Source organism: Grampus griseus (assembly GCF_964374135.1).
Source record: "Grampus griseus genome assembly, chromosome: 8".
NCBI lineage: Eukaryota > Metazoa > Chordata > Mammalia > Artiodactyla > Delphinidae > Grampus > Grampus griseus.
Genome location: NC_139002.1, coordinates 72,992,611 through 73,114,506, shown reverse-complemented (window position 1 = coordinate 73,114,506; position 121,896 = coordinate 72,992,611). Strand labels below are relative to the sequence as shown.

General features: G+C 41.1%; 5 protein-coding genes across 7 annotated transcripts; 3 read left to right on the top strand and 2 right to left on the bottom strand.

Moving 5' to 3' along the window:
* Positions 1-339: 339 nt before the first annotated feature.
* GTF2H1 (general transcription factor IIH subunit 1) lies at positions 340-31,899 on the bottom strand. The gene is made up of 15 exons (XM_082659439.1): positions 31,733-31,899; positions 23,814-23,982; positions 19,829-20,021; positions 18,870-19,035; positions 17,847-17,940; positions 15,810-15,959; positions 14,381-14,460; positions 11,057-11,184; positions 10,856-10,943; positions 8,076-8,164; positions 7,579-7,696; positions 5,472-5,562; positions 4,877-4,992; positions 3,697-3,789; positions 340-1,341 (listed from the first exon to the last, which is right to left on the bottom strand). Exons 2-15 carry the CDS (start codon positions 23,965-23,967, stop codon positions 1,255-1,257), a joined length of 1,647 nt encoding a protein of 548 aa, XP_082515565.1. The 5' UTR covers positions 23,968-23,982; positions 31,733-31,899; the 3' UTR covers positions 340-1,254.
* LOC309826491 (heterogeneous nuclear ribonucleoprotein A1-like) lies at positions 14,632-15,429 on the top strand (the record flags this gene model as incomplete). The annotated part of the gene is made up of 1 exon (XM_082660685.1): positions 14,632-15,429. The coding sequence occupies one exon, from the start codon at positions 14,632-14,634 to the stop codon at positions 15,427-15,429; it is 798 nt and encodes a 265-aa protein (XP_082516811.1).
* A 299-nt stretch (positions 31,900-32,198) lies between the features above and the next one.
* Positions 32,199-76,904, top strand: HPS5 (HPS5 biogenesis of lysosomal organelles complex 2 subunit 2). The gene is made up of 23 exons (XM_082659438.1): positions 32,199-32,343; positions 37,513-37,676; positions 39,393-39,503; positions 39,677-39,741; positions 40,202-40,394; positions 41,737-41,870; positions 45,396-45,608; positions 45,917-45,988; positions 49,865-49,953; positions 50,981-51,159; positions 51,929-52,087; positions 52,682-52,868; positions 53,545-53,668; positions 54,703-54,852; positions 56,065-56,142; positions 56,449-57,029; positions 61,335-61,455; positions 61,658-61,813; positions 62,587-62,706; positions 63,910-64,023; positions 65,432-65,538; positions 74,568-74,838; positions 76,104-76,904. Exons 2-23 carry the CDS (start codon positions 37,569-37,571, stop codon positions 76,162-76,164), a joined length of 3,393 nt encoding a protein of 1,130 aa, XP_082515564.1. The 5' UTR covers positions 32,199-32,343; positions 37,513-37,568; the 3' UTR covers positions 76,165-76,904.
* A 20,054-nt stretch (positions 76,905-96,958) lies between these two features.
* LOC309826821 (serum amyloid A-2 protein-like) lies at positions 96,959-100,196 on the bottom strand. Of its 2 annotated transcripts, none has more exons than XM_082661202.1 (4): positions 100,155-100,196; positions 99,658-99,749; positions 97,616-97,754; positions 96,959-97,225 (listed from the first exon to the last, which is right to left on the bottom strand). In XM_082661202.1, exons 2-4 carry the CDS (start codon positions 99,743-99,745, stop codon positions 97,063-97,065), a joined length of 390 nt encoding a protein of 129 aa, XP_082517328.1. In that variant the 5' UTR covers positions 99,746-99,749; positions 100,155-100,196; the 3' UTR covers positions 96,959-97,062. The 2 variants fall into 2 exon arrangements, with proteins under 2 accessions (XP_082517328.1, XP_082517327.1); XM_082661201.1 differs by having other exon boundaries at positions 96,961-97,225; positions 100,077-100,188.
* An 11,055-nt stretch (positions 100,197-111,251) lies between these two features.
* Positions 111,252-114,508, top strand: LOC309826661 (serum amyloid A-2 protein-like). 2 transcript variants are annotated; one of them, XM_082660950.1, is made up of 4 exons: positions 111,252-111,294; positions 111,700-111,791; positions 113,696-113,834; positions 114,225-114,508. In XM_082660950.1, the coding sequence occupies exons 2-4, from the start codon at positions 111,704-111,706 to the stop codon at positions 114,385-114,387; spliced, it is 390 nt and encodes a 129-aa protein (XP_082517076.1). In that variant the 5' UTR covers positions 111,252-111,294; positions 111,700-111,703; the 3' UTR covers positions 114,388-114,508. The 2 variants fall into 2 exon arrangements, with proteins under 2 accessions (XP_082517076.1, XP_082517075.1); XM_082660949.1 differs by having other exon boundaries at positions 111,261-111,372.
* Positions 114,509-121,896: the final 7,388 nt, after the last annotated feature.

The following is a 121,896-nucleotide window of genomic DNA, read 5'->3' as shown; positions in this document are numbered from 1 at the left end:
TTATGAGAGATAACAAGCTTGTATAATGGCTTAAAAAAACGAGTAGCCCTCGAGCAGCCCACCCAAGTAAGTACCACACATAAGGAGAATCCACAAGATGTGTTACAGTTAAAAGAGTATCTATAAAAAGTTTTACTTTTTTCTGTAATTTTTAATATAAGACATCTAATGTCTTAGATAAACGGTGAGTTGATACTATCAGGAACAAGATATGGCACAGATTCCAAAAACAAATTTTTTTTTTTTTTTTTTTTTTTTTGCATTTAGGCTTTGCAGTCACTATGCAATGATTATCAATTCGCCAAGGACCGTAACAGTCAGATACTGGAGAAAAAGAGATATGAGAAACATCTTTTATTTTTTCTAAAGAGGTGAAAATAAGTAAGATTTCTTATATCTCTCACTCATAAGATTTTTAAACTCTTAAAAATGCAATTTCTTTTCAAAGCACATGCCATCTTAAAAAAAATCTTAGCAATGTACATTTGCACTCAAAGAAAAACATGCAGCGCATTGTCCTCTGACAAAATTCTGCATAAAAACCCCACACGACTTTCTGCAAATATGTCCCCTCTTTATCTTTTAGGGACTCCAAACCACAAACATTCAGTGCAATATTTATTGTTTCTTATTTCCGTAGGAAACACAGGACCAATGATGTCTTCTGACTACAACTGTTTCTGGATGGCTGAGCAACAGTCTCCCTCTGCTTTATTTTAAAGTACTCTCTTTAGCTTGCTGATGTAAGGTACAACTAGAATTCAGCAAAACTTGAGGATCCAAGTGGAAGATGGAGGAGAAATACTTAAGGTGTACCCTGTGCCATAAACTTAGGAAAAAAAATTTACACAATAACAAAACAAAACCAAAAATCCTCAGATTTTATCAATGCACCCTTTTAAAAAGTTTTTTTTTTTTTAGATTCCTGAAAGCAGCTTAATGTGAATCAAAAGCAGTTCCTGAGTAACTGCTGTAAACAGTGTCTTTTTAAAATATATATATATATATATATTTGCAACTTAGCTCATTTTGGTTCTGCCTTAATTTACCTCCCTAGCTTTTAGTTTAATCCTAGTTCCCTTCTTTTCAGTTCTCAATGTGCAAGTACAATAGCATCAGCTCCGAGTCGGCATGGTACAGATGTTTCTTGTCACTTCTGTGTGATCACCTGCATGTCTGACAGGCCAGGTTTCCAGAGTCACTGCAGGTCACAGTTCTCTCAGTCTCACAGAACCTGTGAGAGCCACGGACACTTCACGTTTTCTTCATCAGACGCCGTGACTGCCACGTGTGGAGCTTGTTGTAAGCTGTCTGGAGCATCTCCTCTATGTGACTTACCAACTGAAAAACATAGCAAGACACTTAGGCAACAATGGTAAAGGCTGGGGAAGTTACTGCTTCTGATCCAGATCTGGCACATACTTCAGTGCTGTTCCCAAGCTCTTTTCTGTTTCTCCAATGAGGTAACATGCAAGCCCTCTGTGAAGGTGTTATCAGACACATTTTGTATAGAAAGGTAAGAGGGAAGGTGGGGTATAGTAGAGGCTGGAAATTCACCTGCTTTGCCTGCACTGTATGTCTGCCCTGTCATTAATCAGCCATAGGACAACATGAAATCCTGGGTTCTAGGCTTTAGTTTCTTTTGTCAAATGAGAAAGGTGAACTAAACTGGTGATTTCTAGATATAAACATAAGCCTCTTGACTAAGATCAAGAGGGTAGCATCAACACTAACTTAGAGAAAATTTGAAAAATGCCCCACTCCCCTGAAGATTCTGAGGCAACAGGTCTGGGATGAGACCCAGGAATCTTTTGATTTTCAAAAGCTCCTCCACTTAATTCTGCTGCACAGGCAACCTTGTGAAGCACTTTTCTATGTTCTCTAGGGTCTTTTCCAGGTCTAACACTTCAGGATTTCAATGTAACTCAGCAGATTACAGAAAAATCTAAATGGTCTCAAAGCTTCACACAAGTATTATGTCATGCCTTAGGTCAGGACTACGTATCTTGAGCAGAAAACAATTTTACCCTCGTCACAGACATAACTAGAAGTCAACAGGACCACACTGATCTAAGCTGATAAAGACTCCTAAGGCAGAGTGTCTTTGGATTATCTGTTTCCTCGGAAGTGGAGAGTGTAATTTACATGGTTGGAAGTAAAAGTCTTATGAAAAGTCTGCAAGTCAATTTTGGCAGTATGGGGACAGAGACCAGGAAGTTCTAAATCCTTGTAGCATGCCAATAACTTAGATTCAATCTGAGATAGTTAAAAACAAAATAAACTCTTATTTACCACACCTGTTATCACTGTGTGTGTGTGTGTGTGTGTGTGTGTGTGTGCGCGCGCGCGCACAAGGGGGAGTGTTATGTTATTTACTTCTGTCCGGGAACTACACTGCTCCATAGGCTGCAGTGGCTCCACAGAACCAGTTAGAAGAGATGAACGCCACAGCCTCCTGTAAGGCCGCACATGGCCTCAGAATCCTGTTGACTACAGTGCTCCAGGTAGTGACAGTCAATTGAGAAGGCACATAAACTGAAATCTACTTGTCACCCTTGCTCTGCTGTGGGAAGACACTTCGAGCTTCTTTTCTGATTATAAATAACGTTGTTATATTTTAAGAAAAACCACTTAGAATGTTTAGGGAATAAAAATTTACTAAAAATATTACTGATGAAGATTTTTCAACTTTCAACTGTAAAACTTGTTTTGATTATCCTACTCACTGAAACACTGAACTCTAAGTTTGTACATACTACTTTTTTCCCTGTCACCTCTGCGAAGACCTGCATTAACACATAGAGAAACAATCTTGTGTGGTTGTTCTAGCCTTCCATTAAAAACAACGCTAAAAATCCTGGGCATAAGGTGACACTTCTTACCCACTTGCCATGCCCTGCTGTCAACCAGGGAAGCTGAAGGCAGACCATAATCCAGGAACTGTTCAGCTTACTTTCATAGAATGGCAATTCTACCTTTCTCTGCATTGCTACATTTGTACTTGCTACTCAGGTTTTCAAAATAAATACCCTTAGGAACATACATATAGGTTGTAAATCTATAAAGAAAGGCATGTAGGTGATTATTACAAATCCTGGTTAGTCATGGCCTTGAGAGAGTGGGACAGGGACACTCAGGGTACTGGTTCTATTTTTACCATGATTGGTGGGTACACAGATACTTGTTTTACTATTTAAAAGAGCAAATGTATTTTATACACTTCTGAATGTATGATACATTTTACAATTAAAAAACTATTCCTGGGACTTCCCTCGTGGTCCAGTGGTAAAGAATCCGCCTTACAATGCAGGGGACACAGGTTTGATCCATGGTCAGGGAACTAAGATCCCACATGCCACCGGGGAACTAAGCCCGTGTGCCACAACTACAGAGCCCACGCACCACAACTAGAGAGAATCCCGCGCACCGCAAGGAAGAGCCCGCGGCGCCGCAACGAAAGATCCCGCATGCCTCAACGAAGATCCCACGTGCTGCAACTAAGACCTGATGCTGCCAAAAATAAAATAAATAAATGCTCTTAAAAAAAAAAAAAAAAAGCAGCCTTAAAAAAACCCCCAGTATTCCCAGCAACAGAAAAAAAACAACATATATACTCATTTACAGGAAAACAAAGTAAATTTCATCATTTTACTACACAGAGAAAAATATTAGGCCAAAATTAAATTGTTGCCTTACATTTGTGCTTAAATACTGTCTCCGAATTTTTTCTTGGAATGGGCAGAGTTTTGTAACTTGGAATCGTTCCAAATTACTTTTCATTTTCACTACCTAAAAAAAGATGAGAGAAATAATGAATTACAGACTCTCAAAGAACCTACAGGGATCAAGAGAAAAACACACATAAGGTTTCTTTTTCTTTCTTCTTCTTTTTTTTTTTTTAAGATTAACTGGCTCCACCAGGCAGAGAAGCAATATTGAATATATTCAGATTCTTTTGGTTTATAATTCATATCCTTCCTGATGTTTTTTGTGCATGCGTATAAATGCATATGTAGAAAATATACAGTATACACTGTTTTAAAATTCCACTTGGTTTAACCGGAACATCTTTAAGTCATTAAATACTAAGTCGTCATTTAAAATGGATGTATCTTTAACCAATCCCTTTCTGGTAGATATTTAGACCATTTCTACACAGACAGTGGTAGAGAAACATCTCTATGGCTCAATATTTGCATACATTCATTCTTAATTATTTCCTTAGGTTAAGTTTCTAAATGTTGAATTTCTGGGTCAAAGCGTGTTTTAAAAAGGTAGTACTTGTAGTGGAGGAAAGGACTCTCTTCTTAGCAACTTGGCCATCACTGATCATTCTAAGTTTTTTATCCTTTTACAAATTATAGATGAAAAATGCGCTTTTTATGTAGCTTTAAAGATAATTTATTTGAATACTGAGTATGAAAATTTCCTAGGTTTATTGGGTCACTTGCATTCTTTAGTGAATCGCCTGTTAAAAATGTTTTGCCTATTATTTTAAATGGGGTATTTATCTTTCTCTTAAAGATTGTTTGTAAGAGCAATCTATATAGTAAAGCTATTACTACCTTTTTTTTAAATTGAATTATAGTTGATTTACAATGTTGTGTTAGTTTCTGGTGCATAGCAAAGTGATTCAGTTAACTTTTAAGATGCACGATTATAAGTTATGGAACTGGTCTGGATCTCAAGTTTCTTTGCATACAAAATGGGTGTCAATACCTACTCCATCAGGATGCTGTGAGGCTTAAATGAAACAATATATGCAAAGTAGTGTTTGGCACATAGTAAACATCCAATACGATTTTCCAACTTCAAGATAACACTTCACTAAGTTACACTACTACAACAGCTGGCTGTGTTTGGAATCGGTTCTGACCTTTTCTTCTAGGAATGGCGTATTAACGGGAAAGCAGGACCAGAAGTGCCGTAGAAGTTCCCCAACAGCCACATACAGGTGTTTCAATTCAGACTGAATATCATTTGGCACCATCTCTGCAAAAGAAAAAGTGGTCCATAGGATAAAAGCTATTTTCCCCTGTGTGTGGTCTCTGAAAGAATGACAACTCAGAGAATAAATCTGAATGCGCACTCTACCAATACTAAACCAGGATGTGCTATTCTGAGACAAGTTACTGATTTTGTGGCTGAAAGACCACAGAATTTAAATTTCCTTGGGGTTTTGGAGGAATTTTCAGGTTTTGCTTTAAGAGGTAGGAGAGGAAAAAAAATGTGTGACGAGCAATATCACACATTACTAGTGTGACACAGCAACGTGCCACTGTTTGTAATATTAAAACAATACTGAAACATCAACTCTTGTCTAAATATGCTTTAGGATCTGGATGCATAAAAACAAAACAAAAATTCCAGAAATGTCCCAAAGAGAAACCAATAAAACTTAGCACTCTTCTCAAATTGCTCTTCTGAGGTTATTTAGGTAAAGGGACAGCAACATGAGGTCCAGCACATACGGTTTATGGCTTGCTGTGTCCCTCCCTGCATCAGTGCTCCTCCAGGTGACAGTGCTGTGATGGTACTACTGGCAGCACTGCTTGAGAGAACCTGAAAGAAATTAAGACAAAAAAGTGGTTTCTCTCTTTTCTGGCCATCTTTTTTACTTAACATTTCAGTTCTATAGCAAAATGTCCATTAAGTCTTCATTCCTGTATAAATACATAAGTTATAGCAACCAGAATGAACCACTTTCCATGAGGCTAGAAACACAATATGTGTAGAAACAGAATACCTACCAATCTTCCAGGAATACCAGGCAAGTCCACAGGTACTTCAAAATACACAACTTTTGTCTAGTCAAGCCCCCCTGCCTTTTTTAAAGTATAGTTGATTTACAATATTGTGCTAGTTTCAGGTGTACAGCAGTGATTCAGTTACACATGTACATGTATATATCTATATTCTTTTTTTCATTCTTTTCCATTATAGTTTATCACAAGATACTGAATATAGCTCCCTGTGCAGTAAACTCTTATTGTTTATCTATTTTCTATATGGTAGTGTGCATCTGTTAATCCCATACTCCCAATTTATCCCTGCCCACCACCCCTCCTTCTCCTTTGGTAACCATAAGTTTGTTTTCTATGTCTGTGAGTCTGTTTCTGTTTTGTAAATAAGTTCACTAGTACTATTTTTTTTTTTTTAAAGATTGGGAGTGAGTTATTTATCTATCTATCTATTTATTTATTTATGGCTGTGTTGGGTCTTCGTTGCTGCATGTGGGCTTTCTCTAGTTGCCGTGAGTGGGGGCTACTCTTCATTGCTGTGCATGTGCTTCCCATTGCAGTGGTTTCTCTTGTTGTGGAGCATGGGCTCTAGGTGCATGGGCTTTAGTAGTTGTGGCACGCAGGCTTATGAGTTGTGGTGCATGGGCTTAGTTGCTCCACGGCATGTGGGATCTTCCTGGACCAGGGCTCGAACACGTGTCCCCTGCACTGGCAGGTGGATTCTTAACCACTATGCCACCAGGGAAGTCCCTGTACTATTTTTTAGATTCTACATAGAAGTGATATCATGTAATATTTGTCTTTCTCTGTCTTAGCCAAGCCCTTACTTAAGTACCAACTTAACTTATGAACTCTTAGCACTGAAGGTTAAGAGTGCTAAGGTAAAACTGAGTTTAAGGAAAGAAAAAAATGACAATAAAACAAATGTTAAATCCTTAATGGCAGCTGACATAAGAAAATCCAGCAAAGCAGAAATATACCATTTGTCACTTTTCAAGAAGTGAATACACCTAGCCAAAAGGGGAAAAAACCCCACATTCCCCACTGTATCCATATCAACATTTAGGGACATAACTGATCTATCTCTTCATTGAGTGCCTAACAAGTACCAAGGGCTAGCCATGGAGAGGAACAAATCATTTGCTGAATAGCTCAAGCGCAGGTTTAGTGTGTCTCAGTGGAGTTTTTACAAGTAGAAACTTATGTGTGTATGAAAAAAATATTTAACTTGGTGTAAAGAGCACATTATAGGACAACTATGAGTCAAGGGGACATGAATGTTCACTTCATTCCTATTTCCTTTTGTTAGAAATGTTATAATGCATTGTAACCAGAAGTTTCAGTGACTGCTGAGCTTGCCGACTAGTCACTGGTTACACTCAGGTATACACATCCGAGGGCAGATGACCTCTTCATGTGTCTCAGATGATGAAATCACTTTTTTAGGGCTGTGCGGAAGAATCTAAATATTGAAGACTGACCACAGCTTAAAAAAGTTAGGTGGACCTACTTTGGCCCAAGGGCCAGATCTTGCACAAGTATAGTATCTAGAGAGTGATGTCCAGAAATTTGGGGAAATCTGGGAGATTTTTCCAATAAAACTGTGTATATGGAAGAAAAAATCAGCAATCACAAAACTCATTATCTTACTTTTCATCATCATCTTACCTTCAGGTATGCCAAATACCTCTTTTCTCTACCTCTTTTTCAATTTATTAAGCAGAAATATGTCTTTAAACCCCATTAAAGTATTAGTTTTACAGTTCAATGTGAATGTGCTCATAAACTCAGAAAACAGAATGGGAATTCTGTTTTTCAAACAGTACAAGTCACCTACCTGAGTTAATTTGGGTGTATAAGCTTCCATTTCTTGTCTAATACTTTGAAAAGAATTAATAATGTCCTGACTTGTTGCATACTGTAGTGACTGGATTGGAGTTGGACCATGATAGTACCTGAAGATTAGCAAAGAAGAAATTACTAATCACACAGAATAAAGGTGCTCAACATTTGCTTTCAAATATTTTAGCAGTCTCAAGACAACATTCTCCCCAAAGTAAAGAGTTAAAGATATTTCAATAATACAATTGAATTCCTGTAAGGGCAATAGGAAGAAAACAGCACAGATTGCCAAAATTTATTTTCTTGGCTTCCATCATTTAGGATCCTTTCCTGAGATGCAAAAAGTAAATTTTTAAGGAAATAAGATACTGTATTTTATGGTAACAAACTAATTAAAACTTGAGTTCTATACTTGCAGAATATATTCTGTAATGACTTGTAATATAAAACTATTCTGTCTCAAGTTAATTTAATATTAGTCACCAAACTTACCTATCTGACTTCTTGAGGTTTAGTGCAATTGTTTTTATGGAATTATTTTTTCCCAAGTCTTCATATTCAATGGACTCTTGTAACTTCGCCTATAATTATCAACACAACATTTTTTATTGTAAAGTTCTCTTACAAAAGTAATGAACATGACTGAAAAAGCAAAACTGTACAGAGGATAAAATATGAAGTCTTCCCAAAATGAGTCTCACTTCCTAGACATGACTGCTCTACAAATGGCTGAACCCATTTTTTTTCACCATCCACTTACACAGAGTACCTGTTTTCCTACACTCTGACCAAACTAAGCATTACTGAACCTTTAGTATTTGAAAATTTGGTAGATGAAAATGTGTATTTTACTATTTTTCTCCCCAAATAAATATAAAAAAATAATTTTTTTACATGTGTTGCAAATACTTCTCTTCCAATTTGGTGTTTTTCAATTTTAATTATTCCCTTTATGCTTATTCTTTCTGTGGGTTAATTTTTTGCTTAAATCTTTGATCCACTTAGAATTATTTTGAAATAAGTAGTAAGGTAGGGAATCTGAGGGTTTTTTAAAATATTAAATTATTAATCAGTCCCCCTAACACCATGTGTAGAATAATGTCTTTCCCCACTTATTCTGAAATGTCATGTTTATCATATATGTATTTAATCCCTCCATGTAATAAATATTTGGGTTTACTTCTGGATTCTTTATTTTGGTTTTACTACTGTGTTTTCTCCTGGACTAGTAACAAAATGCTATATTTCTATAACCTTATAATAAAAACACATTAATTATAAGACACATGGTGACAATCTATGTAAACATTTGGGAAAACAATTTTACAATATTTCATCCCTACAGAGCTATGGAATTCATCTGGTTAGCTCTCATCTGTAGCTTCCCAGACTAGGATCAAAACGTTTACGATATTAAATATACCTCAAAAAAGATCAATCTGAAAACAGTATTTAAACTGCCCCTATTTTAAGAGTCTGAATAGTCCTCTTGTAGTATAGGAACAGATCTGACCTCAGCATGCTATTCAGAGTAACACATCCATCAGTCCCACCTTACCTAGACTCAGCCTAAGCTTTTATTATTTTCTCAGCTCTACACCCTTGAGCCAACTTCAAAGCATACTGATGTCTTCATTACCTTTCCCATATGTCAAGCTCATTTCTACCCCTGCTGTTACCTTACCCAAGTCATGTCCCAACCTAACCTCTTATATAAATCCAAATCCTAAGCCTCTGCCAAGGCCTAGTTATTCACCTAACTTTCATACTTAACTGAAAGCTCCATGAATATAATACTTCTGGATCTCTCATTCTATAAATCCTTGCAGAACACACAGCAGACTATTGACTTGAAAAAATATCTATAGAGTCAGTTTATCACTGAATATTGTGAAAATTAACAATGATTTTTGACAATTCTTTCACTACCAAGAATCACGAGTACTTAGTGCAATATTGCAAAGAAAAGCATCACTTCCTAGATTTCTTCCTTAGCATCTCTAACTTACATTTTAGATTCACTTTGCTTAGTTCAGAAAAGAAATATCTTATTTTGTTAATTTTAAAGGTGTATATCCCTGTAGAAACATATTAAGTAACTGAAATATATAAAATAAAGACTCGCCCATAATCCCCTTTTAAAAATCATAAACTTAATTATATCGTTTTAGTCTGTTCTGTGAACTTCATCTACTTGCTCACTCTTTGGTTCCTATTGTAAATCACACAATTACTATACTTTAAATTGTTTTATAATTATTCTTTTGATTTTGTTTTACCTGTAGACACTAAATTCTTTGAGGACAAGAACCCAATCTTATTCTGTCTTGTTTCCCACCACCTAATATGGCATGTAAGGCAACTCAAAAATGCTTTCTTGAATTTAATTTTAATGAACTGAACTATCGTATGGTATATGTGAACTCTTTTTAATTCAACATATCATTAATCCTTTTAAAAAGCCATCAATTGCTGCATGCATCAATCTCCACTGTATGGATGTATCACGGATATTAGGATGGTTGCTATTTTCTCAATTATAATACTGCCATGAGTATCTGTATCTGAATCTTTGCACACATCTTTATTTTTTTTAAAAATAAATGTCCAAAGTGGAATACTATCCAGAAGTGGAATTAAGGGTATAAACCTTCAAAAATTTAATACATATTGCCTGACTGCCCTCTAAGGAAGCTTTATCATAACTTATTTTTATAACGAGGGAGGGAGGAACTTAAAAAAACTGAGGGATAGCGAAGCTTGGCAAAGTTGCAGGGAGAGAAGAAACATACAAGTAGGTAACTGTTCATATTCCCCCACAACCTCTTTTCAGTATTTAATGAAAGACATTTCCAGTTCTGAAATGCCAGGCTTTAACATGAGGGCCAATCTTATCTTTTAAAATCACATACACTAACCTTTAGTTTTTTCTTTCTGTCATAGTCTTTGTTGATACTCTTTCCCAGAAAATAAAACTGTATGTTAATATGTGTATGTGTCTACAGGTGAAGGAAAAAAATAAAAATAAAAAAATAAAACAAAACAATAAAAACAGTTAACAGACTTGAGTCCACGGAAAGCAGGCTGGCAGGCCAAAACTGAGGAAGTACTCTTTAAAATGTTCTACAATTTAACCCAAATGCTTAACATCTTGGCCAGAAGGAACTGAGTCATCTGAACTGATCAAGGGTCAACATAAGGTACTCGCAGTCAGTTACATAAGTTATCTGGAGAAATGTGAGCCGTAAATGTCCCAGACTTTTTACCCATACCCTTTTTACTGCTGGCTGAAAGCAATCTACATCTCCAGAATTTCCATCAACGCTGCTGGGCTCGCCATTTTGCTCATTTTGTGCTTCTCTGAAAACAAAGGAAAAAAAATTAATGTTGAAAACCACAGGCAGAACAACAACAAAACTCCATCTGGCTATCATGGGAAACCCAGTTACTGCATCTTAGCATGTGTACTTAACTGTTTCCTGAGACCTGCTGCCAGGACCATGGCACTGTGATGGTTAAATCTCTTGATGATGGCAGCATTACTATTCTCTCTTATGGATTTAGAATTAGAAGTAGATGGCACAGAGGAAATGCCATAGCCCTGTGAGAAACAATTTAGTAGATTAAAAATTAAAATAAACTTCTGTTTTTCTTATCTATTATGAGAGACATGTTGAGCCATAAAAACTTTCTGGATGACAGGACTTTATTAATTCTAAGCATTATCAAATACTTACAGGTAAACATTTAAAAATAAGTGACATTATACACGCAAAAAATGAAGAAATACTACTAACTGCTTTTAGTATCACAAAAATACCTTAACTGTTAAGTGCTGCATTTTTTTCCTAAAGAGCAATTTTGGATCTAGATTAAAATACTAGTTAGTGGGACGTTGGGCTGTAAGTCAGTACACTTAGTTAAAACTCACAGGGGCTACGAAAGAAGAAGTGGTCACTCCCACCGGGGTGGGGTATAGGGAGGGTAGGGTAGGTTCAAAAAAGCTTCACGGAGCACCATAAGATGAATAGGTGCTTGCAAGGCAAAAACGGAGACATTTCAGGAAGAGGAAACTAAACAAAGGTATAGAAGTAATGTAATACATATTGTGCCATGGGTTTGTATGTTGTTTGGTATACCTGGAATGAAGGGTGGGCCAGGGATTGGTGGGACATAAGGTTAAAGAGGTATGAGAAAGATCGTAAAAACTCATATGCCATTCATTCATTTATCAAGTAATTACTGAGTGCCTAATACCTCCTATGTGATGGGGATAGGCCAGTAATAAGAACAGTCAGCCTCATGGAACTTACAGTCTAGTGAAAGAAGACTGACAACTGACAAGTAAAACAAGGTAAAAATAAGACCACTTTTGAAAGTGACAGATGCTATGAAGAAAATAAAGAAAAGAAATGGAGAAAATAAAGACACAGTGTAGTGACTGGAATGGGAGGAGATACTTTAGATAGGGAGGTTAGGGAAGGTCTCACTGAAGAAGTAACATTAGAACACATGTCCAAAAGATGGGTAGAAGCTAGTTAGGTAGAAGAGCAGGAAGAACGAACAGCAAGTGCAAAGGCCCTGAGGTAGAAAAAGCTTGATACGGACCTTAAAGAAGGCAATTATGTTTGGAGCACGAATCGAGTGGAAACAGCCCCAACTGAGGGAGAAGTAGGCAGAGGCCAAATCAAGAAGAGCACGGTAGGAGTTTTGATTTTATTCTAAGTTCAATGAGAAACCACTGAAGAGTTTTACTTAAGGGGGGCATTATGATCTGATTTGTAACTCTGACTGCTAGGGAAGAATAAACTATAGGGAATAAACGTTGAAATAAGAAGATCAATTAGGAGGTTAATGCAAGCCATGAAGCAACGGTACCCTAAAAGCAAGAGGGTGTAAATGTCTACGGAGACAGAGGAGATATAGACAGATCAGAGATGTGTTGTTGAGTGCTTGTTGATCAACTGAATGTTGGAGGTGAAGAAAGGGGAGGAATCAAGGAGACTCCTAGGTTTTGGCTTGAGTAACTGAGTCCATGGTAATGGTTTTGTTTTTTTTAAACTGACATACGGATGACCCAGGAAGAAATAGGTTTTTGAGAATGGGAATCAAAGGTTCTATTTTGGACATGTTATGTTGAAGGGTGTCTGTGAACTACCTAAGTGAAGATATCAAGTAGGGAGTTGGATATATGATTTTGGAGTTCTGGGGTTAGACAGACCAGGACTAACTGGGAGTCATCATTACATAATTAGAATTTGAAGCAATGGAATGGAAAGATGTATTTACAAGGAGGCTCAAGTCTGTATCCTGGGACAGAACTACTAGAGGATGACAGGGGAAAAAGAGGCATTAAAGGAACAACTGAATCAACCAACATTTTAATTAAAAGGATTGGATATATAAATTTTTATATATCCTTACAAGGGAACACTAGTTGCAAGTCTGTACCCTTAAACAACATCTCTCCAATTTTGCTACCCCTCCCCAAGGTCAGAACTATTAACCTCATTTACAAGAAAACTTAGAAAAATGTTTATAAACTACAGTTTAAGCCAGGTAAGTCTATGTACTTAACAACCGTGTGGTATGTTTAGCTCAGATTGATAGTGATAACAGGAAAAGTGAAGAAAGGTATGCACAACATACCACCATTTTTATTAAAAAAAAATTAAATTCCCCCTCCATCATATTAAGCTGTATCTTTTAAAAAAATATTTTTATTTTAATTTAATTTTATTTTATTTTTGGCCACGCTGCACAGCATGTGGAATCTTAGTTCCCCGACCAGGGATAGAACCCATGCCCCCTGCATTGGAAGCGCGGAGTCTCAACCACTGGACCGCCAGGGAAGTCCCTTAAGCTGTATCTTAAGCTTCATTTTCTCCAGGTGATTAAAGAAGGCCACATTTGTAACGTGTTGAGATTCACCAAGGAAGTGACTGAATGCTGAGAATTTTCAAGAAAACAACTGAATTTCATTAGGGAAATGACTCACTGGGACATCAAGGATTACTTTCTGTTAATTTAATAATTTAGACTATAGGACACAATTTTAACATTGGTTTTCTCACCAGGTGCATGCATACACCAAGAGGAAAAAGGGGGGGGGGAGGAAGGAATGAGCATGTTTATATGGCCAACAGAATAGTAGCCAAAGGAAGGGCAAGAAAATTAAAAAGTAACAGTGTCAAGAGAATACCTGAGGAAAGCAGGTTCCTTCCTAGCCTAGAAGATAGAGGCAGGGATAGAATTAGCCTTGATCAGAAGGGATCACCTATTTCTCCGTGATTGGATAAACTTCTCAGTCTGGAGTCACGATGCTGAGGTAGGTGCTCATACTTGATGGTCTAGCTGTTGAAACATATTGGGGCTAATATAGGGTAAGGGTCATGACTGTGCTCAAGATCTGGCAAATAGTGGGCAACCAACAATGTTAACTTTTCCCTGTATAATAATATTTAGGCACATTTATTTAGATTAATGTTAGATACAGCATAAAAAACATCGTGTTAAACCTTCATTAATACCTAGGCAACTGTTGATGGGGGAGCTAGAAAATTCTTTTAAAAAATGTTTTACCAATTCATATGGAAATTTCAGTTCTCCAAGGCAATCTTAATAATAAACAGTGCTCTTGAAAAGCACTTTTGATAAACCACTCCAAATAACAGTATTTTGTTTGTTTTACCTTCTAACAAGTTAGAATATCTATACTCAAGGCAATTTTAAAATTATACAAATGTTGAAGACTAGGAAGACTGTTTTCTCTCGTAAATCCTTTTACTACTACTTACCTCATCTAATGGTTTATCTTCCAAAGCTGTCAAATCAAGTAGTGGGTTTTTCACTCCCAATGAAACCATTGTTTTTAACCCTAGAAAATCAATGAAACAAAAAGTGATTAAGTTTTCCTTTCTCAGAAATAAAAAAAATCACTAACAGCATTAATGACGAGAGCAGCAAATTAAATGCTAGAGTGTGTTTCTGCCCATGGATGCCGCCGAGTAAGCATCGTTGATGTCTCCCCGCCCCCTCCACTGCCGTCATGTCTAAGTCAGAGTCACCCAAAGAGCCCGAACAGCTGCGGAAGCTCTTCATTGGAGGTTTGAGCTTTGAAACAACCAATGCGAGTCTGAGGAGCCATTGTGAGCAGCGGGGAGCGCTCACAGACTGTGTGGTAACGAGGGATCCAAACACCAGGTGCTCCAGAGGCTTCGGGTTTGTCACATATGCCACTGTGGAGGAGGTGGATGCGGCCATGAATGCAAGGCCACACAAGGTGGATGGAAGAGTGGTGGAACCAAAGAGGGCCGTCTCAAGAGAAGATTCTCAAAGACCTGGTACCCACTTAACTGTGAAAAACATTTTTGTTGGTGGCATTCAGAAATATCACACAGTGAACGGCCACAACTGTGAAGTAAGGAAAGCCCTATCTAAGCGAGAGATGGCTGGTGCTTCATCCAGCCAAAGAGGTCGAAGTGGTTCTGGAAATTTTGGCGGTGGTCGTGGAGGGGGTTTTGGTGGGAATGGCAACTTTGGTCGTGGAGGAAACTTCAGTGGTCGAGGTGGCTTTGGTGGCAGCCGCGGTGGTGGGGGATATGGTGGCAGTGGGGATGGCTGTAATGGATTTGGTAATGATGGAAGCAGTTTTGGAGGCAGTGGAAGCTACAATGATTTTGGCAGTTGCAACAATCAATCTTCAAATTTTGGACCCATGAAAGGAGGAAACTTTGGAGGCAGTAGTTCTGGCCCCTACGGTGGTGGAGGCCAATACTTTGCCAAACCCCGAAACCAAGGTGGTTCCAGCAGCAGCAGTAGCTACGGCAGTGGCAGAAGGTTTTGATTACTGCCAGGAAACAAAGCTTAGCGGGAGAGGAGAGCCAGAGAAGTGATAGGGAAGCTACAGGTTACAACAGATTTGTGAACTCCGCCAAGCACAGTGGTGGCAGGGCCTAGCTGCTACAAAGAAGACATGTTTTAGACAATACTCATGTGTATGTGCAAAAAAACTCGAGGACTGTATTTGTGACTAATTGTATAACAGGTTATTTTAGTTTCTGTTCTGTGTAAAGTGTAAAGCATTCCAACAAAGGGTTTTAATATAGATTTTTTTTTTGCACCCATGCTGTTGATTGCTAAATGTAACAGTCTGATCATGATGCTGAATAAATGTCTTTTTAAAATAAATAAATAAATAAATGTGTGTCAAGGATAAACAGTTACCTTTTTCATCTATTTTGGCACATTCTGCAAAGAGGTCCTTTGACCCAGTATTCAGCCGGTCCCTGTGAAAATAATGGGACTGAAAGAAACGTGTCCAGAACTCCTTTTCTGTCATGTTGTGGGGAACATTTTCTGCATATTTCATTTTTACTGTGAAAAAAACCCATAATAGTTACATAGTGAATTTCCAATTCTTAAAACCCCTCAAATTAGTTTCAAAATAGACTAACAGCAAAACTAGATTATGAAAGTATTCAACTTTACAAACTGTATATAATAATTGTAAATATAAAATATAACTTGAGAGATTAGGTGAGGCACTACCTTTATGAATCTTAACAAATTACAAACAAAACCTTATATTGAATATTTATTTATTTGGCTGTGCCAGGTCTTATTTGAGGCATGCAGGATCGTCGTTGCAGCATGCAGGCTCTAGTTCCCTGACCAGGGATCGAACCTGGGCCCCCTGCATTAGGCGTGCGGAGTCTTAACCAATGGACCGCGAGGGAAGTCCCACAAAACCTTATTTTGTACCAAGAAAATTAACGAGTTTCAAAGTTTTAGTGGAAACACCAAGCTTTTTGGAGTGAGACTTGAATCTGCTTATTTGATCACTTACATATGGACACTTTTAATCCAAGGCATCATGTTAGGTGCTGGGGAAATAAATAAAGATCTCCATAACCCACTGGACTATCAGTTCAGCACTCCAGATGCATACACATTGTTCAATAAGTAAAGAGATTAAGAGGTTTAGGTCTCTTAAGCTGGAGAGCCTAAGTTTAAAATTCTAGGTCTGCCACTTACTGTCTGTGTGATGCTGGACAAATTACTTAATCTTTCTTTATCTTGGCTTCCTCATCTGTAATGTGGGGGTAATGATAGTACCTACTTCATAGGTACTATCTGTGATGATTAAATGAGTTAATATACATAAAGGCCTTAGAATGGTGTCTGGCACACAGTAAACACTACATAATTATGTTATTATCAGAAAGATAAGAAAATAATTACATTATAATGTGGTAAGACACAGAGCCGTATCAAAGGAATGGGGAGGGGGCTTATATCTGCCTAAGATAGTCAGGATTTTACAGAAGTGGCAATGAAGTGATGCTTGAGCTGAGTCCTGTGGGAGAGAGATGTTTCCTAAGGACTAAAGGAGCAGGAGTGAGGAAGTATAAAGAGAGAATAGTGTATAGCTTGAGAGCTTTGTTTAGTTAGAAGAATGACTGAAGCAGCTGCTCTCAACCTTGGCTGCACATCGTACATCACTAGAGCTAGAATCAAAACATTTATACTTTTAGGATGATTTCTGCAAGGGAGGCAGAATGAAGGATGATCTGAGTTAGTGCTGTAGAGACTCATTTATTGATGCCTCTGGAGCATGTCATCTTACTCATGTATGTTAAAGGGTATATAAAGTTTAGGAACTTCCCTGGTGGTCCAGTGGTAAAGAATCCATCTTCCAATGCAGGGGACGCAGGTTCGATCCCTGGTCGGGGAACTAAGATCCTACATGCTGCGGGGCAACTAAGCCCGCGTGCTGCAACTACTGAGCCTGCACACCTCAACTAGAGAGCCCGTGTGCCGCAAACTACAGGGCCCACACACTCTGGAGCCCATGTGCTCTGGAGCCTGCACACCACAACTAGAGAGAGAAAAATCAGCAGGCCACAACTAGAGAGAAGCCTGCATGCTGCAACGAAGAGCCCATGCACCGCAACTAAGACCCAATGCAGCCAAAAATAAATATATACATAAAAAAGAAAAAATAACTTAAATATTAAAGAAAAAAAGTTTAAGAACCACCAATGGAAAGAATGGGAAAGTCATCATACCAATGGATTGATGACAGCACATTATATGCTAAGCCATTAGTATCTACCACATGTCAGGCACTGGATAACGTACTTTACATATTTTATAGCACTTCATCAGGAATAAAGGTAAAGCCTTTTGCTTTTCAATGATACATTACTGAATTCATCCAAACAAATATTTTAACTATCTGAAAGAACTGATTCTTCTTACCTGCTGGATAGGTCCTAAATATGGACTCAATGATATCAGTCGTTAAATTGTATCTCAGACCATTACATCCATCTGTTTGGGGTCGGACATCAGCCTAAAATAAAGACCACATATATATCTGTATTTGTTAGAATATTGGGGGAAGATGTCTAAGAACCCAATGAACACTGGACAAAGGTGGAAAAATAGACTCTCTGAATGAAATACAGACAGAGATAAGTCCCTCACCTATACTTTTGGCATAGAGACAGGGCTCACAGAAGCCTGACCTGGTTTCACATAATTTTAGTGAACTGTAAAATCTGCTTTTTGAAAATACAACATGGTCAAACAGGCACATTTAAGTGTGGCCAAAGGCAGATATCTAGTGGAGATTTAACATAAAACTTATACAGTTACCAAATATTTAACTATTTGGTTACTAAGTAGTTAAATATTATCTGATTGGTTTCTTTAGAAGGCCTTATTAATTCAATTCACTGCTAAGCACTCAGAAAGATGCCAAACACGTAACTGCTACTCAAATTTTTGTTAAATGTATAAATACTGCTTTGGTTTTACCGTCACTTTCTAATTCCACACATGAGGTAGTCTCAATTTTCCTCTTAAGATACATTTTACAAATCTTACTTTTTTATAACCTGGTGGTCATTATACGTTTAAACTTTGCATTGTAAGTAAAATATTGCAATCATTAAAAAAAGGTAGCTGAAAGCCCTAAATTTAAAAGTAATAGGGGAAGTAAGCATTAGTCCAGTTGCTATAACATTCTTTTTCAAAAGTCCATTTGATTTCCAGCATACTAGGGTCAAGTCCAGAAAACTAAGAAAATATAACTGGCAAAAAATATATAAATTAAAAAAGACACTGTATGTATTTTAAAAATTATTTTAGAAGAATACCATAGATACTGAAGTATCCACTAATTTACTTGAAGAAAATGCTAAATTTTACAAAAGAAGTGGCATCGTTAATACATATACCACGGTTTTTTCCCTTTAGAAATCTAGAAGGGTCACATACCAGAAATGCTGCAGAAATGCCAACATCCTGCTTATGATTAGATGTGGAAGAACTCTCTGTTGCATTCACATTTAAACGATTGGCCCAGAATTCCTCAGCACTGATCACCTGACTCACAACAAGGTCTTTATAAAGCTGAAACAAAACAGGATCTTCTTGCAGCATTCTGGTGATAGAATATATCGAACATATTGAACTTTTAGAATAAAATACCATTTAGGTAACATTCAAAAAAGACTTTAGCCACATGAAACACCCAACTTTCATTTTGTGATGACTGAGCGGCAGAGGTCATTTAGTTCATTTGTAATTAAAAGCAAAAAAACATTTTTGGAGGAACAAATGTAAGTGCAGATAAACAGAAGTCAGTCTGAAGAAGCAAAGGCTAAACTCTTTGAAGGCATGGATTTGGTCTTATTCATCCCTATATTCCAGTGATACAAAGGCTGTATTTGTACTGTACTGTATTCTTTCACAAAAAGGTGAATGGGGAAGAGAGATTTTCTAGCAACTAGTTTTTCATGGTGATAAGCACCTGGAGCCATAAGCACAGAAAGACAATTCATCTTATCAGAAATTCTCATTATTTTAGAATGTTTGCTCAACTTTTTTACAGTATGACTACTTTCAGATTTCTTATTCACATACACATTTCTAATGGTTTAGTATCTTCTCTGTGACAGAGAACTAGAGAATTAAGGGACCTTATTAGCACCTTCGAATCGCAGTTCTGTTCCTAATCAGATGTTAGGTTTGAGGCAGTTCGTCTGAGTTTATCTCATCTGCCGAAAGCCAAAGCTAGTAAGATGCTAAAGTTAATAACCAAACACAGAGGTAAAGATAACGAAGCCCATATTTTCCTAAACTACACTGTCAAAGCACAAGGGTGAGAAATAAACTATTACTTGACTGGTGAGAACCTAGCATCTCTTTAAAAGGCTGTTCATTTCCTCCTTCACCTGTTTTTCTCTTCCAGTTCTTTATTTGCTTTCCTCTTGAATTTGGGCAGCAGCTGCTGAAGAAGGTCTTTCACTGCATCTCGCTCTTTCACTGCTGTGCTTTCATTGGAAAAATGGAAGTTAGTTGTGTCCCCTGCATGCAGGACCAGCTGAAGTTGAATTTTAGCTTTTCCTTCTGGACTGATTTTCTGGCCTAAAAAGAAGCATGAGGCTAGTTAGATAAGGACACTCACACTGTGGAAAGTCATACAATAAGTTACTTCTCTCAAGACTCAGGCTTCCTTTGGGCTTTAGTTGCCCTATTCCAATCTTGATGCTTCAGCAGAAATGTACAATTCTCAAATAATCCCATATAACCAGAGCATGGTTCAACAAATTCGCTGCTAGCACTTGGCTTCCTTCTTCAGTATCCTTTTTGTGTGGCACTTCTCACCCACTGCTTCCACCTACGGATACTAAAGGGCTTTGGTTTCCACTCAACTGGGCAGCTTTCTTAAAAGCTTTCTAAACAGCCAACCCAGAGTCCTGAATCCACCCTGAATAGCTGCTTCCAACTGACAATATCATTAATAAAAATGATTTGTCACGATTCAAAAAACTCCAAAACATAGCCCATGGCCTAATTACTAATTGCGAAGGAAAATACATAATTTTACATTTGAGAGATCAGGTGTCAGCACTTTAACCAAGTGACCAAACTTAGCCTCATTAAAAATGGAACAACCTGACACTATGGGCTTTCTGAGGTGACAGAATAGCAACACCACCACTTATGTGTTGTTCTTGCTGAAAATGTCTAACTTGAGTATAATCAAGCCTGTAGACCTGACTTTTATAAGAAAAACAGGTATACAGGAAAAAAATGAAACAAAACCTTGAGGAGACCATCAGACTGTGTGATATTCTACAAGCCCATACTCTTAAAGAACAGACAAAAGAGGCTACAACTACATACATGAACCTAGACTAGGTATTGGTTAAAAAAAAAAAAAATCACAGGTATAAAAAACTTTGGACAACTGGGGAAATGCAACAATGGTCTGGATATTTATTAAAATTTTCTTGGTGTCATAAAATTATAAGCAGTCAAAGTGTACACTCACATAAAAAAGCAAATATGGCAAAATTACTAATATTTAGATGGCATACAATATACACGTATACATTGTACTATTCTTTAAACTCTTCTGTAACTTTGAAGATTTTCATACTAATTTGGAGCTGGAAATGTCAAAATATACCTACATAATAGAGATCTTGTATTCTTAAAAAGTGGGCCTCGTGACTTGTCTTCTTCATAAGGGAAACAGATGAAGGGGCTTTGTCTCACTAAATGGGTGACTAATGGTAGTGTGAACACATTACCTAGAGCTCTCTGCCCCAAGCAACCCACTAACACTTAAATAAACGGAACTTTTTCAATGAAAATGCTGCTTCCAAACCAACAGTTTAGATGAAATACCTTACTGCCAAAAAGAGCAATATGAAGCAATTTACACTGTCAGCCAGCCTGTTCCATTATCCCATACCTCCAAAACAAACTATCACTCCTCTCTACTATCTCTTCTCAGTCACTGCTTTATTCTTGCTCTATCTTAGCTCGTGCCTCTGAGAGGCCTACTTTTGAAGTTTTTTAACTATCTAACTGCTAATTTTCACCTTAGTAATGTATTATTGACAACTTTCAATGGCTTCTTTCAGAAATGAGCATTCTTTCAAATATTCAGCTTAAAATGAAAACTGATCTGGTGCAGATCTAAATTTGGGTATGTGCTCTCCTCCCCAACAGCTGAGAAGAATTGTTGAAATACAGAAGATAGGCATATTCTTTTTTTTGTGGCCTCTCCCGTTGCGGAGCGCAGGCTCAGCGGCCATGGCTCACGGGCCCAGCCGCTCCGCGGCATGTGGCATCCTCCCGGACCAGGGCACGAACCCGCGTCCCCTGCATCGGCAGGCGGACTCTCAACCACTGCGCCACCAGGGAAGCCCAAGGCATATTCTTTATTGCATGCTGTAAGTATCATATTGAGTATGTGTTTTGCAAAGGTGTAAGGCTAGCTTCCCGTTTAAGAGAAATGCTAATACAGGCAGTTCCTAATTTATGAGTCTATTGTAGAACAAACGTTAGTTTGTTAAGACTACTATTAGAAACTTGGTGAGGCATTTCTCCACAGAAACAAAGGTTTGAAAGGAAGTAGTGTTACCAGGAGAGTGGACAAAGACCAGATAGCTTAGGCAGTACTGAATTATGATGAATTTTAAACAGTATTTCCTTTTGAAAATTAAGATTCTCAGTTATTTCAGTGGAGAAAGATGATCTTGGTCATTTCCAGCAGCAAATTAGAGGTAAGTCCTTAGGGCAACTGTTTATACACAAAGGACATTTGTAAACTGACCACTTGCAAGTTGAGGATTGTCTATGTTTTGAGGTGTCATGTTCCTTGAAATCTGTTCAGGATTTTATCTAGGAGAAGAATCTCATATCCAGGAAAATAAATGAATCCATATTAATGGTCACAGTTAAGATACCACAATTTGTTGAGGGCTTTGTTACCCAACTCCCCTGGGGTCCCTCCTATTCAAGATCTTTTAGTTAGGTGAATTGCAGAAATCCCTTTCAGAGTACAGGTTCTAAATCCCAGGATTCACTTGGTGCCTTTAAACCTAATTATTATTGAGCCACAAAGTACCATGTCCTTTGGGTAATAAATTCAAAGTTAATTTTGCAAATTTGAAAAGAGAAGGGGTTTTGATGTTAGCTTTCATACCTGAAAATCATAAAAAGGATATAAAAATATTATGCTCTGTATTCCTCCCATCTACATTTAGTAAAAAACTAAGTCTATTTTCTCAACAGATGATGGATGGCCACATAACCAAAGATTAGACGACTTTACTTAAAAGATACAATTTTATGCCAGGGCAATCTGGCATCATCTATCAAGCTTTTTTTTAAAATAAATTAATTTATTTATTTTTGGCTGCACTGGGTCTTCGTTGCTGCACGTGGGCTTTCTCTAGCTGTGGCGAGCGGGGGCTCCTCTTTGTTGCGGTGCGCGGGCTTCTCATTGCGGTGGCTTCTCTAGTTGCGGAGCACGGGCTCTAGGCACAAGGGCTTCAGTAGCTGTGGCATGCAGGCTCAGCAGCTGTGCCTCGCGAGCTCTAGAGTACAGGCTCAGTAGTTGTGGTGCATGGGCTTAGTTGCTCTGCAGCATGTGGGATCTTCCCGGACCAGGGCTTGAACCCATGTCCCCTGCATTGGCAGTTGGGATTCTTAACCACTGCGCCACCAGAGAAGTCCATCTATCAAGATTTTAAATGCATGAACCATTTGAACCTGTAAGCCCACTGCAGGGATGTATTCCATACATAAAACCTCAAAAAAATATTAGTGCATAGACCAATACTGCAACATTGTTTTCAATAATAAAATTCTGAAAACTTCCTAAATGTCCTTCAATAGTGGACTGGTTAAATACATAAGTGTAAATCCATTCAGTGGACTATTATGCAACTCTTAAAAGAAGGTATGGGGCTTCCCTGGTGGCGCAGTGGTTGAGAGTCCGCCTGCCGATGCAGGGGACGCGGGTTCGTGCCCCGATCTGGGAGGATCCCACATGCCGCGGAGCGGCTGGGCCCGTTGAACCATGGCCGCTGAACCTGCGCGTCCGGAGCCTGTGCTCCGCAACGGGAGAGGCCACATCAGTGAGGCCCACATACCGCAAAAAAAAAAAAAAAAAAAAGATGGTATGTGTGGAGATCTTTATGTGAGGTAGATTTACACATGTAAAGCTGTACATACTCTATTATTGTAGAAAAGACAGGTTACAGAATAATATATATTCAATGATCCTACTCTATAATTATTTTTATACAGTTGATTTTTTGACATTATAATAAAAACCCCACAGAGACTGTATAATCAGTCTTCTTATAAAGTTACTAACAAATATGACATACATCAGACTTAGTATAGCCGACTTACATTTAATATCTGCATACATATGGCTGATGGTAAATCTATCTTTGCCTTCAGGTGCCCAAGCAATTCTTTCTGCCATGAGGTACAGAGCTCCATCCTGCTTCTTCTGTCGCACCTTCTTTACAATCAGCAAAACTTCTTCAGATGAAGTCGCCATGACGGCTAGAAGGTGCTAAAAAAGACAAAAAGATTTCACATCTCAGTTAGGGTTGGATTCATTGACTTGAGTCCCTTCCAAATCTAAAATGAGTAATAAGGAGGGAAAAAAGTCTTTTCCCTCTTTCCGAGTTGAAGATAAAGCTGTATGGCGTTATTCCTTTAAAATCAAATTTCATTTTGCTCATACCACAGGTATGAATTTACACAACACTGCAAGTTGACAACACCTGGCAGTTTTCAAACCATTTCCACATATGCTAATCAGTATTTTCAATTTATTTTCCTGTTATATTATTAAATCTTAAACACATGATTTGACTACAAATATGTGGTCTGTAACCTATATTGCAGAACTTTAGAATTACACAGCACTCTATTGGATATTTAGTTCAAATTTGTTTCAACTGAAAAAACTAGGAGCCAAAGGGTTTGTGTGACCTTCCTAAAACCACTCCTAGATCTAAAACCCGGTCTAATATGCTTAAAAAAAAAAAACTGAAAGAATTTAACACAACACTTCAGATGCTATCTTCCCCATCTTTTTTTTTTTTTTTTTTGTGGTACGCGGGCCTCTCACTGTCGTGGCCTCTCCTGTTGCGGAGCACAGGCTCCGGACGCGCAGGCCCAGCGGCCATGGCTCACGGGCCCAGCTGCTCCGCGGCATGTGGATCTTCCCGGACCGGGGCACGAACCCGTGTCCCCTGCATCGGCAGGCGGACTCTCAACCACTGCGCCACCAGGGAAGCCCTATCTTCCCCATCTTTTAACAATCAAATGTCTTCAACTGCTCTCCAGTCTAAGCGGAAGATTCATTTGTATATGGCTAATTTGTTACCTAGGAAGAAACAGCTTGGAGCTCCCCCCAGGTTCACCCCATCCTGGGAATCTTAAGTCACTCAACCCAAATCCTAGAGTCTTGAGTGTAGCTGTCTGTAATATGAGGCTGAAAAGGATTTTGAAGCTGTTTGGGCTCAACAGGAAAGATGCCATGATTGATGAAGTCTGCCATGGGCTGCGATGGGGAAAGTGGTGGCACAAATGGCACATATATGCCATTTCTGGTGAAGTTATGACTTTAGCTTTCATTCCCAAAGGAATGATTTAAAATATAACTTAAAAATATTTACTTCTTCAGGTACAAATTATAATTTCAGAGAAGTTAGCATATCTAAGTGTCATAAGAATTAAATTTGAGCAAACAAGTGAAGCTTTATTGTAACATTTCTTATTCACTGAAACAGTGATTTAAAAATCAAAAATACAAGTAAAAAAAAAAAGAGTGAAATTTTAATTTCTCTGAAGTTGACTACCTGAATTTTGAATAGCCAGATCTTCCCTTTTAGTTTCCTTACAGGCTACTCCACCCCAAAAATGGAAAGGAAAAGGGTCAGTGTGAATACATTTATTCAATAGTTCTGTACTGAGCCAAGAAGTCTAGGGATTACCTGAAGACAAATGTCTGCCAGTAGTGATTTCTGCTTTGAGAAAGCTTCCAGTCTAGTGAGCAAGATGTGTGTGTGTGTATACAAATTAGAATGTGTAAAGTCCCAAAAGGGAGACAAAAAACAGTTCTGAATTAGGACTCAGAGGCAATTAACTTTTTCACATGAGAGGCTTTGTCAAATATTTGTCACAGATATCTTAGGGCAATAAAAATAATTCAGTTATAATTAACTGAACAAACAAGATGCAAATCACTAAATGCATAGTCCTTAGGTGTTCCGTTTGATGCGTTTTGGCAACTGTATACACCCGTGTACCATTACCCAAAACAAGACAGAGAACATTTCCATCACCCCCCAAGTTCTCTCATGTCCCCTTCTAGTCAATTCTCTTCCTCCCGCCCTCGAGCAACTGTTTTCTGATTTCTATCACCACAGATTAGTTTTTATCTGTACTAGGATTTCATATAAATGGAATTCAGGCACTATGTATGCTTTTGTCTCTAGCTTTTCGCTTAACATGTTTTTGGAAATTCACCACATTATTACATGTATTGGTAGTTTATTCTTTTTTATACAGAAGTTAGTTATGAATTGGGTCTTGAATGAGGGTTTTGACAGAGAAAAGGCAATAAGCATTATAGGCAAAGAGAATGGCTTGGGGCAAAGGCTCCAGACTCTGCAAATGGTTAGTAGTCCACTCTGGATGTAGCACAAAGTTCATAGTGGGGATCAGTGGGATATGAAGTTGGACAGTTAAGATGGAGGAAGATAGTGGAGAATACCCCCCTATGTGGCAGACAACAGAAAACTTCTAAAGATTTGAATAAGGGAGTGATTTGTATTTTAGGAAATTAATCTGAGGCAATATGAGAGAGACTGAAGGGAGGACCAGAAAGGGTCTGAACCAGGCTGGTGGCAGTGAGAATGGAGAGGAAGAGACAAGGAGGAGTACTGAGGAAGCAGGATGAATAGACACTGTGCTGAAGGAGGTATCACAGCTGCTTGCTCATACCCCACTTTTAAGCCTAACTGACATGAGTACAGCGATGCCACTCACAGAAACAGTAACAAGGAAAAACAAGTTTGAAAGTGAAGGCAAGGAATTCGGCTCTGAAAATGAGTGTGAGGTGCTGCTGAGTCACGCAGGTAGAAATAGTCTGTATTATGTGGGCATTTATAAATGTTGGGACAGAGCCTAGTAAGTTAACAAAAAGGGATTTAAAAAATGCCACAATCTCACAACTTTAACATCAATTTTCTTAATTTTAAATTGTGCTTATCTGTACTCACCTTACAAATGTAATCATGAAGTACAGCCAAGTTAATTATCTTGTTTATTTGCCATTGAAAACATTTTCCCATGTTACTTTACAATCTCCAGTTTTAATATCCATATATTATATATGATAAAGGGTCAAAATTCTTAATATATAATACCATCTTTTAACTGATTAACTTATTTGATGTCCTCCAAAGATTTTGATTAGAGGATTACTGTCGCTTAAAAAGTTTGAAAACCACTGTTTTAAAGAACTATTTTTTTTTTTTTGGCTGTGCCGCAGCTTGTGGGATTTAAATTTCCCAACCAGGGATTGAACCTGGGCCCGTCAATGAAAATGCACAGTCCTAAGCACTGGCCCGTCAGGGAATTCCTTAAAGGACTATTTAATGACATGAAAAGATAAACTGTTAGGTGATCAAAGCAAGCAAAAAAAGCATGTAGTTTGATTCCATATTCTTAAATTTTAAAAAACCTTCTAAAATTTATTGAAGGCTTGTAATACGTGCCAGGCATTGGGCTAAATTCTTCATAGGCATTATCTCATTCAGTCCCCAGTTAACAATCCTGAGGTAGGTTCTATTATTAGTTAGTTCTATTCTGCAGATAAAGGAAATTGGGTCTGAGAGATCAAGATGCTTTCCCAAAGCACCAAGAAGTAGAACTGGGTTTGAATCTGGATCAGTCTGACCTTAGAGTTCCATTATGCTATTTTGCAAATATATATGACTGGAGAGACATACACCCAATTTAATAGTGGTTACCTATGGTGATAGGACTACAGATGATTTGAATGTTCTTTTTGTTTTCTGGACTATCTACAATAAATATGTATTTTGTAATGAGAAAAGCAGTTACTAAAAATGTCTTTCCAAGAGTTTGTTCTCTATCAAACCACATCTATAAGGTAACATGGGAAGGTGTTAGGGTTGGTAAGAATTAAAACTGTTATTTTCAATTTCTGTAATATGTGTACTATTTTTATTTAGTATTAAAACTTTAATTTATAATAATTTTTATAAAATCTATGGAACCATTAAATATTTTAATATTAATTTTATAATATTCATTATAATAAACACGTAACTATTAAAAACATTTAAAAACCTGTCTATACTATGTAAAATTAAACTGCATATCATATGAATCACATTTTAGGAAACATGAATTAAAATCTGAGAAAGATAGGAGAGGTGTGTGTGTGGAGGGGGATAAGCAGATAATTACAGGATAATTTAAAATATGTCCATATATGGAGGAAACACAAGGTTACAGCTGACAGAGCAAGTCACCAATTAACTGGGCTTATGGGCACAAATAAAGTGTTAACTTTGGAAAAGAACAAAAAAACCTTTCTGAGATGGGAAGATAAGGAGAAAGATGCATGAAAACAGAGAAACTGTAAAGTGGAGAATAAATTAGATTAATAGAACTATTAGAGTTGGCTACTTTAAATCAATTGGGGAAAAACATAGCCTCTTATGCATAGCATGTAAAACCATTCATATTAAAATCTATTTAGAGGGAGCTTTAAAAATAAATCAGAGATAAGTTATTGAACACTGGGAATAACTAGTCAATTGTCTCACAGCTAACCTGCTTGGCAAATTTCCCTGGTCATCTGTAGCACCTCTGTTAATTGTACAAGGACCAGTTTTAGGAAGTTTAATAGAACCAGTAGGACCATCCTACAAGGGCTTCTATGATTTCTAGATTTTTCTTGAAGGTGGCTCCTTGGGTGGCAAAAACTTCTTTCTAGTAGAACTCTGTAAGAGCCACAGAATATTTTATGAAAAACACCGGTGCAGTTATATTTAAACAAAGTGGCTTGATGAAGATCTAGCTTTACTTAAAAGATTATTTACTTTATGAAATAATCTGCCACAAGACTTCTTTAAATAGCAAAATCCTCCAGTAAAGGCATTTATTCATTTGCAGTTAAATATTTACTTGCTTGAGGCTAAAGGCACATGCATGCCTTGTGCTGAGCCTCTGCACATTCTCCTCCCTTTCCATCAACTAGCTTTTACTCATTTTCTGTCTAAGTTTCAAAGTTACAGTATTCTTCCCTTCACAACACTTATCACTATTGCAATTAATTTTTTAAAATTAATTAATGAATTTATTTTTGGCTGCGTTGGGTCTTCATTGCTGCGCGCAGGCTTTCTCTAGTTTCCGCGAGCAGGGGCTACTCTTTGCTGCGGTGCACAGCCTTCTCATTGCGGTGGCTTCTCTTCTTGTTGAACACAGGTTCTAGGCACATGGGCTTCAGTAGTTGTGGCTCACGGGCTCTAGAGTGCAGGCTCAGTAGTTGTGGTGCGCAGGCTTAGTTGCTCCGTGGCATGTGGGATCTTCCTGGACCAGGGCTCGAACCCATGTCCCCTGCATTGGCAGGCGGATTCCCAACCACTGAGCTACCAGGGAAGTCCCTGCAATTAATTTTTAATGTAATTCTTTTAATGCCTTTCTCCCCGAAAGACCGCAAGTTTCATAAAGAAGGGAAGAGGCTGCATGTGTTGTATTCATGGCAATACAGAGCCCAGCAGCATATTTTAGTCCATAGGAATAGTCCAATAAATACCTATGACATCAATTTAAGATCTCTGTTGTTAAAAGAATACAGTCTTGGTTAATACATAACAAGAAGCCATTGTACAGACATCCTCGGCTAAACTCCAGGAAGCACTAAAGCTCTCAACTCACAGATCAGAGTACCATTCCTCACAGATTCCAATAACTGGCTTATAAGTAAACAGGGATAGGAAGAATTTGAAACTATTCAGGAGAAATCTTTAAATTTCCATTTCCTACATCTCATGTCTCTGCATTTCCATCACCTACATCTCCTTTTCCAATGTGCAGAGATAAATGGGGCAGACGAAAAGAAGGCAACAAGTGAAATATAAACTCCTTATCACTCACTAAAAGGAGGACTGTTATTAGAGAAAGCGCTTCTGTGTCTGCCAGCATACAAAATGGAGACTGGAATGCTGCTTGCCATCGGGCAATCCTAAAAAATGTTAACAATTCAGCACTACAGGGAATAAGACCTTGAAAGTATGTAAAGAGTGACCAAAATGTACTGTTTTAAGGATAGTTACACACATAAAGAAGATATTAAAGGGAATAACTGAGGTAGCAATTTTAAGACCGAGCACTTTTTCATTTTACAGCAGTGATGGGAGAGGCAGGAGGAGGAAAATGCGACAGAGACGCAAGATAGAGGGAAGAGTATGCTCATATTCACTAATAAATACTGCATGCTGACAAAGAGTACGATACCAAAATTGAGAGAAGAGCAATCAGTTGGTAATCATAAATGGAGCAAGGAGGGACTATTAGATGGATGCCTGACACTGTCACATTGCAGGCAGGAAAGAGAAAAAGGAGGAAGGGACAAAGACACTTTTTTTTTTTTTAAATTAAAAAAACATTTTTTTTTGGCCATGCCATGTGGCATGTGGGATCTTAGTTCCCTGAACAGGGATCGAACCCATGCCCCCTACAGTGGAAACAGGGAGTCTTAATCACTGGAAAACCAAGGAAGTCCCCAAAGACACTTCTAGTAGCAGCATCCATGAAGTAGAAATAGTGGTCAAAATGGTAGGAAAGCTCAAGGTACACCTGACAACATTCTGATGGTAAGGGAAAAACCAGCAGCGCAGAAAAGCAGGGCTAAAAGGTGTAAAGACAGCCCAGCAGGGATAAGATATAAGCCTTGAGAGCAGGTCGTACAGGAGGCAGCCACAACTGACTGAAGCTGATCGTTGGGTGCATTCTTTTAAACTGATTCCTCTCTCTTTGCACCAACCTTCCTAGTATTTTTAAAGAGCCCTCTCTGCATTTGTGTGGATTTTTTTTAACATTAGCACTACCATATGTATTTAATATCCCCTAGGAGAGACTCAAAGCTCATCAGTCTGATGCCCTGCCAAATGTCAGATGAGTGAGAGTAGCAGAACAGGTTTAATGCCTCCAAATTCTCTCTTCCAAATAATGGATTTTGGTCTGCTAAAAGGTACAAAGTTCTTTCCAGAGTCTAGATCTTTTGTAAGCCATAAGCCTGATACTAGAGGTTACCTTCCCCTCTGTTGTGACCTCTCCATCTCATTTGTTCTAGTTTTGATTTTTTTAAATCGATCTTAGGGTTGGCAGCTTTGGCTTAGTTACCAAAGCCCAGTTCATGATGTTCACACTGTGTTCCAAGAGGGGAGGCTGAGCGCTCCCAAACTCAATTCCACCATGGCATGCTGCTTTGTATGTTGGGGTTTCTGGTAAGAATTCAACGGGAAAAATTGTTCCACTCCTTTATGGAATCAGTACTTACTGCAAGGTATATTTTAAACCACTTAGTTTTTGTATGTTTTTAAAACTGGGTCTTCTGATGGGCAAAAGGTTGTTTTTATCTCTCTCCTCCCGCCCCCCATTTTACAGACCCTAAAGCGGGCATTTAAGAGTCAACTGAATACACTTCCTTAAACAATGCAGTCTCTGAGAACACTGGGGAATTTCTAAAATAATTATTTACTTCCATGTGTTGGTGCTTAAAGATGATCAAATTGGGCACAGACCAAAATGTGATGTGTGTGTAGGGGGTTGGCCTAGCACACATGTTAAGAAGATTTTAAGAGTGGTAAGTTTGACAGGTAAAGCAAAAGGTGTGTGGACACTAAGGTAAAAGCTTTTCCCTTACAGAAACCAAAAGACTCAACAGCACATTTTCTAACGGGACGGACTTCTCAGCCCCAGAGAGGCCTCCGTGTCCTTCATCCTCATGAGCCAAGTCTGATCCCGGCTTTGAATAAATCTTCGAGTCCCTGCTTTCAGTGGAGAGAGAAGGCTTCCTACAGACAAGTAGATTAGGGGTCGCCTCTTCGTCGCGTCAGAATAATAAAGGGCTACGAGACCGCAGGCTTGGGAGTTGTGGCAACGGCGACAGGGACACAGGAAAAAGAGGCAGATTCCGCGCCGTCCTGCGGCCCCCAGGCCTGTCAGCTCTTCACCCGCCCGCCCACCCCCATTCTTCGGTCTAAACTTACCAGGTGGGAGCTACGGCCTTGGGCAAGGAGTAAGTTACTGAGCTAGGTCGAGTCGAGTTCCGCTGCGCTTCTTAGAGACGCTGCCGGGAAGAGGCTGAAACCCAGCAGCCGCAGCCGTCGCCACCGCCTCTGTTACCGGGGGGTCTCGCCTCCATCGCTGGCTGCGAGAACTCTGAAGGCACGTGACCGGAAGTACCAAGGCGGGCCTGCGGGGCACGTGACCCCAGAGCGCGGCCGCCATGACACCTTCCGCTAGTTCCCTCCCTTCCCCGCCGGTGCCCGCCTGTTTCATTTCCTCTCGCCGGCTTTAAGTGGTGAAGAGTCCCGGGATCCTGCCTGGCTCACCCCTTTGGCCTAGAGCTCCTCCGGTCCCGATCGGCGCTGCGTCTTCGGCCGGCAGCGGCCCGCTTACTGCAGGCCACAGAGAGCGTAATCACGACGGCGGCCCGAGGGGGAGGGACCACGCGCCAGCAGGGGCGTAACCTGTCACGTGACGAGGAAGTACAGTTAACAGCTTTGTCCCAGCGTCCCCGGCGCTCCGGGATGACGTAAGCCAGGGAGGGGAGGAGCAGGAGGGGAGACTGAAGTTCAGGTGCGGCTCTTAGTGCGCGGTGAGTGTTAACGGCACCCAGCTGGGAGAGAGGGTGTGACCCATTGGAATTTGGGGACTACCGGCCTGGAGATGGTGGAGAGAGGCTGAGACCTACAGGCTGTGAGCCTGGCTTTGAAAACTTGATTACCGAGGCTCCTTTCAAGAGATCTGAGTATAGTATTAAAGTTACTGCTGCTAAAAAGTTAGGAGTTCCGCTAGTCAGGGAGCTTGTGGTCAGGAACTGTCTGCAGTGGGGTGTGCGAGGCATGCTGAGTGCATGAATGAGTGAGTCGCCATTTCTTGGTCTGAGGTGAAGAGTTGTTCTCTGTTACTTGGGTTTAAAGATCCCCATTACGGGAATGAGGGACTCTCGTACTTCCCCTCCGCATAACATCTTTAATTTTTGCTTCCTTTCTTTTCTCTTTTGCCTCCTCTTCCTTCCACGCCCCTAGTGGGGAAGAAAGAAAGCTGTGATTTGCATTGGTTGTTTGCGCAGCAAACACTAGTCCATTAAAATGAATAAAAGTGAGTACTAGGACGAAGAGAAAAGACTTTTCTTGATTCTACTGCTCCTTTAGTTACCATCGAGCAGTGCGGGGAAATGGAAAGGTAATTAGATTTGGACTCAGGATTAGTGGATTCTAGTCTCAGCTCTACTTGTGAACTCTGTGACCTTGGGCAAGTCAACACTTCAAAAAGTTCTTTCATTGACTTTGGTAAGCATTTATGACCACCTTCTATTTGCTTAGTTTTTTGCTAGGCTAACAGTGTGACAGACTTAACAGAAGTAATAGTTAAACTCGGATCTGTAGGAAGATAGTGTTTTGTTAGATGGAGGAAGGTTCAAGGAACAGAATATATTAAACCGTGGAGGCACAGAAAGTTTATAGAATGAAAGGTTTGTACAGAGCTTTTTGTTGTTAAGCACATACTTAACAAAATCTTGAATATATGTGACGAAATCACTGTGCTGCACACTTGTAGCTAACACAACATTGTAAATTAACTATACTTCAATAAGAAATCTTGTTCAAGAAAATTTAAAACAGACAAAAGTAGACAGGATAATATAACGAACCCTCATGTGCACCTAACCAAACTTTAACAGTTATCAGCATTCTGCTGTTCTTGTTTGAACAGTTTTAAATTTTCTAGGTACTTTTTATATCCATTATCACATTTGATTAATGGCAACTTTCAATTTGAGCTCAATTCTACTGTATCTAGGTACTGGCTAGGAAGATTATATTCATTTTATTTGAAAATTTCTTTGGGTTTTAGTTAACTGCTTGCTCTGTTGAATCAAAAGTGTGACATGGCACATTGTAAAGCAATTATACTCCAATAAAGATGTTAAAAAAAAAAGTGTGACATGGCTACTTTAAAAACATATCTGGAAAAAAAAGTCTGATACTTTTTTAGGATGTAACATAGAAATTTAGTGTCCAGGTCAAGGAACTTAGTGTTTCTACTCTATTCTGTGTATCCAGCTACTTAAGGAGATTTATGTTCAGTTCTGGAGACCACATTTTTAGGCAAACTAAAGCTCTTGTGTGGAAAGCTGATCAGAACAGAGAGGAATTTGGACATTGTCAGGTCAGGAAGAACTGGGGTTGATGAATTTTTAGAAGACCTCATAACACTTTTCAAATACTGAAGGACTGTTTTGAAAGGAGTGAACTTATTTCCTTAAACTGTAGAAGCCACAGTTGGAAATAAAAGCTCCAAGTCATCAGGTTTCAGCCCAATAGTAGAAAAAGTACCTTATAACAGTGAGAGCTGTGGAGGAGTGGAATGGGCAGCTTCATGAGAGGGAGCAATTCCTTTCCCTTGCTGAAAGTGTTCAGGGATCCAGCACAAGACTAATTCCTGAATTACGTGGATGTGTGCACTGAATTACCTATGAGTCTTCCACTTTGAGAATTCTGGGAAGTGGGACTTACGCTGGGCCTGAAAGGCTGGGCAGATTTTAGTAAGTAGATCTGGAGGGAAAGGAGTCATTTCAGAGAGTAAACGCAAAGAAAAATATAAGTTTGGAGTTGGCTCAACACTATCACTAGCAACTTCTCTTGAGAACTGACATTGTTTATGCTATTCCTTTTTCATTCTCGTCTCTATTAAGTCTTTTTCCGAAAAATAGAAACTTACTAGGTTTTTTACTCTGTTAGGTCATAATTTCCAGGTCATTCTCTCTTCACTGAGATCAAGACCAAATGGTCTATCCGTCTCAGAGATTGTTTTAAGATTGCAAGTGGAAGAGATAGCCGCTGTGGTCCTGATGTCATTCCTTTCTGTCTTTCTTAGGATCTTGTACAGTGATTTTATTTTCTTTTTCTTGTATTTTCAGTCCCTTTCATTTTTTAAAAAAATTATTTATTTATTTGCCTGCTCCAGGTCTTAGTTGGGTCACACAGGATCTTAGTTGTGGCTGTAGAATCTTTGGTTGCAGCATGCAGGAATCTAGTTCCCTGACCAGGGATCAAACCTGGGCCCCCTGCATTGGGAGCACAGCGTCTTAACCACTGGACCACCAGGGAAGTCCCTTTAGTCCCTTTCATTCTAAAGCCTTTTCTTTTAGCTGCTATCTACAAATCTGCGTCTCCCCTGCTCACAAGGTCGAGAGGTTTTCTCCTTCTCCACCAGATTTCTTGAGTAATTGAAAGGCCTTGTCTTTAGTTCCGCACCACCCCTCCCACCTTTTCTCAAGTCTTTGTTTTCTAGTGTCTACCCACAGCACTTCACAGAAATTATGTGATCTCCCAACGCCAAATTCTTCAATGCCTTTCTGTTGCCTACCAAATTAAAATTTGTGCAGGTTCCTTAGTTTGAGATTCAGTGCCTTGTACTTTGTGACTGAATTACTGTTCCAGCTTTATCTTTCATTTTTCTGTTGCTTGTGTCCTGTGTTTCAACCAAAGACTAAACTTGTATTCTCCAAATATATCCTCTGTATCTTTGCTTATTGCTGCCCTACCTGCTACCCTTTCTTTTTTCCTTGTGAGAAAACCTAATCAGCTCCAGTGCTACTTCCCTTAGGAAGTTTTCTATGGTTACTTTTAACTCAATGTGATCCCTCTGTCCTCTAAGTTCCGACATTGGACCTTGCTTACGTTTCCCTTATGAGGGGGGTGTGTGCGTGTGTGTGTGTGTGTGTGTGTGTGTGTGTGTGTGTGTGTATGATTTGTCTTTTTCTCCCTAGTTGATTATAAAGTGACTGATTTCAGGAATTATTTTATTTGTCTTGTTCGCACCACTGTGCCTCATATTCTACTAGAAACTGTTGACTCAGAGAAAAACACACAAGATGAGAGTTGTGAGTTTAAGTTTTATTCAGGGTCTTGCTGAGGACTATAGCCCAGCTAACAGCCACTTAGCCCTGAGGAAACTGCTCTGAAGAGGTAGGGGAGAAGACAGTATATTTTATGTTATTTTATTTTTAAATTTTTATTGGAGTATAGTTGCTTTACAATATTGTGTTAGTTTCTGTTGTACAACAAAGTCAATCAGCAATGCATATACATATATCCCCTCTTTTCTGGATTTCCTTCCCATTCAGGTCACCACAGAGCAATGAGTAGAAGTTTCCTGTGCTATACAGTAGGTTCTCATTAGTTATCTATTTTATACATACTATCAATAGTGTATATAGAGAAGACAGTTTATATATGATTTTTGGCAAGGAAATAACTGCAAGTTAAGCCTACATCTTGGTAAAAGATTACTGCTAATCACAAAGAATAGATATCTCAAGTTAATGATTTTAGTGCTTTTCTATGTATGGGAAGGTGCAAAAATCTGGGGTGATTAAAATTCTTCCTGAGATATACATCTATGAGGGGCCTGCTTTGTCCAAAGCAGAGGGCCTCATCCTGTTGTTAATTTCCTCTCAGAGTGCACTGGTGGTCAGCAACTGTAGTGGGTTACGATGTAACTCTTGTAGAACTGGATGGTGAGCAAAACTATTTGTCTTAGCAATCCTGATTTTTCTGTATCTACAGTACTTAATAAAATGAATGAGTGAAAAGGATGAGAGAAGATTTTTCTTAGATTAGGAATTCTCAAATATTTGAGTATAGGAGGACTACTAAAGAATTTTGTTTTTTCAGAACACCATTCTCCTTGCAGAGATCAGCTGTATTACCAGCAGAAAATAAGACTATATTATGTGTATGCAGTAAAAAGTATTGTAAGCTTATATATGGTTTGCCCCTGGAAAGTGTGCTCCATGAACGTTAGGACTTTGTTTTGTCCTCTGTTTTATCTCTGGGACCTAGAACAATGCCTGGCACATAGTTGGTGCTAAGTGTATATTTGTTGAATAAATGAGTGAGTGAATACATGTGTTTCTGAAAAAAAAAATTAAAACCACAAAGTATAAATTAAAAACAATTAAGCATAAACAGTTGTTTCTGAATTTTTTTGTAGTATTTGTTTTTTATTCTCAATTTGGTAGGCAACAAAGGATTGAGGAAAAGTTAAAATTAATGGATAGAATTTTCTTAAACTCTGCTTTCTTCTGGAAACTGGTATAATTTGACAAAAATGTACACTTGAGAGTTGTTGAACAGGTAAGAACTCTTGTGTTAGTTTACAAAGTCTTCACTGGGTAGTTGGCATTTGCTACCTTGTATTCTTATTTCTATTCTTTCCTATCAGGCCTCTTATTGAAGCTCTTATTCGTCTTTCTGCCTAATTCCCCACACCTGACTTTTCACTTATTCACAGGTTGGAGAAAGCTATCCAGAGGCCCTTTCCTATTAAGCACGGTTAAAATGTGGGCTGATAACCATTGAATTTAACAAGAGACTTAAAAGCAGAAGATTTACAGCTCAAAGAATTGCAGCTGGAGGTGCTATTTTACCACAGAGGAGCTTGACAAAATTTCCCCTTATATCCTGCAAGCGTCTATTCTATCTGTTCACACTGTTAGGTAAATAGAATGGGATAGGATTGTGGAGGGCCTTGAGAATCTGGATTTCGTTCTGTGAGAGTTTTAGGAGTCAGAGAATAATCAGTACAAGCTGATGGTCACTTATAATGTCACCTGCGTGTGTTTTCTTTCCACCTAGATGCCAAGGAGCTCCAGAATAGGGATCCTTGTCCCTTTCGCATGTTTCCCTGTTTTCTCCACCTGTTCATTAAATGCTTGCTGAAGGAGTGGTGAGCTTCTTAAATTATATTTTTGCAGGTTTTATTCAGGAATACTGTGCCTATCCCTCAACGTAGTTTCATCTTTCTGGGTAAATGACTTTCGTGCCAGTGATACCAGAGTCCTACAACCATGTTCTTGCAGAATTTGAGTCTCTGGATCCATTACTTTCAGCCCTGAGGCTGGACTCCGCTCGTCTAAAGGTGATTTTCGTGATCCTTATATCAGTTTTATTTTCACGTTCATATTTTTGTGTGCTCTCGGTTACGTGCCCCTCCGACCCCGTTCTTTATGTTTTATAGACTCTTGGGTGTTCTTACCTGTGCTAGTAATACCTCACATAGCAGTAGTATGTTCATAGTGCTTTCTTGATTTATTTTTCAAGCAATCTTTGAATTCTTCTTTCCCATCCTTGGAAACTATGATATAGATTACTGAATTTTCCTGCCTCTAATCTTGCTGTCTTCTCTCAGAAAGTAATGTATTCAATTGAAAATAAAATAGTATAAATGAGTATACCCCATTGCATTTTGAGCAACACAAACCATTGCTATTAAACTAAGTTTGTTCCAAAACAAGGAGTTTGATGTACCCCCTCTGTTTTAGGGAACAGAGCTAAAAATTAGCTTTACAAAGTTAGCTAAAAATTAGCTCTGTGGGAAGGAGTATGTGCTTCCCTCGAACCTTGAATTCATTTGATAAACTCAGGAATGACATGGTAAAGAACAGTTTCATAACCAATTCCAAAATAATTTCATTCTTATCCTTTTGTTCCCACCCCAAAGCACCTTTCTAGCCTCTGAGCAAAGGGAGAATAGGAAGTAATAGGCAAAGTAATATGGACAACAATCATGAGGATTGATATCAGACGTTTTTTAGCTGCAAGTTACAGAAAACCTTCTCAATAATATCTTAAGCAGTAAAGGTGTTTATAACCTGGTTGGAGGTTATCGTTTCTGGGTTTAGTGTAGTGGCCTTTGATATTCCTTAGGACCCAGGCTCTCCATCTTTCCTGTTCTACCATCATCTGTGTATTGACTGTTGGTCACAGTTGCAAGATAAGTGTCCTGGCTCCAGTCTTAATGTCTCCATTAGCATCTCAAGCAAGAAAGAGGTGGCCGAGGACAAAGGCTTTTTTCTCTTCAGCTTCGGCCATTCATCTGGGAGGGCAAAGCTTTCCGGGAAGCCCCAGTAGGGCTTAGTCTTAGTAGCTGGATTTGAGTCACAGGGCTCCCCCTAGCTGCAAAAGAAACTGGGTAAGTGAAGATTTAGGTTTTCCAGCTTCTGCGGTAGAAAGCAACAAGTTCGAAGAGGATTGGGAATTCCTGTTCGTTCACCAACCAATAATTTTTGTCACAGGGTATTGGGCACAGCCTGGCCACTGCTTTCTCTGGTGGGTAAGGAGAAGAATCAGTAGGCTGAAGGTGCGGGGAGATGTAATAGTACACTGACTTGCATTTGTGTCCTCTGCAGTCTCACTTGCTCTCAAAACTGTGGACATTTTGTGCTGATTATACAGACGAGAAGTGATTTATGTGAGCAGGTGATTAAAGTGGTTGCTTTATCCCATAGAGACTTACTTGATCTTCCATCATTGTGGTCAGTATTGGAATGAGCTAGCTGAATTGCACAGAAGATGAATGGGCTAGTAACTGGCTTTTGCCAAGGGAAAATTACTCATTTATACAATTGAGCCTATTCAGCAATTTTGAGATTCAATTAAAAATTTAAAACCAAAATGTTCTTTCTTCTGTATCTTTCACTATCTAGAATAAGAGCTTGAGTGCCATTATGTGGTGTCTAACTGGGCGGGTGCGGGGAGGAACCTGACACAGATCCTCAGTATTTATTTCCAGTACATAGTTTATTTGTTAAATGACTGTGACAGTTTCACACTTGTCTGTTGCCATGTTTTTTAGTGCACGAGCATAGCTGTGTCTCGAAAATGGTTGGCTTTGGGCAGTTCAGGAGGAGGACTCAATCTCATTCAGAAAGAAGGATGGAAGCACAGGCTTTTTCTTTCGCACAGGGTAAGATTAAGGGTAGCCCTGTCATGTACCATCCGGAGTATCTTTCATAAATTTGAATTTCTCCATTATCAATGATCATTTGGACTAAAAGAAGAAGGTAAAACTTGAGATTTAAAAGTAAAAAATTACCCATTTTTGAGGAGCTGCCTAATATTTTTCCTTTTGTGCTCTAGGAAGGTACAATTTCTCAGGTCGCCTGTTGTTTACATGATGATGATTATGTTGCTGTGGCTACCAGGTAAGAAACTGTTCTAAAACTGTCTGATCTTTTCCAAATGCATTTGAAGCTGACAAATGTAGTTGTGTGTTTGTTAGGGTGACCAGCCATCCCAGTGTGCCTGGGCCTGACCCTGTTTTAGCACAGAAAGTCCCGTGTCTTAGGAAACCTCTTAGACGCAAGCAAACCAGGATGGACACTTGGTCACCCTAGGGTCTGTGGAAAACACTAATATGAGGCAACAACATTTCTGTGACCTTAAAAGAGAAAGGTAACAGGGATAATTTAGAACATCTAAGTTCTCCTATTATATTGGATTGGTGGACTAAAGCAAGGAAATTAATACCTTGGCTTTCTACTTCCTCTTTTCTGAAGAATAAGAATTTGCTTATATATTTAACATAGTTGATATTGTGATGCATTGAAATTGTACCTTTTTCACCATTGCCAAAAATTTGCTTTTGTGTCTCAATACTTGCAGTCAAGGTCTTGTAGTTGTTTGGGAATTAAATCAAGAGCGTCGTGGGAAACCAGAACGAATTTATGTGTCTTCAGAACACAAAGGCCGAAAAGTTACAGCTCTCTGTTGGGATACAGCTATTCTTAGAGTTTTTATAGGTGATCATATGGGGAAAGTTTCTGCCATCAAACTCAACACTTCTAAACAAGCAAAGGTGAGAACCAGTCCAGTTCTTTGTGTATGTAGGTGAGATATAAGGTGTTGTCTCGCAGAATTTCAATTAAAGGACACAATTTGACCTACTGTATCTCTTGGGGACTGATCTAGAGCCCAGACTATGAATTTTGAGAAGACTTGTTTGCATGTAGTGCATATGGTACCCTGGTTTAGCTTGACACTGTTACAGAATGGCTTCTGTGAGCTAACTTCAGTAATTTGCAGTTGTCTATTATATTACTCCATAATTCACCTTCATGGCTCATTTAAGTAAAGCATCCTTTAATACTAGGCTGTTAAGAAAGAAAAGATGGCTGGACTTCGCGGGCGATTCAGTGGTTAAGACTGCGTGATCCCAATGCAGGGATCACAGGTTCGATCCCTGGTCGGGGAACTAAGATCCTGCATGCCACATGGCGCAGCCAAAAAAAAAAAAAGGAAAGAAAGAAAAAAGAAAAGATGCCTGTTTATTAGTTGTGTGAATAAAATGGCAAACATAGAAATGGTACCAATTGCCCAGGGTCCTATTCTCCTGGTCCCTGGTTAGAAGAAACTCATGGGTCTAGGTATATTTTCTCAGGATGGATGTAACTTGTGAATGGAATCTTAAAGACATCTCCTGGATTACGCTAAGCAGTGTGGTTCCCCAGGCTTCCTGCCACAGTTGTTGGAGTAGAAAAGTTGAGTCTCAAGTTATCCTAACAGAATGCTCCAGTCTGTCATTAAGGCAGAGCCAGCCTGCTCCTCGCTGTCCCTCTCCTCCAAAGCTATGATATCAGAAATGGGGGACTTGTCTCTCATTGGCTTATTTGCATGTAGGATCCTGGTAGAGAAGAAGAGATCTAACTACTATTGGCTAAGTTATTTTAATTAACACATCAGAATATTCTTGATGTATTAATTAAATATTCATGATGACCCATCAAGGTTACTACTTGATTCCTAACATATTTTTGATATACAGTTGGAATTCTACACTTATTACAGCTCTAATTTGTCTTTTTTCCAAAGGGAGAAGTACTGTCTACAGGTGAAAAATTGTCTCACGTATTCTAAAACTTGCTTCATCTTTTTCTTCCCAACTTCTAAGAATAGATAATCACAAACAGAGCCTTAAGAATTCTCTTCTGCAGTTATGTAGCAAATTATTTCACAAAACTTAAATGAGCGAAACTTGATATTCTAACAGGCAAATTAATTTTGGCCCATTTAAAGTTTTTATTTTGCTGTCTAAGCTGTTTTCATGTAAAAGCACATAATCCCCTTCTCTCTAAAGAGAAGGGAATTATGTGTATACGTAAAGATAAATAAACTTTATTTCCTTGTCACATCCCCTTTAGGCGGCTGCTGCCTTTGTGATGTTTCCTGTTCACACAATAACAACAGTTGACTCCTGTGTTGTCCAGTTAGATTATTTGGATGGAAGATTACTTATATCTTCACTTACTCGATGCTTCTTATGTGATACTGAGAGGTATATTGACTAACCATGAGTCATTGGAAATACAGAATTTTAGTCCCGGAAAGAAGTCATCCCGCCCAAACCCCTAAATTCAGTTATACAGATATTAATAAGGAACCACCTGTGTGCAAGCTGATGTTAGTGAGTAGAGAGGAGGTAGAGGACAGTGACATAGTCCAGTGGGTGACTAAGACAAATATTCAGTGAACTCTACCAAGAAGCCTGGTCTAAGTGTCATGAGGGAAGACCGAACAGAGGCCTGTTTCTATATGGGGAATTGGGAAGTCTTCCTTGATTGAGTTTGTTGTTGTTGAAATTTGTTGTGTATTTAATAGAATTTTACTATAGGGTAAAATTGGATGAAAAATAAGAACTTTATGAAGCTGACAGATATTTAATGAAATCTCAACAGTGGAACCAAAGGTCCAATGAATGGCAAAGGAGTATATTGGCGGTAGCTGTAAAATACCAGAACAGAATAGGAAATGGTTTGAAAAAAATGTTGTGTATTGCTGTGTTTAAGTTCTTCAGCCATTCTCACCACAGGGAAATATTCACTGGGCATTTTTTTCCCCCTCCATTGGCCCTGTCCAGCTACGATATTCCTCAGGACCCAGCCCTTCTGTTAAAAATTTATTGTGGAGAATTTTGAGCACACACAAAGGAAGAGAGAATTGCATAATAAACCACTGTGAGCCCACTAGCCAGCTTCAGTAATTTGTTGAGGATATTTAATAGGCGAAGTTTGAAGGAAGAGAGGTAAGAGGGGATAGGATATTCTAGCAGGAAGGAACAGCGTCTTGGGGAGAAGTAAGAAAGAATTAGGCATATTCTAAAACGTGTCCTCTGGCTTGAGTAGGGGAGTCGTGGGAGATCACGTTGGTAAATTAGCACCACATGGAGAGTGACAGTCTTAAATGTCACACTAATTAAGTATGTGGGTTCTCAGCTCATTTTAAGAAAGTGTACATGTAGAAAATCAGGGTTTGGAAATTGATTCCCTTAGAACTATCAAGGATTGGAAACTTTTTATGTTTTTCCAGGGGTTCTTGTATCTCAGTTAGAAGACTGCTATTCTAGAAAGTAGGAGACTGGACTCCAAAAGTTTTGAAGGAATGTATGTTGACTGTCAGGGTTAGTAGAGGGAAGGATGAGGAGAGGATGCACTTTTTAAAAATTTTCTTGGGATGAGAAAGGTATGTGGGAAGGAGACCAGTAATAGTAGGTTGCAGATGTCTGGTATCAGAGAACGTATCTGTACAGCAGAGGGGCAAGGCTTTGAGATGCGAAGGATCAGTTTACCTGGAATTAGTAGGAAGGATGGTGTACTTGGTTCTGACTTATTTCAGACTGTAGATCGGTGATGAAGTTAGACTTAACAGAACTGGAGATCATGTAGTGTCACTCTTTCATTTTTGCAGATCAGAAAGCCTAGTGAGTGATAGAGCTTGCCTCACATCATGCAGCTGGGAGGAGGCAGACTAGAATCTTTCTGTCTTGATTTTGTGCCTTTCCTGTTACCTCTAGTATATTCTTTGACATTGGACCTTTGGCCATTAAATCCATCCTTGAGATTTTGGTAAAATATTTGTTAGCTTCACAAATTTCTCAAATATTCTTCATCTATAGGTTTTCGAGTTTACCAAACAGCCCAATTCAGAAATTTGGCTGAAATTCTGACAAATGGTCAAAACACTGCATTGAATGAACACCTTATTGGGGTTGTTTTGAGAATCTAGTCAAATGGTATAAAGAGCTAACTAAGTGGAGGCTTATTCTTCCCTGTGTGCAGTACAGTTGCTAATCATTTATGCTCCCATTTTACAGGATTGTGGCTAGAGTTGGTTATGAGAATAACTAACTGCAAAAATAACATGTTTTAGAAATGCCTACTTTGTTAGCTAGAATTCAGTTTGGGGGTACATGGATAGGACAATAATTGAAAATTTTTATGTATGTTTTAAGTTTTGTTTCGAGGTATATTCCCTTCCAAACAAAGAAGCATTTTTCTTTTTTAAACAAAGGCTCCTAATAACTAACGGAAGTGAGGTATGAGTTTGCTTTTCCTGCTACTTTCTGTCAGTATTGTTAATGAACAGGGTGGATCCCAGGAGGAAATAGAACAAACAGAAACAAAGAATTATGTTGTAGTAGAGAGAACATTGGATAAGGGAGCCTGACAATATGGTTTCAAGTTCTAGTTCTGCCACTTCTTAAACCTTGCCAAATGTCAGTTTCCCCATCCAGAATGTAGAGGTAGTTTTAAGGATTAACTAAGATAATGTATAGGAAATACCTAGCCTTGTGCCTGTCACATGTCATTTGAAAATGTGGAAAGCAAGATTAATGAGCATGCAAATGAGAATGAGTTGACTGTATTGGTTTACTCAGGAAATATTTATTGCACGCCTCTGAATTAGTAGCACTGTTGTTAAGCACCATAGAGGATGTGAAATAAGCAAGAAATATATTTTATTTCCCAAATAAGGAACATAGGTAATAAAACCGTAACTTCTTGTATTGCTCTGTATACATTTTAAAGCACTTTCACATCCATATTCTTCTAGTAAAGCTGACGTTATATTTTATTCATAAAGCAAATAAGTACAGGGATATTTATTGAATTATCTAAAGTCATGTAGGAAGTTCATGCTAGAGACCATATCAGGCCATTGTCCAAATAAACAGTTTGAGTATATGGAGCACAAAGGGCACTGAGTGCTTTCCGTGGGCCAGCTACTGTGCTGTGCACTGGGAGTTCAGCTAAAGAGGAAAAAGAAATGACGTTTGTCCTGAAGAAAGTCATAATCTACTGTTCAAATAGACACAACTACCATATGTAACGTGGTGAATGCTTTGAAAACATAGCATGGGAAGCATATCCTTCTGCTTATAGGAGTCAAGGAAGTCTGTCAGAGGAGGAATGGTGGAGTTAATTATGAAGAATAAGTAAAGGAGTGTTTGGAAAGAGATATCCTCATTCTCACCTTCCATGTTCTCAGGCAGTTTTGTATATGCAGTTCTTTTATATATCTAGCTCAGGTAACCCTCAGGGAACAGAATGTTCCAAGGTACAGCCTTTCAGAAGGACTTAGCATTTTGAGGAAAGAGTGAGGCATTTATTGGGTATATGTGGCCGAGGAGTGGCCTGGAGACAGGGCAGATCAGTAGCCTCCATGGAGTGGCCAAAGAACAAGGTGATTTGGAAAGCAGTCAGTAGGATTTAAGGATGTAGGAAATGGTTCGGTAGCACTTACTTTTTAGTTTTGAAAAGAGCGTTCACATTCTGTGGATAATAAACTGAGTACTAACTTGAAGTCATTTGCTTTCTGTAACAGAAATAGTTAATGGCAAATCAGAGCTAGAACCCTATTTTGACCTTTCCATTCTGTTGTTCTTTCCAGTAAATTGCTAATATGAGGAGAGAGGGGACATTGTAGGTGGGGTTATTATGGCCATGCCGATACGTAGTGCCATTGCTTTTGACTTTTTTGTGAGTAAACATGCTTTCTCTTTTCTGCGGGGGTCGGGTATTAGAGAAAAATTTTGGAAAATTGGAAACAAGGAAAGAGATGGAGAATATGGAGCTTGTTTCTTCCCTGGAAGATGTTCTGCCAGCCAGCAGCCCCTAATATACTGTGCCCGCCCTGGCTCCAGGATGTGGGAAGTGAACTTTGATGGAGAAGTTATAAGTACACATCAGTTTAAGAAACTCCTCTCATCACCACCTCTTCCTGTGATTAATCTAAGGTAATGATTTGTATGGCCAGTAGGGAGTATTTGAGGAACTTACAGGGAGGGTTTGGTTTGAAACCTCTGATATTCTGCATGAGTTAAAGATTTTATCATGCCTTTTAAGAGTGAAGTAGAATTTTTATTAAAAGATTCAGAGAAACCAAAAAGTCTTTAATCAATTATCTTTCATATGCTTAAAGCAAATTCAATAAGGGTAAATGCAGTTAGGCTCTTGAATTTGTTTTGGAGGCAGAAATTTTCCTATATAGGGAAAAAGATACTTTTATATTTTGATTAAATCATTAATCATGTTTACTTCCTAGATCAGAACCTCAGTATGATCATACGGTTGGATCCTCCCAGTCTTTGTCTTTCCCCAAACTCTTACATCTTAGGTAAGTTTCTCCCTTCGATCCTTTAAAAAAAAAATGAACACTTAACTTTTCCTCTTTGTTTCTTGTTCAAGGTAGTTAGCTTTTCAAGTTTGTTTTTGTACTAAATCATTTTTAGAAAATTAGGAAATGACTGTGTTATGTGAAGTGTTCTACGTATAAGAGGAATGAAAAAAAGCATAGAAATATGCTTCCCTTTCTGTTTTGAACTGGCCTAAACCAGTTGGACACTTCACAGTTGTTGAGAACTTTTGACAAATTAGAGCTCAGAGCTGTAGATACACATTCTTTCATAACCTCCTCTCCCTAGTGGAATATTCCAGTGAAAGCAAGTCTCAGACTGAAGTCTGCTGCATATGTATGTTTCTTAGTAGGCAGGCACAAAAGTAGTTGTAGAACTTGTTCTTGTAAGCTTGGTGAAATTTCAGCTCTCTATTCTTCAGGTACTTTGCATGAAAGATCTGCTCAAGGTGGATCCAGCCAGCCATATTTTAACATCTGAGTTCAGCTAGCCTTCTAGTTGGATTAGGTACAAAAAAGTCCACTATTAAGTGGCAGCACAGAGTACCACTTAAAGCTATCAACTGCTGGGCTTGCCAGTTCTTACAGCTTGTTCTACAAGCATGGGCATGCCAGTGTATGATTTCCAGTCAATCTGTGTGTCTTGAACCCTTCTTATTTCAACAGCAGAATATTATTTCTAATATCTCTTAAGCTAATTAATAAGATCCCTAATGCAGATTCAGAGAATGTTATTTAGAGCTGGTATAGGGTACTCTGGAGCTTGGCTCCTGATCGAGTTCTTTCAAAGGCTAACTAACCGTGCTTTGAATGTAATTTTAAAAAACACTTGAAATGTTAACTAACTGCCCCTAACTAACGTATGTATGCCACACTACCTATAATGCAATATTTGAAAATAAATTATAAACAGTATAACTCTTTCACAAGTCCATAATTCATCCTAAAAGTTATGGGAGAAATACCACTAGTTACTTGCCCATAGTTAGATAAAGCATATTAAAAACTCTTTCTTTATGACACTTATCACAGTTTATAATTACATATTCAAACAGTATTTATGCCTCTCTTACTCCTAGACAGTAAGGCCCTTGAGGGCATCATGTCTGTTTTGTTCACTGTGTTATTCTCAGTGTTTGGCATAATGCCTAGCACATCATAGACACTTAACATTTGTTGGCTATGGTGTGATATGTGGGGTGTGGGGAAGTCCCCTACCCAAGAGTATGTTTTCTAATGGCAAGGCCAGTCTGCTTGGTTCTCCTGGTAGTGTTTTTCCTTTGAGTGAAACTATTTAAAGCTCCCATACAAGTTCCTGCCATAGCATTCAAAGCCCTGCATGATCTGGCTCTGCCTACTCCTCAGCTTAAGGAATAATTAATGCCACTTTGAAGCTTTTCCTGACTCCTCCAGTGACTCCCGTTAGACACTTATTCCCTTGCACTGTTGTCACATCTTGTTCATTTCTCTGTCACCACCCTGTTTCACTGTCCTATGAATATCCATCCCAGGACCAGATTGTCAACTCCTTTGCTATGGGCACAGTGCTAGGCACATAGAAGGTTCTCAAATAATGGCTAAATTAAAGAGTTTCACAAAGATTTTTTTGAAAAAACATTAGTTATACAGGGCTTTTCTTTACTTTTTTTCCCATGTGTACACTTGTGTTTTGGTAACCTTCACTGTTACACCCACAAGTTCTACGGGGAAGCAAATTTGTATGCCTCATTTTCTTTGGGGTACACTGATGTCACTTTCTCTCCCTTAACTTTTTAAACAATGTTGTTAGGCTTGTGTCCCTGTCTGTTTATTATCAGTGAAGGGGAAGGGGATGAGGGATGTGTAAATTACCAAGTCTCAGCTCTGATATTAGTCCCCCCCACCCCCCACCTATTCTTAAGGAATCTTTCCAAGCTGCATGTCAAGTTCAGTGTCAAAATCCTGATCCTGTGTCTCTTTATTCAGGGATCTTCTGGCCTCTGGGGTTTTTTTCCCCTCTGGCTCCTAAAGGCAGCCTTCCAATTTTACTTATTTTGGACTAGAATTCTGACGATTTCTTCCTTCTTTGTGACAAAGATTACTTTCCCATAGGGACAGTGATCTGATCTTATATTGGCAAAATGTTTAACATTTGTGTGAGGACCGAATTCCCGTTAAATATCGCCCTTAGTTTCATCGCCACATGTTACCTTTTTTAGTACTCTTGGAGGCATAAACTTAAAAAAAAGTCCCTGTTCTCAAGATTATAGTTCGTTGGAGAGATGTAGTTTATTTCTAGAAAATGTTTAACAACAATAAAAAGTAAGAGTTGTGACAGTGCAATACATGATTAAGTGCCGTTTGAGCGGGGTTGATGAGAAATAGGTTGCGTGCAGGAGGGAGAGTGCTGAGGGCTGTCGGGGAGGATTTCAAAGGGCAGTAGAACTGCTGCTGATGCTTAAGTGGTGACTAGAATGAGACTGTTATATATGGGGAATGCTCTGACTGGGGATTACCAGTGGTGTATAAAAAAATAATAGCAGCCTCGAGAGAGTAAATGAGATATGTGAGCAAAGGAGTATAGAAGGAGATGAGCAGAGATGGAGAGTACCAGAGGACTGGAAAGGAAGGTGGACCAAGAAGTAGTGTCCAGAGTCTAGGAAGGCGAGATTCAGGAAGGAAGGAACAGTCTGCAGAGTTGGCCTCTGCTTGGGGATCAAGAAGGAAAATGAGAAAGTAGGTTATTGGGTTTGGCATGTAGGAGATCTGTGACTTTCCAAGAATGTAGTTAAGTGGAATGATCAGGATTCCAGATAACAGTGGGTGGGTCAGTGAGGATAAATGAGGGTAGAAGTAGCTTCTGTGAGGTATGGAGAAAAAAGTCCAGGTTTTGGAGCCAGACAGTCCTTGGTATAAATTCTGACTCTTCCGTATTCATACTGAATGGGCTTCAACATGTTATTTATCTCTCTGGGCTTCAGTTTTTCTTTTTTGTAAAATAGGGATAACACTCCTATCTTGATGAGATGCTACAAGGTTAGATAATATTGGTATAGCCTTTAATGAAAAAAATAAACTCCCATAGTTGACTGGTAGTTTTCAACCTTTTATTGCCCACATACAACTAAGGACATCAAAATATTACCCTCCCTGGGACTTCACTGGTGGTGCAGTGATTAAGGGTCCGCCCGCCAAGTCAGAGGACACGTTCGAGCCCTGGTCCAGGAAGATCCCACATGCCAGGGGGCAACTAAGCCCGTGCGCCACAACTACTGAGCTTGCGCTGTAGGGCCCGAGAGCCACAACTAATGAAGCCCGTGGGCCTAGAGCCCGTGCTCCTCAACAAGAGAAGCCACTGCAACGAGAAGCCCACACACCACAACGAAGAGTAGCCCCCGCTCGCCGCAACTAGAGAAAGCCTGCGCACAGCAACAAAGACCCAATGAAGCCCAAAACAAATAAATAAATAAACACATTTAAAAATATATATATATTATCCTCCCTAAAAGTGGCTCACTAGAGCAGTGATTGGTGGTTAGATGTGATGTTTAGTCTTTGTTTTAGATGTCATACCAGATATGGGAAGTTTAGATACTTTAATAAATGTCAGATAAGATACCAGCCTTTTATTTTTCTAGAAGATATTTCGTGTATCTGAATTTTTCCCACTTTGGTGTCATATTATGCTATCTTTTACTGGCTTGTTGTTACAGACAGAAAAGAGGTGGTAGGATGTAATTGGCTGGATCAACTGTTGCTTTCTTTGTACAGGCTGATTTTGCTTTAATAGCTAGAGTGAGGGTCTGAAATCAGGGAATTATAAACTTCTGATTCCGAGCAAACTAGAATTCTCTTGACCTCTTCCATTTTCTCTTGCAGTGAGCACTGTGTGCTGACTTGGACAGAAAGAGGAATTTATATTTTCCTTCCTCAGAATGTTCAAGTTCTTCTTTGGAGTGAAGTCAAGGGTAATTGTGTTTTTCTTCCTATGTAATTTTTAATCGCATGCTTGTGAAAGATTTAATTATTGTAGGAGGATTCTCTTGCAGTGTAAGAAGTAGAAAATAGAATGAGGTGACATTTCTTTTAAAGATTAACTTCATAGGTGTATCCCATTATAAGATACTTACGAAGTATACACTTGTGAATCTATGTATAGTTATTTAGTTATTTTAAATACAATTTCCATTTATTCTTAAATATTAGCAACCACTGCTAAGAATTGAATGGGTTAATTTTTCCCTCTACTTACCCTGAATATTTATCCCTGTTAGAAGTCTTGCTTTAACTCCTGTTTTGTGTCTTAATAATTTAGGGTTGAAAAGTCCTTGTGGGAACAATAGCCATTTTATGTGGCTGAGGCAGAGAAAGTCAATCTCTGTATTCTTCTGGTTTAAACCAGAAATGGAGGAAGTAAATCTAGCATTTTTAACATGACTGCTCAGAGAGTGTATCCTGACTTTTGAGTCATTTTCTACTTTGTAAAAACATAAAAAAGATGAAGGAACCATTACATACTGATTTCTCGTGAATTAAGTTTCCTAAAGGTGTCCCGTGAAAACTTGTTTTTTAGGTCATTTCATGGTATTCTGCCAAGACAGGTGTTTTTTCACGAACAGTTTGTTGATTTACATACTGCACTGAAATCTGTTACTGGTATCAGATTTGTAACTCAGAAATGTGATAGTCTGGCCTCCGAAGTGCCCCCTTTTAAAGTCCCAATTTCTTTTCACAAAACATAGCATTTTTAAAAACAGGATTTTAGATCAGAGAGATGTTTCTTTCTCTGTCTCTTTTATTCTTGATCTTTTTTAAAAGAATAGTGTCTAAGATATGATTTCTTCATTGAAATGCAAGTATAAAAATAGAGGTGAAATTCAATCAAGCCAAACCCTGTATAGAAAATGAATCTATTAGAATAATTTCAGCCATCGCAAAAATGGAAAAGGAGTACTTGGTTAATGTCCTGTGTGTTCACCCCTGTGGTTTTTGTAGATATTCAGGATGTGGCTGTCTGTAAGAATGAGCTGTTCTGTTTGCACCTAAATGGGAAGGTCTCCCATCTTTCCCTGTTATCTGTGGAACGTTGTGTGGAACGCCTGCTAAGGAGAGGCCTGTGGAACCTGGCTGCTCAAACTTGCTGTCTTTTCCAGAATTCCGTCATTGCCAGCAGAGTGAGTCAGAAAGCTTACATGTTCATCTGGGTTGTTAAAACCATTCTAGCTTGCAGGATTGTGCTACGCAGTTGCTTGTCTTTATTAGCCTGCTGATTAAGCAGCAGTAAATCCCCAAAGGAAACATGACAGATAAGTCTGGAGTGGGGATGGGGGTGAGAAAAACTGTACACTTTCCATTAAAAAAAATCAAATTTACCCACAAATTTATTTGAATTTCAGGCCTTGTTTTTTTTAGATGTTGGGGGTAGGAGTTTATTAATTAATTAATTATTTAATTATTTTTTGCTGTGTTGGGTCTTCGTTTCTGTGCGAGGGCTTTCTCTAGTTGTGGCAAGCGGGGGCCACTCTTCATCGTGGTGCGCAGGCCTCTCACTATCGCGGCCTCTCCTGTTGTGGAGCACAGGCTCCAGACATGCAGGCTCAGTAGTTGTGGCTCACAGGCCTAGTTGCTCCGCAGCATGTGGGATCCTCCCGGACCAGGGCTCGAACCTGTGTCCCCTGCATTAGCAGGCAGATTCTCAACCACTGCACCACCAGGGAAGCCCAAGGCCTTGTTTTAAGTGAAATTATTATATGTACAGTAACTCTAAATTCTTAGTTCCTAAGAGAATTCTTATTAAGTCTTTTACTAGCTTTTAACGCCCTTTTAAAGCACCTTTGAGGTTTTATGTTCTATGTAGACCTCTTTCAATGTATTGGCCATTTGAATATAGATTTAGTTACAAACAGAAAACCCTCCTATTGGTTCTACTTATCCTTTTATTAGGGAAGAAAAACTTTGACTATAGATAAATTGGAACATTTGAAATCTCAGCTGGACTTAACAACCTATGGTGATCTGATTTCCCAACTGGAAGAATTGATCTTAAAATTTGAACCTTTGGATTCAGCTTGTAGCAGTAGAAGAAGCTCCATTTCATCACACGTAGGTATTCTCACTTTTAAAAGGGTTTTGCTGTACAGTAAGGTTGTTCTACATTAGTTTGTACTCATTTACCTCTAGGATCCCCAAACTTACCTTCCTTTCCATGTTGTATATTGTTTGGGGGTGGTGGTGAAGAGGGGGCTTTCGTTCAGGTGTTGGACAACCTTATGAAGCCTTCATTTAGGTGTGTCTTAGAGCCGCATTTTGTTTTGTCATTGTTTATTATGTTCTGTTTGAAAATATACCTCATATAGCCTCCGGAGCAAGTTAAGTTACCCCTAATATGTAATTTCAGATGCTTCATGCCAGCTTGAATCTCAGTGCAGCTCAGGATTGTCTATTTAATCCTCATTCTCACATTCTCACATTCTCACAGCCAGACTTCATGGAGACCCACTAGAGAAATATGGTAGCATGATGCCATGAGCAGGTGAGAGGGACCTGGCTGCCAGGAGCCTAGACCTTGCTCACCATTTTGTTCTAATAAGCCATAATTGTCGTTAATGACTTGTTTCTTTTAGTGTTGATTTTTCTCTTAAAAAGCTATATCGTGTTATAAAAGTTTAACTTTTCTTTAATTCTTTTTCTTTTTAGGAAAGTTTCAGCATCTTGGACTCTGGTATTTATCGTATCATTAATAGTAGAAGAGGCAGTCAGTCAGATGAAGACTCTTGTTCCCTTCACAGCCAAACCCTCTCAGAAGATGAGAGACTTAAAGAATTCACCTCACATCAAGAAGAGGACCAACCAGATCAGTGTTGTGGTTCACATGGAAATGAAGGTGAGGAATGTGTCTTTTATTGGTTGCTGATGTGAAGCAGTTATTTTCTGTGACTTCTGTTTGCCAAGATTATCTCATGCATAGAGTTTTCTACAAGGTGTTAATAATTTTTATTAAGTTGTTAGACTTTCCATCCAGACCTATTGATCAGTTCACCATTAGAAGAATGGATTTATGTTTAGTTGGGTTTTTTTTCTCCTCCTGTTTAGGCTAACATTGGTAAATTACCTAATTATTATCATGCATCAAAGTGCTGGAAAGGTTAAGAAAGGAGGTCATTAACCAAAAGAGTGGAACGATTTTATCCTAACCAAATTATTTTCCATTCGGAATGAAAAATTACTACAGTTTTGGGGGTCATTGCCTTCACTTTTCGATGTTCAAGTACTCCTGTGACCGAACTGTTGAGATTAATAGAGACTCTAAGCTTCCTTTCTGACTTGTGGGGATTCAGGGCTAGTAGGAAAAATGAAGGTACCTGTCCAAGTGTTTTATATGTGGACCATCCCATGCTTCTTGTAAAACCTGTGTTCCACTCATTTGTATTTGGGTCAGTTGTGATTTTGGTATTGAATCCTTCATTTCCTTTGCTTCATTCATTTCAGAATTTCTTTAAAGATTAAAAAACTCTTCATGTGATTAGATTTTGTTTTTTCTCCCCAATTCCATTCATCAGACAATGTTTCACACGCTTCAGTGATGTTTGAGACAGATAAGAATGAAACTTTTCTCCCCTTCGGCATTCCACTGTCATTTCGTTCTCCATCTCCTCTTGTGTCTCTTCAGGCTGTCAAGGAAAGGTAAACTCATTAGTCTTGTCATTTAATCCCACTTCTGGTTTTACTTCAGTTGTCATGTTAGGCACTTTTGCGCTGAGAATGGAAAGACATTTTAAATGAGGAAAAAGAAAGTCTCTAGATTATTCCTCATATAGCCTGTTATACGAAGCCGTTTACTTCTCATTTCAATCTTGGGGAATTTATCTTCCCTCTTTGTTTGAGTACCTGGATATTTGAGTTGTTACAAATGTGTTTTTTTCCCCCTCAGGCTGAGCAAAAGTTAAAAAATGTTTTTTCCTCATCCCTGATAGGAACAATTTCCATATATCATTAGTCATTTCTTAACTTAATCATTTCTCAGTTTGGGCTCAGAATTGAAGACTCTTCAGAAGTCTTTCTAGCTACTCCATGGGCCCAGAATTGACTTACATGAATTTATGTCCAAGTTTTTCCACTTAAACGTTTTACCATAATAGGATAAAGTCTTCATAATTATAACTTAATAATTATACAATGTGTCACTGAGTCCCTGTATTATGAATATACTAATGATTTCTGTAAAAAAAAAAAAAAATAAAGACATTTAAGTTTGAAAGAGAAGACTTCTGTAGCTCCTTCACTGCTAATGGGAGTTTTACTGGATACAAATTTTGCTTTTTCAAAGGATATATTGTGACAAATCAGCAGCTGAGTTTCCTGAAGAAATTCTTTGGCTAGGATGGGGCAGGTTTTCACATGGCCTTCTTTGCCTAAGTAAACAGAAACATTGCAGGCACAGCTGCAATTAAAGACCTTTTCTTTAGGATTGAATCAGAGTAGTTTAGTAAATGAAGTAAATCCTTATTATAAATTTTACATGGGCCTTATGTGAAATATGTGATTGATTAAGGAAGTTGCTATAAAGAGTCTTTCTTTATAGCAAGTAAAGAAAGACTTGCTAAGTCCAAGTTGCCTTCAGGGACTGACAGGAACATACAGAACTCAGATACTGAAATTTTCATTCTTGGCAGTAATGAGATTCTTTTCATATTAGTTTATTGGTATTTGACTTCCAGCGTTTCTAGTTTTGTGCGTAAAACTACTGAGAAGATTGGCACCCTTCATACGAGCCCTGATCTGAAAGTGAGACCAGAACCCAGGTGTGATGAGCAGTCATGTGAAGAGGATGTGGGTCCAGTCACTTGCCCAAAGGAGGAAGACACTGAGTAAGCCATTGCAGAGAAATCTGTGTAAATTCTAGAGGATACAATTGTCGGTTTGAAGAGAGCCATAAACCATGTCGTCTTGAAGAAGACACATGTATGACCCTGTTCATTGTAGATTATTTGCATAGCTTATAAAAACTGAATACCACAGAGTAAGTGTTGGAAAATTACATCAACCCATAACAAGTCTGTTGAGACAGAATTTTAATTTAGCACCTCTTCTTCCATCTTTCCCCTGAACAACTTCCCTCACCTCCAAATCTCTTCAAACTTCTGCAATGTTAGAGAAGGAGTATTAGAGCAAGAGTAGGATGACCAAGGATATAGGCCTTGTTCTGGTTCTGCTTCTGACTAGCATGTGACGTTGGTGACGCCCTCTGGCCTGTAAGATGAGAGCATTGGCATTAATGTCGTCACGTGCCTTCCTATGGTATGCTGGTGGCATAGTCCTTATGTAGTGGAGTTGTAGCAGAGCCCTTGGTCTGGCACAATGTGAAGTATCTTGTCCATCTGGTCTCTGCCTTTTCTCATAATTCAGGGGATCTGGGCATTGGAGGCAGGCAAGCTCAGCACTCACACAGGACTTGAGATAGACCCACAGGGCCAATGTACACTGACTGGACATTCAGATGAGAAAAAAGGTGTGTTACCCTTAGAGTAACTTAGTTATGAATCCGTATGTATATCGGGAAAAAAGTGTAGATAGTGCTGTGGCATTTAAGGCAGCCCTCAGTCTGACGTTAGCCCACCTTTCCAGGTTCATTTCCAACCACGTCTTTCTAAGCACTCTAAATTCTACTCATGTCAGAGAAGTGGGTGTGTACACCTCACTACTTTTCTTCATGCTGTTTCTCCCACCTGCAGTATTTTCCCCCCATTTTTCCTAACGCAAATACACCTCCTCAGGAAAGCTTCTCGTGATTGCCTAGTCAGAATAATTATTCCTTTTTCTGTGCTTTCAGATCACAGTGCTTGTGCTGCTCTTTAGCATTCATTCTATTCTTTTTTATATTACAGTTGTTTTCTTGCCTTTCTTTCTGACTAGGGCTTACTCTGACTTGAACTTACTCATCTTGAAGCCATGGACCATTTTTTATACTCATCTGTTTGTTTCATGTATCATTAAGTACAATACCTACCACTTAGTGAGCACTTAGAAATATTTGCCCAAGAAGGTTCTAATCCCCTTTAACTCTTCTCACACTTCTCTAGGGGAAAAGAAGAAGTAACTAGTCAACCTCCAGAAGAGGACAAGTTTCAAGAGCTCAGAATGGCAACAGCAGAAGCAATGTGAGTATTTATGGGTGAGAAAGTTTTATAGAGAGTGGGAATGACTTTTTGAGATCATTAGTAGTGGTCCTGAGACAGTGTGGGGCAGAGGCAGTTTCATTTGGAATTGAAATTCATGAATTAATACAAAGGTAACGTTCTCTGTGTTGTTGTCTTGCTACTGAGATAATTGTTATTTAAAGAGTTGAAAAGTAACATTTATTCTGGATAAGTACTGTTGTATCTGTTAGGCTTAGTTAGCATGAAACAATTTGTTTTTGAAAAACCACATAAAACATAAATTTCTTACTTGTCTGTCTTATATAGGACCAAGCTACAGGACCCACTGGTATTGTTTGAACCACAGTCTCTGAAAATGGTTTTACAGGAGTGGCTTTCACAGTTAGAAAAAACATTTGCCATGAAGGACTTTTCAGGCATTTCAGATACTGGCAACTCATCCATGGAATCAAACCAGGGTATGCTATTGCTTGATGAGTCAAAAAAGGGAATATTAGACGAAGAAGATGAAAAAGAAAAAAGGAACTCTTTAGGCAATGAAGAAACTGTTGATCAAGCAGCGTGTGACTCTGTAAATAGTCTGAGGGAGTCCCTGGATGATGACATTTTTCAAGTATGTTCTCCATGCAGTATACCAGGCAGTCTTCAGAAGGACCTGGCTGAAGTGACAACATTGTGTTTGGAACTGAATGTATTGAATTCTGAGATCAAAAGTGCAAGTAGACATGTAGACCACACTTTGCAACAGGGCTCTCCTGAAATTCTGGCTTGTCAGTTCCTAAAGAAGTACTTTTTTCTTCTGGACTTGAAAAGAGCAAAGGAGAGCATCAAGCTGAGTTATGCTAACAGTCCTTGTGTTTGGGATACTTTCATTGAAGGATTGAAAGGTAATAATCAGATTGCCTTACCAATAGAGGACAGTAGCATCTTGGCATTTTTGAGTTTAAAGAAGAAGATTTAAGTAGAAAATCACCTCTGTTCTGGTCAACCATCCCTTCAGTTTTCCACTCAATTTAGTCTTTTGTTGCTTTTTTTTTTCTGTTGAGATTGCTCACTTTTTTTTTTTAATTGAAGTATAGTTGATTTACAACTCAATTTAATTTGTAATAGTTCTTGCAACTATTATAAGAAGCTAGTTTTATTTCTCTCACAGTCATTCAGAAAATGATACAGCAATGTTGGAGAAGTTGGGTTTAAGTAAAATTTTATAAGTGCAGATATATGAAAACCAGAAAATCCCTCTTGTAACTTACTAATATAGAGATAATATATACCATTTATTGAGTACTCACCAAGTGCCAGATAATATGCTAAACACTTTGCCAGCATTCTTTCATTTCATCCTTACAACACTTTGGAGTAGATGGTGTTATTCTGTTTAATAAGTAAGGAAACTGAGGCACAGAGAGATTATAATAGTTGAATAGACTAAACTTCTGTAATATCTCATAATAACTCAGATACAATATAATAACTCAGATATGGTAGTTTATTTCTTGCTCATATATCAGCCCAGGACAGATGTTCCAGGTCAGTGGGCAGCTCTCTTGCATGTGGTAACTCAGGGTTCCAAGTTCCTTCCATTTTTTTGGTCTCTATCCTCCCTTAGGGCTGATGATTAAGACTGGGTTGCTATGTCCAGGGGGAAGCATGTGGAAGAGGCAGACAGGCTCTTACAGGGAGGTGTGGCCTGGTAGTGGCTTATATCTCTTCTGTTGGTGAGAATTCTATCTCATGGCCCCACCTAACTGCAAAGGAGTCTGGGAAATGACCTCTCCAGGTGTCTAGAAGGAAGAGGATGGACATGGGTCAGGAGCTTGCATGTCTGCCTCAGAGATTTTGGTGGGCAGTCAGCAGCCTCTACTTCACACTTGATTGAAGGTCACACTGTTGGTCATCCTCATGTAGACACCAGCTTTCATACCCTAGAGGCCATGCCTGCCCTTTCTACTACATAGTCCTATGTTTTTGAACAGGTGGATTTTCTTAACTCAAAACTCTGAATAACAGATGTCATGTTTCTAATAATTGATGTAGACTCTAAGCAAACTTTTCATTCATTACCAAAAGTGAGTAGTCACAAGTAGAGATACATTTTTATATTATCTGACTTAAAGAGCGTTAAGGTTTCTAGAAACAAGGATCTATGGTTACAGTTCTGCCTCAATTCACATTTAGCAGTTAAAAGCATAAGAAATGATTTCAGCTTCTTTTTCTGAATTGAGGTAGACTGTCTTTTATGCTGAAGTAAGAAGAGTTATTTCTTTTCAAATAAGTTCAAATGTTTGATATTACTTACTGGAAATTTGCTATATCTGTCTCTATTATGTGATTGTACGCAACCTTGGTTACAGGAAAATAGCAAAAAAAAATAACCACTTCATCAACCTGAGTGGTTAACTTATTGCCAGGGCTGGCTGGAGCAAGTGTGGTGGGTGTTTGAGATGATGCAGCTGCTTCCAAATTGAATTTAAGGGGATAAGTTTGGCTTAGCGCCCACCCAATCATAAAGCTTTCCCTCACTTCATATGCTCTAAATGATGGCCTTCTCCTCTAAATCCCTTTAAATACTTACTGTCTGACCCAGTCAAATCAGAAATAATGAAACTGGGAAAGATTGATATATTTTTTTAAACAAATATATCGGAAATTGAAGGTTTGGCTCTTTAGAAATGGTCTATTGAACAGGTTCTACTCTTCTAATGATGTTGTAATCATGAAAACAGTTTTGGAACAGTTCTTTGGGATTTATCTTCAGAGCTAGTTGAAAACTTCTTGAAAAAACTCATTTTACTTTAGATTCATATATATGTAAACATATTTTTTAACTACAAGTAGTTTTAACTAGATCTTCACTCACTTTATTTACACACTTCGCTTTAAATGACTCGGCTATTCCCCAAAGTCAGATCTTCCTTTGGAGGAAGATTTGCTATAACTGATGTTTTTTAAAAATAGGTAAAATATTTTTAAGTTAATTTAATTAAATTTAATTAACTAATTTTGTTCCAAAAGATTGATTAGGGATATCAGTTCTAGAAAAAAACTGAAGAATTTGGCATTGATGGTAGAAATGTAGCTTATATATATATTAGCTTGCATATATAATAGCTTATATATGTAATACATATATTACATATATAAAGGGTACATTTTCTTTTTTTTTTTTTTGCGGTACACGGGCCTCTCACTGCTGTGGCCTCTCCCGTTGCGGAGCACAGGCTCCGGACGCGCAGGCTCCGTGGCCATGGCTCACGGGCCCAGCCGCTCCGCGGCATGCGGGATCCTCCCAGACCAGGGCATGAACCCGCGTCCCCTGCATTGGCAGGCAGACTCTCAACCACTGCGCCACCAGGGAAGCCCTAAAGGGTACATTTTCAATGGTAATAGTCATGTATTGGTTATCTGTTCCTTTATCTTGTTTAAAACTTCCAATATGCTTTGCCTCCCAATTTGATTTTTTTTAAACATCTTTATTGGAGTATAATTGCTTTACAATGGTGTGTAATGGTGTGCTTTATAACAAAATGAATCAGTTATACATATGCATATGTTCCCATATCTCTTCCCTCTTGCATCTCCCTCCCTCCCGCCCTCCCTATCCCACCCCTCTAGGTGGTCACAAAGCACTGAGCTGATCTCCCTGTGCTATGCAGCTGCTTCCCACTAGCTATCTATTTTACGTTTGGTAGTGTATATATGTCCATGCCACTCTCTCACTTTGTCACAGCTTACCCTTCCCCCTCCCCATATCCTCAAGTCCATTCTCTAGTAGGTCTGTGTCTTTATTCCCGTCTTGCCCCTAGGTTCTTCATGACTTTTTAAATTTTTCCTTAGATTCCATATATATGTGTTAGCATACAGTATTTGTTTTTCTCTTTCTGACTTCACTCTGTATGACAGACTCTAGGTCCATCCACCTTACTACAAATAACTCAATTTCATTTCTTTTTATGGCTGAGTAATATTCCATTGTATATATGTGCCACATCTTCTTTATCCATTCATCTGTTGATGGACACTTAGGTTGCTTCCATGTCCTGACTATTGTAAATAGAGCTGCAATGAACATTTTGGTACATGACTCTTTTTGAATTATGGTTTTCTCAGGGTATATGCCCAGTAGTGGGATTGCTGGGTCATATGGTAGTTCTATTTATAGTTTTTTGAGGAACCTCCATGCTGTTCTCCATAGTGACTGTATCAATTTACATTCCCACCAACAGTGCAAGAGGGTTCCCTTTTCTCCACACCCTCTCCAGCATTTATTTCTAGATTTTTTGATGATGGCCATTCTGACCAGTGTGAGATGATATCTCATTGTAGTTTTGATTTGCATTTCTCTAATGATTAATGATGTTGAGCATTCTTTCATGTGTTTGTTGGCAATCTGTGTATCTTCTTTGGAGAAATGTCTATTTAGGTCTTCTGCCCGTTTTTGGGTTGAGTTGTTTGTTTTTTTGATATTGAGCTGCATGAGCTACTTGTAAATTTTGGAGATTAATCCTTTGTCAGTTGCTTCGTTTGCAAATATTTTCTCCCATTCTGAGGGTTGTCTTTTGGTCTTGTTTATGGTTTCCTTTGCTGTGCAAAAGCTTTGAAGTTTCATTAGGTCCCATTTGTTTATTTTTGTTTTTATTTCCATTTCTCTAGGAGGTGGGTCAAAAAGGATCTTGCTGTGATTTATGTCATAGAGTGTTCTGCCTATGTTTTCTTCTAAGAGTTTGATAGTGTCTGGCCTTACATTTAGGTCTTTAATCCATTTTGAGTTTATTTTTGTGTATGGTGTTAGGGAGTGTTCTAATTTCATACTTTTACATGTACCTGTCCAGTTTTCCCAGCACCACTTATTGAGGAGTCTGTCTTTTCTGCACTGTGTATTCTTGCCTCCTTTATCAAAGATAGGGTGACCATATGTGTGTGGGTTTATCTCTGGGCTTTCTATCCTGTTCCACTGATCTATATTTCTGTTTTTGTGCCAGTGCCATACTGTCTTGATTATGCAATTTGATTTTAAAGTTCTTAAAAGCAGTGGTTGTCTCTTGTTCTGTTTTTGTCTCTCCTATGATGCTTTACAAATGTTGGGACTTGCACACAGTAGGTGCATGACTAATGATTGTTGATTAATGTGTTCATGAATAAAATATTTACCGCTATGAGATGAAGGGAAAGGGGTGTGCTTTGTCTTTCAGAAATGGCAAGTTCCAATCCTACATATATAAAGATGGAAGAAGGAGACCTTCCAACAAGATTAAAGTTATTGGATGACTTGGTCTCTTTTGACAGTCCTTTGTTGATTGCTTATGCTACCCGGTGAGTGGTCCTGTATGTTGTTTATGTGAACTAAAGCACAGACATTTTCTTCGTCTCAGTCTGTAAAGTTTTACTCTGTTACATGTTGAGCAGCTTCTTGTTAGTATATTTATTTTTATTTCTAATAAATACATAGATAATGTAACCAAGTTATATTATCTTACTGAAGTTGGAGACTAACATGTTTTGTTTTTAAATGCAGATTGTATGAGAAATTTGGAGAATCTGCCCTTCGATCCTTAATCAGGTTTTATCCATCCATTTTGCCTTCAGATGTCATGCAACTTTGTCATCATCATCCTGCTCAGTTTTTGGCTTATTTAGACAGTCTGGTAAAATCAAGGCCTGAAGATCAACGGTGAGAAGGAGAGAATATTTGTGGACCCTCCTTTTTTTTTTTTTTTGGACTCTCTTTTGATAGGGCACTGTTTCTCTAGTATAAGCAATTGGAAAATTTATACTATTAACTGCCACAGGATTGAGGCACCTGCTATGGAAGAGGAGGATTTTGGCAGTTGTGTTCCATTCTTTCACAATTCACAGCACACACCACAAATGTGCACATAACCCACACTTCTCTTTCCTCCCTCTCTCCCTCTCAGAGATTCTCAGATCAACAGTGTAAAATTAAACTCCGCTTCAAGGCCTATGCTAAGACAGATAAGCTTCCTTGTTGTCTCTGCCAGTGAGTGGATTTGCTGCCACCTTTTTGTTGGTGATATATCCCAGCTTTTTGTGGGTGGATCTCAGTTACAGCTCTTAACTTCTTTGGGCTGAGGCCTCACTTCCTATCTCCACATGGCAGTGAACACACATGTCCTTTGGTTATTGAGAATGACAACTTCCCCCCTCTGTTTCTTCTGATTGGTTCACATTTGCTATACTGGTATTTATTTCTCCTTTTTTTTTTTTGGCCCCTTGGTATTTTCCTTATTATCTTGAAGCTCAACTGTTCAGTTAAAAGGCTATTATATTTTCACCAGCATTTCTATACATTTTGTAGCAGAAGAGTTTTCAGGTTATTTCATCCACTGTCTTGATCCCTTAATAACATTTTCTTCACATCTGCACATTTTATCTTTCCTTTCTCAGCATGAATATTGGTAATTTTTTTCCCCAACTTTCTCTTAGGTCATTCTTCCTTGAGTCCCTCCTACAACCAGAGTCTTTAAGATTGGATTGGCTGCTGTTGGCAGTGTCCCATGATGCTCCCCCAAGCACCAGCACTATGGACGATGAAGGAGACCCCAGGTATAGAAGGAGTCCTGTTTCTAAGCTCTGCTGCTCCTTTGGAATGGAACCAGTTTATTCACATATAGCATTCTGGGCTTACTTCAGGAATAGCTATGGAAGCGACTGACTCAAGTCATGGTAGTAATCAGATTGAGTGTACTGCTTAGTGGTTCTGAATATTTTTTGAATCACAGACCCTCTAAGAATCTGATGATTCCTCTCAGAAAAATGCACATTCATACAAAATTTTGCACATGATTGCAGAGAATTAAACTGGGCTACTGAAACTCTTTCATGGACCAACATTAAGAGACCTTGGTGACTAAACCTGTGTTAGAAGAAAATTGTGTGTGTGTGTGTGTGTGTGTGTGTGTGTGTGTGTGTGTGTGTGTGTGTGTTTTCTTCCTAGAAATTTGCCAAGGGATTTTTAGATGTAACCTGATGTAGGATTTTTTTTTAACTTTGACTCTTTTTTTAAAGCTTTTCTAGTACATTTTAAAAACTTTTAATTAATTTATTTTTTGGCTGCATTGGGTCTTCGTTGCTGCGCACAGGCTTTCTCTAGTTGTGGTGAGCGGTGGCTTCTCTTGTTGAGGAGCATGGGCTCTAGGCGTGTGGGCTTCAGTAGTTGTGGCACATGGGCTCAGTAGTTGTGGCTCACGGGCTCTAGATTTGCAGGCTCAGTAGTTGTGGGGCATGGGCTTAGTTGCTCCGCGGCATGTGGAATCTTCCCGGACCAGGGATTGAACCCGTGTCCCCTGCATTGGCAGGCGGATTCTTAACCTTTGCGCCACTGGGGAAGTCCCTGATTAGGATTTTTTAAAAAAAAGAATTCATAAAAAATACACACTGTTACTTGTAATATATCAGAAATATTCCTTGTGTTTTCCTCCAGGAGAAACTTTTTAAAAGCTACCAAAATGCCTATTTTATATGCCTAGAGAAAAAGGTCTGGAAGGATATAAAATGGCTATCTGTGAGTGATGGAATTATGAGCTTCTTTCTTTTGATTACTAAAATATATAATTAAAAAAAATAAACAGGTATTTGTCATTGGAAAAATAGCTATTTTAATTTTTCAAAGGCCAAGTAGAAATGTTTGAAAAATATAATAATGGAAAAAATGTAATTAAACTCTGATCTTACCTATCAGCTGACGAATAAGCATTTTTGTAGAGTTTATTTCCTGTCTAATTTACTGATTTTTTTTTCATTTTTCAGGCCTCATTCCCACTTGTTTTCCTGGGGTTACAGTCAGCTAATCCTTCATCTAATTAAACTTCCTGCAGATTTTACAACAAAAGAGAAAGTGACTGACATCTGTAGGTCTCATGGGTAAGTGAGAATTTTCCTAGAAGCTGAAGTTAGGATTAGAATCATTTTAGTTAGTAACTTTGTAGTTAGGGGCCTGAACGGATATGCTTTGTCATTTGGGATTTTTTTTTTTTTGCTACATAAAGGTGGCTTTTTGTTTTAAGTGATAATAAACATCTTTTTTTGTCTTAAATTTTGAGTGTATTTTATTTTGTGTGTGGAAGAGACTGGTCCTTGCTCATTCCTCTCTCCCCCTTTTGCTTAGTTGTTAGCCCCGGTTCTCAGGTTTATTTAATTAAGCACCAGACTGTGTGATACAAGTTATAATTGATACAGTTTCGGAGAAGGGAGAGATCAGAATGGGCTTGGTAGAATGGCTGGTGAAGGACTCAGGGAGGAGGTGAGACTTTGAGGTAAGCCCTAAGCCTGGGTAGGATTTGTATTCAAACAGGAGCCAGGAGGAGGGCAAGTCAGGTGAGAGAAACAGCAAGAGCAAAGCCATGAAAAACTGACATTGCTTTTTATCTGTACCACATATTGGTCAGTTATTCATGGCCTGAAGATGTTATCTTATGGCTTTACCTGGATTACAGTCTTTTGGAGATAGGGACATGTGTCTTGCTTTTCCCTCATTATGCATAATTCATAAAGTGGTAGGCACTTGGTACATATTTGTTCACTGATAATGAGGGATGAGACTGGCCAGGTTGTGGGTCATGAGATCATATAGGACCTTGAAAGGTGGTTAGAAGAATTTAGTTATCAGCAGAGACCCTTTTAGGTACAAAAATGACAGGATAAAATGGAGGTTTCTGGAGATCATTTCTGGTTTCATACATGAGAAAGATTGGAGATGAGAAAGGAAGGCCAACTAGGAAGCTGGTGCAGTAATTCAGGTATGACCAAATTGATTCTAGGTCAGCAGAAGGAGCACATCTAATGGCACATTTCAAAGGAAAATGCAGTGGGACCTGTAGATACTGGGTATAGCAAATGAAGGAAGGGGAAGAGTCAAGGAGAACTTCCAAAGTTTGCATACTTGGGGAAGAAATATGCTAGTTTGTTATTGAACCTTAAAGTTTGTGAAGTGTATAAGCTTAAATGTCTCATAATTGGGACTTGGCCTCAAATGTTAGTATTTATCACTAGCTTTATTTTTTTTCTTAAATGCTCTAGATCAGGGCTGTCTAATAGAATTTTCTGAGGCAGTGGAAATATTCTATCACACTGTCCAGTATGGTAGCCACTAGTCACATGTGGCCATTAAGTACTTGAAATATGTATTGGTCAACTGAAGAACTGACTTTTAAATTTTATTTAATTTAAATGTAAGTAGCCACATGTGGCTAATATCTACAGTATTGGACCACACAGCTCCAGATAAATTCACTGCCTTTTATTCCTCTCTCCAACTTTGGTCTCTTTCAAGTTTCTGGCCTGGATATCTTATCCTCTGTTTGGAGCTGGGGAGAAGAAGAGAGGCCTTCACGAATATTGTGTATCTGAATGATATGAGCCTGATGGAAGGGGACAATGGTATGTAAATCTCAATCGGTTATTCTTGGTTACAGTATTTTAGAAGTCACTACAGACTATTCAATAAAGAAATTTGCTAAATATTTCAATGATCATTTATGTTATTCTAGCTAGCTGTCACATTTTTGGAGTTTTTTTTTTTTTATCTGTACTACTTGGTATACCATGAAATCATAACTAGAAATAAACTACAGGCAACTTTTCTGTTTCACGAGTGCCTACCGTGTGAGGCATTATATTGATACCTGATGCTTTTCCATATGCTGTTTAAATGAGATATTAAACCTGTGGGATAGTTACTATTATTTCGATTTTTAAAAAGTTATGATTGAGGCCCAGAAAAAGGATAATTCGCTTCCCCACAGTCATACAACTAGTTAATGCTGGAGCTGGTGTTCAGGCCAGGTCTGACCATCTCGAAAGCTTGTGCTCAGGTTTTTTGATCTGCATCATGTTGCCATTTTACACAGCCCAAAGTTAGAGATCATTAAGATGAACTTAGAGTAGCAGTCAGATTTTCCTAAGCCTTTACAGGTACTTAGGGTTTGTTTTTGTTTTTGTTTTTTTAATTTTCGTGAATTCAATACAGATAAAATGGCAGTCAGGAGGCCAGGACTTTGACACACTGATTTCTGAAGTCTGAGAGTTCATCCTGCACTCAGAGAGGTGGTCTTGGTCTGTTTTGTAGTGTTACTTTATTCATCTCAAGCAGAGATGCCAGCAGCATGACGTCAGGATCCTTCATCTAGCAGTGTGATCTACAGCCTTTTTCAGCCCTATTTCTGTAGAGGAAGAAAAGTTACAACCAAGCAAAGAAACCAGATGACTGGCAAAGAGATAGCCTCAGGTGTCACAGTTACAGCAATAATAACTGAATCATCTTTGTTTCAAACATGAAACAAGAGGGTCACATGGTTTTGTAGAACTATAGATGTGTTCACTTTGGAAAAATAACCAGAAAAGTTAAGATATAAATGGTTTATGCTTTTAAAGTTACAACATGATGTTTGTTATAGAAAAAAATGGAAAATCTAGGAAGAATGAAGAAGATATCACCTAAAATTCTTCCCACCCAGATAAAAGTACTCTTAATATTTTGTTAATATAATAATAGCTATTCTTACCCTTGGTGTATTAAATGGGAGTCTTTTCTTGACATTGTTCTCTCCTAACTTATATTTCACTTCAAAGAATGTTGCTTTTGCTGCCAAATATATATCTCATATTTATCTACTTTCTTTGGCTCCACCACGGTCATTCTGATCCCAGCTACTTGCCTGGTTACTGCAATAACTTTATAATTGGCCTTCTGGTTTCCATTCTTGCCCATCTTTAACCGATTTTCCTTAGAGCCGCCAGAATGGTTCTTTTTTTTTAATTAAAAAAATTTTTATTGAGATAACATTGGTTTATAACATTATATAAGTTTTATGTGTACAACATTATATTTCCACTTTTGTATACCCTGCAGTGTACTCACCACTAAAAATTTAGTTTCCATCTGTCACCGTGTTTGTTCCCTTTTACCCATTTCACCCTGCCCCCACTCCATCCCCTCTGGTAACCACTACTTTGTTCTTTGCATCTACATGTTTGTTTTTGTTTGGTTTGTTCATTTATTTTGTTTTTGTTTGTTTTTGTATTCCACAAATGAGTGAGATCATATGGTGTTTGTCTTTCTCTGTCTGACTTACTTCACTTGGCATAATATGCCCAAGGTCCATCCATGTTGTCACAAATGGCAAGATTTCTTCTTTTTTTTTATGGCTGAGAAGTATTCCATTACGTGTGTGTGTGTGTGTGTGTGTGTGTGTGTGTGTGTATCACATTTTCTTTATCCATTCATCTATCGATGGGCACTTCGGTTACTTCCATATCTTGGCTATTATAAATAATGTTGCAGTGAACATAGGGGTGCATATATCTTTTCCAATTAGTGTTTTCATATTCTTTGGATAAATACTCAGAAGTGGGATTGCTGGATCATATGGTAGTTCTATTTTCAGCTTTTTGAGGAACCTCCATGCTGTTTTCCCCAGTGGCTGCACCAACTTACATTCCCACCAACAGTGCACAGGGTTCCCTTTTCTCCATATCCTTGCCAACATTTGTAGACTTTTTGATGATAGCCATTCTGACAGGTGTGAGGTGATATCTCATGTGGGTTTTTTTAATATAAATTTATTATTTTTTATTTATTTTTGGCTGCGTTGGGTCTTCGTTACTGCACATGGGCTTTCTCTAATTGCAGCGAGCAAGGGCTACTCTTTGTTGCGGTGCACAGGCTTCTCATTTTTGTGGCTTCTTTTGTTGCAGAGCATGGGCTCTAGGTGCACGGGCTTCAGTAGTTGTGGCTCGCAGGCTCTAGAGTGCAGGCTCAGTAGCTGTGGCTCACAGGCTTAGTTGCTCTGCGGCATGTGGGATCTTCCTGGACCAGGGATCGAACCCGTGTCCCCTGCATTGGCAGGCGGATTCTTAACCACTGAGCCACCAGGGAAGTCCTCCCATGTGGTTTTGATTTGCATTTCCCTAATAATTAGTGATGTGGAACATCTTTTCATGTGCTTCTTGGCCATCTGTATGTCATCTTTGGGAAAATGTCTATTCAGTTCCTCTGCCCATTTTTTCATCCAGTTGTTTATGTATTTTTGGTTATTAACCTCTTACTGGATATATTATTTGCAAATATCTTCTCCAATTCAATAGGTCATCTTTTCATTTTGTGGATGGTTTCTTTTGCTGTGTAGAAGCTTTTTAGTTTGATGTAGTCCTATTTGTTTATCTTTGCTTTTGTTTCCCTTGCCTGAGGAGACCTAGCTAGAAAGATATTCCTAGGACTGATGTCAGAGAGTGTCGTGCCTATGTTTTCTTCTAGGAGTTTATGGTTTTGGATCTTACATTTAAGTCTTTAATCCATTTTGAGTTGATTTTTGTGTATGGTGTGAGGTAGTGGTCTACTTTCATTTTTTTGCATGAGGCTGTCCAGTGTCCCCAACACCATTTATAGAAGAGACTATCCTTTCTCCATTGGATGTTCCTTATTCCTTTGTTGTATATTAATTGTCCATATATGTATGGGTTTATTTCTGGGCTCTCAGTTCTGTTCCATTGATATATGTATCTGTTTTTCTGCCACTACCATGCTGTTTTGATTACTGTGGCTTTATAATATAGTTTTAAATCAGAGCGTGTGATACCTCCAGCTTTGTTCTCTTCGCTCAGGATTGTTTTGGCTATTTGGGGTCTTTTGTGGTTCCATGTAAATTTTAGAATTTTTTGTTTTATTTCTGTGAAAAATGTTTTTGGGATTTTGATAAGGATTGTATTGAATCTATAGATTGCTTTGGCAATATGGACATTTTAACAATGTTAATTCTTCCAGTCCATGAGCAGGGAATATCTTTCCATTTATTTGTGTCTTCTTCAGTTTCTTTCAGCGGTGTCTTATAGTTTTCAGTATACAGGTCTTTCACCTCCTTGGTTAAATCTGTTCCTAGGTATTTTATTCTTTTTGTTGTGACTGTAAATGGAATTGTTTTCTTAATTTCTTTTTCTGCTAGCTCATTGTTAGTGTATAGAAACGCAACAGATTTTTGAATGTTGATTTGTACCCTGCAACTTTATTATTTCTAGTAGTTCTTTGGTGGAGTCTTTAGGGTTTTCTATGTATAAATCATGTCATCCACAAATAGTGACAGTTTCACTTCTTCCTTTCCAATTTGGATGCCTTTTCTTTTTCTTGCCTGATTGCTCTAGCTGGGACTTCTGGTACTATGTTGAATAAGGGTGGTAAGAGTGGGCATCCTTGTCTTGTTCCTGATTTAGAGGGCTAGCTTTCAGTTTTTCACCATTGAGAATGATATTAGTTGTGAGTTTGTCATATATGGCCTTATTATGTTGAGGTATGTTCCTTCTATACCCACTTTATTGAAAGTTCGTTTTATCATAAATGGGTGTTGAATCTTGTCAAATGCTTTTTTTTTTTTTTGCATCTATTGAGATAATTATATGGTTTTTATCCTTCATTTTGTTAATGTGGTGTATCACATGAATTTATTGTGGATACAACTATTCTTGCATCCCTGGAATAAATCCCACTTGGTCATGGTGTATGATTCTTTTTATGTATTGTATTCGGTTTGCTAATATTTTGTTGAGAATTTTTGCATCTATGTTCATCAGAGATACTGACCTGTAATTTTTTTGAGTCTTTGTGTGGTTTTGGTATCAGGGTGTTGTTGGCTTTGTAAAATGAGTTAGAAAGCATTCCCTTCTCTTCAAGAGTTTGAAAAGGATAGGTATTAAGTCTTTTGAATGTTTGGTAGAATTCACCTATGAAGGCATCTGGTCCTAGACTCGTGTTTTTTAGGAGCTTTGATTATTATTTCAATTTCTGTACTAGTGATCGGGCTATTTAGATTTTTCATTTCTTCATGATTCAGTCTTAGAAGGTTTTATGATTCTAAGAATTTGTCCATTTCTTCTAGGTTGTCCAATTTTTTGGCATGTAGCTGTTCATATTATTCTCTTATAAGCCTTTCTATTCCTGTGGTATCCATTGTTATCTTTCTTCTTGCATTTCTGATTTTATTTATCAGAGCCTTCTCTAAGATTAGTGAATCTAGCTAAAGATTTGTCAATTTTGTTTATCTTTTCAAGAACCAGCTTTTAGTTTTATTGATCTTTTCTATTGTCTTTTTAGTCTTTATTTCATTTATTTCTGCTCTGATCTTAATTATTTCCTGCCTTCTACTGATTTGGGGCTTCATTTGTTCTTTTTCTAGTTCCTTTATGTACAGGGTTAGATTGTTTATTTTAGATTTTTCTTGTTTCTTGAGGTAAGCATGTATTGCTTAAACTTCCCTTTTAGTATCACTTTTGCTGCATCCCATAGATTCCGGTATGTCATATTTTCATTTGTCTTTGGGTAACTTTTGATATCTTCCTTGATTTTCATTGACTTGGTAGTTGTTCAGTAGCATGTTGTTCAGTCTCCACATATTTGTAATTTTTCCAGCTTTCTTATAGTTGATTTCTAGTTTCATAGAAATTGGAAAATATTCTTGATACGATTTCAGTCTTCTTAAATTCACTGAGATTTGTTTTGTGTCCCAACATACGGTTTACCCTTGAGAAAGTTCCATGTCCACTTGAGAAGAATGTGTATTCTGATGCAATTGAATGGAATGTTCTGTACAAATCTATCAAATCCATCTAGTCTGATGTTTAATTTAAGGCTGCTGCTTCCTTGTTGACTTTCTGTCCGGATGATCTATCCATTGATGTCAGTGGGCTGCTAAATTCCCCTACTATTATTGTGTTGCTGTCAATTTCTCCTTTTAAGTCTGTTAATAATTGTTTTATATATTTTGGTGCTCCTGTGTTAGGTGCATATATATTAATAACATTATGTCTTTGTGATGAATTATCCCCTTTATCATTATATACTATCCACTTTTGTCTCTTGTTATCTTTTTTGGTTTGAAGTCTATTTTGTCTGATATAAGTATGGCTACACCCACTTTCTTTTGGCTGCCATTTGCCTGGAGTGTCATCTTCCATCTCTTTACTTTGAGCCTATAATTGTCTTAAACTCTGAGATGAGTCTCCTGGAGGCAGCATACAGTTGGCTCTTGGTTTTTAATCCACCCAGCCTTTCTGTGTCTTTTGATTGGTGAATTCAATCCATTTACATTTAGGATGATTATTGACAGATGACGATTTGGTACTGCTATTTTATCTTTCGTTTTCTGGTTGCTCTATATCTTCATTATTTCTTTTTCCGTGTATTTCTGTCTGCCATTTTGCTTTGGTGTTTTTTTATGATGTTTTTCTCACTTTCCTCTTTTTTAATGTTTTGTGTCTTTGCTCTAGATTTATTTTTTGTGGTTACCATGGGGTTTGTATGAAACATGTCATAGATAAAGTAGTCCTTTTTCTGCTTATAGCATCTTATCTTTATGTACCTATATGAGTTCCACCCTTTTCCTCTCCCCCTTTTGTATTTTTCTTGCCTCAAATTATCCCTTTTTATGTTGTGAGTTTGTTACCAAATTGAAGTAGCTATAATTACTTTTTCTACTCATCTTTGCCCTTTAACCTTTATGCTGTAAAGTGTTTAAAAAACCTATTCTGATAAAGAGTTGCAGTTTAAAGATTCTGTCTGCTTATCACTTTACTCAAAGATTTGTGTACTTTACTCTTTTCTGTTTGTTTGTTTCTGGTAAAGAGCTCCTTTCAACATTTCTTGTAAATGCAGGTCTAGTGTTGATGAACTTCCTCAGCTTTTGTTTGTCTGGGAAAGTCCTTATTTATCATTCATATCTGAATGATAACTTTGCTGGATAGAGTATTCTTGGGTGATGGTTTTTATCTTTCAGTATTTTGAGAATGTCATTCCACTTTCTTCTGGACTGTAGAGTTTCTGCTGAGAAATCTGTTAATAGCCTAATGGAGGTTCCTTTGTAGGTTACCTTTCCTTTTTCCCCTGGCTGCCTTAATTCTTTGTCATTGACTTTTAACAATTTTAATATAATATGTCTTGAAGAAGGTCTTTTTTTAATACATTTATTTATTTATTTATTTATTTTTGGCTGCGTTGGGTCTTCATTGCTGCGTGTGGGCTTTTTCTAGTTGTGGCGAGCGGGGCCTACGCTTGATTGCAGTGCTCTGGCTTCTCATTGTGGTGGCTTCTGTTGTTGCAGAGCACGGGCTCTAGGTGGGTGGGCTCAGTAGTTGTGGCTCGTGGGCTCTAGAGTGCAGGACCAGTAGTTGTGGCACATGGGCTTTGTTGCTCCGCGGCATGTGGGAATCTTCCTGGACCAGGGCATGAACCCATGTCCCTTGCATTGGCAGATGGATTCTTAACCACTGCACCAGCAGGGAAGGAAGTCCCTTGAAGAAGGTATTTTTGTATTGAGATAATTAGGTGTTCTCTTAGCTTCATGGGCTTGTATATCCAGTTCCTTCTCCAGTTTGGGAAGCTCTCAGCTATTACTTCTTTAAATAAACTCTCTGCTCCCCTCTCCCTTTCTTCTCCTTCTGGGAAACCCATTACCCTAATGTTGTCTTTCCTAAGGAGTCGGATAGTTCTCATAGAATTTTTTCAAATATCTTATTTCTTTCTTCTTCTGCTTGTGTCATTTCTAGAGTTCTATCTTCAAGCTCACTAATTCTCTCTCCCATGTGATCTGCTCTATTTTCAGTGCTTTCTAATGTTTTCTTCAACTCATTTATTGAATTCTTTAGTTCTAGAATTTGTTTTTCTTTTTTAGAGTTTTAATCTCTTTTGTAAAGTATTCCTCTGTTCATTAATTTCGTTCCTGAGTTCATTGAACTGCCTGAGTTTTCTTGTAGTTCCTTGACTTTCTTCATGACAGCTATTTTGAATTCTCTGTCGGTTAGATCACAGTATTCTGTGACTTTAAGTTTGGTTTCTGGAGAATTGTCATTTTCCTTTTGTGGTACAGTGTCACTATGGTTCTTCACAGTGTTTGATGAAGTTGTTCCTCTGACACACATTTAAAGTAGCAAGCACCTTTCTGCTTGATTCTAATGATCCAACAGGTTAGAAATTAGAGGCCTTTCTTTTGTTTTCCAGTAGGTGGCGCTATAGCACAAGTTTTGGGTTTCTCTTACGTCAGCTGCCTCTGGTTATATTTGAGAGTCTGCACTTTGTGCCCTCTACCATCTCCATCTGTGGTGTGGCCCGATGCCTGCATTATCACTTCCTGTACCTGCAGGGTCGCCTTACTTCTGCCAGTGTTGCTAGCATTGCCACCTGGTGCACCAGGATGGTGGGCTCCCTCCTGTCCAGGAGCCCTTGAGTGGCAAGTTCTACTGCTATTGGGGAGGAAGGGGCAGGGGCAATAGCTAGGATTGCTCAGGTGGCCCTGCCATGTCCAGTGTTGTAAGATTCATGGGCTTGCTACTTCGAGTGGGGGGCTGGGGGCTGGGGTCATGTGCACTGCTTCCCCTGCTACCGTCAGCTTCTCTGGGGCTGGAGGGCTGGGACTGCAGACACCGCCTCCACTGTTTCCCTGGTTCTGCCTCTTCTATGTGTTCCAGTCCATCACCTTTAGTTGTATAGATATGTGGAGAATTCTCTGGTTTCTTGGTGTGTCGGACACAAGAACGTTTGTTGTGTTGTGGATGTTTTACTGGTTGTAGGTTAAGGGGAGAGACAAAGGTAGCTTTTCACTCCACCACGTTGCTGACTCTCAGAATGGTTCTTTTAAACAAAAATTGGATTATGTGGCTCTCCTCCTTGAAGCCCCTTACATTGGACTGAAAATAAAATCCAGATTCTTAAGCTGTTCCCTTATGGCCTGGCCCTATCATCTCATTCTCACTCCTCACTGCCACCTTTGTGCATTGTAGGCCTTTTTTGAGTTCCTTGAACTCACCTAGTTCCTTCCTGTGTCGAGTCATTTTCCATGTTTCCTTTGTCAGAAATGCAGGCTCCTTCACCCTCCATTCCTGACACCTTCCCTGCACGTTTGTGTACATATGGGCCACAAGCACATGCTCACTAAACTTGTCTCATCTTTCAGCTCTCTGCTTAACTGTCGCTTCTCATACAGCCCTTCTCTGATCCTTAAAAAAAAAAAAAAAAAAAAACCCAAACCTGCCAATCTCTCTAATGGCTCTTTGATCTTTTCCTTTATAGCAAGCACTTAGCACAGTTTATAAGCATACTGGACCATGAGTTCCACAGGAGTGCAGGCCGGGCTCATCATGTCTGTCTGTTCCTCATTCACATTCAGTGCCTAGTATGCAGTGTGCCCTGGGTAATTACTTACTGCGTGAGCAAATGAAGGAATGTTGGAGCTAATTTTATGGCTTCTCCTTTTCGTGAGCTATTTATTCAACAAATATTCAGAAAACAACTCTGTATTGGGGGTAATGAGATTATATTCTTTAATATTTTTATGTTTTGGTATGAAACATTTTCACGAATGGTTTCTCCTGTATGCAGGCAGAGTGCTAAGAGCGGTCAGAGCCCACATTGTTTCTCTGTGTTTGAGTAGGTTGGATCCCAGAGACTGTGGAGGAATGGAAGCTTCTCCTACATCTGGTACAAAACAAGAGCACAAAGCCAGCCCCCCAGAAGTCACCAAATGGGAACTTCAGCGATGGGCCTTCCCCTATCAACATGGAGAATGTGGCACTCCTGTTAGCTAAGGTCATGGGCCCAGACCGGGCCTGGTCACTGCTACAAGAATGTGGTTTGACCCTTGAGCTGTCAGAGAGGTTTACCAGAACCTGTGATATCCTGAGGATTGCCGAGAAAAGGCAGAGGTAATGTATGTCTGTCCTGCCCTATCCACAGGCACCTGGGGAATGTAGAATTGCACAGATTTTCAGAGGTGGACGGGACTATAGAGATCACATAGTCTCAACCCCTCATTCATAGATGAGGGAACAGAGACTCCTCTGTTGACGAAGGTGATTAAGAGAAGAGGCTAAAGTAATATTTTGTTCACAGTCATCACCAAAACACTGTTTAGGTTAATGTAAGTACCCAAATCTGATGTGTACTCAGTTCTTTAAGAATATTATTGGTACCGCATACCTAATTGTCTCAGTCAGGGTTTTGTTTTGTTTTGTTTTTTTTAAACTGTGGTAAAATACAGATAACATAAAATTTCCTGCCAACCGTTTTTAACCACTTGGTTCAGTAGTGTTAAGTATATTCATATCAGTGTGCAGGCAGTTTCCAGAACTTTTTCAACTTACAAAACTGAAACTCTATACCCATTAAACAACAGCTCCCCCTTTCCCCTCCACCTAAGCCCTGGTAACCACCATTCTACTTTCTGTCTCTGACTTTGACTACTCTAAGTACCTGATATAAGTGGGATCATACAGTGTTTGTCTTTTTGTGACTGGCCTGTTTCACTTAGCATAATGTGAGTAATGCTGCTATGAACATGAGTTTACAGATATCTCTGAGACCCTGCTTTCAGTTCTTTTGGGTGTACACCCAGGTGTGGAATTGCTGGATCAGATGGTACTTCTATTTTTAATTTTCTGAGGAACCTCCATACTGTTTTCCATGGAGCCTGCACCATTTTACATTCCCACCAATTACAGCACATCCCCACCAACACTAGTTATTTTCTGGTTTTTTTCTGTTTTGATTTTTGTTTTGTTTTTTTGGATAGTAGCTATCCTAATGGGCGTGAGGTGATATCTCATTGTGGTTTTATTTGCATTTCCCTAGTGATTATTGATGTTGAACATCTTTTCATATGCTCGTTGGCCATTTGAATGTCATCTTTGGAGAAATACCTGTTCAAGTCTTTTGCCCATTTTTAAATTGCATTATTTGTTTTTTGTCATATGAGTTCTTTACATATTCTCAATATTAACCTCTCAGATATGTGATTTGCAAATATTTGCTCCTATTGTATAGGACAGGATGCCATATTCACAGGATGCCTTTTCAGTCTGTTGATTGTGTCTTTTGATGCACAGAGTCAGTCAGCTTTTTTAATCCTTTCTTCTGAAAAGAATGAACAATGACAGCTAAATTTGCCTGTTTCTTTTCTTTGGGATTTCAGAGCCTTGATACAAAGCATGCTTGAAAAATGTGATCGGTTTCTCTGGTCTCAGCAGGCCTAATTGAAGAAGATTCAGCAGGGTGTCATGACATTTTGAGAAAAACTGAATCGTGCTCCGGAACCTTCTGAATGCATTTGTTATTGAAGGAAAGGCCCCACCTGAGATCCCTGCCACCTTATTGGGAGCACTTTTGTCCGTGTCTGTAACCTCTGCATTTGTGGCTCTATCTGTACCTCAGTGTTTTTCAACTGAAGTTGAATTTTGAAAGGAATCAGTCCTTGTTTGCTGAAATGAAGTGCTCTGGAAGGAATCAGAATGTGAATATCCCCAGCTATGCAGTCCTTATTCTGAACAACAGTGTTATTTGTTCCTTGCTGGTGGACTGGGGGAATTCTTTTCCTGTCGTGACTGCCATGTAGGGAGCAGAAGTTTCTCATCCTGGTCACATGAAGACATACAATGTAATTGACAGAAATTGAATTCCTTTTTTATCTTCTCTGGGACACTTGAGAAATTACCGAAGTAAGATCTGGTATAATGGAATTAACACATAAAATGAGTGAAACACTGAAGATTCAAATCAGATGTTTAAATGAAATGGCCCCATATTTAAATTGAGCTAATTTAAAATGTATTTTTTTTCCAGTGCTTGACATTTTCTAATCTGAACCTATATACAACTAATTCATTACTGGAAATGTTTTACTCCAGTCTTTCCTAAACAGTAGCCTAAAGGAATCATGTACTTTTAAAATTTGTTTTTTAAAAGCCATAATAAAGGAAGGCTGAGTACTGATAAAGATCACAGCAAGTGCTTGTATTATTTAAGCCAAGTACTAGATTGCCATTTTCAGGCTCCTGTATACTTACACAGCATGTTATATTAATAATAAATGTAAAATCTAATTTAAAAATTATTTGAGTGGAATGTAGACATGAGGTTTATAGTGAGCAATTTGCAGGAAGGTGTGGTGTAAACTCGGTGTGGAATAAGCAAAGTGTTGGGTACATTGAATGATTCACTTCTTTCTTTCATTTATAACACAGCCAGAGAACTATAGACACAAATTGCTGTCATACTTCCATGTGACATTTGGATATGACATAACCAGATTAGTTGAAGAGATGATCAGAGAAGGGAGGCTTCACAAAGCTTCTTAGCATTTTGGGAAGTGTGGAAAACCTAACAATTTTGGTCACCAGTGTGTGGCAGAGTGTGTGTGTGGTGTCTCCCCACGCCAAGCAATTCTCCAACACCAGCTGGTTGTCCTACAACTCAACTCAATTGAACGTATCTCCCTGGAGATAGCATCCGATTTCACAGGTTAGGGGCTCAGAACCACAAAACTGCCCCCACTTAAGATGCCAGTCACAAATCCAGGTTGTTAACCGTACAGGCGTACCTCTTTTTTTTTTTTTCAGGCATACCTCTTTTTATTGTACTTTGCTTTATTGTGCTTCACAGATACTGTTTTTTTTTCTTTCTTTTTTGTTTTCTTTAACAAATTGAAAGTTTGTGGCAACCCTGTGTTCAGTAAGTCTATCAGTACAATTTTTCCAACAGCATTTCCTTACTTTGTGTCTCTGTCACATTTCCCTGATTCTTGGAATATTTCAATCTTTTTCACTCTCATTATTTGTCAGGGTGATCTGTGATCAGTGATCTTTGATGTTACTATTGTAATTGTTTTGTGGCACCACTGCACCCATGTATGATGGTGAACTTAATGTGTGTTGTGACTGCTCCAACTGGCCGTTCCCCATCTCTCTCCCTCTCCTCAGGCTTCCCTATTCCCTGACACACAGCAATATTGGAATTAAGCCAATTAGTAACCCTATAATGGCCTCTTAAGTATTCAAGTGGAAGGAAGAGTTACACATCTCTCACTTTAAATCAAAAGCTAGAAATGATTAAGCTAAGTGAGAAAGGCATGTTGAAAGCTGAGATAGGCTGAAAGGTAGGCCTCTTGCATCAAATAGCCAAATTGTGAATGTAAAGGAAAAGTACATGAAAGAAATTGAAAGTGCTACTCCAGTGAATATAAGAATGAGAAAAAAGTGAAAGAGCCTTATTGCTGATATGGAGAAAGTTTTAGTAGTCTGGATGGAAGATCAAACCAGTCACAACATTCCCATAAGCCAGAGCCTAATCCAGAGCAAGGCCCTAACTCTTCAATTCTGTGAAGGCTGAGAGAGGTGAGGAAGCTACAGAAGAAAAGTTTGAAGCTGGCAGAGGTTGGTTCATGAGGTTTAAGGAAAGAAGCTGTCATCATAACATAAAAGTGAAGCAGCAAGTGCTGATGTAGAAGCTGCAGCAAGTTATCCAGAAGATCTAGCTAAGATCATTAATGAAGGTGGCTACACTAAACAACAGATTTTCAGTGTAGACAAAACGGCCTTATATTGGAAAAGGAGGCCATCTAGTACTTTTCATAGCTAGAGAGGAGAAGTCAATGCCTGGCTTCAAAGCTTCAAAGGACAGGCTTCCTCTCCTGTTAGGGGCTAATGCAGGTAGTGACTTTCAGTTGAAGCCAGTGCTTATCTACCATGGTGAAAATCCTAGGACCCTTAAGAATTATGCTAAGTTTACTCTTCCTGTGCTCTATAAATGGAACAACAAAGCCTGGATGACAGCACAAGTGTTTACAACATGGTTTAATGAATATTTTAAGCTCCCTGCTGAGACCTACTGCTCAGAAAAAGAGATTCCTTTCAAAATATTACTGCTCACTGACAGTGCACCTGGTTGCCCAAGAGCTCTGATGGAGTTGTACATCAAGTTTAATGTTGTTTACATGCCTGCTAATACAACGTTCATTCCGCAGCCCATGGATCAAGGAGTAATTTCAACTATCAAGTCTTATTTTTTAAGAAATACATTTTGTAAGACTATAGCTACCATAGATAATGATTCCTCTGATGATTTGGGCAAAGTAAATTGGAAACCTTCTGGAAAGGATTCACCATTCTAGATGCCATTAAGAACATTCATGATTCGTGGGAAGACGTCAACATATTAACATTAATAGAAGTTTGGAAGAAATTGATTCTAACCCTCATGGATGACTTTGAGGGGTTCAGGACTTCAGTGGAGGAAGTAATTGCACGTGTGGAAATAGCAAGAGAACTAGAATTAGAAGTGGAGCTTGAAAATATGACTGAATTGCTGCAATCTCATTGTAAAACTTGAACGGATGAGGAGTTGCTTCTTATGGGTGAGGAAAGGAAGTGGTTTTTGAGGTGGAATCTACACCTGGTGAAGATTGCTGTGAAGATTGTTGAAATAAGACAAATGATGTAAAATATTACATAAACTTAGTTAATAAAGCAGTGGCAGAGTTGAGAGAGAAATTACTCTAATTTTGAAAGAGTTCTACTGTGGGTAAAATGCTCTCAAACAGTATTGCCTGCTACAGAGAAATCATTTGTGAAAGGAAGAGAAGGAAGAGTCGGTGATCTGCCAAACTTCATTGTTGTCTTATTTTAAGAAATTGCCACAGCTGCCCCAACTTCATCAAACACCACGCTGATCAGTGAGCTGCCATCAACATGGAGGCAGGACCCTCCACCAGCAGCAAGATTACAATTTGCTGAAGGCTCAGAAGATGCTTAGCATTTTTTTTATCAATAAAGCAGTTTTAAATTAAGGTATATACATTTTTTTAAGACAATGCTATTGCACGCTTCATAGACTATAGTATAGTGTAAACATAACTTTTATATGCACTGGGAAACCAAAAAATTCATGTGACTCGCTTTATTGCTGTGGTCTGGGGACCGAACCCACAATATCTCCAAGGTATGCCTGTACTTCTGACCAACTGGCTATAAATCAGAGGTTCCCGTGACCCACTCTTTGGGTTCAATTAATTTGCTAGAGTGGCTCACAGAACTCAGAGAAACATTTTACTTACTTAGATTATCAGTTTATTATAAAAGGCTCAGGAACAGCTGGCTGGAAGGGTAAGGTATGGGGAAGGGGCAAGGAGGTTCCATGCCCTCTCCTAGTGCCACTCTAGACCAATCTCCACATGTTTACCAACCGGAAGCTCTAGATAAAGCAGCGGCAGCATTGAGAGTGGAGATAGGCTGGACGTTGAGTTCAGTTGCCAATGGCCAGTGTCAAGAGTGGGACTGAAAGTTCCAACACTAATCACATGGTTGGCTCCACTGGCAGCCAGCCCCCATCCTTAGGTGTGGTCCAAAACTCACCTCATTAACAACGAAAGACACTTTTCTGCCTCTCATCGCCTTGGAAATTCCAAGGGTTTTAGGAACTCTGTGCCAGGAAAGGAGATGAAGACCAAATATAAATTTCTTATCACAATATCAAACCTTCCCACTAGTTCAGCTGGATTGTGGCTGTATTGGATTAAGTTGACTGTGAGTCTATAAGGTAAAGGGTGAGAGCCCTCCTGTCACTTTCAGCTTTTGTCATTACACAGTGACTGTCCGAAAGAGGGTGTGGAGGAAATCTCAGGAGGAGGGGACACCCTGAACTGGCACAATTGTGCAATTATTTCCCGACAGATCGTTCTAGGGCACGTTACAGCAATCCTCATTTACCTAAAGGGTAACAGAATTTTCTAGCATTAAAACAAACCCCCCCCCCCGAAACCCCACATCATCTGAATTTATTTTCTAAGGAAAACAAACAAAAATCCCATTCAGTTAAACATTTAAATTTGAACAGTCTACTTGGATATTAGGCAGTGTTTTCAAATACAACTTGTAATCTTTCACTTGCCTAAAAATGATAGACTGATTCATGGTTGCCTCACTTTTATTTTTGCATCCAGACTTGACTGGTGTTTAACAGGGCTTCAGGGTATCATAATGGCGGAGGGCTTGGGTTTGTCGACTGAAAAAAAGGAGCACAATGTGAGAATTGTGAGGTTTTTTTGTTTGTTTTTTTGCGGTACGCGGGCCTCTCACTGTTGTGGCCTCTCCCGTTGTGGAGCACAGGCTCCGGACGCGCAGGCTCAGCGGCCATGGCTCACGGGTCCAGCCGCTCCGCGGCATGTGGGATCTTCGCAGACCGGGGCACGAACCCGTGTCTCCTGCATTGGTAGGGGGACTCTCAACCACTGCGCCGCCAGGGAAGCCCATGAGTTAAGTTTTATTTGGGGCAAAATGAGGACTACTGCCCGGAGACTGCATTTCAGATAGCTCTGAGAAACTGCTCCAAAGAGGTTGGGGGAAGGTCAGTGTTGTAAATGATTATTGAAGGGGGGTGGTGCGTGCAGTCAAGCATGCAGTTGGACAGAGGCTTGTTGCTAGTCAGGAGGAGCAGATGTCACAGTTTATAATTTTAGTTCTTTTCTAGATGTGAGTAGATGCAAGAATTGGAGCTCATAAGATCTTCTCCTGAAAATATCTAACTATATGAAGACCTGTTCCAGTTTTTCCCAGATCACAGAGTGCCGCATTCCTGATCTCCACCCTGACCTCCTTTCAGGGGGTGTTGAAGGTCAGCAGCCACAGTGGTTCATGATTCAATCCTTGTAGAGGTAGATGGCAATGCCAAATTTTAGTTGGCAGTTTCTGAGGCAGACTGGCTTTGAATGTCTGCTCTTCATCTAGATGACCTTAGGTGAGTTCCTTTGTTTCTCCAAGTTTCAGCTTCCTCATCTGTCAAATATGGATAATAGTAGCAGTCCCCTTGGGGGTAGTTTGAGGATTAAATGAGGTAATGAATGTGAACCAGAGCTACCTCATAGTGACAATTAAATGAGACTAAAATGCAGAGCATAGTGCCTGTGGCATAGTGTCTGGGTAATAAATATTAGTTGTCGTTTGAAAGATTTGGAATATCGTTTCACCCAGTAGTGATCAGACCCATGTACACTGGTTTTCATGAATGAAAGACAGTGGGAAGACCAAAATTGAAATAATTTCCTTGCATGTATTTAATTTGTCACTGCCCTGGCCAAGGCTCAAAACCTTGTCGTCATCCTTGCCCCCTTCCTCAACCCTCACTTCCAATTATTAGGTAAATTCCCTCAATTCTACATTGGTGGTGTTTTCCGTTAGTCGTTTATTTTTCCATTCTCTATTGCCACCATCCCACATTCTCATTACTTCTTGCCAAGACAATTACATCAGTCTTACGGGAACTTTCTTCACTTCTGTTAAAAAAACAAAATTCAACAGTACATTTGAAGGTCTAGTTGGCTTTATTCAACAACTCATGAATCAAACAGCATCACACCTAGCAACTAGAAGAGTGCTCTGAGTGGGTGTACGAAACGGAGAGCTTTTATAGGAAGAAGGGTGGGACAAGACAAAAGAAAAAAGATTATTTCTAGGTCAGGATATCTTCTTTTTGGGGGAAAGGGATCATCAAAACTGTTATCATGCATGTTACCTCTTCTGGGGGTGGGGTGTGGATGGAGAGGGCCCACATGCAGATTACCTCTTCGGTGCTGACCAGAAAATTCCACTGGTTAAGATTACATTTCTGGGGAGGGTTGAAACTGCAACTAAGTCAAGTATTAAGTCTAGGCTTGGTATCATGGGAGCACAAGTGGCACCATTTTGGGCCTTTGGTTTTCTCGTTAACACTTCTAAAGACTGCCTTCCCCACCACCACTGAGTCTCAGCACATCACAATGGAACCAGCATTAGGTACCACCCAGTCAGGTGATTCACGAACTTGCCATGCATCAGAATCATCACAGGAGCTCGTTAAAAATACAGACGCTGGGATCCTGCCCCAGACCTGGAACTTGTAGATCTAAGGACTAATTTAACCTCCTTCAGCTTGTCTCCTACCCCCACGTTATTCCTAAATTTAGATGTAGAGTTATCCTAGTTTGTAGATAAACCTAGGCCCCTGAGAAAGAGTGCTTCCCTGGGTCTCATGGGAAGTTAATTGGAGATATATTGTCAGAATCCTTGTCCTCTGAGGCATAGCCTTAAGCCACTTCCAATCAGAAACTTTCGGTGGCTCTCCTCTGCTTTCAAAATAAAGCCCAAATCCTTGAGATTGACATTTAAACTGATGAAACAAAATTATTTTAAGGCAGGACAAGAAAAAAATGTAACGTAAAATTTTCTCTGCTTTTTGAACCACTATCCCCCCCCCCTTTAGTGTACATTGTGCATCTGTACTACACATTAACTAGGTTCCCTTAAAAGACACAGGAATGCCTACTTGCCAAAAAGAAAAAAAAAAACAATTTCCTCCTGGCATCAGCAGGGTAACTTTTTTAAAAAATTATTTTTATTTATTTATTTTTTGTGTGTGGTACGCGGGCCTCTCACTGTTGTGACCTCTCCCGTTGCGGAGCACAGGCTCCGGACGCGCAGGCTCAGCGGCCATGGCTCACGGGCCCAGCCGCTCCGTGGCATGTGGGATCTTCCCGGACCGGGGCACGAACCCGTGTCCCCTGCATCGGCAGGCAGACTCTCAACCACTGCGCCACCAGGGAAGCCCCCAGGGAAGCCCCCAGCAAGGTAACTCTTTAGGAATTAACATTTCCTTTTAATCCTGTAAGGAGTCACAATGACCCACTGCTTGCCTGTTGGACTACATAGTCAATATGTCACTTTGATGTATAACCCTTTGCCTCAAAAACTTACATAACTGCTTTGACCTCTAATGGGTGGAACGGCTTGCAGGATCTTAGTTCCCTGACCAGGGATCGAACCCGCATCCTCGGCTGTGAAAGAGAAGAGTCCTAACCACTGGAACACCAGGGAATTCCTCAGAGCTTTTTTTTTTTTTTTTTTTTTACACTTTTTTTCTGTTTTCACATCTTTTTTTTTTTTTAACATCTTTATTGGGGTATAATTGCTTTACAATGGTGTGTTAGTTTCTGCTTTCTAACAAAGTGAATCAGTTACACATATGTTCCCATATCTCTTCCCTCTTGCGTCTCCCTCCCTCCCACCCTCCGTATCCCACCCCTCCAGGCGGTCACAAAGCACGGAGCTGATCTCCCTGTGCTATAAGGCTGCTTCCCACTAGCTCTACCTTACGTTTGGTAGTATATATATGTCCATGCCTCTCTCTCACTTTGTCACAGCTTACCCTTCCCCCTCCCCATATCCTCAAGTCCTTTCTCTAGTAGGTCTGTGTCTTTATTCCTGTCTTACCCCTAGGTTCTTCATGACATTTTTTTCCTTAAATTCCATATATATGTGTTAGCATACGGTATTTGTCTTTCTATTTCTGACTTACTTCACTCTGTATGACAGACATTAGGTCTATTCACCTCATTACAAATAGCTCAATTTCGTTTCTTTTTATGGCTGAGTAATATTCCATTGTATACACGTGTCACATCTTCTTTATCTATTCATCTGATGATGGACACTTCAGTTGTTTCCATCTCCTGGCTATTATAAATAGAGCTGCAATGAACATTTTGGTACATGACTCTTTTTGACCCAGTAGTGGGATTGCTGGGTCATATGGTAGTTCTATTTGTAGTTTTTTAAGGAACCTCCATACTGTTCTCCACAGTAGCTGTATCAATTTACATTCCCACCAGCAGTGCAAGAGGGTTCCCTTTTCTCCACACCCTCTCCAGCATTTATTGTTTCTAGAGTTTTTGATGATGGCCATTCTGACCAGTGTGAGATGATATCTCATTGTAGTTTTGATTTGCATTTCTCTAATGATTAATGATGTTGAGCATTCTTTCATGTGTTTGTTGGCAGTCTGTATATCTTCTTTGGAGAAATGTCTATTTAGGTCTTCTGCCCATTTTTGGATTGGGTTGTTTGGTTTTTTGTTATTGAGCTGCATGAGCTGCTTATAAAATTTGGAGATTAATCCTTTGTCAGTTGCTTCATCTGCAAATATTTTCTCCCATTCTGAGGGTTGTCTTTTGGTCTTGTTTATGGTTTCCTTTGCTGTGCAAAAGCTTTTAAGTTTCATTAGGACCCATTTGTTTATTTTTGTTTTTATTTCCATTTCTCTAGGAGGTGGGTCAAAAAGGATCTTGCTGTGATTTATGTCATAGAGTGTTCTGCCGATATTTTCCTCTAAGAGTGTGATAGTTTCTGGCCTTACATTTAGGTCTTTAATCCATTTTGAGCTTATTTTTGTGTATGGTGTTAGGGAGTGATATAATCTCATACTTTTACATGTACCTGTCCAGTTTTCCCAGCACCACTTATTGAAGAGGCTGTCTTTTCTCCACTGTACATTCCTGCCTCCTTTATCTAAGATAAGGTGACCGTATGTGCGAGGGTTTATCTCTGGGCTTTCTATCCTGTTCCGTTGATCTATCTTTCTGTTTTTGTGCCAGTACCATACTGTCTTGATTACTGTAGCTTTATAGTATAGTCTGAAATCACGGCGCCTGATTCCTCCAGCTCCATTTTTCGTTCTCAAGATTGCTTTGGCTATTCGGGGTCTTTTGTGTTTCCATACAAATTGTGAAAGTTTTTGTTCTAGTTCTGTGAAAAATGCCAGTGGTAGTTTGAGAGGGATTGCATTGAATCTGTAGATTGCTTTGGGTAGTAGAGTCATTTTCACAATGTTGATTCTTCCAATCCAAGAACATGGTATATCTCTCCATCTATTAAATGGGAGTGTTTTCTTGATTTCACTTTCAGATTTTTCATCATCAGTGTATAGGAATGCCAGAGATTTCTGTGCATTAATTTTGTATCCTGCTACTTTACCAAATTCATTGATTAGCTCTAGTAGTTTTCTGGTAGCATCTTTAGGATTCTCTATGTATAGTATCATGTCATCTGCAAGCAGTGACAGCTTTACTTCTTCTTTTCCGATTTGGATTCCTTTTATTTCCTTTTCTTCTCTGATTTCTGTGGCTAAAACTTCCAAAACTATGTTGAATAAGAGTGGTGAGAGTGGGCAACCTTGTCTTGTTCCTGATCTTAGTGGAAATGCTTTCAGTTTTTCACCATTGAGGACGATGTTGGCTGTGGGTTTGTCATATATGGCCTTTATTATGTTGAGGAAAGTTCCCTCTATGCCTACTTTCTGCAGGGTTTTTATCATAAATGGGTGTTGAATTTTGTCAAAAGCTTTCTCTGCATCTATTGAGATGATCCTATGGTTTTTCTCCTTCAATTTGTTAATATGGTGTATCACTTTGATTGATTTGCGTATATTGAAGAATTCTTGCATTCCTGGAATAAACCCCACCTGATCATGGTGTATGATCTGTTTAATGTGGTGTTGGATTCTGTTTGCTAGTGTTTTGTCGAGGATTTTTGCATCTATGTTCATCAGTGATATTGGCCTGTAGTTTTCTTTCTTTGTGACATCCTTGTCTGGTTTTGGTATCAGGGTGATGGTGGCCTCGTAGAATGAGTTTGGGAGTGTTCCTCCCTCTGCTATATTTTGGAAGAGTTTGAGAAGGATAGGTGATAGCTCTTCTCTAAATGTTTGATAGAATTCGCCTGTAAAGCCATGTGGTCCTGGGCTTTTGTTTGTTGGAATATTTTTAATCACAGTTTCAATTTCAGTGCTTGTGATTGGTCTGTTCATATTTTCTATTTCTTCCTGATTCAGTCTTGGCAGGTTGTGCATTTCTAAGAATTTGTCCATTTCTTCCAGGTTGTCCATTTTATTGGCATAGAGTTGCTTGTAGTGAGCTCTCATGATCTTTTGTATTTCTGCAGTGTCAGTTGTTACTTCTCCTTTTTCATTTCTAATTCTATTAATTTGAGTCTTCTCCCTTTTTTTCTTGATGAGTCTGGCTAATGGTTTATCAGTTTTGTTTATCTTCCCAAAGAACCAGCTTTTAGTTTTATTGATCTTTGCTATTGTTTCCTTCATTTCTTTTTCATTTATTTCTGATCTGATTTTTATGATTTCTTTCCTTCTGCTAACTCTGGGGTTTTTTTGTTCTTCTTTCTCTAATTGCTTTAGGTGCAAGGTTAGGTTGTTTATTCAAGGTGTTTCCTGTTTCTTAAGGTAGGATTGTATTGCTATAAACTTCCCTCTTAGAACTGCTTTTGCTGCATCCCATAGATTTTGGGTCGTCGTGTCTCCATTGTCATTTGTTTCTAGGTATTTTTTTATTTCCTCTTTGATTTCTTCAGTGATCAGTTCGTTATTAAGTAGTGCATTGTTTAGCCTCCATGTGTTTGTATTTTTTACAGATTTTTTCCTGTAATTGATATCTAGTCTCATAGCGTTGTGGTCGGAAAAAATACTTGATACAATTTCAATTTTCTTAAATTTACCAAGGCTTGATTTGTGACCCAAGATATGATCTACCCTGGAGAATGTTCCATGAGCACTAGAGAAAAATGTGTATTCTGTTGTTTTTGGATGGAATGTCCTATAAATATCAATTAAGTCCATCTTGTTTAATGTATCATTTAAAGCTTGTGTCTCCTTATTTATTTTCATTTTGGATGATCTGTCCATTGGTGAAAGTGGGGTGTTAAAGTCCCCTACTATGAATGTGTTACTGTCGATTTCCCCTTTTATGGCTGTTAGTATTTGCCTTATGTATTGAGGTGCTCCTATATTGGGTGCATAAATATTTACAATTGTTATATCTTCTTCTTGGATTGATCCCTTGATCATTATGTAGTGTCCTTGTCTCTCCTAATAGTCTTTATTTTAAAGTCTATTTTGTCTGATATGAGAATTGCTACTCCAGCTTTCTTTTGGTTTCCATTTGCATGAAATATCTTTTTCCATCCCCTCACTTTCAGTCTGTATGTGTCTTCAAGTCTAAAGTGGGTGTCTTGTAGACAGCAAATATATGGGTCTTGTTTTTGTATCCATTCAGCCAATCTGTGTCTTTTGGTGGGAGCATTTAGTCCATTTACATTTAAGGTAATTATCGATATGTATGTTCCTATTCCCATTTTCTTAATTGTTTTGGGTTCGTTATTGTAGGTCTTTTCCTTCTCTTGTGTTTCTTGCCTAGCGAAGTTCCTCTAGCATTTGTTGTAAAGCTGGTTTGGTGGTGCTGAACTCTCAGCTTTTGCTTGTCTGTAAAGGTTTAAATTTCTCCATCAAATTTGAATGAGATCTCTGCTGGGTAGAGTAATCGTGGTGGTAGATTTTACTCCTTCATCACTTTAAACATGTCCTGCCACTCCCTTCTGGCTTGCACAGTTTCTGCTGAAAGATCAGCTGTTAACCTTATGGGGATTCCCTTGTGTGTTATTTGTTGGTTTTCCCTTGCTGCTTTTAATATGTTTTCTTTGCATTTAATTTTTGACAGTTTGATTAATATGTGTCTTGGCGTATTTCTCCTTGGATTTATCCTGTATGGGACTCTCTGTGCTTCCTGGACTTGATTAACTATTTCCTTTCCCATATTAGGGAAGTTTTCAACTATAATCTCTTCAAATATTTTCTCAGTCCCTTTCTTTTTCTCTTCTTCTGGCACCCCTATAATTCGAATGTTGGTGCATTTGATGTTGTCCCAGAGGTCTCTGAGACTGTCCTCAGTTCTTTTCATTCTTTTTTCTTCATTCTGCTCTGCAGTAGTTATTTCCACTATTTTATCTTCCAGGTCCCTTATCCGTTCTTCTGCCTCAGTTATTCTGCTATTGATCCCATCTAGAGTATTTTAAATTTCATTTATTGTGTTGTTCATCGTTGTTTTTTTCATCTTTAGTTCTTCTAGGTCCTTGTTAAATGTTTCTTGCATTTTGTCTATTCTATTTCCAAGATTTTGGATCATCTTTACTATCATTATTCTGAATTCTTTTTCAGGTAGACTGCCTATTTCCTCTTCATTTGTTAGGTCTTTTTGTTAGGTGGGTTTTTATCTTGCTCCTTCATCTGCTGTGTGTTTTTCTGTCTTCTCATTTTGCTTATCTTACTGTGTTTGGGGTCTCCTTTTTGCAGGCTGCAGGTTCATAGTTCCTATTGTTTTTAGTGTCTGTCCCCAGTGGCTAAGGTTGGATCAGTGGGTTGTGTAGGCTTCCTGGTGGAGGGGACTAGTGCCTGTGTTCTGGTGGATGAGGCTGGATCTTGTCTTTCTGGTGGGCAGGTCCACGTCTGGTGGTGTGTTTTGGGGTGTCTGTGGCCTTGTTATGATTTTAGGCAGCCTCTCTGCTAATGGGTGGGGTTGTGTTCCTGTCTTGCTAGTTGTTTGGCATAGGATGTCCAGCACTGTAGCTTGTTGGTCGTTGAGTGAAGCTGGGTGCTGGTGTTGAGATGGAGATCTCTGGGAGATTTTCGCCGTTTGATATTATGTGGAGCTGGGAGGTCTCTGTGGACCAGTGTCCTGAAGTTGGCTCTCCCTCCTCAGAGGCACAGCACTGACTCCTGGCTGCTGCACCAAGAGCCTTTGATTCACACGGCTCAGAATAAAAGGGAGAAAAAGTAGAAAGAAAGAATTAGTAGAAGTAGAAAGAGAGAAAGAAAGAAAGGAGGGAGGGAGGGAGGGAGGAAGGAAGGAAGGAGGAAAGGAAGAAAAAAAAGAAAGGAGATAAAGTAAAATAAAATAAAGTAAGATAAAATATAATAAAGTTATTAAAATAAAAAATAATTATTAAGGAAAAAATTTTTTTAAAAAAATGGACGGATAGAACCCTAGGACAAATGGTGGAAGCAAAGCTATACAGACAAAATCTCACACAGAAGCATACACATACACACTCACAAAAAGAGGAAAAGGGGAAAAAATAATAAAGCTTGCTCTCAAGTCCACCTCCTTAATTTGGGATGAGTCGTTGTCTATTCATATATTCCACAGATGCAGGTACATCAAGTTGATTGCGGAGCTTTAATCCGCTGCTTCTGAGGCTGCTGGGAGAGATTTCCCTTTCTCTTCTTTGTTCTCACAGCTCCCAGGGGCTCAGCTTTGGATTTGGCCCCGCCTCTGCGTGTAGGTCGCCGGAGGGCGTCTGTTCTTCGCTCAGACAGGACGGGGTTAAAGGAGCTGCTGATTCGGGGGCTCTGGCTCACTCAGGCCGGGGGGGGGAGGGAAGGGCACGGAGTGCGGGGCGAGCCTGCGGCGGCAGAAGCCGGCGTGGCGTTGCTGCAGCCTGAGGCGCGCCGTGCGTTCTCCTGGAGGAGTTGCCCCTGGATCCCGGGACCCTGGCAGTGGCGGGCTGCACAGGCTCCCCGGAAGGGGGTGTGGATAGTGACCTGTGCTCGCACACAGGCTTCTTGGTGGCGGCAGCAGCAGCCTCAGCGTCTCATGCCCGTCTCTGGGGTCCGTGCTTTTAGCCGCGGCTCGTGCCCGTCTCTGGAGCTCCTTTAAGCAACGCTTTTTTTTTTTTTTTTTTTGTGGTACGCGGGCCTCTCACTGTTGTGGCCTCCCCCGTTGCGAAGCACAGGCTCCGGACGCGCAGGCCCAGCGGCCATGGCTCACGGGCCCAGCCGCTCTGCGGCATGTGGAATCTTCCCGGAACGGGGCACGAGCCCGCGTCCCCTGCATCGGCAGGCGGACTCTCAACCACTGCGCCACCAGGGAAGCCCTAAGCAGCGCTCTTAATCCCCTCTCCTTGCGCACCAGGAAACAAAGAGGTAAGAAAAAGTCTCTTGCCTCTTAGGCAGGTCCAGACTTTTCCCCGGACTCCCTCCCGGCTAGCCGTGGCGCACTTATCCCCTGGCAGGCTGTGTTCACGCCGCCAACCCCAGTCCTCTCCCTGCGCTCCGACCCGAAGCCCGAGCCTTAACTCCCAGCCCCGCCCGCCCCGGCGGGTGAGCAGACAAGCCTCTCGGGCTGGTGAGTGCTGGTCGGTACCGTTCCTCTGTACGGGAATCTCTCCGCTTTGCCCTCCGCACCCTTGTGGCTGCGCTCTCCGCCGCGGCTCCGAAGCTTTCCCCCTCTGCCACCCGCAGTCTCCGCCCGCGAAGGGACTTCCTAGTGTGTGGAAACCTTTCCTCTTTCACAGCTCCCTCCCACTGGTGCAGGTCCCGTCCCTATTCTTTTGTCTCTGTTTATTCTTTTGCTCTACCCAGGTACGTGGGGGGTTTCTTGCCTTTTGGGAGGTCTGAGGTCTTCTGCCAGCGTTCAGTAGGTGTTCTGTAGGAGTTGTTCCACGTGTAGATGTATTTCTGGTGTATCTGTGGGGAGGAAGGTGATCTCCGCGTCTTACTCTTCCGCCATCTTCCCAGAAGCCTCCCTCTCAGAGCTTTCTGAAAGACTGTCTCCTGAGTTATAATCTTCATATTGGCTGGAATAAAATTCTCTATTTCTTTCTTAGATTGACTACTGATTAAAGTTTTTTTGTCGACAAGGCCCTCTGTGACTTGTTCCCGCACTCTTGTTTTCAGTTTCAGAGCCCAAGTTTGTCTCTCATCCTGGGCTCTCTGTTCTTGGACACGCTCTGCACTTGCCCTCCGGTTGTGCCTCTGCTCAATCAACCCTGAGCTGCCCTTTGCCCCAGGGCCCACCTGCTGAAATTCCACCAGGGTTCTGTTTCTTCAGGTTCCACATGTCAAGTTCGTTTTTTAAATTGTAAACTACAGATACCATAAAATTTACCATCTTAACCATTTTGGGGCACAACAAGGGGCTGAAATCATCCCTTGCACCAGGAACAGTAACTTTAGAGTAAGGTCAGAGCAAAACCCAGCTTCTCCCTCTCCTTCATTTAGAAGAAATCTGGATGCCGTGAAACTTCTTGAGTAACAGTACAGAATTACTACACAATGCTGCCGTGCAGAGTTGACCAGCCTGGAGTTTCCAGTCAACCCTGGTTTAGTGGATCAAATACAAACCACAAGAGAGGCCTGGAAAATTCCTGCTTGGCATTTCTTCCCAGAGGGTTCAGAAAAATACTAACTGGCACCGCCGTGTCCTAAATACAGAGAATGTTTTCCCAGATTGTGGTTTTCCCATCTTCCCCAGGTAATAATACATTATTCCAGATGGACGACTCTGAATCAATCTGAATATTCGAGTTGATATATTCTTCTAGCAATCTAAGCATGATTTTATCTGATACTAATAGGCAAAGCCTGGGTTTAGTGACTTTGTATCAGAGTTTTTAATCCCCTGGCTGTCTGTGTAGCTTTTCCTAGGAAACTGCCCATCTTTGTGGCATGAGGCTTGTGCAGCTGTGCAGAGCCCCATGCTTAGCACGGCCCAGTGCTTGGTTAATGCCCTGCTTTCACCATCTTAGAATTTTTAATAATTTCTGAACAAGGTCCGCGTATTTTTATTTGGTACTGGTACCACACATTATGTAACTGGTCCTGGCTGCCATAGTAGATCTGAGGTAGAACTTGAGATTTTGCATTTCTGGGAGGATCCCAGGTGACAGTCTCACAGCTTGTTCTGTTCTCAGTTTATTTAGGCTTAAATAAACTTTCTGTGCCTGGGAACTTGACTCCAGCTGGATCAAACACAAGCTCAGGCTCTCTGGTCCCTCTCTTCCAGTGATTCTGGGTGCTGATTAGAATGGCCTTTATTATTATTATTATTTTAATTGAGATATAATTAATACATTACATTAGTTTCAGTTATACAACGTAATGTTTTGATACTGGTACATATTGTGAAATGATCACCCCAATAAGTTTAATTAACATCACTTACCATACACAGTGATGAAATTTTTTTCTTGTGATGAGAACTTTTACATACTTACATGTGGAATCTAAAAAATAAAACAAACTTGAATATAACAACAACAAAAAAAACCCCAACAGACTCACGATATAGAGAACAAATTAGTGGTTACTAGTAGAGAGAGGGAAGGGCATGATAGGGGTAAAGGATTGAGAAGTATAAACTACTATGTATAAAACTACAAGGATGCACAGGGAATAATAGCTAATACTTTATAATAACTATAAATGCAGTATAACCTTTAAAAATTGTGAATCACTGTGTTGTACACCTGAAACGTACATAACATACATCAACTGTACCTCAATTAAAAAATTTTTTAGAAGATACATGCACCCCTATGTTAACTGCAGCATTATTTACAACAGCCAATATATGGAAGAAACCTAAGTACTTAAATGTCCATCAATGGATAAATAGATAAAGAAAATGTGGTATCTGTGTATAATGGAAATACGTTTTATAAGAAAGGTAACGCATTTCTCTTACCTTGCAAAAATTCCCTTCTTACTAGTAAGTTAAAAAATAAATTCTCTCAATCGTTCATGTGTTCAATAAGTGTTTGTTGAAGTCCTGTTATGTGCCAGATACTTTACTTGGTGCTAGATAAATGAGACAGAAATTGTTACAATCTAGGGTGTAAGACAGACCAAGAAAACAATCAAAACCAACAAACCACCCAAGTAACAGAAAAAGTAAACCGAGAAATGAACAAAATCATCCCACATATTGATAATTGCTAAGAAAGAAAGAATAGTCATGGTAGGTCACTCAGAGTAGTCAGAGAAGGCCTTTCCGAAGAGAGATTTCAAGTGAGAGGCACAGGAAAAAAGGAAGCACCCATGTGAAGGAGAGGTGGGAAGCGTGTTCTAGGCAAAGGCAATATCATGTGTAGACACCCTGGTAAATTAGAGCTTGACTTGTTGGTAGGACTGAGGGAAGAACAGTGTGGCTGGAGAGCAGTGAGCTGGGAGGGTGTGGCATGAGATGATGCTGGAAGGTGACCAGGGACCAGATCTGCTAAAGGGTTTTAAGCAGAAGGGACACATGATCAGATTATGGTTTGCAAAGATCAGTCTGAACGCTAGACAGACAGGCCTATTTTGCCCAGAACAGTTCCAGCTTATTCCTGTCACCCAGGTATAATTATCAATAATGTCCCTTTCACAATGGAAAGTGACTTGGCTTAGATGATAAACTATACAGTCACACTTAAGCAGAGGCGGAAGCCATGAAGATGGGGAGACTACTGAGACAGCTGTTGCACGAACCCAGGTGAGAACAGGTGTGGCCAGGAGCGTGGAGGTGCACGTGAGACCAAGCTGATGGGCTAGAGATGAATTTTGGAAGTAGAATCACAGGGCTTGCTAGTGGATTGGATGTGGAGGTAAAGGCAAGGGAAGCATCAAGCACATTCCCCAATATCTGGGGTGAGCCACAGAGGGAAGAGTCGTGTCATTTGCTGAATTGGAGTGGCCTGGGGGTGAAGAGTTCTGGACGGAGATGAGCGTTTCCTTTGGACAAGCAGAGTGTGAGATCTCTGGAAGCCATCCAATCAGAGGTTTCAGGAGGCCAATCAGATAAACAAGCATGGAGCTTGGAAACCAGGTTCTGAGGGGGAGATATAAGTTTCAGAGGCGTCAGCATGTAGATACTATTAGCTGCGCTTGTTGGGGAGAATACAGAGAAATAAAAAGTGCGAGCCCAGAACCAAGTCTGAGGGACACTTAGAGTTTGGGGAGATGAAAAGACCCAGCTAAGGAGATAAAGGAAAACTGAAGGGAAGCAAAAGGAGAGTGTGGTACTATGAAGCCAAGAGAGAACCTTCCAGGAAGGAGGGAGAGGACAACTGTGCTGAGCATGGCTCAGAGGCCTCCTGATAGGAGGAGAGAAACATGTCAGTTGTTTTGGCAACATGGAGGTCAGTGGTGACCAGAGCTGTTTTGCTGAGTGGTGGGGACAGAGGACAGGCTGGTGTGGGTTCAAGTGTGAGTCAGAAGCGAGGAATCAGAAAGTGCAGATGGGCAGGTTTTCAACAAGTCTGACTATAAAGAGGAAGAGGAAAACGTGCAAGAGTGAAGAGTGATGTGGATTGAACTCAGGGTTTTCAATGTGGTGATTTATTGGGAAAGCTGTTACTGACTGTCTGGACTCTGCAAGGTTTTGCCCATGTGAGGAACAAGCACATTTTCCTCCCTGGTGTGAGTGTCACTGCGTGTCCTGTGCAAGAGAAGAGCACCACAGGAGCTGGGCAGAAGGAAAGCACAAACCAGGAAGTGTTTGTGTCCTACAACGTCCCTCCTGCGCCCTGAAAGGACAGAGATTAACACTGTGCCCAGCTGGCACAGGAGAAATGTTTACCAGTTCCAGTATCACAAGCGGGCAAAAGAAGGGTGGACGTGGAGCTCAGAGTAAATAAACTGATAACCGGCACACACTTCTACTCTGAAAGTGGGATTCAGGAGCACTCCTAAGGGGAGACGATTCATGATGAAATGATCCCTGTAGGGGAAAGACAAGTTTAACTTCCTTGTCAAGGAGGAAGAAAAAGTGTGTCTGTAAGGTAGTTAGTCACAGGAGAACTTTCTCATACAGTTCCCATCAGAAGGCACTGTCAGAGGTGTACGTAGAGGCTGTGTCTCAGAAAAGTGAGTCTGACAAAATAAAGCAGGAGCAGGGTAACCGGGATTAGGGAGAGTGTGGTGGCAGATTGGCTGGCAAGAACAGGCTCAAAGCACTGCTGAGTTTAGGGCTCTAGTGGTAAAGTCTCAACAGACCCCAGGTTGTAAGGAGACTCCTGTTATGAGAATGTTCACTATTAGATTTCTATCCCAGGTACTGAAGGTATAGAATTTGCAAAATGAGGGGAAAGAAAGGAAAAGTAGGAGAAAGGATGACTTGAAAGTTTAAATAAAGCAAGTTCTCCAAATTATTGTAAATAGGAAAAATTTAATAATCAGCCTTTTTATTACTTGAAATAAAAGTTGGATACAGAAGTCTATTCACCATTCTTTTTTTTTTTTTTTTTTTTGGGCTGCATTGGGTCTTCGTTGTTGCACGCGGGCTTTCTCTAGTTGCGGCGAGCGGGGGCTACTCTTCGTTGCGGTGCGTGGGCTTCTCACTGCGGTGGCTTCTCTTGCTGCGGAGCACGGGCTCTAGGCGCGCGGGCTTCTGTAGTTGTGGCGTGTGGGATCAGTAGTTGTGGCTCGCGGGCTCTAGAGCGCAGGCTCGGTAGTTGTGGTGCACAGGCTTAGTTGCTTTGCGGCATGTGGGATCTTCCCGGACTAGGGCTCGAACCCGTGTCCCCTGCATTGGCAGGTGGATTCTTAACCACTGTGCCACCACAGAAGCCCCTGTTCCCCACTCTTTAAAGTGTTAGATCATTTTACTTCTTGGAATCTGTAATCTGAAAAAACCAAACACCAAAACCAAATTTTTATCCAAGGAAGAAGGTTATTGGTTTCTCTAGGAATTTGTGATTTATAGAGTCACTCATAATTCCTGTGCTCTAACAGGCCCAAACCCCTTTTATTAGACACTGTTTTCCTCAGTAAGAAGTAACATGTTGGGACTTCCGTGGCAGTCCAGTGGTTAAGACTTGGAGCTCTCACTGCCGTGGGCCTGGGTTCAATCCCTGGGGGGAGAACTAAGATCCCACAAGCCATGCGGCATGACTGGAAAAAGAGTAACATGCTGCTGGCTTTCCTCTGTTGGGAAGGGTCCAGGGAGGGAAAATGACTTCTTCTCAAGGACCTGATACATATCCAATGCAATACAAAACCTCCTGATACTTAATCTTGATGGCGTCCCTATGCCTCCGTTTCTGGACATGTTTATTCCTGGACACTTGCATCAGGCAAGGAATATAGAGTGAAGGGAGACAGCGTTGGAGGCACTTCTGGATGGCACAGACAGAAATTGGTTCATAGATGGATTTGTAGGTGTTGCTGAGAGATGAACAGAAGATCAAGGTGCAGCTGCTGGAGCAGGATTCCACGATCCAGTCGTCCCGAGGCTGTGTCCCCTGCCCGCACACACACACCACTGAAGACGCACTAAGGGCACTAGACCCCAGGGCAGAGAAGCTGACAGGACCCAACTGCCAGGGAGTGAAGAGGCCTGAATACAGATGGGCCTAGAAAGAGCACCACTGTAACCAGAGGGGCCTGGAGGGGAGCGGGTCTGATTAGGGGAAGGGGTGGAGCAGGGTGTCTGCCCTGTATGATGCTGAGATTGTGGCCCCGACACCCAAGACACAGGCACAGACTCGGTCTTCATGTGGGTGTCCAGCCATCACCCCTTGGGAACAAACAGGCTGTCCTTATATCAAAGAATAATACACGGTTTTCAACATTCAATCTCTTAAGCATTTATTAGATCTGCTGGCTTCCGTGGACAGAGAACTCACAAGCTCAGCGTCCCTGCCCTTGGGGACTCACAGCCCCGTCGTCTCCTGAGCAGAGTGAGAGGCAGCTCAGTACTTGTCGGGCAGGCCAGGAGGTCGGAAGTAATTGGGGTCTTTGCCGCTCCGGCCCCATCTATTGGCAAACTGGTCGGCCTCCGAGTCCTCCCGTCCGTGGCCACTGTCTCCATGCTTAAAAAGGTCTGTGATTCTCTGACTATTCTCCCTGGCATCGCTGGAATGGAGGAGGGCAGGTAGGGGATTACTCCAGGGCTGACGAGCAACAGCCCACCCTCCCCATCTCTCCTCTTTCCAAGGAATCGAGGACTCTGACAGGAGCTAGGAAAGAGGGAATGAAGCCTGAGGCTGCCCGGGCTCAGCCCACCTCAGCCCTGCGGGTCCCCTTATGCTGGGTGAACAGCACCCATGGGGGAGGCTTGGGAATCGTCTGTCCCACCAGCCTTGCTCTGCTCTTCAGCCACTCAGACCCCACACAGGACATAGAGGGTGAGGGTGGATAAGAGGAGGAGAGGCCACAGCCCTACAGGAAGTTCTCCAGGGCTTGGCCCCTCCTGGCTGTCCGAGGCTCTCACACCCATCCCTGCATCCTCAGGGCCCCTGGTACCTGATCACTTCAGCAGCCCAGACGCCCCCAGGTCCCCTTTGGGCAGCGTCATAGTTGCCCCGGGCGTGAAAGTACTTGTCTGCATCTTTGTACCCGGCTTCTTTCATGTCAGAGTACGCTCGCCACATGTCTTTAGCCCCTGGGAGGAAAGCACATAGAGAAAGGATTATCAGGTGGACAGAAAACTGTGACACACCTTAGGGAAGAATCAAGGAATGAAAAATCTTCCACTGACTCAGTTTCATCCTGTGGCTATAGCACCATGAGTGCCATAGATTGAGCAGAGCATTCTTTGTGTCTAGTTTCCTGCTCCTGGTAACTCGAATGAGAGTCGTTATGGGGGGAGGGGCACAGCTGCGTTGGACCTGGTTGTCGGGCCCCTACGATGCTGTCTCTGGACTGCATCTCACTTAGGGCTCTATGTGATACGTTTAAGGAGAGAAGGGAGCTATCTTTATAGGGCAGGATTCCTCAGCTTCATACTATTGACATTTTAAGCCAGATAATTCTTTGCTGTTCAGGGCTGTCCTGGGTATTGTAACACGTTTAACAGCATCCCTCACTTTTACCCACGAACGGGCAACCTATTCCCCAAGTGGGACAACCAAAAGTGTTTCCAAACATTGCCCGATATCTCCAGGACACAAAATTGCCCTTGGCCCCGAACCACTGTTATAAAAGGAAGCCGCATAGGATGAGATCCAGGGGATTTGGGTGAGTGAGGAGGTGACATGGAGGACAGATTCTGAGAAAGGGGCAGACATGCAGCACCTCTGCCCTGACGCCTAAGAAATGTATCCCTGCTGCGCGAATGCGCTCAATGTGACTTGATTCCCCTGCCTGTTAGGCACGTGAATGGCATCCTGAGGACTTTCTAGTGGACGGTATTGATGACGTGGGCTGCCTGAGGAAGCAAGCCTTCGAGCAGTGGGTCTTGCCTCAGCCTGGTTACACCTTCCAATCAGCTGGGGAGGTACTGAAAGTCCCCTGAGACCTACCTCACAGCCCAGGCCAGTTACCTCACACTCTCTGGGGTGGGTCTCAGGCATCAATAGTTTTCACTGCTCCCCAGGTGAATCCAACATGCAGCTGAGATTGATAAGCCCCCAGCTTGAGGGAGTGGCACTGGGACAAGTCTGCCCAGCAAGAGCTGTGGCCTCGTGCACAGCTGGGTTCAAACTTCTGTCCTGCCACCTGCTGACTGGCACTTAGTCCCTGGGCAGCAGACTCGGCTGCTCTCAGCCTCGGTTTTCTCCCCTTCAGATGGGGGGAGATGCCTCCCTCAAGGAGGTATTCTGCAGGTAAGTAGGTGACCACCTGTCCCAGCCTAACCAGAACTGCACCTGTTTTCCTGGAACTGCCCCAGTTAGCGTTGAAAGTGTCCTGGAAAAGTCCTCAGACCTGGGCAAAGCAGGAGAGTTGGTCACCCTGAAGTGCATGTAAGGGCCGAGTTCCTACCGGAAGCTTGAGATATGTTATTAGGTTCCCCACCCCGGTCGCACACGGCTTTTTTTGTCAGTTAAAAGGCTATAAAAGGGTAGGAAACAGACTGAACCAGGGACAGTGTCACTGAGTATAGGAAGCAGGAGCAAGAGCTAAGCTGAAGGTCCCTGAATTATCCAATTAGGAAATGGAAGGTAAGAAGGAAGAGAAGAAGAAGAGAGGAAGGAAGGAAGGAAGAGGGAAAGGGAGGGAGGAAGGGAGAAATGAGTGGAGGGAGAGAAGAAGAGAGGGGAAATAGATGGATAGCTTTCATCCTCCTTCATGCAATTGGTCTGAGGGAAATGCTGTACCATTTCAAGACTTATTTTATGTCTTCCATTCAAACTTCCATTTCAGCTGGGAATGATGACTGTTCTTTCTCTAGTGACTGATTGACATAAATCCTGTGGTTTTCAATCTGTCTGAAAAAAAGCTCCCCAAACACCTGGCACATTCTACCACATAGGGCAGCACCGCCTAAGACAGAGCTCCAACCCTTAAGAGCGCTCATGGTGAATCCCAGAGGCCCATGGGTGTCATCCCCCCTCCACCAGCCTTACCTTCATAAGCCTCGCCAAGGAAGGAAAACCATCGGCTGTGGACTCCCAGCACCAAGGAGCAGAGAATGAGGCCTGTGAAAAGCTTCATTGTGCTGAAATGAAAGGAGAGGGTCAGGGAGACACGGACAAGCCTTGTACACCCACTTGGGGATTTGTATGTCGAGGAGAGCCCGGCTGTTCTTTCCACTTGTTCTCATTAGACTCTCAGTGGTCCACCTAGGCAATATTGCAGTAGGACCTCACTCGGAGCCACTAGCCCTCAGCTCTGAACCCACCAACCCTGAACCCAAGCCTGTCTAAGAGGTCACCAAGGTGTCTATGGTGGAAGAAGAGAGCAGCTGGGACGTAGCTGTGTCTTGCTAAAGCAGCCTGTAATTAATCAAAAAGGGTTTCTCATACACCACGCTGCCAGCACTGACCTCATTCAGCACAAATACAGAAGAGAAGATTTAAAGTAAGTGTTTTCAAAGAAATCACTCCTTGGAGAACTTTCTCACCTGAACCCGGTGGAGCAGACCTGCTGGGGACAGGTGGCTGCATTTATACTGAGCCATCCCTGCTGGGGTCATGGGGTGAGAAGGAAAGCTGGACTGGTGCCTGGGGGAGAGTCCCTGCAGGTCATTTCTCCTACAAAACTGCAAAGGGTAACTTACTGGAGACCAGTGGCCGTCCTCATCCACAGGTCATATTCTGCATTGTGCAACCCTGAGAAAACAGCAAGGCCTGTTCTGCCTGGTGGCCACTGTCAGGGGTGGAGGGGCTGAGGCCTGGGCCACCTGGGCTGTGGAGAAGAGGGTGTGGAGCTCCAGGAAGGAGGCCCCCAGGCTGCTGGCAGGTGTGTGGTTAGAGGATACTCCTCCAGCCTGGACGTTGCCTTCCTGGTCGTTTCCTCAGGATGGTCCCTTCTGGACCAGACAGCAGATGTGTCAGGAATTAAATCCTTTGAACTCACGTGTAAAGCCCATGAGCTTCAAAATTGACAGGCCACCCCACCGAATGTCGTGGGTGCCCTGAGCACTTTCCACCACTCTGTGTACCTGTGCTGAGCTCTCCGCTCCAGGGCAGAGAAAGCCCTCTCAGCCTCTCAGCCACGCATTTCATATGGGTCAGCACCTATCATGACAACAAAAAAGAGAGGTATTATAAAATAATGAGAGGCTTTTTGACTTGATAAAGGTTAAATACCAATAATCTATAGCAGCAGTTCTCACAGTGTGTTCTAGGGAAACCAGAGGGTCTCTTAAGACCCTTTCAGGGGAGTCTGTGGGATCAAAACTATTTTCACAGTAGCACTAAGATATTCTTTTCCTTTTTCATTCTCATTTTTTTCATGAGTGTACTGGGTATGAAATGTTCATTGATATGGTTTGAGATTTCTACATTGCAACTGACCTTTAAGAAACTACCACTTGTCAAGTTTTGGTATCGTATCAAAGAATTGCCTGAATTATCTTAAAATGCTATTAAAATGCTCTCCTGTTTTCTACCTATATGTTATATCTGTGTGATGTTGAATTTTTTTGTATACTTCAACCCAAATGATGTACTGTGACAGATTGAGTGCAGGATCAGACGTGAGAATCCAGCTATCTTCTATTAAGCTAGATATTTAAAACTTTTCAAAAATGTAAAGCTACTATTTTTGTTATTAATCTTTTTGTTTTGGAAAAAGATTATTTTCATTAAAATATATTATTTATGTTAACATAATGGATTTATTATTGTGTTTTTATTTATTCATTTATTTATTTGACCATTTTTTAGATACTCTGCAAAGGATTTTTCATAAATTAACTCAGTCCTCATAAAACTTCATAACAGCACAATATATTATTGTGTTTTTAAATGCTCAAACATTTTTTCTTTCCAGTGTGTTAAATCCTGATAGAGTCAGGATAAATTAAATTTCTTTGAGGTCCTCAATAATTTTTCAGAGTATAATGGGACCCTGAGACACAAAAGCTTGAGAATCATTGCTCTACAGCAAATCGTATGTGTAAAGAAGACACTTTAGGTGCATTCTCAAGAAGGCCAAGAAGGAGACATGGGTGTCCTCTTCTGATCACCTCAGTTTCACATTCTCCTGGAGGACCTGCCCGTTGCTAAGACAAGAAACATGAGGAGGATAAGAAATGGAAGAGAAGAAATGAAACTATCATTATTTCTAAATGATGCAAGCTTTTACGTAGAAAACCCATCAGGATCAAATGGCACACTAATGAAGCCATTAAGAGAATTCAGTGAGATTGCCGTGTTTCGCATAAAAATTCAATTGTGTGTCTCTACACCAATTCTTTTTGTGTTGTTTTTTTGGCTGCGTTGGGTCTTCGTTGCTGCCCGCAGGCTTTCTCTAGTTGCAGCGAGCTGAGGCTACTCTTCAACGCGGTGCACAGGCTTCTCACTGCGGTGGCTTCTCTTGTTGCAGAGCACAGGCTCTAGGTGTGCAGGCTTCAGTAGCTGTGGCTCGCGGGCTCAGTAATTGTATCTCGCGGGCTCTAGAGCACAGGCTCAGTAGCTGTGGCACACGGGCTTAGCTGCTCCACAGCATATGGGATCTTCCCGGACCAGGGCTCAAACCCGTGTCTCCTGCATTGGCAGGCGGATTACTGACCACTGCGCCACCAGGGAAGTCCCAACACCAATTCTTAACAGTTAAAAAAATACAATACAAAATACTACCAAAAACATTAACTATCTAGGGAAAACTTTAATAATACACAAATATTTACAGAGAAAATTTAAGTTTGTTAAAGGATAAAAAGTGGGGGATGTATGTCATGTTGATGGAGAGGATGTTTTGACTTAGTAAAGATATCAGTTCTCCTTGGATTAATTTATAAATTCAGTGCAATGCTAATCAAAAATTCCCCGTGGAATTCCTTTAGGGACACAACAGATTTATGTTTTATGGATGAATAAAGGTCCATGAATAAGTAAGTTAAAAAAAATAAGGGCCTAGGGGAGACATACGCTGGTCTCTAAGATGCGTGATCTTGGGATTTACCCCAAGGGGGGAGACAACTGTGATGGTAAGGCCAACAGATCGGGAGACAACTGCCATGAAAAAGAAGTTTGTTACTCACAGATCCCCAAAGAAGGGGGCACATCACACCAAGGGGTGGCCACACGAGGAAGCACCCAGGGTGGGCCAGGGGACAGAGAGAGGGGCAGAAAACGTGAGAAACGCCTTTATTGTGGTCTCTGTGGGAGGACCAGTGAGGCACAGTGAGCGGGTTAAGGACTGGCTCATGTGAATACTTTCAGCTCTCGCTCGGCATCGGGGCTGGTTCCTAGTTGTCTGGTGCCTGGCTCTGCTGTGGTCAGGGCAGGTGGATAGTGGCCCAGAGCGTGAGGGCGCAATGAAGGAGGTGGTGGAAGTGTGAGCTCTGGATTGGCTGGTTTGTATTTGAAAGGCTCACTCACAGGTTACTTTACTATCACAGGTTAGTTTACTAATCTGTAAGAATTGGCTGCCTCTGGGAGAAGCAGTCCCTCCAGGGGCAGGGAGGCCCCAGGATGTGAAAGCATCAAAAACACAGATACAGAATGGAAAAACATGTTTAACACAACTTCCGAGGCATCCTTGGAGTGGCTCGGGCATCTCGCTGCTGTCAGATGAGCCAGGCTGTATGAAGCTCTTGTCAGTGGATGTGGGATCCTTGCCTGGCTTGCTTTATCTTGTTGTAAATCCCCGTAATCTCTACTCTTCTACCTAAATGTCTCCGGTCTCAATCCACACCCAGCGGTCCACTCTTCCTCGTCTGCAGAATGGTCAAGGACCTAGTGAACTCCTCAACGGCAGGTTCAACTATGTTCTAGAGTTCTTGTCAGTCAGAGTGCAAGTGCCTCCTCTTCTCGGCTTTTACACATTTTTGTCCCCAGCCTGCCACTCCACAATCACAACCCAAAAAGTGCACTCTCTCTGTCCTCCGCCACCTGCCTGCATCCATCCCACGGAAGTTTCCATTCCTACATCCCCAGTGTGTTCCATCCACTGTTCACACTCTTCTTTCCCCGGTCTGCACCACACCTCAAGGAACAATCCGGTCACCTTGATGCCACAGAGCACTGGCTGCACTACTTGTGCCTGTGCAGGGAGGATGAGATCGGGCGCCCACTGGGTCCTCACCATCTCTGCCACATCTCTCATGAACCGTTCCCGGGTGCAGTCCAACACCATTTTAACATTGCCTGTAGGATGGTGAGACGGAGGATGGTACACACACTTCTCCATGGGTACCCATTGCTTGATGTGAAATTGTTTCATCCACATCTGGGTTGAGGACGATCTTCAAAGCTGTGTGGCTCTACTTCTCTGGTGCCTATTCTGGACATAACTGGTGCTGCAAACATCTCTCAGTTCTCTTGGTCCCTGGGGATGCCCTCTGGCCCAAAGACACAGACAGCAGTCACAGTTGTCTCCCCCCTTGAGGTAAATCCCAAGATCACGCATCTTAGAGACCAGTGCATGTCTCCTCTTGGTCCTTATTTTTTTTAATTTACTTATTCATGGACTTTTATTCATCTATAGAAAACAAATCTGTTGTGTCCCTAATTGAATTCCACGGGGAATTTTGATTAGCATTGCACTGAATTTATAAATTACTCCAAGGAGAACTGATATCTTTACTAAGTCAAAACATCCTCTCCATGAACATGACAAACATCCCCCACTTTTTATCCTTTAACAAACTTAAATTTTCTCTGTAAATATTTGTGTATTTTTAAAGTTTTCCCTAGATAGTTAATGTTTTTGGTAGTATTTTGTATTGTAATTTTTTAACTGTTAAGAATTGGTGTTGGGACTTCCCTGGTGGCGCAGTGGTCAGTAATCCGCCTGCCAGTGCAGGAGACACGGGTTTGAGCCCTGGTCCGGGAAGATCCCACATGCTGTGGAGCAACTAAGCCCGTGTGCCACAACTACTGAGCCTGTGCTCTAGAGCCCTCGAGCTACAACTACTGAGCCCGCAAGCCACAGCTACTGAAGCCTGCACACCTAGAGCCTGTGCTCCGCAACAAGAGAAGCCACCGCAGTGAGAAGCCTGTGCACCGCGTTGAAGAGCATCCCCCGTTCGCTGCAACTAGAGAAAGCCCGCGGGCAGCAACGAAGACCCAACGCAGCCAAAAACACGACAAAAAAAGAATTGGTGTAGAGAAACACAATTGATTTTTTATGTGAAACATGGTAATGTTTCACATAAAACCCGGTGGAGCAGACCTGCTGGGGACACGTGGCTGTAATTGTACTGAGCCATCCCTGCTGGGGTCATGGGGTGAGAAGGAAAGCTGGACTGGTGCCTGGGGGAGAGTCCCTGCAGGTCATTTCTCCTACAAAACTGCAAAGGGTAACTTACTGGAGACCAGTGGCCGTCCTCATCCACAGGTCATATTCTGCATTGTGCAACCCTGAGAAAACAGCAAGGCCTGTTCTGCCTGGTGGCCACTGTCAGGGGTGGAGGGGCTGAGGCCTGGGCCACCTGGGCTGTGGAGAAGAGGGTGTGGAGCTCCAGGAAGGAGGCCCCCAGGCTGCTGGCAGGTGTGTGGTTAGAGGATACTCCTCCAGCCTGGACGTTGCCTTCCTGGTCGTTTCCTCAGGATGGTCCCTTCTGGACCAGACAGCAGATGTGTCAGAAATTAAATCCTTTGAACTCACGTGTAAAGCCCATGAGCTTCAAAATTGACAGGCCACCCCACCGAATGTCGTGGGTGCCCTGAGCACTTTCCACCACTCTGTGTACCTGTGCTGAGCTCTCCGCTCCAGGGCAGAGAAAGCCCTCTCAGCCTCTCAGCCACGCGTTTCATAAAGGTCAACACCTATTATGACAACAAAAAAGGGAGGTATTATAAAATAATGAGAGGCTTTTTGACTTGATAAAGGTTAAATACCAATAATCTATAGCAGCAGTTCTCACAGTATGTTCTAGGGAAACCTGAGGGTCTCTTAAGACCCTTTCAGGGGAGTCTGTGGGATCAAAACTATTTTCACAGTAGCACTAAGATATTCTTTTCCTTTTTCATTCTCATTTTTTTCATGAGTGTACTGGGTATGAAATGTTCATTGATATGGTTTGAGATTTCTACATTGCAACTGACCTTTAAGAAACTACCACTTGTCAAGTTTTGGTATCGTATCAAAGAATTGCCTGAATTATCATAAAATGCTATTAAAATGCTCTCCTGTTTTCTACCTATATGTTATATCTGTGTGATGTTGAATTTTTTTGTATACTTCAACCCAAATAATGTATTGTGACAGATTGAGTGCAGGATCAGACGTGAGAATCCAGCTATCTTCTATTAAGCTAGATATTTAAAACTTTTCAAAAATGTAAAGCTACTATTTTTGTTATTAATCTTTTTGTTTTGGAAAAAGATTATTTTCATTAAAATATATTATTTATGTTAACATAATGGATTTATTATTGTGTTTTTATTTATTCATTTATTTATTTGACCATTTTTTAGATACTCTGCAAAGGGTTTTTCATAAATTAACTCAGTCCTCATAAAACTTCATAACAGTACAATATATAATTGTGTTTTTAAATGCTCAAACATTTTTTCTTTCCAGTGAGTTAAATCCTGATAGAGTCAGGATAAATTAAATTTCTTTGAGGTCCTCAATAAGTTTTCAGAGTATAATGGGACCCTGAGACACAAAAGCTTGAGAATCATTGCTCTACAGCAAATCTTATGTGTAAAGAAGACACTTTAGGTGCATTCTCAAGAAGGCCAAGAAGGAGACATGGATGTCCTCTTCTGATCACCTCAGTTTCACATTCTCCTGGAGGACCTGCCCGTTGCTAAGACAAGAAACATGAGGAGGATAAGAAATGGAAGAGAAGAAATGAAACTATCATTATTTCTAAGTGATGCAAGCTTTTACGTAGAAAACCCATCAGGATCAAATGGCACACTAATGAAGCCATTAAGAGAATTCAGTGAGATTGCCATGTTTCACATAAAAAATCAATTGTGTTTCTCTACACCAATTCTTTTTGTGTTGTTTTTTTGTCTGCGTTGGGTCTTCGTTGCTGCCCGCGGGCTTCCTCTAGTTGCAGCGAGCTGAGGCTACTCTTCAATGCGGTGCATAGGCTTCTCACTGCGGTGGCTTATCTTGTTGCAGAGCACAGGCTCTAGGTGTGCAGGCTTCAGTAGCTGTGGCTCGCGGGCTCAGTAGTTGTGGCTCACGGGCTCTAGAGCACAGGCTCAGTAGTTGTGGCACACGGGCTTAGCTGCTCCACAGCATATGGGATCTTCCCGGACCAGGGCTCAAACCCGTGTCTCCTGCATTGGCAGGCGGATTACTGACCACTGCGCCACCAGGGAAGTCCCAACACCAATTCTTAACAGTTAAAAAAATACAATACAAAATACTACCAAAAACATTAACTATCTAGGGAAAACTTTAATAATACACAAATATTTACAGAGAAAATTTAAGTTTGTTAAAGGATAAAAAGTGGGGGATGTATGTCATGTTGATGGAGAGGATGTTTTGACTTAGTAAAGATATCAGTTCTCCTTGGATTAATTTATAAATTCAGTGCAATGCTAATCAATATTCCCCATGGAAATCTTTTAGGGACACAACAGATTTATGTTTTATGGATGAATAAAGGTCCATGAATAAGTAAGTTAAAAAAAATAAGGGCCTAGGGGAGACATACGCTGGTCTCTAAGATGCGTGATCTTGGGATTTACCCCAAGGGGGGAGACAACTGTGATGGTAAGGCCAACAGATCGGGAGACAACTGCCATGAAAAAGAAGTTTGTTACTCACAGATCCCCAAAGAAGGGGGCACATCACACCAAGGTGTGGCCACACGAGGAAGCACTCAGGGTGGGCCAGGGGACAGAGAGAGGGGCAGAAAACGTGACAAACGCCTTTATTGTGGTTTCTGTGGGAGGACTAGTGAGGCACAGTGAGCGGGTTAAGGACTGGCTCATGTGAATACTTTCAGCTCTCGCTCGGCATAGGGGCTGGTTCCTAGTTGTCTGGTACCTGGCTCTGCTGTGATCAGGGCAGGTGGACAGTGGCCCAGAGCGTGAGGGCGCAATGAAAGAGGTGGTGGAAGTGTGAGCTCTGGATTGGTTGGTTTGTATTTGAAAGGCTCACTCACAGGTTACTTTACTATCACAGGTTAGTTTACTAATCTGTAAGAATTGGCTGCCTCTGGGAGAAGCAGTCCCTCCAGGGGCAGGGAGGCCCCAGGATGTGAAAGCATCAAAAACACAGATACAGAATGGAAAAACATGTTTAACACAACTTCCGAGGCATCCTTGGAGTGGCTCGGGCATCTCGCTGCTGTCAGATGAGCCAGGCTGTATGAAGCTCTTGTCAGTGGATGTGGGATCCTTGCCTGGCTTGCTTTATCTTGTTGTAAATCCCTGTAATCTCTACTCTTCTACCTAAATGTCTCCGGTCTCAATCCACACCCAGCGGTCCACTCTTCCTCGTCTGCAGAATGGTCAAGGACCTAGTGAACTCCTCAACGGCAGGTTCAACTATGTTCTAGAGTTCTTGTCAGTCAGAGTGCAAGTGCCTCCTCTTCTCGGCTTTTACACATTTTTGTCCCCAGCCTGCCACTCCACAATCACAACCCAAAAAGTGCACTCTCTCTGTCCTCCGCCACCTGCCTGCATCCATCCCACGGAAGCTTCCATTCCTACATCCCCAGTGTGTTCCATCCACTGTTCACACTCTTCTTTCCCCAGTCTGCACCACACCTCAAGGAACAATCCGGTCACCTTGATACCACAGAGCACTGGCTGCACTACTTGTGCCTGTGCAGGGAGGATGAGATCGGGCGCCCATTGTGTCCTCACCATCTCTGCCACATCTCTCATGACCGTTCCCGGGTGCAGTCCAACACCATTTTAACATTGCCTGTAGGATGGTGAGACGGAGGATGGTACACACACTTCTCCATGGGTACCCATTGCTTGATGTGAAATTGTTTCATGCACATCTGGGTTAAGGACGATCTTCAAAGCTGTGTGGCTCTACTTCTCTGGTGCCTATTCTGGACATAACTGGTGCTGCAAACATCTCTCAGTTCTCTTGGTCCCTGGGGATGCCCTCTGGCCCAAAGACAGAGACAGCAGTCACAGTTGTCTCCCCCCTTGAGGTAAATCCCAAGATCATGCATGTTAGAGACCAGCGCATGTCTCCTCTTGGTCCTTATTTTTTTTAATTTACTTATTCATGGACTTTTATTCATCTATAGAAAATAAATCTGTTGTGTCCCTAAAGGAATTCCATGAGGAATTTTGATTAGCATTGCACTGAATTTATAAATTACTCCAAGGAGAACTGATATCTTTACTAAGTCAAAACATCCTCTCCATGAACATGACATACATCCCCCACTTTTTGTCCTTTAACAAACTTAAATTTTCTCTGTAAATATTTGTGTATTATTAAAGTTTTCCCTAGATAGTTAATGTTTTTGGTACTATTTTGTATTGTATTTTTTTAACTGTTAAGGATTGGTTTTGGGACTTCCCTGGTGGCGCAGTGGTCAGTAATCCGCCTGCCAATGCAGGAGACACGGGTTTGAGCCCTGGTCCGGGAAGATCCCACATGCTGTGGAGCAACTAAGCCCGTGTGCCACAACTACTGAGCCTGTGCTCTAGAGCCCTCGAGCTACAACTACTGAGCCCGCAAGCCACAGCTACTGAAGCCTGCACACCTAGAGCCTGTGCTCCGCAACAAGAGAAGCCACCGCAGTGAGAAGCCTGTGCACCGCGTTGAAGAGCATCCCCCGTTCGCTGCAACTAGAGAAAGCCCGCGGGCAGCAACGAAGACCCAACGCAGCCAAAAACACGACAAAAAAAGAATTGGTGTAGAGAAACACAATTGAATTTTTATGTGAAACATGGCAATCTCACTGAATTCTCTTAATGGCTTCATTAGTGTGCCATTTGATTCTGATGGGCTCTCTTCGTAAAAGCTTGCATCACTTAGAAATAATGATAGTTTCATTTCTTCTCTTCCATTTCTTATCCTCCTCATGTTTCTTGTCTTAGCAACGGGCAGGTCCTCCAGGAGAATGTGAAACTGAGGTGATCAGAAGAGGACACCCATGTCTCCTTCTTGGCCTTCTTGAGAATGCACCTAAAGTGTCTTCTTTACACATAAGATTTGCTGTAGAGCAATGATTCTCAAGCTTTTGTGTCTCAGGGTCCCATTATACTCTGAAACTTTATTGAGGACCTCAAAGAAATTTAATTTATCCTGACTCTGTCAGGATTTAACACACTGGAAAGAAAAAATGTTTGAGCATTTAAAAACACAATAATATATTGTGCTGTTATGAAGTTTTATGAGGACTGAGTTAATTTATGAAAAACCCTTTGCAGAGTATCTAAAAAGTGGTCAAATAAATAAATGAATAAATAAAAACACAATAATAAATCCATTATGTTAACATAAATAATATATTTTAATGAAAATAATCTTTTTCCAAAACAAAAAGATTAATAACAAAAATAGTAGCTTTACATTTTTGAAATGTTTTAAATATCTAGCTTAATAGAAGATAGCTGGATTCTCATGTCTGATCCTGCACTCAATCTGTCACAATACATTATTTGGTTTGAAGTATACAAAAAAATTCAACATCACACAGATATAACATATAGGTAGAAAACAGGAGAGCATTTTAATAGCATTTTATGATAATTCAGGCAATTCTTTGATATGATACCAAAACTTGACAAGTGGTAGTTTCTTAAAGGTCAGTTGCAATGTAGAAATCTCAAACCATATCAATGAACATTTCATACCCAGTACACTCATGAAAAAAATGGGAATGAAAAAGGAAAAGAATTTCTTAGTGCTACTGTGAAAATAGTTTTGATCCCACAGACTCCCCTGAAAGGGTCTTAAGAGACCCTCTGGTTTCCCTAGAACACACTGTGAGAACTGCTGCTATAGATTATTGGTATTTAACCTTTATCAAGTCAAAAAGCCTCTCATTATTTTATAATACCTCCCTTTTTTGTCGTCATGATAGGTGCTGACCCATATGAAAGGCATGCCTGAGAGGCTGAGAGGGCTTTCTCTGCCCTGGAGCGGAGAGCTCAGCACAGGTACACAGAGTGGTGGAAAGTGCTCGGGGCACCCACGACATTCGGTGGGGTGGCCTGTCAATTTTGAAGCTCAAGGGCTTTACACGTGAGTTCAAAGGATTTAATTTCTGACACATGGGCTGTCTGGTCCAGAAGGGACCATCCTGAGGAAACGACCAGGAAAGCAAGGTCCAGGCTGGAGGAGTATCCTCTAACCACACACCTGCCAGCAGCCTGGGGGCCTCCTTCCTGGAGCTCCACACCCTCTTCTCCACAGCCCAGGTGGCCCAGGCCTCAGCCCCTCCACCCCTGACAGTGGCCACCAGGCAGAACAGGCCTTGCTGTTTTCTCAGGGTTGCACAATGCGGAATATGACCTGTGGATGAGGACAGCCACTGGTCTCCAGTAAGTTACCCTTTGCAGTTTTGTAGGAGAAATGACCTGCAGGGACTCTCCCCCAGGCACCAGTCCAGCTTTCCTTCTCACCCCATGACCCCAGCAGGGATGGCTCAGTATAAATGCAGCCACCTGTCCCCAGCAGGTCTGCTCCACCGGGTTCAGGTGAGAAAGTTCTCCAAGGAGTGATTTCTTTGAAAACACTTACTTTAAATCTTCTCTTCTGTATTTGTGCTGAATGAGGTCAGTGCTGGCAGCGTGGCGCATGGGAAATGCTTTTTGATTAATTACAGGCTGCTTTAGCAAGACACAGCTACGTCCCAGCTGCTCTCTTCTTCCACCATAGACACCTTGGTGACCTCTTAGACAGGCTTGGGTTCAGGGTTGGTGGGTTCAGAGCTGAGGGCTAGTGGCTCCGAGTGAGGTCCTACTGCAATATTGCCTAGGTGGACCACTGAGAGTCTAATGAGAACAAGTGGAAAGAACAGCCGGGCTCTCCTCGACATACAAATCCCCAAGTGGGTGTACAAGGCTTGTCCGTGTCTCCCTGACCCTCTCCTTTCATTTCAGCACAATGAAGCTTTTCACAGGCCTCATTCTCTGCTCCTTGGTGCTGGGAGTCCACAGCCGATGGTTTTCCTTCCTTGGCGAGGCTTATGAAGGTAAGGCTGGTGGAGGGGGGATGACACCCATGGGCCTCTGGGATTCACCATGAGCGCTCTTAAGGGTTGGAGCTCTGTCTTAGGCGGTGCTGCCCTATGTGGTAGAATGTGCCAGGTGTTTGGGGAGCTTTTTTTCAGACAGATTGAAAACCACAGGATTTATGTCGATCAGTCACTAGAGAAAGAACAGTCATCATTCCCAGCTGAAATGGAAGTTTGAATGGAAGACATAAAATAAGTCTTGAAATGGTACAGCATTTCCCTCAGACCAATTGCATGAAGGAGGATGAAAGCTATCCATCTATTTCCCCTCTCTTCTTCTCTCCCTCCACTCATTTCTCCCTTCCTCCCTCCCTTTCCCTCTTCCTTCCTTCCTTCCTCTCTTCTTCTTCTCTTCCTTCTTACCTTCCATTTCCTAATTGGATAATTCAGGGACCTTCAGCTTAGCTCTTGCTCCTGCTTCCTATACTCAGTGACACTGTCCCTGGTTCAGTCTGTTTCCTACCCTTTTATAGCCTTTTAACTGACAAAAAAAGCCGTGTGCGACCGGGGTGGGGAACCTAATAACATATCTCAAGCTTCCGGTAGGAACTCGGCCCTTATATGCACTTCAGGGTGACCAACTCTCCTGCTTTGCCCAGGTCTGAGGACTTTTCCAGGACACTTTCAACGCTAACTGGGGCAGTTCCAGGAAAACAGGTGCAGTTCTGGTTAGGCTGGGACAGGTGGTCACCTACTTACCTGCAGAATACCTCCGTGAGGGAGGCATCTCCCCCCATCTGAAGGGGAGAAAACCGAGGCTGAGAGCAGCCGAGTCTGCTGCCCAGGGACTAAGTGCCAGTCAGCAGGTGGCAGGACAGAAGTTTGAACCCAGCTGTGCACGAGGCCACAGCTCTTGCTGGGCAGACTTGTCCCAGTGCCACTCCCTCAAGCTGGGGGCTTATCAATCTCAGCTGCATGTTGGATTCACCTGGGGAGCAGTGAAAACTATTGATGCCTGAGACCCACCCCAGAGAGTGTGAGGTAACTGGCCTGGGCTGTGAGGTAGGTCTCAGGGGACTTTCAGTACCTCCCCAGCTGATTGGAAGGTGTAACCAGGCTGAGGCAAAGACCCACTGCTCGAGGGCTTGCTTCCTCAGGCAGCCCACGTCATCAATACCGTCCACTAGAAAGTCCTCAGGATGCCATTCACGTGCCTAACAGGCAGGGGAATCAAGTCACATTGAGCGCATTCGCGCAGCAGGGATACATTTCTTAGGCGTCAGGGCAGAGGTGCTGCATGTCTGCCCCTTTCTCAGAATCTGTCCTCCATGTCACCTCCTCACTCACCCAAATCCCCTGGATCTCATCCTATGCGGCTTCCTTTTATAACAGTGGTTCGGGGCCAAGGGCAATTTTGTGTCCTGGAGATATCGGGCAATGTTTGGAAACACTTTTGGTTGTCCCACTTGGGGAATAGGTTGCCCGTTAGTGGGTAAAAGTGAGGGATGCTGTTAAACGTGTTACAATACCCAGGACAGCCCTGAACAGCAAAGAATTATCTGGCTTAAAATGTCAATAGTATGAAGCTGAGGAATCCTGCCCTATAAAGATAGCTCCCTTCTCTCCTTAAACGTATCACATGGAGCCCTAAGTGAGATGCAGTCCAGAGACAGCATCGTAGGGGCCCGACAACCAGGTCCAACGCAGCTGTGCCCCTCCCCCCATAACGACTCTCATTCGAGTTACCAGGAGCAGGAAACTAGACACAAAGAATGCTCTGCTCAATCTATGGCACTCACGGTGCTATAGCCACAGGATGAAACTGAGTCAGTGGAAGATTTTTCATTCCTTGATTCTTCCCTAAGGTGTGTCACAGTTTTCTGTCCACCTGATAATCCTTTCTCTATGTGCTTTCCTCCCAGGGGCTAAAGACATGTGGCGAGCGTACTCTGACATGAAAGAAGCCGGGTACAAAGATGCAGACAAGTACTTCCACGCCCGGGGCAACTATGACGCTGCCAAAAGGGGACCTGGGGGCGTCTGGGCTGCTGAAGTGATCAGGTACCAGGGGCCCTGAGGATGCAGGGATGGGTGTGAGAGCCTCGGACAGCCAGGAGGGGCCAAGCCCTGGAGAACTTCCTGTAGGGCTGTGGCCTCTCCTCCTCTTATCCACCCTCACCCTCTATGTCCTGTGTGGGGTCTGAGTGGCTGAAGAGCAGAGCAAGGCTGGTGGGACAGACGATTCCCAAGCCTCCCCCATGGGTGCTGTTCACCCAGCATAAGGGGACCCGCAGGGCTGAGGTGGGCTGAGCCCGGGCAGCCTCAGGCTTCATTCCCTCTTTCCTAGCTCCTGTCAGAGTCCTCGATTCCTTGGAAAGAGGAGAGATGGGGAGGGTGGGCTGTTGCTCGTCAGCCCTGGAGTAATCCCCTACCTGCCCTCCTCCATTCCAGCGATGCCAGGGAGAATAGTCAGAGAATCACAGACCTTTTTAAGCATGGAGACAGTGGCCACGGACGGGAGGACTCGGAGGCCGACCAGTTTGCCAATAGATGGGGCCGGAGCGGCAAAGACCCCAATTACTTCCGACCTCCTGGCCTGCCCGACAAGTACTGAGCTGCCTCTCACTCTGCTCAGGAGACGACGGGGCTGTGAGTCCCCAAGGGCAGGAACGCTGAGCTTGTGAGTTCTCTGTCCACGGAAGCCAGCAGATCTAATAAATGCTTAAGAGATTGAATGTTGAAAACCGTGTATTATTCTTTGATATAAGGACAGCCTGTTTGTTCCCAAGGGGTGATGGCTGGACACCCACATGAAGACCGAGTCTGTGCCTGTGTCTTGGGTGTCGGGGCCACAATCTCAGCATCATACAGGGCAGACACCCTGCTCCACCCCTTCCCCTAATCAGACCCGCTCCCCTCCAGGCCCCTCTGGTTACAGTGGTGCTCTTTCTAGGCCCTTCTGTATTCAGGCCTCTTCACTCCCTGGCAGTTGGGTCCTGTCAGCTTCTCTGCCCTGGGGTCTAGTGCCCTTAGTGCGTCCTCAGTGGTGTCTGTGTGCGGGCAGGGGACACAGCCTCGGGACGACTGGATCGTGGAATCCTGCTCCAGCAGCTGCACCTTGATCTTCTGTTCATCTCTCAGCAACACCTACAAATCCATCTATGAACCAATTTCTGTCTGTGCCATCCAGAAGTGCCTCCAACGCTGTCTCCCTTCACTCTATATTCCTTGCCTGATGCAAGTGTCCAGGAATAAACATGTCCAGAAACGGAGGCATAGGGACGCCATCAAGATTAAGTATCAGGAGGTTTTGTATTGCATTGGATATGTATCAGGTCCTTGAGAAGAAGTCATTTTCCCTCCCTGGACCCTTCCCAACAGAGGAAAGCCAGCAGCATGTTACTCTTTTTCCAGTCATGCCGCATGGCTTGTGGGATCTTAGTTCTCCCCCCAGGGATTGAACCCAGGCCCACGGCAGTGAGAGCTCCAAGTCTTAACCACTGGACTGCCACGGAAGTCCCAGCATGTTACTTCTTACTGAGGAAAACAGTGTCTAATAAAAGGGGTTTGGGCCTGTTAGAGGAATTATGAATGACTCTATAAATCACAAATTCCTAGAGAAACCAATAACCTTCTTCCTTGGATAAAAATTTGGTTTTGGTGTTTGGTTTTTTCAGATTACAGATTCCAAGAAGTAAAATGATCTAACACTTTAAAGAGTGGGGAACAGGGGCTTCTGTGGTGGCACAGTGGTTAAGAATCCACCTGCCAATGCAGGGGACACGGGTTCGAGCCCTAGTCCGGGAAGATCCCACATGTCGCAAAGCAACTAAGCCTGTGCACCACAACTACCGAGCCTGCGCTCTAGAGCCCACGAGCCACAACTGCTGATCCCACACGCCACAACTACAGAAGCCCGTGCGCCTAGAGCCCGTGCTCCACAGCAAGAGAAGCCACCGCAATGAGAAGCCCACGCACCGCAACGAAGAGTAGCCCCCGCTCGCCGCAACTAGAGAAAGCCCGCGTGCAACAACGAAGACCCAAAGCAGCCCCCCCCAAAAAAAGAAAAAAGAATGGTGAATAGACTTCTGTATCCAACTTTTATTTCAAGTAATAAAAAGGCTGATTATTAAATTTTTCCTATTTACAATAATTTGGAGAACTTGCTTTATCTAAACTTTCAAGTCATCCTTTCTCCTACTTTTCCTTTCTTTCCCCTCATTTTGCAAATTCTATACCTTCAGTTCCTGGGATAGAAATCTAATAGTGAACATTCTCATAATAGGAGTCTCCTTACAACCTGGGGTCTGTTGAGACTTTACCACTAGAGCCCTAAACTCAGCAGTGCTTTGAGCCTGTTCTTGCCAGCCAATCTGCCACCACACTCTCCCTAATCCCGGTTACCCTGCTCCTGCTTTATTTTGTCAGACTCACTTTTCTGAGACACAGCCTCTACGTACACCTCTGACAGTGCCTTCTGATGGGAACTGTATGAGAAAGTTCTCCTGTGACTAACTACCTTACAGACACACTTTTTCTTCCTCCTTGACAAGGAAGTTAAACTTGTCTTTCCCCTACAGGGATCATTTCATCATGAATCGTCTCCCCTTAGGAGTGCTCCTGAATCCCACTTTCAGAGTAGAAGTGTGTGCCGGTTATCAGTTTATTTACTCTGAGCTCCACGTCCACCCTTCTTTTGCCCGCTTGTGATACTGGAACTGGTAAACATTTCTCCCGTGCCAGCTGGGCACAGTGTTAATCTCTGTCCTTTCAGGGCGCAGGAGGGACGTTGTAGGACACAAACACTTCCTGGTTTGTGCTTTCCTTCTGCCCAGCTCCTGTGGTGCTCTTCTCTTGCACAGGACACGCAGTGACACTCACACCAGGGAGGAAAATGTGCTTGTTCCTCACATGGGCAAAACCTTGCAGAGTCCAGACAGTCAGTAACAGCTTTCCCAATAAATCACCACATTGAAAACCCTGAGTTCAATCCACATCACTCTTCACTCTTGCACGTTTTCCTCTTCCTCTTTATAGTCAGACTTGTTGAAAACCTGCCCATCTGCACTTTCTGATTCCTCGCTTCTGACTCACACTTGAACCCACACCAGCCTGTCCTCTGTCCCCACCACTCAGCAAAACAGCTCTGGTCACCACTGACCTCCATGTTGCCAAAACAACTGACATGTTTCTCTCCTCCTATCAGGAGGCCTCTGAGCCATGCTCAGCACAGTTGTCCTCTCCCTCCTTCCTGGAAGGTTCTCTCTTGGCTTCATAGTACCACACTCTCCTTTTGCTTCCCTTCAGTTTTCCTTTATCTCCTTAGCTGGGTCTTTTCATCTCCCCAAACTCTAAGTGTCCCTCAGACTTGGTTCTGGGCTCGCACTTTTTATTTCTCTGTATTCTCCCCAACAAGCGCAGCTAATAGTATCTACATGCTGACGCCTCTGAAACTTATATCTCCCCCTCAGAACCTGGTTTCCAAGCTCCATGCTTGTTTATCTGATTGGCCTCCTGAAACCTCTGATTGGATGGCTTCCAGAGATCTCACACTCTGCTTGTCCAAAGGAAACGCTCATCTCCGTCCAGAACTCTTCACCCCCAGGCCACTCCAATTCAGCAAATGACACGACTCTTCCCTCTGTGGCTCACCCCAGATATTGGGGAATGTGCTTGATGCTTCCCTTGCCTTTACCTCCACATCCAATCCACTAGCAAGCCCTGTGATTCTACTTCCAAAATTCATCTCTAGCCCATCAGCTTGGTCTCACGTGCACCTCCACGCTCCTGGCCACACCTGTTCTCACCTGGGTTCGTGCAACAGCTGTCTCAGTAGTCTCCCCATCTTCATGGCTTCCGCCTCTGCTTAAGTGTGACTGTATAGTTTATCATCTAAGCCAAGTCACTTTCCATTGTGAAAGGGACATTATTGATAATTATACCTGGGTGACAGGAATAAGCTGGAACTGTCCTGGGCAAAAGAGAGCATGTAGTTACCCTACCTCTCAGTCTAGCATACAAACTATACTCAGATCATGTCTCTCCCCTGCTTAAAATACTTCAATGGATTCCCATGTCCCTTAAAATACAATCCAGGTGCTTATCATGGCTTACAAAGCCCAGTGTGATCTGTCCCTGGCCACCCTGCAGCAGCATCTCATGCCACCCCTTCCCAAGCTCCCCACTCTCCAGTATCACCAACAAACCAAGATTTTCTTTGGCACAGGACGTTTGCAGGTGACATTTTCTCTGCCCACATACTCCTCTGCTCGCTTTTCACAAGGATGGGAATATCTCACCTGTGGGGCTCTCCCGAATTCACTCTTTCTTGAGAGAGGCCTTCCTGGTCATCCTGGCTGGCTCACTCTGGTTATTCTTTACAGTTTACCAATTTTTAACATGTGGGATTCTTTTACTCAATTTTTGGTTTATTCTTCTAATTTTTGTTTGGGTTTTCTTTTGGTCCATCTTCCTCCCTTGTATTATAAAATCAGTGAGAGAAGTGACCATTTCTCTCTTGTTCACCCCTAATATCCAGTACCTGGCATATAATGGCATCTCAACAAATGCTTATTGAAAATGAATAATTGACCTAATCTTTTATTTTACTAATACAAGAAACGTTTTCTTTCAAAGAAGGTCAGACTAGTTATAAGGAACAGGAAGTCGCTAAGGAAGAGGGAGATAAGAAAGGTAAAGAAGAAGGAATAAGAGCAGAGTCAAGGGGAAGCAAGAGGCAGAGGGATCAAACCCACAAAGGATGGTTAACCCCAAGGGGAGCAGAAACTTCTCTGGCTCTGAGAAAGGAACGAGGGTGAAGAGAGTGGGGTCAGGGGACGCAGCACATTTGAGATGGACGACAGGGACCTGCGGGAATCTGGTTGTACCTGCTCTTGCTGTAGGTGAGTGTCCCCAGGACTCGTCACACTCCAGTGCGTTCGCCCGTTTTCTTGTCTGTCTTTAGAGCCAGTAGGTAGGGAACCCAAGGGCAAAGGCCTGTCTCTTTTATTGTGTGTTGTCATTGTATCCACAGTGCCTGTCATAGGGCCTCACAAATAGTAGCTGCTTTATACATATTTGTTGAAATGAATGAATAAGGTCTGAGAAGAGTATTGTTCAGAAGTGGACAGAACTGGGGGGAGGGTTTGGGAGTTGTAGAAAGTATGGATGTGGTTTGGATCTGCAGAATGTGGTAATGAGTCACTTTGAGGTGACTACTAAATCTGTACAAATATCATACTCACACCAGCCAAAAGGATATAATTTTACTTCATCATAGAAAATATTCAGTTTTCTCCAACGATACTGTGCCCACTCCCTCATAGAAATGAAAATGAGGAACGCCATGTGCAAATAAACTGTTAGTCGTTGTGGTAGCTGATGAGAAGCCTTGGGAGAAATAAATGAATATTTTGAATTTCCAAAGTACTGTGCTGATTATCAGAGGGGCAAGTTAGCAGAGAACACTCTGTGAGACTAGAGGAGGGGAAAAAGGACACACTGTATTTCTCTGAGTCTAAGGCCCCTAGACTGAAAGATGTGTTACTATTTATACACCACCAAGAAAAAAGATGCTACCATTTAGATTCAGACATAATGTTTTCTTATCACTCTGAATTTTTACTTTACACGTACTGAGAGAGTTCTTTTAAACTTAGACATAGATTTTAATCTTACATCACTCTTGTGTATAAACAAAAAGGAAAGCATACACAAAATTAATCCTAAAGCAATGACAACAATTTCATGAGTGCTGCCTGGTCATTAGTGAATGTAAGACACATCCTAATTTCAGAAATGTATAATCAAGAAATGTGTGTCCTAGAAATGATGAAATATGAGATATAAATGTAAACCTATGCAAGTTCTCTCTCTCTCACTATATTTACTGAGAAGAAATAATAATAAGCTTTGAGCTATTATTAATCATCAGGTGTGATGGGGGTGCTCCTGAGGTGAGGTTCAGCTTCATACCAGCCCCTCAGCTATGGAGGGCCTCCCCAGAGAGGAGCAGGTTATCCACAACTGGTCCTGATGATGGTCCATGTTCCAAGCTCCCTCCTTAGCTGAGGTGTCACCTCACCTGGCACAGCACTGCCTTTATTCTAACCCCAGAATGACTGAGGGCCTCTTCTCTTCCTGCAGAGATGGCAGATGGGAAAGAGCTCACCCCATCTCCTTCCTAGTCACACTCCACCACTGCCTCTTTAAGCTCTGCTGGCATGGGTGCTCCAACCTTTTAGAAATCCCCAGAACAGTCACCGGCTCCTACACATGTCAACTCTCTCAAGAACTCCCTCACCGTACTCCCTTCTGCTTTGATAGGGGCACCAGAATGAGCTGGGAGTGTTTGCAGTGAGCATGCACCCAGCTGAGAACTGAACAGGCATTCTTCTATTCTTCTTGGCACCCTGAACCAATTTGAGGAAATCACCTATCTCCACAAATACTGCACTCCCCACAAGACTGACGACACTGCCGTCTCTCCCTCCCTTTCCTCTGGCGTTTCCTAAGTGGACCAGAGGTGGAATGGGTTGGAGAGGTGTTGATTGCAGAGGCCGGCACTGCTGCCTCTTTGTCAGCCTTGGGAGTTTACTGAGGTCTGGCCCTGCTTCCTGGATGCCCTCTCTAGGATGTGGGGTACTTGGAGCCGCTGTGTCCTCAGCTGTGGGTGATAGAAAAGAAGCATCACTCAACAGCCTGTTTTTCACTCTCGGGTGCATAGGGAGCCCTTTCACCATTCTCTAGTTTCCCAGGTTTGGTTTTTGAAATCTGTAATTATGGGAAAGAAGACCCAGGTCCTCTCTGAGGATAGTGTGCTTTGTTTATACACACAGTTATTACCTGTGGAGTCCTGTCAAACCACTCTGTTTAAACCATAGTTGCAAAATCGCCCGTCAATGACCCACTGATACGTTTCCTGAAAGAGTTGGACAAATGGGCAATAACTCAGGCTGGCCAGCGTGCCTAGTTCCTGGACGATCTGACCTGGGAGGGAGCCAGTGCACTGAGATCATCCTTTATTCTCTGCAGGGTGGACTTGGGACTGTCCAAAATAGTCTAACAAAGAGTCTCTAAAAACCTCAATTTATCCTTCCAGTAAAGATGCCTACAGAACTCATTCGTCCTTTTATTCACTATTCAACACCTGTTTAATGATCCCCCCAGAATGTGGCAGGAACTGTTCTGGGCGCTGGGAATCTGAGATAGACAAGATCAGTGCTCTCATGCGGGTAACATTCCACTGGAGAGGTATTATTAAGCTAATCAGTATTTAATGAAATTGAATTAAAATATATTGTCCAGTTACTTGTTTATATGCTAATAACGGCTGCCAAGTTCAGGTGTCAACTCTATAACCTACGGCTAAGAATCCAAACGCCCAGGCTTCACAGGCTGGATTTGAATTTCGGCTTTGCCACTGACTGTGGTAGGTAAGGGTAGTAACATGCAAAAATGATTATGATAAGCTGTGGAGTGAAAAAGCAGAACATAAAACGATAGTGTTATATCACCCTGTTTTTGTTTATGGGTTTATATGTCTACATGCACTGAGACAACAGATTGGAAACATGACGTTTCTACAGAGGTTCTTCCTGCACACCGGTCCCCCACCCCCACCACCGCGCCCGCCCCGTCTAGGCTGATGAAATTCGTATTGCTTTTATTTTCATTTTTATACTTATTTTAAATTTTTCGATTTTCTTCAGTGGACATGTTTGTCCAATAAGATTCATTAAGTCTGCCTGTGTCTAGGCATTTTCCTAGGTACTGAGTATGATGATGAAGAAAACCAACAACCCAGTTCCTGTCCTGATCGGGATTCCAAGGATGAGATAAGGAAAAACAGCAAATGTCCATTTATAATATAGTTGACTTGTATATGCCTCTCTCTCTTTACACACACACCTCCCCACAACACCACTAAATGTGCAAACACATACGTACACATAAATAACGCACCGAAATGAACAACGATTATAAAATAAGAATCGATAAACCTGTCAGAGTCACATAAAAAATTTATAATGGAAGATAAGAGGAAAAAAGATGTCCCTAATCTTGTTTCTGCTGCGGCCTCTCCCGTTGCCGAGCACAGGCTCCCGACGCGCATGCTCAGCAG

What these genes read in the sequence shown, in the direction of transcription:
- HPS5 (XM_082659438.1), top strand. Translation starts at nt 37,569, where the DNA reads ATGACTTTCGTGCCAGTGATACCAGAGTCCTACAACCATGTTCTTGCA. An exon ending in ACACTTCTAAACAAGCAAAG is followed by an intron (nt 40,395 to 41,736) that starts GTGAGAACCAGT and finishes CATCCCCTTTAG; the next exon opens with GCGGCTGCTGCCTTTGTGAT. An exon ending in CCCAAACTCTTACATCTTAG is followed by an intron (nt 45,989 to 49,864) that starts GTAAGTTTCTCC and finishes TTTCTCTTGCAG; the next exon opens with TGAGCACTGTGTGCTGACTT.
- LOC309826821 (XM_082661201.1), bottom strand. An exon ending in CCTTGGCGAGGCTTATGAAG is followed by an intron (nt 97,755 to 99,657) that starts GTAAGGCTGGTG and finishes CTTTCCTCCCAG; the next exon opens with GGGCTAAAGACATGTGGCGA. An exon ending in TGGGCTGCTGAAGTGATCAG is followed by an intron (nt 97,226 to 97,615) that starts GTACCAGGGGCC and finishes CCTCCATTCCAG; the next exon opens with CGATGCCAGGGAGAATAGTC.
- LOC309826661 (XM_082660949.1), top strand. An exon ending in CCTTGGCGAGGCTTATGAAG is followed by an intron (nt 111,792 to 113,695) that starts GTAAGGCTGGTG and finishes CTTTCCTCCCAG; the next exon opens with GGGCTAAAGACATGTGGCGA. An exon ending in TGGGCTGCTGAAGTGATCAG is followed by an intron (nt 113,835 to 114,224) that starts GTACCAGGGGCC and finishes CCTCCATTCCAG; the next exon opens with CGATGCCAGGGAGAATAGTC.
- GTF2H1 (XM_082659439.1), bottom strand. Translation starts at nt 23,967, where the DNA reads ATGGCGACTTCATCTGAAGAAGTTTTGCTGATTGTAAAGAAGGTGCGA. An exon ending in TATGTATGCAGATATTAAAT is followed by an intron (nt 20,022 to 23,813) that starts GTAAGTCGGCTA and finishes GCTTCTTTTTAG; the next exon opens with GCCAGAAAATCAGTCCAGAA. An exon ending in AACCTCAAGAAGTCAGATAG is followed by an intron (nt 7,697 to 8,075) that starts GTAAGTTTGGTG and finishes GCTAATCTTCAG; the next exon opens with GTACTATCATGGTCCAACTC.